The 144179-nt window shown below is 46.9% G+C and overlaps 2 protein-coding genes across 3 annotated transcripts; both read left to right on the forward strand.

Moving 5' to 3' along the window:
* The first annotated feature begins 49322 nt into the window (after positions 1–49322).
* On the forward strand, positions 49323–105700 carry CHN2 (chimerin 2). 2 transcript variants are annotated; one of them, XM_087821236.1, is made up of 8 exons: positions 49323–49603; positions 83482–83559; positions 93748–93832; positions 98215–98388; positions 99443–99520; positions 101614–101751; positions 103367–103472; positions 103875–105700. In XM_087821236.1, exons 1-8 carry the CDS (start codon positions 49466–49468, stop codon positions 104044–104046), a joined length of 969 nt encoding a protein of 322 aa, XP_087677362.1. In that variant the 5' UTR covers positions 49323–49465; the 3' UTR covers positions 104047–105700. The 2 variants fall into 2 exon arrangements, with proteins under 2 accessions (XP_087677362.1, XP_016077779.1); XM_016222293.2 differs by lacking the exon at positions 49323–49603 and having other exon boundaries at positions 83314–83559.
* A 12478-nt stretch (positions 105701–118178) lies between these two features.
* On the forward strand, positions 118179–118568 carry PRR15 (proline rich 15). The gene has a single exon (XM_087821431.1). The coding sequence runs from the start codon at positions 118179–118181 to the stop codon at positions 118566–118568; it is 390 nt and encodes a 129-aa protein (XP_087677557.1).
* The last annotated feature ends 25611 nt before the right edge of the window (positions 118569–144179 follow it).

Here is a 144179-nt window from a genome sequence, read left to right on the forward strand (position 1 = left end):
TCTACTTGAATAACATAGTCATCTTGAAATTAGTATGTGTGTCAGTCTCTATTCTCAAATGACCCTGACCTCATTCAGCACAATGGCCTGTAGTCAAATACTTCAATTCTGGGCTCTTGAGATATAAGATGGTCTGGGTATTACACCTAAAAAGCCCCATTTGAGCCAGTGCTACTGGAACGAGTGTTCTCTATCCCAGGGCACAGGGCCAGATTGGGTCATTTCTATGAGAGTATAACTGGGAATTGTTACCACTCTGAGAACCTTCCACAACTGGAGAATGTGAGAAAGAGAGTGTAGCCCCTCTTAGATGGATATTTATGTATTTCTTCTAATTAATACAGGGTTAATGAAGGTGGCCTTTCTGAATCTTGTTTTTCTAATTTAATTTTGGTCACAGATTGACCTTCAAGGGACAAACTCATGCTCTTGGTGGTTGTATTTGTGTGTGTATGAAAAACAAAGGAATCAATTTAGTATCTAGGGCATATCATTTAAATTCTTAGAAACCCCATAATTGTAGGTTTGTGGCATGCATATTATATGAAAAGAAAAATAGCCCAGTAAAGTATGAGGCCTCGCTATGCCCAGAATACATCACGAAAGAGTAAAGGGGAGAGAGTTGGTGATGTTATCGTTTTAATTTTTAGAAAAACCAAGGGTTCAGATGAGAGCTTCCTTACACTGAGTCAACTTAGAAGGGGTGTGTGGTGTAGCATGCGAAATTTATTACAGATGTGAAAATATGCGTGTGTATCAAGGGTACATGTCTATTCTCATTCTAAATTTAACCCACCAACATTTAGATGTTGCCATTGGGAGTGAATTTGCTGTTTGGATTGTGGGCATGAAACTCTGCCTTCATGCGGATCAGAGGCAAAGCTGTGGAAACTGTGGGAAGATACTCAAGCTCCCTCCTCTCCTTTGGGCAACATATTTGGCTCCAGTTTATAAAAAGCAAGTTGAAAGTCTCTACAAAAATAAATGACCTTAGTCTTGTTCAAGTCTTGTTTCAGGGTGGTTTAGCTTTTGTCTATGGTCTGGGGGATGCTAAAGGATTTCTGGCAGGGTCCAGAAGGCACACTCAGCTGAGATGTTGAAAAGAAGTAATGAAGGGACTTACTTACAGAGGTGTAGATAGGCCAAGAGAACCAAGAGATTGTGGAGCACCCAGGGAATACCCACGGCGGGAAGCTGTGACCCTCCTGGGCCTGAAGGGGCAATAAGAGGAAACGGTGTTACTGGAGTCTGGAGTTAGAGCCACGGGACAGGAGCTGGGACAGTGGTAGCCATGGAGGGTCATATCCACTGCCTCTGCTGCAGCGCCAGAGCAGGAAAAAACACCCCAGCATCTTTCTCCTCCTGCCTGCCCATGTCCTGCCCACATCTCCCATTGACTGAACCCACTTGGAAGCCAGAAGCAAGGGAATCTATGTAGTACAATCTGTAGGCATTAACCTTCCGCCCCACTGCTCATGCACCAGGAGGACCTCTGGGAGAGCAGAGAGCACTCCTGTCAGAGTCAGCTCTTCCCTTCAAGATCGAGGTTACCAGCACAATGATTGTTCATTGGATCAGCTGGGGGGCGGGGCGCACAAGGGAGGCTAGAAAGAAATGAAACGTCCCCCTGAGAAATCAGCATTGGGGTACAGGGTTGGCTTGTAGGATCTGACAAAATATTATGAATAGTACAGTGTGATTTATATCTGTAAAAGGAGAGAATAAACCAGCAGCCCCAGGGGTAGTGGTTAGGAGTGGGACTAGAGTGGGACTGCCCAGGTGTGACCCTGCGGGACCTCTCACCAGCTGGGCTGTCTGGGCAGATTCCTCCCTGAGGCTCCACTTGCATTTTTTAAAGTAGGAATAAAGATCATGCCTCGCCCTCGGTGTGTTGTGGTGTGTTTTTTTTTTTTGGGGGGGGGGGAGGTGCTGAAATGAAATGATAATTGTGAAGTTCTCTGCCTGGGACATAGTCAGGAAATAGAGCTGCTAGCTGCTAATCCACCTTACGGGAGGAAGGCCCGATCTTGGCTGTGGTCCTATCCCAGGAGATGTCCCTCCTTTTGCACCAGGAGTCAGAATGTGGGTATTTGTCTTTATTTCAAGGGAGCATGGGTCGCAATGGCTGAGAAACACCCACTCTCCCCTCCCTTCTTAGAGCTGAGTGGGGGCTTTCTGATGTCTCGGATGGTGGTAGGGGAAATAGGGAGCAGAGACAGTAACTGAAGAAGGATTGTGCTAGTTTCTCCCAGGTCAGGGACTGGCCGGGGTACTCGGAGTAACAGCAGACCAGGGAAGGCACAGCCTGGCTCTCTGTCCACGTTCCCCACCACCACCTCACACCCACTCCTCACCCACTCTCCTCTGAGCCCACAGCCTCCGTGGCTTCACGCTGGGACTGCTGTTGAAAGAGTTGCAGAGTTACAGGGCCCTGCTCAGAACCTGATTCTGCAGAATGACCGCTCTTGGGAGAAGAGATGACACAGCGAATGGAAGAGATACAAGCAGCTAAGAGCAGGTCAAGAAGAAACGGGGGTCTCCTGAGAGAAAAAAGATGCCATCTAAGAATCTAAAGATGGACCTGAGTCTTCTAAGTTGGCTGGCTTTCTGTGACATTTGTGTCATTTTTAAAATCAAAGCTGGAAGCAAGCTGGATGTACATGATGACAGCAGCAGATTTGGGAATTAAGGGCAGGGTTCGGCTCTAAATTCATGAAATCCTGGCATGGTTTTACTGAACACGTTCTTTTTCTACCACGAGCATTTTCCTGACTGAGTTCTCTAGCCCTAGACTTCCTTCTGGTTTTTCCATTTATGCCTCTCCCCCCTCCGGGACCCACCGATCAGCCAGCCGCTGCAGAGGCAGGGCCTTTAATAGCAGTGACCTCTGGATTTTCAGCAGTAATGGGCAAGAATCAGGGACGAGATGTGTGTGAGGTGTGGAGATAGGACGAGATGTTAATAACAAACACACGGCATTATGGGGCTGGCAGTCCTTGACATTTTGAAGATGACCTGTTTTTGACAGTCAGTAGGTTTGACCATCCTGCTATAAGGAAGGATTAAAACCCATCTAAAAAGCCATGTGATAAATACATCCAATCTCATAGTTACCGTCTCACCGCACAAGATGAGTGTACAAAATTTTAACAGATCAAGTTGTGGCAATTTGATATCACAAAACTACAATGGTGAGGAATTAGAAACATTCTTCTTATAATTCTATTTGGAAAGAAGTCGTCCTAGAAAATGTCCATCAGATTGCGTGTTTGTCACCTGACTGTCCCCGAAGTATAAAGATTAGGGTTTCAAAGGGCTGGAGTGGAATGAGAAGGTCCACTGCAGAAGTAGCCCTGTATGTGCCCACAGGAAGCCCATGCGTGGGGGTAAGTGTGATCCCCAGGGCAGCATTGACACCTTGAGTCACTTACTATGGCTGAGAGATAAGTTATCTTCATCAGTAGATACCTTTACCAAACATTTGTGTAATAGCTTTGAAAATAGTGCTGATATAAAATACATTTAGAAAGGTATCTAAAAATCTCCAGTGCTGGTCCCGATCAGAGCAGGTCTTCTTTCCAGAACCGTCTATTCAGTGCAATGGTGCTCATGGGGCTGGAACAGTGGAGTCGCTCCAGCATTTTCTGTCTCTGTGGTGGGCACGTGAGAAAAGCCTGTTGCCATGTAGCCAATGAATTCTGAAAATAGAACCAATTCTGAGAAAGCCAAAGGTTGCATATGAGCACCCTACAAACAACTCCTGCTGAAAGCTGGGCCTCTTGACCTGGCGAATTAAGACTGGTTGGGTGTAAGTGGTCTGTTAGCGTCGAGAGGAACCTTGCTTCCTGCCTGATACAAGGCCTTGGACATGGGAAGCTCCCCAAGTGCTTGGAGCCAGACACTAGAGATGAAGAGCTTTTTCCTGTGTTGTTTCAGGGCCCAAATCTAGTGATTTCTGGCTGCTTTCTTCTTTTCTGGTGTTTGGGTTCTAACAGCCAGATAGTAGCCACAGTAGCTAGCGGTCTGTATGGGGCTTGGGGACACTAGGGTGACTTTCTGCTGGAATTCATACCTCACTGTCATTCCACTGAAAGCCAGGGAATGCTCACTGGGAGTAGCCATGGGGGGATTCTGCCCTGGGCAGCAAGGGTTAATGGGGCTCCTGCCTCGAAGAGAAGGTGAGCAGGCAGGTTGCCCTTGAAGAATTTCCCTGTGACCCTTCCTCACCCGACACCCCTTGACAGATCACAGCCGCCCTTCCCTTCACAGTCTGCCTGTCCCTTGTGTATTTGTGCATTACAGGCAGGGCAAGATGGCTTTTGTTAAGGCCCAGACACCCAGGGGAAATGGTTAACTGGCCTTTGTGAGAAAACACTCCTGTCAGAAATAATCTACAACCCAAGAAGTCTCCTTCCCTCTCAAGATGCTTGAGGTGAACCCAATGTCCCAGTTTGTTCTTTTTACCTTCACCTTCCACTCCCTCCCCCTAACTCGGAGCCTAGCGAACTCCTACTCATCCTTCACCGCCCAGCTCCAATGTCATCTCTGGGCAGACTTCCTCATCACCTTTTCGCTCACCTCTGCCAGGGCCTGGCTCCCACCTTAGGGCGCCCATGGCTCTCTCATATCCCTCCCAGGGACTCCGTTCAGTTCTGTGCCCTCGAGGAGTGGGAGGTGCTTGAGGGGAAGAACTTTCTTACCCATCTATGTGTCCCCAGCACCTACCTTGAGCTAAAAAAATAGAGTGAGACAAGTAAATATTTGTAAAGGGACAAATTAGGAATTGACAAATGATCTTTTATGAAGGCACTGGCGTTGAAATATACTATCCCTCCTTATGACAATGCTGCTGAAAATAGGTAACAGAGGTTACAAGTACCAACAGCCTCAGCCAGGAGGAAAATATTAAGGGAAGGTTTGTTTCAATAGTTGGTCTTTGATTCTGGAAGCAGGAACTCTCACACACTGCGATTAGGAAGAGAAATGCACCGCTGTGCAAACAGCAAGAGGATGCAAGTGTCCCAGGCACGTGGTGGAGCTGTCCCAAGCGCCCTGAACAGGCGAACCCTAAGATAACAGCGGGGCCCGGGGCCGGGAGGGGGGCTATCCTTCCTGCTCTGTTATGTAACATAAATGCTTTCTCTTTCAGGAATCCTGGGGACCACTTGTCTTGTGTGCCTTGTTTTTAACCCTTTCCTTACAGAGCCCCGATGCTGTCACGGCCCTGCCACAGCGGGGACAGGAAGGCTTGCCCTGGCATTGGGCTCAGGCCTTGTGCACAGCGGTGCCAAATGCAGGCTCCGGCAGAAGCGAACGCTGAGCTGTACGTTAGCACCGCGCAGGCCGTGAGGGATGGGCTCGAGGGCGGGCTTCGCCCTATTCCTCTGGCTTCCTGTGCTGGTTTTGTTGCTGTGTGGTGTGTGGTTGGCAAGCTGCTGAAGTGTTGCTAATGCACGTGTCTGTGACCTTTACAAATATCTTCTCGGTAAGAAGTTATTTTTAAAGCGGGTGATAGGAAAGCAGACAGCGCAGAAAAGCCAAACTTGAGGCTGCTCAAGGCTCGGCGCCAGCTGCAGCCCCACTAGACAACCGGACGGGGCCCCGTGACCGTGCCCTTGGCTTGCAGTCATGGCTCTAGAGGAAGAAAGAGCTCAGGCGGTCTTGGATCTGAGCGAACAGGTTTAGCATTGTGAAGCATGTGTATTTAATCCCCGTGATAGCATGGGGTGACAAAGGTCAGCCTTCCCAAGATGACCACTGGGGGAACATATTATTATTTTCTACATATTTTCTTCAACTCATTTGGTACAGATGAGTTGGCCAACTTTGAGCAAGGTGTAGTCCTCTTTGGCCCTCAAGTTCTGTATCTGTCAAATGGTGCTGTTTGGAGATCCCATGTGACAATATGTATGAAGGGCCATGATGTAGCAGGTCTCTCAGCAGGAGAGGCAGGACCTTATAATGCAAAAAGCATGATCTTTCAGAGTTGGACAGACCTAGAAGTGGATGCTCAGCTCTGCTACTTATTAACTAGGTGATTCTGAACACCCTCACTATTTCTCAGTTTACTCACCTCTACAATGGGACTAACAATACCTATTTTACAAACTTGTTATGGATATTAAATGAGACTGGACGTGTAACACCTGGGAACACAGTGTAATGAAAGCTCATCAGTAGAGGTTAAATGTATGTGTTTATATTTATGATGTATGCCCCAAATTATCTTTCGGAAAGGAGGGTGTCATCTTAAATTTTTTTGTACGAAATCTCCCACATTGTTGGGTTTCTCTTTCAATTACTTTCTTTTGAGCCCCCAGTTAACTACTTCCTGGAAAAGATACAACAGACCTGGAATTACCTTAATCAATGATAGTTTTACCCCCTTGTAGAGGTTACTTAGTGGGATTCTTTTTTTAAGAAAGAAAGCTACAAAATTTAATCCAGATGTAGCCATAATTACAGATGTTAAATGTAATTGTAAACGATCCTTTTAAACTTTTTTCTTTTTCAAATAATATCTAAGGGCATAGAGTGGGAACCGAGTCTCCCTGCCTCTCCTGACCCTCAGCACCCAGCCCCCTCCTCGGACAGGCACAGCCTCAACTCCGGCAGGTTCCTCCAGAGCCATCTGTGCTCTGCAAATGCTGGACTGGCTACACCTTGCTTTTAAAATTGAGCATCTTCGAGAGCTTTTCATATCAGCCACCTCATTCCTTTTAGCACCTTCTAAACAGACTTTTAAAAAATCACCTTATTTAATTTTTGTTTCAAATTAATTTTATTTTCAGTGTACAGTTGATTTTTTAAATTTTTCTATTACAGTTGACATTCAATTAATTTTAGGTGTACAGCATAGTGGTTAGACATTTATATAACTTATGAAGTGATCCTCCCTTAAGTCTAGTACCCACCCGGCACCGTGCGTAGTTATTATAATATTAATTCATTATCTTCCCTGTGCTGTACTTTACATCCCTGTGACTATTCTGTAACTACCCATTTGTACTTTTTAATCTCCTCACCTCTTTCACCCAGCCCCCCAACCCTCCTCCTCTATGGCCCTGCCGGTTTGTTCTCAGGATCTACAGTTGATTTTATTAGTATATGCAAGTTACGGAGCAGGCACACGTTTGGAACTGTTTGATTGGCAGATTGGGACTGTTTTTTCTGTGATTGACCTTTTTATTGGAGTATAGTTGACATGCCATATTGCATGAGTTTCAGGTGCACAACATAGTCGTTCAGCGCAGAGATCGCTGTAAGCAGCAGTGTGGCCGTGGTTGTGTTGTGGAGGCACCAGCAGGGTGATGACAGGCCAGCTGCCCTCATGTGCTGTGAACCTGGGGGGGGGGGGGGCTGGAGAAGATGTCCAGCAGCAGCATCGTACGTGGATGTGAAAATACTTTTGCTCTGAAAACGCTAAGGAAGAGGCAGCTATCATGTGCCTTGGGGAAAAAATGTCGTAGATGACTCAAAAAGTGACAAAGATAACACACAGAGAATTTAAATAAAGTTGTTCCGTTAAATGTGTGTGAACTGAAAAAAGCACTCTCAATATGTGTGTTATTTTATGCCGGATTTTAAATATGTATGTATAAATGAATTCATTATTATGACTAGATATCGATGATTTCATTGATATGCCTAAAGGTTTATAGATTCAAAAACCTTTCTGGGGGGGATCTTCTCATTAGGAAAATGGAGGCCGCCTTCTGCTGGGGGTTGTTTAGGGCCCACTCCCCAGTATTTAGCAGTCCTATCCTAAACAAATAGCAATCAGACGAAATCAAACGGGCATAGGCTAAAATGTTACCTTTATTACTAAGGGCAGACAGGAGGGTTGTTAGCTAGGTGGACTTGCTAAAGCCAGTGAACCCCAGAATCAAGCAGGCTTCCCTGCCCCCCACGCACTGCAGAGGTAGACCACCGCTTGTTGCCAGACTGGTATCTAGTTGATGAGCCAGGCCTAGGCATGGGCTGAATGGTTCTATTGATAATGAAGTTGGGGAAGTCATACGTAGTACCCTTGCGGAGGAAGGACAGGGATGGATGGGTGGACAGAGAGAGGGACAGACAGATGGAAGGACAAAGGAGGTGAGGAGAGTAGGAGAGGGAAGGAAGGAGGAAGGGAGTGAGGGGATTTCAGGTAGTGAGATTTTTTTTGTTTGTTTTAAAAAGTGGCAGGAAACTGAATAATGTCATACGTTTTCTTCTCTAGTGCTGTTTCTACAATGTTCAAACCATGCTGTGTCAATCAAACAGACCAGAGAAAAGAAAGAGCTGAACATTTCACTTTAGCTTCTGCACTGCTGATTCCCCGGGAGACTGAGGCCATGGGTAGAATTAATTGGCTGTGAGGCAAACCAGGCCTGGATTTGAATTCCACTTTTCCACTAACTGTGTGATCATAGCCAAATGACTTCATCTCTTTGAGTTTTAGTTTTTTCATCTCCAGGAGATGAAAATACTTACCTTACATGACCTCCACTATATGCTTCATTAGCACCCTGAACTTTGTCTATCATAAACCTTTTGTAGTTTATTGTAATAGTTTAATGTTTATTTGCCTTCACTGCTGGACTGAAGACACCTTGAAAGCAGAGACTAGGTTTGCCCTGCTCATGGCCATACCTTTATCACGTAGCACAGTGCCTGACATGTAAATATTTCCTGAAAGGATGGATAAATGGATAAATGGATAAATGGATAAATGAATAAATGGATGGATGGATGGATGGATGGATGGATGGATGGATGGATGGATGGATGGGTGGATGGGTGGATGGGTGGGTGGGTGGGTGGGTGGATAAATGGATCGATGGATGGGTGGTTGGGTGGGTGAATATGTGGAGAGATGACTCAGGAAAATTGTAAAGATTAGAGATAATGTATATCTGTAATGTACCAGGCACTTTTAAATTCCTTTCCAATTTGGTAGAAGACCTCAATTCCTCTCCTATCTCTGCACTAGGACTCCCTCTATTTGACTCTGAATATAATACAGCCAAAAAGTCTCTTTTTCTTTGCCAGTAGCAGCATCGCCAGGACCATGATTAATGAGCTGCTTTCATGGGATTGTGGTCTATCACTGCAACAACCACTGTATATCTGAAATGACCTAAATGCCCACAGTAAACTCAAGACACAGAAAGATATTATAAGAGAAGAGAGGGGCTTTTCTAAATGGCAGGAGTAGAGAGCTGGCTGGAGGTACACCTAAGTTGTCTTCCCTAAGGATGAAGACATCCCCTTCTAGAGGAACAAGATGAATTAAAGAATAAGTACCAAGAAATAACTGAGCAAAATAACCTCTTCCCTCTCTGTTCAGTCTAACCTTGCCTGTAACGTGCCTCTGCCCACCTTACGTCATGGTTGCCTGCACAGGTGGGCGGGAGCGGAATGTTCAGCAGGCAGCCAGCTAGCGCTTGTTGAATGAATGAATGAATGAGTCTATGTCTTTATTTCGTCTCCTAACTGATTCCTCGCCGTTAGATTCTGCATCTTGCCCTTATATCTACACCTATGAGTGGTGCAATATTTGATGCCAAGCAGGCTGTAAGCTCTAGGTAAATATTTGTTGGATGAATAAATGAATGCCCAAAAGGCCTCTGGAGGGGAGCCAGGAAGACATTCCCCTGATGAAAAGAATTTGTAAAGAGGCGGGCAACTGCCGGAAGGGGGAAGGGGAGGAAGAGAGGCTGCGCTCTAGGCCCAGTGCAAGTCGTAGGCGTGGGCTGTCTTTGGAGGAACAGCAGCGGAGGAAGCGCGTGGGTGTTGAAGGGGGAAACTGTCCACCAGGAAAGCAGCTCCATTGTGCTGGGAGGATCCCACAGTTTGTAGAAACTTCGGACCAGGAAGTGGGGAGAGGGCCCCGGGAGAGCCGGAGCCCAGGGACAAGGCAAGTGGTTTGGCAAGGAGAATGGTATCCAAATTAGAGCTCCTGTGTCTTTTATCGGCCTCGACCCCTCATCCCGTTGTATTGGAAGGAGATGTCCGTCTCCTTGTCACTGCCATGCCTTCCCCAAGAGTTGTTTATACTCACGAGTTCTGTTTTCTCAACTTGCATTTACCTTTCGTCTCACTTAACTGCGGCTTCTACCCACACTCCATTGCAAGGCCATCAAAAATCTCCTTGCTGCTGAAGCAGCGGCTCCTTATGCTTATCTCACTTGAACAGCTTCTAAAACTGTTCATCACTTCTCCCTTTTCAGTTGTCCCCTGCCTTGCCGTTGTGTCACCCCATCCCATGGTTTCTCTTATTGCCCTGGCGCCTGTTCATTCCCCTCTTCTTCCTGGCACTGAAATGTTGGTGCTTCTCGGGAATTCAGTCAAAGGCCTTCTTTCCTTACCCTGAATACCCATCCTGGATCCTGTCATCTACTCCAGTGGCGACAGTCACCATCTGTAGGTTAGGGCTCCCATTTCTCAATCTCCAGCCCTGATCTCTCTTCTGAACTCCAAGCCTCTTCGATATGCTCACTTGGCTGTCCCATAGGCCTCTCTTTCCAACAGGGGAAAGCCAAGTGCATCGCCATCTGTCAAACCTGCTTCTCCTCTGGCCTGGCCCGTTTCTGGGGATAGCACCACTATCCACCCAGTTGCTTATGCCAAAAACGATCCATCTTCTTCTGTTCAAGCCAGAAACATTTTCTCTCCTGTCCTTCTCTGTTCATACTCAGTTTGTCACCAAGTTCTACAGATTCTGTCTCCTCGCCGTCTTCAAATCCATCCCATTTTCTCCATCCCCACGGCCACCATTTGCCTTCAGACCACTAATGTCACCGGCCTAGGTGACTGCCCAGCTCCCTGGTTGGTAGCCCCCCGTCTTCCCTCCCTCTCATCTTCTCTTGCTCCGGTCCAGTTTTACACAGTATTGGAATGACCTTTCTAAAATACAACTAGGTGCTGCCTCCTCCTTGCTTGTATTTTCCTTTCCTTCCAGAACAAAAGTAAGCCTTTTATATGTTTTAAAAGCCCTTCATTATCTTCCCCCTGCTTGCCTCTCCAATATAATGCCTTGCCGCTCTGAAACACACGCACACACACACTCACACACACCAGCCTCGTTTGAGCCGGCAGGCTGGAGCGCTTCCGGCTCTCAGAGCCCAGTTTTATCCTGCTGTTGGGTCCGTCAGGCCACGCGTTGGCCTGTGAGTCGTGCTCCATGAGCCCGTTGGCCCGCGGAGGTACTCTTGCCGCCGGCTGCGTAGCGATGTCTGAGGGGCAGAGCGCCTCTTCGACCAGGTGTACTGCGCTGTGGTACTAGAAGTTGCCTGTGCTTTTCAGATTTGGGGATTTGGGGGACCACAGGCCCTGCTGTTAGACTCCACTCCTCGGAAACAACTCCTGAAGGAACCTAGGACAAGGCTGCTCAAGGTCAGGGGTAACTGACCGAGGCATGGGGAAGGGCCTAACTGCCCCAGACCCCACTCAACCCTCCAAACTTTGGGAAGTTCTGTCACAGACCCTCCTCGTATGCACCCTCTTGCTGTACTATTGTCTCCTTAGTTGTTTATGTCTCTCAACAGAATGCAACTTTTGAGTCGGGGAACGATATCTGTCTTCCTCTAGTCCACTCTTTATTGAGCACCTATTATATCCTGGAATAAAATGGTTGGGGTCATTCCGGCTGCACTGTTTGTGCCCAGCTGAGGGAATGAGTGGCGGCTGAACCCGGCCTGGACTTCTCTCACCAGCCCATGTGCTCTGGCCCCTGGCTCTATCTCCCAGAGGCAGAATCTCCTTCACACACAGGTGCTGTCCAGTTGCCAAGCTGTGCACCTGCCTGAAAGGGTTGCCTTTTCCTAATTCATAAAAGGTACTCAATAAACTAGGGGAGACCCAGATACCAGAAACCAAAATAAATGAGGTTGTTGCAGGCAGAGTGCACTCTGTCTAACGTGGGGAGGCAAAATATGAACAAAGAAATGTACAAGCACATAGTTAAAAGTTCAGAGAGGAAAAGCCCTGCGGAGCATTAAGGAGAGTATCCAGGAGACAGCTCTGAGGTGGAGGGTCCAGCAAGTGTCTCTGAGCAGCCAGAACGCTGAGGGGGAGACCCAGATGATCACGAAGCGGGCCGCGTGGAAGTGGGACGGCAGAGACTAGAAGACCTCCAAGACTAATCGTGAAGCAGTCAAGGGTCAAAAGGCCAGAGCGGTCAAGGTACAGTGGGTAAGAGGAGGTGGCAGGGAGAGTGGCAGGGGCCGGGTCATGCGGAACTTCCTAAGCCTACCTGCCTTGCTCACTGAGGCGTTCCTAGGCCCTGGCTCATTGTATTTACTTAATAAATACCTGTTGAATGGAAGAACCTCATCAGCCTCTGGATACAGAATTGCGTGGCCCAGAACAGACGGTCCGTGTGGCCCCAGTGTCCTCTAGTGACCATGAGCTCCAGCCCGAGGCCCTTGATGGCTTCATCGCCTTCAGAAGATCTTAGCTCAGCCTGGTCCTTGGGGCCCGGCCTGAGGGCCCAGCAGTAGTTTCTGGAATGTGTCTTATTCAGCACTCCCTGCAATGAGTATTAAATCATTGACAGAAACCCCTGATCCGAGAGCCACAGTCAGACGCAGGTCAGGCCTCCACCCCCTGGCCAGCAGCAGCTTCCAAAGAGAACGCGTGGATGGCTGACTTCTCCGGGGAACGCAGGGAACCTGGGGCGGTGACAAGCATTGGAACACATTTCTGTATTCCTTAGCCAGTGTGACAGCAAGAAAGCTCTGTAAGAGCCTTATATCTCAGTGTTTGGCGGCAGTTAGAGCGATCTCCGGGTCATCCCACGCCCAGGTGGGGCACCGTCTGGCTGGAATGGCCCGACCAGGCCTTAGCCACAGGCTGCGTGCTCCAGCCCCTCGCATACTTCTGAAGACCCGAGCTGGAGCGTACGTGTGTGTCAGGGACACATGGCAGCGAGTGCACAAACGCAGCATGCTGCTCGTGCTGTGGTTGCTTGCTTTCATTTGGATTCCAACCCTTTGGGCCCCTTAAGGTAATCACCCAGCATATCCTGAGCTGTCACCTCCTTGTGGAGCTGTCCCTTGCCTGACTGAAAACCTCTTTCCACCCAACTTCCCTGGAAAAAGACCTCGAACTGCAGCCCATTTGCAAATGTGTATGTCAGTTAATCAAAAGTGACAGCAGAGACCTGGCTCCTCCAGAGAAGGGATGGCAGAGGAGGGACCCAGTCCTTACGCCCATTCCCCAGATTATCCCTGCGGTGCGATATATGCAGCTTTGTTTCAAATATTTTTCAAGACGGGTCATCTCCAACGTCCTTGGTAGATCATTCTCTGAGTTGGTGAATCTTTCACTCGTCTCATTTTGCAAAGCTCTGGCTGTGTTTTTCCGTTCATCTAGCCATACTCAACTGAGCCAGGCGGAGGGACCTGGCTCTCCTTACTGTTGACAGGTATTTCCCGTTTGGTTGTCACTTACCCAAGCATAGCGTGGCGTTCTCTAGTTTTGCTTCATTAATCAGTCCCCAAATTCCTTTACACTTGCTCCTCAGGTGGTTCCAGCAAATCGACACAAGAAAGAAAGAAATGTCCAGAAGAATGGAGCCTCTCCCAGCTGCAGCCTCACAACTGCAGGGGCCTGGGGGGTTCTCACCTCACTCCAAGGTCATGTGTCCCCACCTTTCACTCTCAGGAGCCTCCACGCTTCCATTTGCCACCCTGCGAGTGCACACTTAGTCTAGCTGTGTGTTTGCTAGTCAGTCTTATGGGCACCAGAAATTCAACTGTATTTTGATAATAGCCAGTGTTGGTGGGAGTGGGGAGCCACAGGCTTGCTTCTACATTGCTGAGAGGCCCAACTGATGCATCTTTTCAAAGGCCATTTTAACAATAGCTTTTAAAATAAAAAAATGCACAGACCCTTCACCCAGCTGTTCAACTTCCCAGGGTCTATATTACACATGTAACATGTCATTGCAGCATAGTTTCCAAAAATTGAAAATTGCCTAAATGTCTCTCAGTTGGAAATTATTACATAAATGAATTAAATGCATTTTGGTATATTTATACAATGGGAGACCAAGCCACAGTTTAAAACAACAACACAAGTCTACGTGTACTCACATTTTCCATGCCTAAGAAATATCATTCCATTCAAAAGCATATTACAGAACAGTATATATGATTATGAGGCCATTTTGACAAATTTTTATTCTAGTCATTTATAGAACAAAATCTGGAAGGAGTCACATAAATCTATTAATGGTGGGGTTCCCCTCCCCCCCCCCGAGGCTGGGGATTTTCTAAAACATACATTTTTTAGCTGGGCTTTTTCAGTTTTTCAACATTTAGTGCATCTTTTATGTTTAGTAAAAACAACAGAGAAATTATTTTTGTCATGCTCTTGCTTTTTTTGCCATGCTCTTGCCCCTTCCGTCCGCTGAGTGTCAGACACTAAAGAGCTTTTCCATGTCCTGCCCCCAGGATTCTCCGTCCCCCACAGTTCCGAACGGCAGCTCTGTCTTCTCAGGGCTAACCCTTCAGCACATAGCTTTTGCTCAGGTTGCTTCCAGGTTTTCACCTGAACTTAACATTTCTTTTTGTTTGATATGTTCAGATTTGTTATGGATTCTTTTATGTGAGTGGTCTTATGACCCATTTTTATAAAGTTTTGATCATTTGCTGAGCATTTCTGTCTTTCTTCCCTTTACCCCTCTTTGGTGAGAGGAGGTACCTGCTCCCGAGCCTGCTTAGAGTTCCTCATTAATGCTTATTTCAAAGAATTTTTAAAAGAGGGCCGAGGGAATCCAGGATGGCATTTTGCTACAGACACCAAGCCCTGTGTTTCCTCTTGTTTTCCGCACCTCTTCCTGCACTAACACTGTACGTGCTACATGTGTTATTGTAAGAATTATTTTTGTTGGGTATTTTTACTTTTTACTTTTAAGATGGTGATTTATTTAGTCAGCATGTTAAAAAAAAGAAAAGAAAAAGGAAAGAAACTACCCCCCTGGCTGGCGTGGCTCAGCTGGTGGAGCGCCATCCCATGTACCTAAAGGTTGCCAGTTCAGTTCCCAGTCAGGGCACTTCCTGTCAGGGTGCATAGGGGAGGCAACCGATCGGTGTTTCTCTCTCTAAGAAAATCAATAAAAACATATTTTAGAAAAATAAACTACCTAGCGTTCCCGTTTACTTATTTTTCATTCATTTTAATTTTTATAAAACAATATGAACAGAAAATTTTAAAATGCAGGTGAGCAAAGAGGAAAAACTAGAACTCACTTCTGTTTTCCCTGTCAGGCATAGCGCCTATTAGTAATTGGGTTTATGGCCTTGTAGATCGTTTCTATGTATATAAATATTTATCTTTTCTTAAAATGGGATTTTATGTAATCATTTTGTAACCTGATTTCTTTAATACCTAATATAACATGAATATTTTCTATGTCATTAAAGATTGATAATATAAATAACAGAGTTTACTACATGCCAGACTATTTTATATATATTAACCTATTCTATCCTCAAAGCATGCTCTATGTTGGGTAGTTTAATTGCCCCCATTTTATAGGTAAAAAAACTGAGGCACAGATTGATGAGATATCTTGCCTAAGATCATACAGCTAAGGAGTGACAGAGCTAGGTTTTGAACCTAGACAATCTGGCTCTGGAGGCCATGCTCTTGACCACACACCATCATCTTCATGGATATAGTATATAACATTTAATCACTCTCTTTTTTAATGGCTATGAGATCCACTGTTATACACAAAGCAGCAATGAACAGCTTGTTCATATATTCATTTTATATGTATATATTAAGTTCTTATTTGTTCACGTGTTCCGTGACAACCTTAGGTTGAATTCCCGTGGATAGAATTGCTGAGTCAGAGAGTTTACAATTTTTTCAAGTTTGGGTCCATATTAGTCTATATTTTTAAGCAACATCTTTTCTAAGCCGTTTTAACACTTAACATTTATTGTTTCTTTCAAAAAGTATGTAGCTCTCTTCTGGATTCAATGACCATTATTTTCTTAGAACGTGGAGCTTCTTTCCACCTCCTCTCCCTTCCTTCTGCATTATACGCATTTCTCTCAAGTGCTTAACGGAAGCATCAGGCCTGACGTCATCAGTACCCCTGGAGGAGCTGGAGTCTCCTGGGCTGTAACCGTTAGAGGGGTACATGCGGAGCGGGTGCTGTTAATTTGACTCCATGTCAGCTTTCCCTGCATGTATTCTTTTCCCTCCATTTTATTTTTTCTTTTAAGCTTCACGGGAGTTGAAATAACAAATCCGTCACATACTTTTTTCTTGATTTCAGTGTATGGAAATAAGGGTGGCCCGCCTGGCCAGGGCGACTGCTGGGTGGGAAGCCTGCCAGGCAGAGCTCCCTCCTCTTGTTTTATGACCTTAAGAAAGCCACTTAACCAGCTGCATTTTATTTCCCTATTTGTCCATTGAGGAGGGTGAACTAAATGACCTAGAAAACCTATTCCAGGTTTTTTTTTAAAAAAATGAAGTGTCAGGCTCTCCAAGGGTAAACTAGATTTTTTTGAAAAATTTTGTGTGAAATTGGGGCAAATGTACATGTTGGTGGGGCAGGGCTAAAGATATGTTTCAACATATTCAAAATACTCTGTGCCTTGTCCCTTGACCAAGGCCTCCTAACAGTGCACTTTAGTGGTTTGGGAAATGTGTCTCCAAGACCAAGGTAATTACAGTTGTTCCACTGAAGCATGACAAATGGCCTCTCACTTTGAATTCTTTTATGGGAAAGAAAAACCTTCCATGGCAACAGCACTGGAGCTTAATTATAGGCTCCAGATCTGGAGGCAAGAGTAGGGATAGTCATTGGCTGCAGTCAAGGGAGAGAAGACCAGAGCATGAGCTCACCTGGCAGGAGCCAAGACTGGGTGATGTAACAACGACAACAGTCGTGAGGCTTCGTTGAGAACTTGCTATTTGCCAGGTGCTGTCCCAAGAGCTTTATATACATCATCTCACGTAATTCCCACAATAACCCTAAGAGACAAGCACATGAGGCAAAATTCCTGCGTATATGAAGTTTGGGTTACAGTGGGATGGGACCGGTCATAACAAGTCGACAAATCAATAAGTAATTTCAGATGGTAGCAAGTGCTATGACGGGGAGGCACTGGGGTTGGGGAAGTCTGCTTTACACAAAATGACAGGGAAGTCCCCCCCCCAGGGGTGACATTTGAGCTGAGCCCCACACGACGGAGCATGTCAGCCATGCAGAGATCTACGGAGGGTCCACAGGAGCAAAGATGGGGCCTCGAAAGAGCTTGTCTTGTTCTAGGATCAGAGAGGAGGGCAGGGTGGTTGGATGCTCGATGCAAAAGGTGAAAATGTGCGCGATGGAGTCAGGGGGGCCAGGCCCAGATGACACGGGGCCTTGGAGGGCACAGTATGGTGTTACACTTTATTCCAAATGCAGAGGGCAGACACTGGAGGGTTTTAAGCAGGAGGGTTATATTCTCCAGCCTCTGTAGGCAGCTTTCTCCACCTCTGTTAAGCTGCCAGGGAGCAGCAGCTGGAAAGCGATCATTGTTCGCGTGCAGGGCAGCCTGACCGAAAACTAGAAAGTTAGGAGCCAGCGTTTCGGATGAAGCAGGGGTCTAGGTTTTTCAGAGGACAGCAGGACTGACGTGGACAGTGACGGGTCGTCTAACCTGAACTTCTGACTTTGGGCGAGGGGACCTTAGGAGATCCGAGTGGAGCGTCTGAACTGTATTTTAAAACCTGCGTAGAGGAGACTGCTGCTTATTGGGGGGAACTCGCCTCGGCGTGCGGCAAGTCGCGCTCGAGGTTTTGACCGCTCTTGGTTAGGAGTTGTGCTTGCCTCGTGCAATAAATCTCATCCAAAATAGCAAGACATTACAGCTTCGGGTAAACGGCATCTCAGGGATTTCTATTTCTATGCAGTTCGACGTGTGTGTGTGTGTGTGTGTGTGTGTGTGTGTGTGTGGATCTTTATCTTTGAAAAATGGTTTTGAAGGTGCCATCAACATTTTAACATATCAGATCTGTCTTTCCGGTAAGGTGACATTGTATGGATACCTCTAGACTTTTACTGTCAACTTGGCAACTTAATTTATTTTCTTAGACTATTCTTTACAAACAAACACTCGTGTTAACCCATTAAAATTGGCCTGTGTAACACAGGATGAGATGAATTGCTTTTATAGGTTGAAAGCTCACTATTTTAAGACAGTGTTCTACTTTCACGAAAGTATTAAGAGTTTCTCTTTTATTAGCTAACTAAGTTCGATGCCCTGTACGTGTATGTGGGGGGGGGGTCTGGCTGATCCCCCAGCAGTAGGTTTCCGACCGTGCAGGCCTCACAGTACAGATTTATTTGAGTCAAACTACCTTCGGAGGCATTTAGCTGCCTCTGTGAGAGGGTGGCCCCAGAGAGCAAGGTATTAATTGTGGAGGAGTTTAATTTAAGCTACACGTGTGTAATTGAGTAGCATTTGGGAACGCTCATCACTCTTGAGTTAGGTTTTATTTATAATTCACATATTTGTTTCTCAGGAGGGGAAAAAATTCTCAAATTATCTTATGCCTGAGGGTAGAAGAGCTCTCTCCCTTTGCGTGAAGCTCGTGTGCGACCGTGGCACAAGGACAGCCTAAGAGTGGCTGTGCGATGCCCCGGGAGGGCGGGGGGCGAAGGCAGGGAGCTCGGACGGTCCCCCGCTCAGCGGGGACTGTCGGGCCAGCTGAGCCAGCAGACCGTCTTCCGCCGTCTGTCTGTCCGGCTGATGGACGGCAGCTGCACCCTCTCCGTTTCCCCCGTGACTCTCGCTCTGGCACTGCTGCTTGCGGAGAGGTTTTCTGGAAATCTCCTGCGTCCCATATTGAAGTCAGTTCAAGGAGATGACGGGATTCGGGTCACCTCGTCGGTGTCTCCACTGTCACACGCGGGCTTCTCGGAGCTGGTTGAGTCGCACAACCTCCCAGATTTGATATTTAACGTACTTGCCACTTCGCGTCCTGCCCTCAAGTCCTAATCCATGGGCAAAGGTCTGATTGGAAACTGTGAGATAAATTATATGTTTATTATGCCAAGTTAAGTAAACAGTGTTTGAAGGGATTACGAGAGGGTACAGTCGAGTTAATGGCTTTGGAAACCTTTTTTGATTTACTGGGCTCCCTGAAAGTGGTTGAGCCATTGATTCTGTCACGGTGAGTGATCTGAAGGAGGCGGTGTTGGGTCCCCTGGGGTGGCCGAGCACATTTTGTCTCTTGTGCCTGGAAGTGCCCAGAAAGGCGGGGAGGGGCCCCCGAGGCCCAGGGCAAGCGCTGCTGACGGGCTGTCGCTCCCCAGAGGAGACGCGTGGTGACAGTTTGCAGGTCATGCTGACGGTGGATCACTTTCTTTTCATTCCAGATGCTGAAGAATACCAGCCTCCCATATGGAAGTCGTACCGTGAGTACCTGAAACGAGGCCCTCGCAGGTCTGTGGCAGGCCTGCTGTGGGAGCCACCCGGCCCTGGGTCCCGTGCCGCCAGAGTCCCGCCGCCTGGCAGGGACCCAAGCCCCTTTTTTCCACCCAGGAGCGATATTGCTCAGAGAGTCTGCAAAAGCCACTCTCCCCGGGCCCCGACCCCAGGAGCTGCTGCCTGGGGTCCCACCCCAGGAATGCTTAGAAACAGATGCCTTCGATTTAGAGTTTTCTTTCTTTTTTCCCCCCCACAGTTGCTCTGCCAGGGTAAATGTGTGCGTTCCTTGAATTGTGTTCTTGGCCAATATCGTGTGGCTCTAAAATCCTATGACATTTACCACAAATGAACAGAGAGCAAAGAATCGCGTTTGGTCACGAAGGGTGACTCCTTAGACACAGGTCATTGTCTGATCATCGGTCCCCACGCAGCTGTCCCCCCTGAAGGCAGCCAGCCAGCCAGCACCCCCTCAGGCTCACGGTCTTGTTCCCGGCATCATCTCCCCGGCTGAGTGCTTCTCTAGGAGAGAGGACAGGAGTGTGGCCGCGGGAAGCCCACCGCGCAGACAGCCGGGGACACAGGTCCTTGTTCAGGCCCTGCTGCTAAACAGCAATAAAAAAAGTCCTTCTGACTCCTGTTATTGATGTTGCCGTTGTTTCTCCTGCCCGTGGAGACCCGCGCGGGCCGGCTACTGCACGCGCTACGTGCCTGAACTCTCAAGTTCTCACCCAGCCCCGAGCGACCGGTGCCATTGTCGCCCCGTTTCACTCATACACGGAAACCACAGCTCGGGGAGGCTCTGTGACTTGGCAGAGGTTTTCCAAAAAGCCTTGGAGCGGCATTCAGAGTGGAACCCAGGAGCAAGCCTGACCCACAGCCTGCCAGCTTCCATGACTTTTTTTTTGTTTTTCTAAATCATATGCATATGTATATATATAAATAAGTATATACATATACAAGGCACACATATATGCATATACCTATGTATGTATGTATTCGCTACAAAAGCAATACAAAGCTACATAAAAGAGAAACATTACAGACATACATAAAGCTGAGTGTAAAAATGCCCCGTGATCCGCAAGCCAACCCTCTCCCCATATTCTACCCCGCTTCCCCGGTGGCTGACCCTGTTCATTGTGGAAGGCATACCCTCCCCAGAATTTAAAATACACAGGCCCAATATTAAGGCATTTTTGTTTCTGCCGCTTCTCCTTTGTAAAAACCGGTTTATGCTACACGGGTGTCCTTCAGCTCGCTTGTTTCACTTCACAAATATCTTGTCTTTATCTTTTCACACCAGGGTATCCACAGGCATCTCATTCTTTCTTACATGCATCTGTTCTTCCATCTGTGAAATAAAGGGCTGGTGCTGGGTCTCCAAGGGCCCTTCCGACCTCCTGTTCTGCATTCTGATCTTCTGTTTTAAAAGCCAGTGCTAATGACTTAGTAATTGGATGTTTTTTGTTTGTTTGTTTCCTAATGGAGTGTGAAGTGCTCTGACAATAAATCAACAAAATATCTGTAGCGAGAGGTATTGGGTGTCCCATGCCTTGCACTGCCTTGTGCACTGCCTTGCATACATTAACTGCCCAATAAATATTTGCTGAGTGAATGCCACCTCAGAGAGCTTTACTGAAGCGAAAAGATGGCATGGGCTCAATTTCATTTCACCTTTTGAGAAGAGACCTTGGGCCTCCCAATATAGCTCTTAAAAACACTTCTATGTCTGCAGGAAGCTAGAAAAGGCGTTAATAATGGCATGTTCACAATATCACCTTTTACCTTAGTGTTTTTTAAGTTTGATTATTTGATCTCACCAAGTTGGGTTTTTATTTGCTCTAGAACCATAAAACTTTAGATGCAGAAGGGGTAGTTGAGGCCATTTAATGTAAAGCTAGTGACATATAAGAAGTTCCTCTTTATTACACCCGACTAATAGTCATCCAGGCTCTGTTCGAGGGTGTCTAAAGATGCGGGATTCCAGGACCAAGGGGAGTGTGTCATCAGCAGTGCCATCCACAGCGTCAAAACCCTTTGACCAAAGGCCTACAGAGCACTGCTGAGAAGGAACTCTCTTTCATTTGTCCTGGATGCATGAATTGTTTGGATTTGGGTGATGGACCACGTATTAACTCACCCAAAATTATTCCCAAGCTCATGCTACTCCATCTTATTTCCAACATTATTTCCCACTCATTTGGTCTTTCAGTGAACACGCAGTGAGCGCCTTCTGAATGTCAGGATAAGTATTAGGGATCAGCAATGAATAAAATGTGGTCCATACTTTCCTCCAATATACAGTCTAGTAAGAGAGACAGATGTAAACCACTTAACTTAAATGCAAATGGGTTTTAGTAATAATAAACTATTCCTCTGCCTCCTGGGGTTAGAGAGGACTTTATAGCAGAGGTTAACTTTGCATGTGGGTCTTGAAGGATAAATACAGGAAGGAATCTGAGGGCCTGACAGAACTTCATAGGATACTTTTTAATCTCCAAATATGCTGAAACTATAGCAGTTTTCTGATCTGAAAGTCCAACAAACCTATTGGAACATGAAATTTGTTTTGTTTTAAATAACTTCTTGGTAAACACATTCTGAATGTCAGGAATCACCAAGGCTTTCTCTTTAAAATGCTCACAAACCATCCTTTGAGAGATTAATTTTAAATATCAATATCGAACTCATTTGCATGTTATTTATGGAATCCACATTTTTTCATCACATATATTTTTTTTAATCTCAGGCAATTATTTGGTACTTTGAGATGTCTCATATATTTACTGGATGCAGTACATCTTTGCCATATTATAGGACTTTGTTTAAAAATTGATGATTTGCTATGATCTTAGAAGTATGTCAGTATGTCTTTGCTTTCATCCATCACCTATTATTGGCATAACTTTGACGTATCTGATATCAGATTCTTATTATGAAGCATTAGCCTCAAACATGAAATTTTTCCTAAAAGAAAATTAGTCTACTTCCTAATGATCCACTTTAAGAAGCTATTCCTAAGTTTTAATGCTAATTGCAATGCTCTTGGTTGCAAGTAACAGACTATTCCACTCAATACAATTGACTTCAGCAAAAAGTCTGGAGAAAACTGGCTTCAGACATGTTTTTTTCCTGCCACTCAAAGGACATGACCAGAACCCAGTGTGTCTCTCTTACTTTCTTGGCACAACTTTCCTAGGTTTGGCTCCACTATTAGTAGGCCCTTCCTTTGTGATCCCCGAGAGCCACCAACGGCACCAGGGCGACCACTCTTACTAAAGAACAGCAGGTGGAGAGACAGTCTGCTTTCTTCGCTCCTCAAGCAGACTGTTGGCATTAGGCCTCAGCCCTGACTGACCTGAGACCAATCCTGACTCCATCGCTGTAGTCAGAGCTGGGATGTGCTCCCTGCCCTAAACCAGTGGAACTCAGGGAGAGATCAGTCCCGTATGATCCACATGACTGGAAAATCTGGAGTACTGTTGGAACAGGGAAGATGGACATGGATGCTGCGGAGAGGACCACAAATGTCTGACTTAGAAATTTAAGAGAGTAAGGAACCTTAGAAATCAGCTTCAATATTTGATATAGAGTAGATTGTTCATTCATTCATTCATTCATCATTCTTTCAACAACTGCATATTAAGTCTTTGCCTTAAGCCAGACAGTGGGCTTGGAGCTGTGAGGCCACAAGTATGGACAAGACTGGGTCTTGACTCAAAGAACCAGGGTGTCCCTCAAGTTCCTGCCTTCTCTGCTCCCCTCCCTTTCTTAGAAGTTAATGCTGTCACTTTCTAGGCTGTTTCCATGTGAATAGTCTTGTTCCAGAGTATCATGTATCTGCAGCTAGTTCTTCATTCGCAAAACCAAACCCCCAAATAATGAAATAACTGAGAAGAAAGCTATTGGTTTCAATCCTCAAAGAGAAAAGCTATTTTCAAGTTTGCTTTTTAAAAAAAAAAAAAAAAGAAATAGCCACATTCTAAACTTTCAGCCAGAACTGTATGAACTGTGTGCCTTAATCAGACAAGTTCAAAAGCCAACCACCATGGGTATACTTCAAAAGCTTTTATTTTTTAAAAGGCCAAGTGTCAATTAAGCGGCGGATGGTGCAGCTGAGGGCTCTCGGAGGCCGCTCTCCTGGGTAGCAGGTCAAGCAGTTATAGCTTGTGCCTGTTTTTCTGAAGAGGAGTTTGGAACCTAAAACCCTGGTCCACACCCCTGCATCAGACCCCCCTGGGGAGAATATTTATAATCACTATTCCTCAGCCCTGCCCTGGACATCAGAATCCGGGGGGAAGGATCTGCGATTTATCACACCCCACAGGTGCTTCTTGGGCACGCTACTACCTGAGACCCCTGGTCCCAATGGACACAGCCTCCCCCTCGGGCTTTCCACCGGCCACTAGACAGGAAACAGCTCAACCCCCTTTAAGACCGGACATTCTGTTGGCGAGGCAGGGCCTTCACACAGCAGGCTGGATGGGGGATGAGCCAAGAGGACATCTGAAGCATCTGTTTTTTACTCACACCCATGAGTTTTTTCCATGAAAACTGGGAAGACGGGCAGTGAGCAGGGTGATACGGGCTCAGTGTCATGATCAGGTGATCAGGTTCAACTCCTGGGTCCACGTGCCTTCTTTAGAAACAAGTGACTGTTGGAGGATGTCCCCACAGGGTCTCTTAGGAGACAGTGGGTCTGGACTGGGCTGTCATTGGCATTCCCAGGGACTGGGTTGATTCTGTTACCAGAAGAGGGTAAGTCGAGTTTTCTCATTGAAGAGAAAGTAGAACATTTTGTCAGTGAGCTCTGCATTCCTCAACCTGCTCCTGGTTTCTTGGGGAGCAGGGAACCCCTCTTTTCACCTTCACATTCCTGCGTGACCCCCCACCCCATGTTCACCAGACAGTTTATTCCAGTGCTGAGAGTTCTCTCATAGGCCGCAGCGGACCCAGGGCTGGGCAGTGCCTGGAACATAATGGGAATATTGCAGTAAAGCAAATTCCATCTTATTTTCTCCTAGCCCATAGAACCACCCAAGAAGTGACGTGCAGTATTGCATTTTGCTTGTGAAATGTATTTGTTAAACAAAGAAAATTCTAGAAGCAACTCTTTAAGACTACGTGGCATATCAGTTTTATGAAATGTGCCTCAGAGACATTTTCCACAGATGTTTGTTTTGTTACAGCTAACCTTGAAAACCAGGGACTGGGCCCTCCCTCGAAGCCAAGATAGGTTTTAGGGCCCCATTATCTTATATGGCGACCATTGCCATTGGTTGCCGCCTCGTTGTCTTTATAGAGACACATAATCCAGATGGCAGGCGGGCTTCTTGCCTGTTTGCCGGTGTCTGCTGCTTGGAACAGCACCGAGCATATCTGTGGATCCTGAGACCTGCTCACTGAGACACGGAGACTGGTTACTGATTGCGGTGCTCAGGGACCAGGAGGGAGAGGTGGCATCCCTGGCTTGAAGGTTTTGCAGGGACCCTGTCAAAATCGCCCCTGGCTTGGACTATTTCTGGCTGTGAGACCGGTGAGCTACAGCATTTCTCTGTATTAAATCTCAGAGGGCCTCTAGAGGACACAGCTACGGGCTTTGCCTGTGGACATAGGAGACAAACCGTCCAGGTGATTGTTAGTGGCCTCTCAGTCTCTCAGTCGCAAAGCTTGTCATCAAGCCCCGTTGGCCCTCTTCTGCAATCAGCTCACTGACGTGCGTTTCCGCCGGTGTTGGCTTAACTCACACTTTCACCGTCCCCTGTGTGTCCACCTACTGTACTGTCCTCTCTCGCTTCCCTGCCCCCCAGGCCCCACTGGGACCTCCCCCCAGCTTTGAAAAGAGCATGTCAAGGCCCGAGCCAGGCTGCAGAGTGAGCATTGCCAGGGACGAGGGATTCTGGGAATCTGTATTTTTATAACAGCTCCCTGGAGATTCTAATGCAAGCAGCCCCCCCTTGGGATCCCTCCACTCTCTGCTTTAGGGAATAGTGGGTAAGGCTAAAAAAATACAGAGCTTGGAATCTAGAAACTGGCCTTTACATTTTTATTTCCTCATATCATCTGTGTGAACTGCACTTGTTCAAAGCTTGGCATCTTGACTACTTTATCAGGGAGAGGAGAGGAGGCATAACAGTTACCTTGGAAGTTTTGGGGGGAAGAGTAAGTGAGAAGATGTGGGTAAAGGTGTCTGGCACATAGTAGGTATCCAGAAAATGGCAGCTTCTATTATTCTGAATAGTCTTATAGGTTCCTCGCCATGCTGAAGTTGGGCATCTGCGCTTCATTAGGAAAGAAGGTGGCCACGTTGAGCTGAAGGCACTGGGGAGCTGTAATTACAAACTAGGTTCCATCCCTCTTTCCACATAATCACCTGCCCTTCAATTAAATTTTCTTTTCTCTTTTTAGACCTAAGAATAAATCAGGAATTTCTGCTTATGTTATTGGATTTTCTAGGCTTTCAGTGATCAAGTTTTAACTTTTCAAAGCTTTATTCCACCTAAAATTAATTCTTCCCTCTCGAGGTCCTGAAGGATAATATCAACTATGTTTGTTTTCAACTTCTGTTTTCATGGAAGTAGAACCCATAGGCACCTGCGTAGGGCAGCTTCCCTCTAAAGGAAATAACCAGACTAGCTGAGCAGCAGAAATTCATGTTACAGTCTGAAAAAAATCACAAAGAATAGTCTGATAAATTGTATTTTCTATTTAATTACCTGTTTTCCTCTATGTCCAAGTCTGAAAGTCTGTCTCTAAATCAGGATATAAGAGAGTTATTATTATTTAAGATATGAAAGGGACCAAGAAAAAGGAACGACAATGGGTGGGAAATTGTCAGACAGACAAGAATCCGTGGTGCTAGGCAGGGCAGGAATGAACCTCATAAAAAAAGCAATGAGTCGGTTCTCTAGTCACTCACAGAATCAGCTGTGTCTTTGTCCATAACTGTACCATTTCAGAGAACAGCACTCCTTTCTCAGGCCAGGCTTTCCCTGGCATGTCAGGAGCCATCAGCATTTAAATTCAGGAATCCTATTAATGTATGATCTTGCTACTTAGACACAAGTAGAATTTCATCTTTAAAATAGTCAGAGGAATTTTAGTTTTCTCTAGTCTTCCAAGAATGCCATAAAATGAACAATGCCAGTAACAATTAGGAAACTAAATTGGCCTTATAAGAATGAAAAAATCAATTTTGCCAGTTTATATTCGCAGCAACTAATTTCCATATAAATGATCTGACTTTATTCAGTGTAAAAACGGGCCTGTCTCCTCTTTGGTTTTTTGTTTGAAATATTTGCCGTTTTGGAGATGTACTCAGGTGGAACTGTTTGAAGGCATGTTGGTTTGTGTTCCCATTTTTGAATTATAATTAACTTCTCCTGTTGTTGTTTTTGGCAGTGTATCAGTTACAGCAAGAGGCCCCTCGTCCCAAGAGGATCGTTTGTCCTGGAGAGGTCAGTACTCAGCTATTTCCAATATGTCTTGTTAAATATGATGAATTGTCAGCACTAGGTTGATATTGGAGGGCTTTCGGGTTTCTTGGGAGTTGATTTCTATTAACGTTTGGTACAGTGTCACCAAATTTAACATCTTAATCTATACTTCGAAGACAGGTGTTATTTTAAAAATACTAACTTGGAATCAAATATCTCACGGTTTTAACCATTGCAGCGGCCTTTATAACATGTATTTTGGTTGTTTCCCTCGTTCCTGCTATTTTGATTCCTTTATCATTTTTTATTATGGAATGCTTCCAACAGAGGCAAGACTGAGGGTAATAAATCTCTGGGTACTCTTGACACCCATATTTAGCAAACCTTTATGCTTTGTTACACTGACTGGACATCTTTTTTAAATCTCTACAAGAAAAGTGACTGTGTCTTTGTTCTCGGAGATAAGCTTGAGCAATATGTAGACTCATAAAAACACTGACCAGCCCCCAGAACTGCCCCCGTCTCACTCACTAATCAGTCTCACATCATCTGGGATGCCAGCAGGATTCGAAAGGCAAGACTCGGGCTTTCTTTTCTATTTTTATACTGACCAGCTTCTTTAGCAGCCAGACTAATATCCTTCAAACAAAGGTCCCTGGGTCCTTCTTACTTTGCTGATTGTGACTTTGATGAAACGTAGAGTGGCAGATATCTTTAAAAGGGTCGCATCGGCCTCGTGCTTGGTAGGGGCGGGGGCTCCGGTTCCAACACGGAGACTCATGCAGAGCAAACATTCTCATCTGAGGATGAGAGGAAGAAATGCGTGACCCTAAGGAAACCTTCAGGATGAGCTCCGTCTTTATCGGGTGGCCTGGTCCTGTCCAGTCACTTGCCCCCTGACTGCTGGCCTTAGTTACTCACCAATAACCAAGGAAGAGAATAATACAGCCATTTAATGAGATGCTTTAAGTAGGGTGTTTGGGGGAGATTTAAGAAACAAGTTGCTAAACATTACTTCAGTCCTACTTTACAGTTAGTATTTCTCCATCAGAGGAAATAGAGCCATGTGTAGGGAACTGTATGCCTCCGTGAAAAGAGTGTTTGTAAACTTAGTATAGAGCTAAGGACCCTTCCTGGGAGTATAAATAAAAAGTGTCCAGGCAAGGTTGGGAATTGACTAAATCCAAAGGGTAGAGGAAATATCCGTTTGTTTATTTATTCAGCAAATCAGCATGGAGAGCCTGCTCCGCCTGACTTCCATCTAGATGCTGGGAATGCAGCGAAGAACTGGCTCTGGGTCATTTGGGTGTCCTATTGAAAAAGAATGAAATCATGATGTATGGTAGTAAAGATGTGTTTAAGATTTCACCTCCGTGTGTGTGTAAAAGAGAGAGAGAGGGACAGGAGGAGGGATGGAGAGAGAGAGCTAGAGAGCGCTTGTTTCTCAGAATCCTTGGGACCACGTCAGTCGTCCCATGAGCAGGTGTAAAGCTGCAGTGGAAACGGGTGGGTTCACATTAGCTTCACAGAAGCTCTTCCTGGGGTTCAGCTGAAGCTTCAGACACCCAGCGGGCTGAGGGCCGCCTCCTCTCTCTTCAGTGCTGCACTTGCATTGGAGAGAAATGCCGCCGACACCTTAGCCGAGCAGAGCTGTGGGCCCCAGCCATGTCCATGCACATGACGTATGTGCAGCTTTTTTTATTCTCTTGTCTGTCTTTTAAACCAAGCTTTCCACCTTTCGGCCTTTATCAGTGTGATTCATTAACAAGTTATGCCTGGTTGATGATAGAGTCATAGGTCGCTTGCCTCTAGAAATTCCGTGTCCCATTTCTGCCGTGAAAATGGCCCTGAAGAGGGTATCCATCAGCTTCATTTCCCCGGCAGGCAGCGAGGGGCCCATCCCGCCAGGCAGTTGTGGGGCGATAAAGGGTCGAGGGTTCTAGAAGAACAGGCGCTGCTTAGATGAGTGCTGGCAGGAGCGGCTTCGGTTCCCTTTGTCATCCTGTGTGACATTAACTGCAGACAACTCCTGCCCAGGTCGCTCGGCCTCCTTCGGGCAGAGGCACGACCTCCCCGTTGGACATCCGTGAAAGCATCGATCCTGCCGCAGATGGTGTCTGAGGGAACGTCTCTCTGCCTGTCACACACCCACCTAATGAAGACAGAAAGCCTTTGGTTTGAGTGTGTGGCCAGGGAGATTGAAGCCTTATTAACACATTTACATACAGCCGGAGGGGCTATTTCTTTCCTATGTCTTTGCCATCTCACCCCTTAGCCAGCTATTAAGGGTCCACGGTTTCCTTTTATGCACAGTCCTGCGCCCCCCGCTGTGGACCTCAGCCCCTGTCCTGCCCCCGGCAAGCCTGCCCAGCCGTGCCACTCCAGTTATGCCCGATCTCTTTGTTTCTCTGATGACTAACAACCTCCCGGGCTATGTGCCTCTCTCCGATTTGAATCCTCTCATTGAATGTAAGAAATGACCACACCAGGGCCCCAAGTGAGCCTGCAGTCACAGAGAGAGGGACACGGTCGCTCCAGGGCACAGGCACCTGCCGGCCTCATTCGAATGCTTGGTGCTGTCCACAGCTTCCAACCGCCTAATGGGCTTCACCGGGGAACTAGGTGAGGCAGGGCACAGACTGACTCAGAGGCAAAACCCAGCGAGACTGCGAAGCAGGCAGGGAGCCCCGCAGAGAGCAGGCCTTGCTCTGAGCCCTTTCTCCGGCCCTTCCCGGCCCCTGGCAGAGCCAGGCTCTTACTGTCTCAGAGGGATTAAGGTCCCCCGAGGGCAGACACCGACTCCGCAGGGTGCTACAAGTGGAATCTACATGTCAAGCATTGAGAACGACGCCTGGCCCCTGACAGGTACTCGGCGTTCATGAGTCACAGCAGATTCAGACGCCCGTGAGGAACAGGTTCCGAGACAGTCGCTGGGGACAGAGGCAGAGCAGCGACAGGGTTTTCTGAATGTAAGGACAAACAGGCGGTGATCAAGGACAAAGCGAGACGCTGGCTCGGGCGTTAGGCCACCAGGAGAAAAGATGCTGAGGCTGGGGAACAGAAGGCTCAGGCAGCCAGACAGGGGCCCTGGCCCCGAAGCAGGCGGGCGGGTCAGTCCCTGCCATAGCAGCCCGTTGCTTCCTGGAGGTCCGTCGCCGTGAGTGCGTGTTGACGGAGCAGCCGCGGCACCTGGCACTCCCCTGGCACTCCCCTGGCATTTCCTGAGTGCTGCTTGCCAAGACGTTCAAACCTCTTCCAGGATGCAAAGTTCTCGCTTGCCCTTTTCATCAGTTATCAATCAGTCATCTCGTAAGCATTTATGAATGACCACGTGTGTGTCTGGGTGGTCCGCCAGGAACCGTGCAAAATGTGGACTCCCCAGTTTGTTTCTCTACCTAAGACCTCTCCCCTGAGCTCCGAGCACCTCGCTCCGTCTGTCTGCTTGACCTCGTCATGGAGATGTCCCACGGGCCACCGCCGGCCTGATGTTCAAAATAAAACAGGACCCACTCCATTAAAGGACCCTAACTTCAGAAACCTAGATGCCTCTCTTCCCTCCCCTCCCCCTTCTCTCTTAGCACTCATCGCCTTGACCTCCAAGTATACCTGGCGTCGGCCCGCCCTCCTGCATCCCTGACTGTCCTGCGGGCTGGGCTGTGATCGTTTCTTGCCTGGATTATCGCAGGTCACAGTCTCTCGCCTCGTTTCTCTGCCTCCACTCTTGGCACTTACCCTGCAGCTCACATTCACACACGCTCCATTCACCAAACAGGAGCCCAGATCATCATGGTTCAATATAAATCCAACAGTTTGTTTAAAAAGCAGTTGCCATTGCTCTTCAAACAAACGCAAGACCTCTCGCTATGACTGAGCCATGGGTGGCTCCTGCCTTTATTTGCTGCTGCCCTGACTGTGCCTTTCTTCTCAGTGTGCTGCCTTCCGGCCCCACTAACTTCTGATCTTACTCAGCAAACAAACCACAGCGCTGCTACCTCAGGGCCTTTGCATTTGCTCTTGGCCTGGAATTTCTGTCGTGCAGTTTTCTGCCTGGCCAGGTTCCAGATCAAATCTCACCTAAGAGCAGAAGCCCTCCCTGAACCCCACAAAAGTAGCACCTACAGATCTCTTCTGTGGTATCACCCTGGGTATTTTGTTTATAGTGCTCAAAACACTCTCTAATATACTTTCTTGTCACATTTAATTGTTTACTTGTTGCTCGCACATCTCCCTTTAGGAGAATACACTCCAGAGACTTCATCAGTCCTAGTCATAGGTACTTCCTTCCCTGGCATCAAGCACAGTGCCAAGCAGCAGTGAGCAATCGGTACCGTGAAATGATATGGTAAAATGACGCCAAAAAGGACATAAGAAATTTACAATTCTCAAACTGGTACAATAGCAGATCAGATTTACTAAATGCTGTTATTAGGCCAGTGAGCTGGGCTTTGGGCAGATTAGCTTCTGACTTAAGCACAGACTAATATTTTTTTTCCTGGAATATTCTAGATTTCTGTTTGGCCTTTTGGGAAGGCCAAACATCAAGATTCACTTGCATGGCTATTGTCAAGTCAAGTCCCACTAGAGTCACCTAAAGCATGTACAAGAAGTAGACATTCTGTGACTGTAAATGATTTGGTGTCATTTGCCTTTCTTATTTGAAATTGCTGCAGTGAACATTATAAAAAGCAATTTCAAAAAAGAGAAATGAATTGCATACAATTATTTTAAATCACCCTCCATTTTATACAGATTCATTTCTCCCTCCTTGGCTGTAGAATAATCTACTTTGGAAATGCTTTTTTTATTTTATTTTAATGCAGACGTGAACTGTAGAAGTGAGGATTCTAGCAGAGCCAGCATTTTTTTTTTTATTGTCAGAGGTTAAGCCAAGTACATATGATAGTGGCCTATCTTAAGTTGCAGTAATATCTTATTTTACCTCCTAGCAAATTGTATTCATTTTCTAAATACCATTTTAAATGCCGCCCCCCTTCCTGTGCATTTTCTCTAGTTTTTGGCTTTCCTAATATCTACCCATGTCATTCTCTTCTACCTTACTTGTAAAAACTGTTCTCTTAAGCCTATGAGAGCATTTCATTGTATCTTTATGGTTTAGAAATGTTGATTCGCCATAGCTAGATCCCACAGCCTTGTAGTCATGTGGCTGTCGGCATGTCTGGGAGATCTTAGCAAGCCATAGTGATGGATTGTATCATTCTCAATTAACTCAGTACATTTTGAATCTCAGATTTAAAATAAACTCTTGACTTGGGGTGGTGAACACGCAATACAATATACAGATGATGTATTATAGAATTGTACCCCTGGAACCCATATAATTTTATTAACTGATGTTACCCCAATAAATTCAATTAAAAAATAAAGTAAACTCAGGGGAGATTTCCACTATTCTACAATCCTCCCCTTCCTTTTTTCATTGAAAGTAAATGTTTTTAAACAAATGTGCATTGGGGAGAACATGAAAACTCTACTGATTCTAGATATCGAGACATAATATGTCTCTGAAGTGATGAAATCGACTGCAAGCCTCAAACAAAAATCAATCCCATTGCTTTCTAATTGGCTTCCATGTGTAGTAAGCAGAAGGCTATTTCTTCCCCCGTAAGAAATATTTCTCTTTATCGTAGTCTTTTTCCACTGGTCTTTTTTCCCCCCTTAATATTGACACAACCTATTGATGGCTTTCCCATCAGTATTTCTCCCAGGATGTCATCTCACTTCCTAATGCAACCAGACTGTTTTCTTTGTCCCAAGCTAGACTTGCTTGGGTTGTAAACCTCCTGTGTACTAAGGAGGAAAAGCTAGTAAAACCAGTGTGAGAGAAAAGTTTAGACACATGAGTTTTTCTTTCTCTAAAGAAAAGGTTTGTGCTTTTATTTTACTCTCTTGTTGACCAGTGCTGTGACCTATCAAAATACATAACCCTCCAAAAAAGAATTCGCTCTCTTTGGAATACTCGGAACAGCTTTTAATGTCATATAGACTTTGCATGTTTGCACCTAGAAAATGTTTAGTCACATCCAGGGTGATGCCGTGAGCAGTGGGTAAGGGCCCCTGAGGACAAGCTGCTTTAGAATTCAAAGGCTCAGGGGCTCTGGGTCAAGGGACAGATAGCCTGAACTTGGAGGGCCACCAAGGACCAGTGTACATGCTGAAGCCGAAGTTGAAGCAGAGGTGGAAGGCGTCTTCTTGAAGCAGCATAAGGAAACTGGAGGGGAGATTAAACAGTGAGGGGCAAAGTAAAATTTCTTGAGAATCTTTTTTAATTTTTATTTCTCAAAATCTAACTTGAAAATGTATATTTCTTTATATAATTGCTAGAGATGAACTAATGCATTGTGCAGTTAGTTTTAGGAAAAAAAAGAACCACCAATAGCATCGTGGATTACAACACACCCTCTGCTATCCTTACCTGGCCTCTGACAGCCATTACCCAAGACTCCATCACTCAGCGATGGGGGGGCAGGATGGTTGAGAGGAGGTCAGCCTCACACATCCAAACAGGAAGCAAATACCGCATTCCCACGGTGACTGCTATTTGGTATCCCCAGTATGTCTGCTCTGTGACACAGAGGTCAGGTCCAGTAAAATTGCAGGTGTGGCCAGGACCATCTGGGAAAAGAAACAGGTGCACAGCGCTGGACGCACTAGTGAGGTTTTAAAGACGTGCTTCACCTTTTACTCACCTGGTTAAACACTAACAGAAATAATGCTGATAAAAGCAGATTGACTTCACCCCAGACAAGCCGTGTCTCCTTGGGTGCTGTGGCCTGGCTGACGGAGCAGTGAGACGCCTAAAAACAGAGTTGTAACCTTGACTTGACTTTCTACCGGTCAAATGTGGGTGGTGCAATCTCAGACCACCCAGTTTTAATCTGACTACCGAGTGATGCTGCCTAATTATCTACGTGTCTTCAGCCTTTTCATTGTAATGAGAACTAACACATAGGGAGTACTCGTGTGCCCTGGGCACTGGGTTGGAGGTTTCCATGTGTTATTCTTCACAGCAGTCCCACGGGGATTGTCATCCCTCTTGTTTTACAAGAGAAAATGAGACAAGTAGCACCGGGCAGGTAGAGCTGGAGTCAAGCCCAGAGCGAATCCAGGACTGGGCTTCTAACCGGCTGGTTGTCAAAATGTGCTTCTGGGACCAGCAGCTATAGCATCGCCTGGGAACTCATCAGAGATGCAGAGTCTCTGGCCCACCCAGACCCGCTAAATCACACACTCAGAGTGGGGTGCCCAAGAATGTGGGTACCCGTTAGGAAGCCCTGCAGGTGATCCTGCCCCTTGCCTGAGTATGAGGACCACTGTGTAACCACTGTTCTCACTCCTGCTTCTGCTTCTGCTTCTGCTTCCCAGTCCCTTCCCTGTGCCCTGGGGCAGAAGAATTGAGACGCTCTGACTCCTGTTTGCCCAGTGCTGTACTGGACTTCTCATGGACTTCACAGTAAATGCCAAGTCACCCCATAGTCGCCTAGTACATTTCTGTAGATGTACTTCCTCCTAGATGCTATTTTCCACTCTTCACAAATTCTTTGCCTTCGATTTCCTTCTTTGCTATGTCTGGCTTTCCCACACCCTCGTACGTTGCAGAGCCAACTATGAATCCTTATACAAGTATGGTCAGCGCTTAATTTATCCTGGTTTCCTACTCCCACCTTCCAATTTGTTAGACTTCTTAGTGTTGTGTTTGCATTACTTATTAACAAAAGTATTCAAATTCCATTCCAGGATGATTCATACTCATGTTCGTTCATACTCGGTATGTGCTATGATGAACTCCACCTTTTTAAAGAGGTTCTCCTTATCTTGTTCACATATTCTTGCTAGATTTACTTTGGACCTTTTAAAGGACCTTTGCATTAATAAAAATATCTGATCCATTGTCATTATGTAGGGAATACTTTAAAATCTATTTCTGTTTTCCAAGTGACCGTCTCTTCATTCAGTGGATCAGCTGTGTGCTTAGTGAGCATTTTTCTCAGTTCAGTATTATAAGTGGCCAATTTGCTAATAAAAGCCAGGCCAGCCCAGATCCTCTCCTGGTCCTGCCTCCTTGCCTCAGTCTACCCTTCCCTCATTTTCTCTAGGCCGACACTGACTGAGCCATTGGAAATCAATCACCTTTGCCTGTGTCCTTTCACAAATCATAGTCTCTCTTGATATTAGCTCTAATACACAGAATCTCCCTGTCTTGTTGGACAAAACAGCAAGCTTTGCTTTAGCAATGGTGTCTCTTCTTTCTTATTTACATGGCCAGTGTCATCTCCCCATATAATGTGGGAGGAAATTAAATAGCCTCAGCACAGCCCGATAAAGGCATACTGGTTGCCATCCAGCATCTTGTGTCCTTCTAGGTAATTACACATCGATTGTTTGATGAACTGTTCTTGTATCTCCCTGGCATATCTATCAAGCCTGTATTTACACTGTTCTGGTTGTCCCTTTGCTCTGGTGTGGCCCTCAGGATGCCATGACTGCCCAAGGACCATGCTTAATGATGCTTCAGAAACGCCTTCCCGTTCAAGGATGCAGGTCAGATCCCTAGCGCTTTAGTGGTCTCCGGTGTGCCACAGTATAGCCCAACCACTTTCTGCCTTAGTTCATTTTGATTTCTTAAGTTGGCATCATTAGGCCATAGATTAAAAATTAATGATTGTCTTCTCCGGGCACAGTAAGAGATGGAAAGGCACGAACACAAAGATGTGGTTCGACCCACCATTCAATTAAAAGGTGTGTGTTTGAAGCACTGGCGAGCTCTTGGTCCTGTGCTAACTATAAGATGTCCTGAGACTGATTTTCAAGAGTGGACTCTAGCGTTTCTTAGTCCAGCACAGGCATTGACAAACCACAGCCTGCCGACTATTTTTGTGGATAAAGTTTTATTAGAACAGAGCAATGTTCATCCCTTTAGGTATTGTCTGTGGCTGCTTTCATGCTCCTACCACAAGTTGAATACTTGAGATAGATAGGTCCTCAAAGTCTAAAGTAGGTGTACAGTTCTGAGTACATGAAGCACAGCTTATTCTTGTGCTTTTATTATTTGTTTTAATATTTTCCATATGAACAACTCTACATCTCCTTTCGCCCACCCTGTATTTACTACCTAGCCCTTGCCAGAAAATGTTTGCTGGCAAACATTTTGCACTAGAAGTAACTTTGGAGAATCAGTTAATACATGCAAAGCTCTCAGGACAGTGCCTGCCACTTACATATTGGAAGACTTGGTCTTTAATCTTTACCTTTTTGAAAGCACTATATAAATGTTAGGGGAACAAAGGAATTTTAGTCCTTTAATTTAGGATGAATTTGATCTGAAGCCATTTTGAGAAATGTTTTGGCCTTTGTGTTGAACACAAGTAAATGGGTGAAAGAGGCCAAGGCAGTTACACTGAGCTGAGCAAGTGTGTTCTTTCAGCTGCTTTGTGATGGTCACTTTCTCCCTGTCAAGAAACGGTGGCCTGTGGGAAAAGGTGGCATTGCCCACCATCAGCAGGACGTTAAAGAGGTGGATAGGATCTGTTTACTTGGGAACACTATCTGAACATAAGCTAAGCTCGCTTTCTTTAACTTCAAGAACAAGGCTGATGTTACTCTCCTCGTAACAGTCTACACGGTATTGAATTCAGATGAATGACCTGCATGCTGAAGCATTTGGGGAAAAGAGTGCTATGTCTGAAACTAACCAGGAAATACCTCCAAAAACAAGTTGGTTCGAGGGATGAATAAGTAGTTATTCCATAAAGCAAGCGTAGTAAGTGTTACAGAATCTGGGTGGTGTGGATATGGGTGTTTGCTGTAAAAGTCTTTCCTTTCTGCTGGATGAAAAAATTCATAATGAAATGTCAAGAAGAAAAAGCAAAGATTGCTTGTGTAAGAAGATCAAGGGTGGGCCCTGGCCGGTGTGGCTCAGTTGGTCGGGTGTCATCCCATGAGCCAAAAGGTTGCCGGTTCCATTCTTGGTCAGGGCACATGCCCGGGTTGCGGGCTCAATCCCCAGTAGGGGGCGTGCAGGAGGCAGCTGATCAATATTTCCCTCTCACATCAATGTTTCTCTCTCTCCCCCTCTTCCTTCCTCTCTCTCTAAAAATCAATTAAAAAAAAAAAAAAAAGAGCAATGACAGGATGCACTCTGGCCCAGGGAACAAAAACCACCTCTTGGGTGCACAGCCCCAAGTGGCCGGAGGGTGTCTCAGTGTCGGTACTGCTGGAAGCACCGTAAGGCTAGCTCAAGAATTTTTTAACAAGTAATAATTTATCAGGAAAATAACTTGAGAACAAAGACAAACATTAACAAGGTGCTTTCACTCTTATTTGTTACCATGTTGGGCATTATCTTGGGGGGGGGGGTGCCTGTTACAGAACTGCTAAATTAGACAGTGTTTTTAAAGAACAGAGAGCAGGATTGTGCATCTTAGAGTGTCAGAACCCCAAATCTGCCGCCAGCCCTGCGTAGGACTGAGCAAATGCATTTACCCCTCTGAACTGCAGCTTTCTCATCTGTAGGAAGGAGGCAGATACATACCTCACCTGCCTGGCGGGGGAATGCATGTCACAGCATCCTGAAAGCCAGGACGGTCCCGCCAGACACTGAGCTCTCGCTGGCAGCAACATTGCCCCCCTGGCTAGGGAACTGGTTCTTGAGGGGCAGGCAAAAAAAAATCGTACTCATTTAATGAGTCAATCACAGATATACATATAGCACATAAACAGATATACAGTTTACCTATAGTATTAACATTTCAGCGGGGAGAAAGGATTGGGGAGGTAAAAAGTACGTGTAAAGGATCCACAGGAGGCTACAAGGCAAAAACGATGGAGACCATTTCTCTAGACAGCCTTTCATTCCTACCATCGCCCATGTTTCATTCCCTTTCCCTTTTCTTTCGGTAGGTTAATCTTATCCGTCAGTGTGAACAGACATTTGAGTACTTGCACTGGGTACATACATGTGAATCTCTTACGTTTCTAGAAGGAGGGAGGAAGGAAGCCCTGGGGCGAGAGACAAGAATGCGGGGTGCTCTGCCTTTTCTGAAGTGTAGGGTATCACTCAACCCAAATACTGCTGAGCTTTAAAGGAAGGGATTTACTAACACGGGTGAGGAATTAAATGAGTGTACTCACCCCATCCTTCTGTGCCCTAGAAACTGAACAGCAGCGTTCGTCTTCCCTTGTTTTGGTCCAGTTCTGTTGGGGACTCCGAGCCCTTTGGGCCTCAGAGGCACGTGGAGAATTGAAAGGGGCTTCCAAGGAGAGCCCTGCAGATGAGTTAGGGGTTGGAAAGTAGGCCCTGTGTGAAAAGGCAACAGGAACAGGGGTTGTGTCATGTGAGGAAGACCAGGCGACCAGGTGGCACAGAGATGCCTTTGAATAGTGGAAACCTTGTCCCAAGAGAATATCCTGAGCTTCTCATTTGCACTGAAGACCAAAGAAAGGGCAAAGGTGTATTTTGAAGCAATAGGGATATGAGTTAGATAGTAAGATAAAATTTCTGTCCATGATTAAATTCTGGATTTTGATTCCTTTCTGTGGATTTTTTTAAAAATAAGGTGCCTGTCTATAGGAAGTGGCGGCAGGGCTGATTCTTCTACCTGGAGGGAAGCCAGCCGGGCACCATGCACTATAGCCTCTGTGCGGTTTGGCTCAGTGGGAGGAAAGGGCCATTGTACCTGGAGCTGTGGCTTCAGGATGCCAGAGGATGATTACAAAACGCTAGGCAAGAAAGTGCCAGGGCAGAGCCAGAGCAGTACATCTAATTGTGTTGTCCAAACAAGGAGGGCCTGAGGTGCATGTTGGGAGCCAGCGCCTGGAGCCAAGGACCCGGTGCCAGGGGAGATGTCGCAATGAAGCCTGGGTCAACGGGAGCTGCCGGGAAGGTGATCCGGGCCAGCTGGAGAGGCGAGTGCTGCCCGTTGCTAGGCTTTGGGTGTTTCTGGGGGCCTACTGTGAGAGTGGATCAAAAGCCATGCAGAGGCCCTAGGAAGGTGTCCCCAGCTCCTAGGAAGGTGTCCATCCTCTCTGTGTTTTGGAACTGCTGCCCAAAGTCGTGGTTCCCAGTCCCGGCTGTATGCCAGAGTCCTCTATGGAGCGTGCTAAACCTCACAGCCACCCTGGCTGCAGCCTTGGAGGTTGGGACTTAATGGGAATATCACTTAGGACTCCATTGTGAACAACAGAAAGCAAATCTAGCTAACTTTAGTTAAAAAACACACACACAATGAAACAGAGGCTGATGGGAAGGCTATGAAGAAATTCTCTGGAAGGAAAGTTGAACACTCAGGGGCTTAGGGAAGGGGATGTGGAATGGGACATCTCCGGGGATCCAGGATGCACCTCTGGGCAGTAGAGTGTAATGGTTACGGGCCCAAGCTTTAGGATCATAGAGCCTGCTTTTATACCCTGCTGCTCTGTGCCTCAATTGATCCTTTGGAAATGGATATGATCCAGTCCTACCTATTGAGCAGTCTCGAGGATTGAATGGGTTAATGTATGTAAAGAAAGTGCTTAGAACAATGCTTGGCCTGTAGTAAGTTTTTAATAACTATTGGCAGTTATTGTTGTTGTTGCTATTAGGGTCTGCCATGCGTGGGAACCAACTCTAACAGTTTCTCTGAATATTTCCTCCTGCAAATTCAAGGGACAGAGCATCCCAGTGGCTTATGTTGGTTCCCATGTCCACACTTTGCTTGAGAATATGCGGGACCTTGATTGGCAGGGTCACGGACTGCAAGTCAAGGTTGTTCCCTGTTGTCTTCAGTCTTCACTCTTTGGAGATAACAGGAAACTGGGAGGGGCACTAGTTTTGTCCAATGGCCTAGAAGCATAAAGCATGAAGTGTGAGCCTTCAGGACTGCAATATTTTTATTGAGGCCCCCCCTGAGATCTCAGTGGCCCAGAAAGGGGATGCAGGGCTATTAGCAGAGCTGTCCTTCAAGCAATCTATTACTTCCATTTAAACTGAGCTCCTTACAATATACACCATTGAGTGCTGGGGAACAAAGATGGAAAAAGAGGAGTCCTTCCCTGCAGGAGCTCATGCCTAGATGTCATAAAGGCCAACAGTTCCAGTCCCAGTAAGGTTGTGTCCCTAACTCAGGTTTTATAAAGTGGGGGGGGGGGGGGGGGAAATAGGAAATAATACCTAAGCTGGTGTGAGGCAGCCAGGAAAGATTTTCCCAAGATGGCATTATTTTACTACTTATTTTTAAGATCAGTGAGATTTTGCCAGGTTGGGGCATAGGTGGGTTGGAGACCAAGTATTAGAATTCCATGCAGAGGAAATATCCTGACCAAAGAATGGCTTAAATGTATAACAACCAGGGTATGTTTCAGGAACTACAAGGAGTTCTCTGTTAGGAACATAAAGAATTGGGGAAAGAAGATGGGGCAGGGGGAAGTGTGTGTGCTAAGGACATATCTGGATGCCCAAGCAACGCCATGTTAGGAATATCCTGTATGCCATTCATTTATTCATTTAGTAAATATTTATTGAGCACCTACTACATGCCGGCTCTGTTCTAGACTCTAGAGATACAACAGTAAGCAAAACACAAAAATCTCTGCCCTTGTGTAATTTCCATTTGAATGGGAGACAAAAAACATGCACAAGTGAAATGTGTGGTATCTCAGATGATGATAAATGAAGTGGGGGGGGGGAATAAACCAGAGACGAGAGATGGGACACACCAAGAAGAGGAAGTACCACTTTTAAGTAGGATAGTCTGGGAAAGTCCCACTCAGTTGAGTAGGTTTCACCACATGGCAGAGGATTCAGTCAACAATTTTGAGCAGGGAGCAACGTGAGATTTTTATTTTCAATCTCAATGTGAAAGATAGATTGGAGGGTGATCGAAGCCCAGGCAGGGAGACCTGGAAAGTTACTAAAGTGCCTGACTTGTGTGCACTTTACAGAACTTTGCAAAGCCACGGGTAACCTTGTAAGGAGATTTCTTGCAGAAAAACTGGCCAGTAGATTTATATATAAAACATTCTAATCAAGACAGGAAGGAATTCACCTCATGGTGCCCCATTAGAATCCTGGGAGCCTTAAAATAATGCCATGAGGAAAAATAAGGCCATAAATTCTAGATGAAAAGAAACAGGAGATTTTAAAGTTTGCTCAGTTTTCATCCCATACTATGTACTTCGACTGCAAGAATGTGCATGTCAGCACCTGCATTCGCCTTCTCTCCTTTTCACGGGGGAACTGTGATTTCTAATTAGAAGGGAAATTAGCCACATTTATGTTTTTCTGGATGAAATCGCCCCAGTGTCACTAATATGAAACCCCCTCATCCAAAGCCATTTCTCCACATTTGATCTGTAGCTCAGAAAATTCAGCCGTCTAGCTGCCCTGTGTGGGAGGTTGCTAAATTGAGTTTTAAAATTATTTATATTAAGCAAAAACTTAACATGTACCAGCTGCTGAGGGATTATAAAAGCTTTGTTTTTTCAATAATTGGAAACCTTGTTTACAGAGGACTCCCGATCTCCTTTGAATGTCTTTGTGTTGAATATAAAAGAACTTGCATTTATCTAGGCAATGATAATCTGACTATAAAGCAAACTCATTTAAGGATTATGTTTCCCGTCTCTCACTGTGCAGCTGTCACCCTACTGCTTCTTTCAAGCTTTGCAAAATGCCGAGGATTCTTCCTTAAAATTAGAAGAATAAATTAGAAAATAAACCAGGTAGCTCAGAATATGTATACTTCTAAATTACAGAGAAATCGTCGAGAGAGGCCAATTTATCCCAAGCTCTCATTTGTTAATTCATTGACAGAATTTAGCTCACGACAAAGAGATTTTAAGGTGTTCGGTCCTGGCAAAGAAAACTCGAGGACGATTCGGACAATGTAATATTTAAGCAAAGTGTAGAAGGCACCATAGCCGTTGGAGTCATTGGCGTGGGTTGGTATCTGCTCTGAAGGAGCAGGAAGCCCAGGAGTTAAGGGTCTGTGTGCTGAGTTTGAAGCCAGCTGCTAGCGCTGTGACCTCACACTAATTATTTAGTGGCTCTCTGAAATAATCGCATTCACTTACCTCACAGTGTTGTTTGGAGGCCCTAAGGACAGTTTCTGGCACAGAATAGCTACTTAATAAATGTTAACCTCTTACCAACAGTGTTCCAGGCCTCACAGTTTTTATATGCATTATCTCATCAGATCTTCAAAACAGCCTTATTAAAATGGTACATTTTTATAACTCCAGTTTTATTGAAAGTTGAGGGAAATGAGATGCGAAGTTTAATAACCTACTCAGGGTCACCCAGCAATTAAACTGACAGCGGGGCTCCGCATTCATAGCCCTCGCCTCGTCCTGCAAACAATGAACACAGGCATCCTTGGCTCTCGGAACACTCACTGTTGCAAATATCAAACACCTGCTATAACAACTTACGGAACGTTTTAGCCCAAACCCTTCTTCCAGTTAAAAACCTGCTATAACAAGTTCTCGTGGCCGTGGCAGCTTCTCCACCTTTAGGGCGTATGTGACCCCCTAGGACGTGCTGATTCTGCATTTCCGACCAGCTCCAAGCAATGCCAGTGCTGCTGGTGGCTGGTCCCTGGACCACACTTGGAGGAGCTGGGCCGCTGAATGTGGAAGGGGGGCCTCTCTCATATCTCAGTTTTCTCCTGATTGGCCTCATGTTTAAGTATATTGGACATATATCCATAATTTCCCCACTGTTCCCCTGAGGATATAACCCCTTAGTATTTGTTTAGGCCTGGTACCTGGGGGCACCAACAACCCAGGTCTGATTTAAAGAGTATCTTTCAAATCTTTGGCAATATTACTTCATTGTTTATTTTTATTATAGTACATGCTCAGTGTAGAAGCTTGAAAAAAATTCTACTCAACAGTGGACTGCACACGACTATGCCTAAGAATGACTCCTTTAAGTGTTAAACAATTACGTTATTGGTGTTTAAATAGTTTATGTTAGGTAGAAAGAACTATCAAATAGTTATATAGTTATTTAAAAGCATTTAATTAATATTTGGGAAACTGATATATTTGATTGTTTTGTCTGGATCTAAGGACACCTTGAAAAACTGGATGTTCTGTGACTTTTCTAGGGTCGTTCAACGTACATTAAGCTCTTATGGGTTAGAAGCTTAGTGAAGCGTGGAGACTGAGACTGTGCTTTGACTCCTGGGAGCAGAAAGTTTGGGAAGGGGAAGAGGTTGTTATTTGCTTGGTTGCTCTCCCGGCCTTTATTTCTCTCCTTAACATTAACAAGGACAGCTGTCCAAGGGGAAAAGAGATTGAAGCGGACCGGGAGCAGTGATCAGATGGACAATCACTCCCCTGCCTCCGTTTCTCTTACTTTCTCTACCTTTTGTCTCCCCCTAGGTAGTGTTGCCAGACTTAGAGAAGAAATAAAAGCAGGGTGCCTAGTTAAATTTGAATTTCAAACAAACGAAGAATAATATTTTAGTATATGTCTCCTGCAATACTTGGCACAAATTCCGTAACTGTATTCCAGGTGTAGCCTGTCCCACACAATTCAATGCTCTTGTTTTATTTTCTCATGGTTTTCATATGCGGATTTGTCCCTCAGTGAAATCCAACCGTCCTCTAGGTAGGATCTTATTTGGTCTCCTTCAAGGCACCATAAATATTGACTTCCCTGTTTGGCACAGATGAGTGAGCACATATTTGGAAGTATCTAGATCATTAGCTTTCTGCCAGGCAAGCTTGCCCGAGCAGGATTGTGAATGTGGCCCGCAGACTCCTGGCTCCCCCTTTCTGAATCTTTTCCTATAATCCATAGCTCCCTGCTGCCCACTCAGATCCCCTGCTTCCTTTGGAGGTTGGAGGTAGGAAAGTACCTTGAAATCTCACCTCTTTGCCTACTGCTGAGCCCTTCAGAGAAAACTCCCCATTTGTGCCCTGGCCGGGTGGCTCAGTTGGTTGGAACATCTTTGGTGCACCAAAAGGTTGCGGGTTCAATTCCCGGCCGGGGTGTGTACAGGAGGCCACCAGTTGATGTTTCTCACATTGATGTTTCTCTGTCTGCCCCCTCTCTCTCTAAAATCAATACAAAAACATCCCCAAGTGAGGATTAAAAAAATTCCCCCATTAGACTATAGACAGAAATCACTATAAATAAAACAGCTGCAGACTCATATTGTACTCTGGGAAATAAACATCAGCTTGCTGTCAAAACCATCCATGGAAATTCATAACTTAATGTGGAGCCATTGCTTTCAGAGTCCCTGGAGTTAGGCTGGAGGAACAGAAGCTGAACATGAGAATTCACATTTATTTCTCCCCAACTGCAGCACCAGGAACATCCAGAAAACAAAGTTCTCGTGAAAGTAGATTATTCTGTACGTGATAAAAATTCGAGGTGATAACCCCAAGGCAGAAGCTGTGACTGGAAAATCTCTGAAATGCTTATGATGTTCAGTCGAGTCATAAACCTTGTCCTCTGTGTCTTACACCTCTAGTGTCAAGTAATTTTAGTCATTAGTCATTTGTTGAAAAAATAAGAATGTTCGAATATTGACTTCATCTGGGAAGAGACCAAATTAAAGTTATTTTTTAAATCCAGGTGCACTCTTCATTTTTATTGTAAATACAAAATGAAACAAGTGGATGAAGCCCAGCCGGGCGTGGCTCAGCGGTTGAGCGTCGACCTAGGATCCAGGCGATCGGGGTTCGGTTCCCGGTCGGGGCACATGCCCAGGTTGTGGGCTTGATCAGTGACTCTCTCATCATTGATGTTTCTCTCTCTCTCTCCCTGCCCTTTCCTCTCTCTGAAATCAATAAAGATATACTTTTTAAAAAAAAACAAGAAGTGGATGAAGATTGAAATAAATGTTTACATTTTATTCATGCTAAAAATATTCTTTTCTTCTTCAGGATGAAGCCTTGTAATATCTTTATAAATTCCCTAATATTAAAATAAGCATCACTTTGTTTCTTTAGAAAATTCTTTTATTAGGTGACTGGGTTTGAATGAGGAACGAGCCTAAATTATTAGCAAAATATGACGATCCTAGAAAATTCCTACCCCAGACAGTGGAATGTGTTGGTCAACTCCGTAGTTTCATGGATCTCTGATTTGGGGAACAAACACTGTAATAAAATCACTGCCAGGACTCTAGCTCTGTTTATTTGAATAGCATTTGTATCTATCTGATTTGAATTCAAATGCATTATTAATATTTTTTCTTCTTTTTTAATATAGGTGGAAAACAGACCAAAATATTATGGAAGAGAGTATGTATTATGCTATTCTTTGTTTTAATAATGTAATAAGTAGTCAATTCATATGTCATTTAAATGTAAATATTAAACATTTTCTAATATAAGGCCTTCATCAAATGTTCATTGTGCCAGAGTTTAGCAGTAGCCATAAATGCAGTCAGACCCCTTCGAATTGCGTCTTCGAAATGCTCAGGTGCGTGGCTTCGGCTGAGCGGGAGGGGGACCCCCTGCTACACTCCAGCCGAGAGCCGGGCCAGGGTTTGAAACGTGCGGCAGAGGTTTCCATCATTGAGACTTTGCTCCTATTTTATTTCACTTTCTGTGTCAATATTATATAAACCTTTAGGGCGTCAAAGATCATAAACTGTGGCTGAACTCCTTTCTTTCATGTACCTCGGTAAATGTAATACCCGGGGAAGCCACCCCTCTGTCCCCACAGCCTCATTAAACCAAAATGATCATTTCCCTCGGCCTGACCATATTAGCTAAATTGTCTTAATACCCTCATTATTATTTCCTCTCATTTTCTTCTTAATTTTTAGTCTTGTTTGGCTTTACTGTCTCAGAAACCGACTGCCAAGCAAACGGTTTGCAGTAGCTCGCGGTGGCGGGGGTGGGGGGCGAGGCAGGCCCGTCTGAGCGCAGGCAGCTCTCCAGTCGCTTTCTTCCCACGTCCAACCTGGAGGCTGTTAGGAGGCAAGGCCTCCTTCAAGTCCACCTCCCAGGCTCTCCCCACCAATCCGAAACCTTCCCCTCCGCCCCCTTACCCATCAGAGCTTCCTCTTCGTGATTAATGACCCTCCGATTAGCCCCAGCCCCCACCTACCTCCTAATTGCCATGGCTGCATTTCTGACCCTTCCTCCCGGGCCTTGGGAATTCAGCCGGCACCGCTGGCACACCTTTGGGACACTGGCCCCCGCTCCCCTCCATCCCCACGTCCCCAACGTCCCTGATGTCTAGCCTCGTTAGTTGTATGTAATGTGCCTTTTTTTTCTTCGATGTGCTGATCTGGGTCTTCCTCACAGAAAGCACAATTTATAAAACAAGTGAAAATGAAAACCTGCCTATACCTCTCAAATGGAACACTGTTGAACATGAATTCCAAGGGGAACTCCATCTGTTGTGCAGTTTTTACTTTTTGCATAAAAGTTTTGTTGAATAACTGTGGATATATCCCAGCCTTCCAACCTCTGTGGCACCAGCTTTTGTCTTTTCTTACTCTGTGGGAAACTACCTAATGCCTAATGTCCCCCCTACCCCCGTCTCTCTCTTTCCCCTCCGCCCCCCCGCCAGTGGCCCGGTATCAGGTCTCTTTGCCCAGGCTGTCTCTCCAGCCCTCTCTGGCCCCAGCTCTTGCCACATAGGAGGCTTCCCGTTGAGGTTTGCAGGATCCAGTGGCCACACTCACAACCAAAGCCCCAAACCTCTCTGCTCAGCTCCAGGATCCCCAAGAACTGATCCACCAGTTACAATCCCCACATGCTCTGCGGGGGCCACTGAGCCCTGCTCTGCACAGATCCCTCCATATCTCCTGCTAGAACTGGTGACATTGGCCTCCTTTGGGGCAGGAGGGTGACTCTTATGTCACAGCACACAGAAAAGCACTGCTCCAAGGTCTCCATGCATTGACCTCTAACTTCATCTTTGCATTCCTGAGGGGGAAAACCCAAACTTTCTTTCTAGCCAGCTTCCCTCTGTCCCATCCCCCTTCCAGGAAGGAACATTTCCCAAACATATTCTTAAGCGATTGCTCTCAAAATTTAAGGAAATAGAAAAATGTTAATTATAGCTGCCCATTCTTTCCAGAGAATGAGCCTCTGAAATTAACAACACCCACACCTGAAGTAAGCAGGTTGATGACCAATAGTGTGCATTTGCAATCCGGATAATACATAGTTCTCTGTGCTAGAGCCGAGACCTAAAGTGATAATTGCTCCTGTGTTACCCCCATGGTTAAAAAGGGAGCCGTAACCTGGCGTTTTGTTTCCATCTTCATTTTCAGCTTGCGAGCAAAAACAATAGCAGAAAGCCAGGTGGACTGCGAGTTCCTCATTTTATTTGGCTTCTTGAATGCTTATTATGTGTCTGGGTGCACGTGAGAGGCAGCCCCAAGGGCATCTTTAAGATACACAGTTGTCACTCCCTTTATCGTCCAAGTCAGGGGCAGAGATCCGGGTGGCCCGGTTGTCTGTTTTAGCCATCTCTTTGTGGCCCATGCTTTGTATGTGGCCTGTTCAGAATGTGGTCTCCTCTGTCCTCAGGTTCCACGGGATCATCTCCCGGGAGCAGGCTGACGAGCTTCTCGGGGGCGTGGAGGGCGCCTACATCCTCAGAGAAAGCCAGCGGCAGCCAGGATGCTACACGTTAGCTCTGCGGTGAGCTCGACCTTGCCCGTTGTTGCACTTGCCTTACAAGTGACTTCACGTATACTTTTCCCATTTTTAAATTGCTGTAAAATATGCATAGCATAAAATTTACCGTGTTAATTATTTTTACATGTACAATTAGTGGTATTAAGTATATTTTCAATGTTGTGCAACTATCTCCACTCTCCATTTCAGGGCTTTTCCATCACCCTGAACAGAAACTCTGAACCTATTAACAATAATTCTGCATTACCTCCCTACTTATTTTTATTTTCACTTGGTTTACAAAGCACCAGCAATGTGTTAGAGGCTTATGCACTCCCCCGGCCACAGGTGGTAGCAGTAGGGTGGACACTGAGGCCCTGTACATACAGTAATTGGAGAATTATCTGGAAGGTTGGTGCTCCTATAGCCATTCCTGTCTGAAACACTGAGCCCACTGAGGGAGAAAGGCCTCAGCCTCAGCAGCTCCCCAGGTGTCCTTGTCAATAGCCTTCACCTCCCGCTGTGAGAGAGAGAGAGAGAGAGAGAGAGAGAGAGAGAGAGAGAGAGAGAGAGAGAGTGTGTGTGTGTGTGTGTGTGTGTGTGTGTGTGTGTGTGTGTGTGTGTATGCGTGTGTCAACGGATATGCGGTCTGTCTATCCATGGCTTTCTCTCACAGAGCACATTGACCCAGAGACCTCCCAATGGCCATGCATGATGCTCCATGCCAGAGAGCCATCAGCCGAGTTCTCTCGAACCTTTTACCACAAAATCACGAGCATTGAAAACCGCAGCACTCGAAAGGCATTTACTGCACTCTCCTAAACTTGATCGAGTATTTTATGTCATTCAATCCTCACAGCAGTCCTCTAAGGTTTGGGGAAGGTACCCAATTTTAGAATCAGATTGTCTTTCAAAAAATTCATTTTGTGAACTCTTTGGAGTTGGGAAGATTTTCCCAGTAGGGGGAATGGTATCGATGGAAACAGGTCTCCGGCCACCCACAAAACTCTGTTCAATGCACCATCTCGATACTGTGTCTATGGAGAAATACATTCCAGATTGCAACTGGGGGTGGCTAGTTGCATGTCTCACAGGATGTCACTAGGAGGAGGTACTTTGAAAGCTGTCCAGTGCCCTAGGTATGCCCAGGATTTTCCTATCTTCCCTGCACCCCAGCAGCAGGAGTCCCAGGGGGGAACCAGGCAGGAGCTATGAGATATAGGACCGAGGCCAAGAGGGGACAGCCTGTCTGAAAGGGGGAGTGTGCCATAAGCTAGCTCACTGGGATGCTGGCAGTGATGCCTCATTTTCTTCCAGCTGCACTAACTGGGGCGGAGGCATAGGTGCTCTCCTGCTGGAGGTCAAAGCTGTGATAAGGGGACCGCAGGGCCAGTGGAGGCAGCTTCCCTTGCAGAGGTCATTGCCTGGTACAGGGGAGGAAGCGTGGAGCATGGCTAGTTCCATTAAGAAAGTTTATAAAATGCATTTGTAAATCAGTTGCTACCTTCTGACTTTTACAAATGAGAATGGTAAGGACCCAATGGCCTTAGCGATTTCTAGGATTAAATGATGCCAGGTGACAGGCTGGGTACCGTTAAATCCCACCTCTGCCTCTTTCGGGGAGTGTAGCCTCCAGCAGGTACCCCATCTCTTCAAGCCTCAGTTTCCTCCGGTATAAAACAGGGATATGGCTGTGCCTGTGTCAGAGGGTCTCTGTGATAACTACATGGGGGAGAAGCCATGTCAGGTGCTTAGCCCAGTGCCTGGCGTACAGGACATGCTCGGAAAATGTTGGCTGCTTTCGTTAGTCACCAGTCTTATCATTCCTAACGCTGGTTTGATGCCTCATCCTCTCGTGGCAGGTTTGGGAACCAGACCTTAAACTACAGGCTCTTCTACGATGGGAAACACTTTGTGGGCGAGAAGAGGTTCGAATCGATTCACGACCTGGTCACAGACGGCTTGATAACACTGTACATAGAAACGAAGGCCTCTGAGTACATTTCCAAAATGACCACCAACCCCATCTATGAACACATCGGATACGCCACTCTCCTCAGAGAAAAGGTATCCAGACGGCTAAGCAGGTCTAAAAACGAGCCACGGAAAGCGAGCGTCACGGGTGAAGGGCACCCCAAGGTTGAAAAGGTAAGATCCGCAGGTAACCGAGACAGTTTTTAACCTGTGCTGGAAAACCGGGTGATTAATTATATATGCGATGTGCCAAAATGTTGGCGGAAACCCACCCGCACCCTAAGAACTCTAGACTTTTTGTGCTAAAAGGGCCTTCGAAATCTTCCAATGCAACCCCCTCATTTTACAGATGAGGAAACTGAGGCCCAGAAATGTTCTGTGACTGGCCCAAGCTCATAGAGTCAGATCCAGCACTCCCACAAATAATTTTCTGTGGGTTTATTTGGAATTTGAAAGGAAAAACAAAACCTCCATCAGTGTTGTCTGACGACCATAGTCACTTGTTTTTATTGCATTCGAGGCATTACTGGCCCCATCTAGATTGCACCCAGCTGGCCAAACGCATGTGACCTGTGGTGGCTTCTCTTAGGACCGGTGTCCATGCGTGTTCCCCTGGTCAGCCGGCTCTTGAGGGTGATCTTACCTGGGTGACGGACTTACTGACACTGGTGGGAGCCTTGTGGGTGAGGATGGCTGTCTCCGGGAGGCCTAGAAGACAGGCCGCCTCTGCCCCAAAGAAAGAGTCTGGAAAACTCCCACGTGGGAGCGGTCAAGCTGGGCCGGTGGTGGCGGGACGTGGCGAGGAAGATCGGATTTTCCTCCCCGCTGAGCTGCTGTGTGTTTGGAGGACACCGGCCCAGTTCGCTGGCAGACTTGTTGGATGTGCCCCTTTAGGAACCATCTGCTTTGTCTGGTCCTAGATGTCTTCCACTGACAGAAAGGGACAGCCGGCCGCGCCAGGGGCCCCACTGGGTCTGTGCTGAGTGCAGCTCCCAAGGGGAGCTGGGACTGGGGCAGGTATCAGTGAGCGGGCAGAGCCCCAGCACCGCTCCCTCTGGGGGTCGCCGATCCTTAATTAAACCGGGAGGGCACCCCCCATTGTCCAGTGTTAGGGGAAAGCGAGGGAACCCCAGGTGGACGGATTGGGCTTTGGCTTTGGCAGTGGGAAGGCAACAGGAAGCACTGCCGTGGGGAGGGGCGGAGGGGGCTGCAAGGGCCCATTGGCAGACAGGGCCATGATTTTAATTGATTTGCTAATTGAGTTTGAGAGCCTTGGAGAACCTTCCCCAGAATCCCATCAGTTGAGCAGCTGGCCCCCGAATCATTTGCCATTTTCTTTTTAAAACTCCAGTGTCTCCAACAGGCCTGCTTATTCTACAAACAATTGATTTGGGAAATGGTGGGGTTTCGGGCGGCTTCCCTTTCAGCGAAAGAGAGAGAGGGCCCGAGTCCCAGCTCTGGGTGTGCTCCAGTCCAGGCGCGGGCCGGCTCTCAGGCTGCCTGCAGAGCCTGCTCCAAAGTAATTCAGGATAGAAAATCTGCACGCTGACCTCCCCGCCGTGACAAATCGAAAGATGAATTGTAAAATAAATCTCTGAAGCAATGCTGATGTTTCCGAGTCAGGGAGCAGTGCCACCCAGAAAGCAATCTGTTACAGCGGCAGGCCTCGCTACAGCGCTCCCAGGAGAAGGGATGAGCCCGGAGCGTATATTGGGGCTGAGAGTTCAGAGCCTGGGGATTGGGATTGTTATTTCTGGATCCTTGCCCCCCCCCCCCCCCCCCCCCCCGAGAGTGAGGTTTGGTCAATAGACACCTGTATCTTTAGACGATAATTGTATAAAAATTTGTGTGACAAAATCCATCCTTTACTGTAGATCGTCTTGTGTTGATTTATTAAATTTAAATTTGGGAGAAAATTAATAATTAGGTTGCTAGTTGCTTGAATGAGCCACCAGAAAAGGTAAAGAGATGCTGAAGGAAGAAATCCAAACACAGTGAAGGGTTTGACAGACAGGTGTCGATGGTGCAGATTTTCTTGGACACTAATGATGTGATGTGTGGCTTTCCTGGGGGACACACTGAACACTGTTCTGGTCACTCACTGGGGTCGCTCATTCTATTAGTGGGTTTGTTGAGTAAGTTGGTACAGGTGCATCCATTTCTCTCTGACCTGTATTGACAAGTGGAATTATTAAAAGTCTCAGTCTTGCCAGAAATTCTATTTCCCTGAAGGGCAGGTCAGTGGACCGTTACCATGGAGGCCGTGACTAGAAAAGAGGCGGCAGAATCTTGAATGGGTTGACTGAGAAGAGCCCGGGGCCCCCGTTGGCTTTGGTCATGGAGTGTCTTGAAGGTTTTAATGAGTGACATGTAGGTTTTCTAATATTTCTCAAATTCGGACAGCCCAGCATTTCATTTTCCGGAGTTCTTAAACTTGGTTGGCCCATTTATTTTACTGATCCTTTCCAAATCCTTTCCTCCAAAGAGGCAGGTTACCTGTAAATCCAAGAATATTAACAGTGTTAATTAGCAAAAAGTTACAACCTGCCCCATTGGGTGTGAGTGGTTTCCAGACTTATCTCCTATCATGGTGGTTAGCAGTGACCTTGATTTTAATAACCATAGATGAGGTGGAGAGATGGGGAGCGTGCAAAGACTAAGTGGTGGTAGTTAGCCGATAGCGATCTATTTTCTCTTGATTCTTTATGTGATCGATTTTAAAAACTATGATAGATAAGGGCCACCATTTGGTGCGTTTAATTAGAACGATCATTGCCCAGTTGCCCAGTGTGATTTCTTCTATGAAATTTGTTTCAAAATTTATCCCATAGATGGATTATCTACTGACATCCAAAAATGGCACCATAAGCTGTATAAGAATCACAGGCGTGAACCCTGGTTCAGACGATCCTGGGGTGGGAGGGGGCAGGGGGCACTCACGCTGTGCCAGAAACACACACTGCAGCCCGGCGCCGCCCTGCCAGCCTGTCCTCTGCTGCTGGCCTCCCCGCTGGCCTGTGGTCCACGGACCTCGCCGTGCCCTTGCCTCCCTCCCTCTGCCCGCCTCTGAGACTCCCCCCTCCTGTGGCCTGCCGGCTGCATTCACCCTTTGGAGTCCAGCACAACCTTTAATAAAACCTGCTGGCTCTCACCCTCCCTCCCTCACCCCCCCTCACCCACTCTGAAGGAATCGCTGCCAGCTCACATCTACCCCAGCATTTTACACACGATCTCCCTGATAATTGAACATGCTGCCTCCTCGTGGTGGATTAGATCAGTGGTTCTCAAACTGTGGCCCTCGGACCAGCAGCAGCAGCATGACCCAGGAGATTGCTGAGACAGGCACCTTCTCCGGCCCCACCCACACTCCTGGGTCAGGGACTCTGGGGTGGCACCTGCCAGTCTGGGTGTGAACAGGCCTCCAGGTGGCTCTGGTGCATGCCCGAGGTGGAGAACCTGTGGCTCGGATACCTCTCTCGTCCCCTGGAAGTAGAGCAGTCGGAGGCCCGGGTCACTCCTCAGTTTACTTCCCAACTCTAAGCCCAGCCCCTGAGGAGCTCAGTAACCCTGTCAGATGGACAGCAGATAGGTGACTTTGAAGATGGAGCAGATTGGGTCACAGTCACCCTAAGAACACTGCATCACAAATGCACCACAATGGGGTGTTGGTATCTCCCATCACCTTCTGCCTGCGTGGGGACACCGTCCCCAGGCTGAAATCCAGCTGTCTGTGGTGTCATGAGAAGCGAGACCCAGGGGAAGAGGAAGGTCTGGGAAACTGCCTTGTGCAGCCCCTTCATTTTACACAACAGGAAACTGAGGCACCCAGCTCGTTTGTCAGGAGTATTTCAAAGGCATCTAGAGGTCATGGAGGCTTGGAGAGAAAAATGCTTTAAAGTAACCTGCAGCTTGGACGTTCTCTGAAAGTGTAAATCTTTGAGGAACACATGTTTTATCTCCAGGACTCTTGTGTGAATGATTGAAGAGCGAAACATGAATTCAGATGGCAGTTAGTCTAGAAGGTGGCCCAGCAGTCGGGGCCCAGCAGGACATGGGAGACACACTCACTGGAATTTTGAAGAGCATTTCATCAACAAGGGATTTTTCCCCAGGCAGTGGTGGAAGCAGATACCTCCCCAGTGCTGAAGGCTCTGGGGGAAGACATTGGGGTTTCCAGAGTCTGATAAGAGCTGGAATTGGGGCTCCCATAAAAGGGGAGCTCCCACAGGAGGGAGCTCTCACAGGAGAGGGGCCCCTCGGTCTTGAAAGGTCCCAGCCATGCAGTCACTGACCTGCTACGCCACCCAAGAGGCAGGGGCCAGGGGAGAAATATCCTAATGCCTCCCTCCTCCCACCCTTGACCTCCTGCCTGCACCTCCCATCCCACAAACCCCACTGGAAGCCAGAGGACAAAGGAGCCCGGATGCAGTCCCCAGGAGTCCGGTGCCCCACCCCTGGTGAAAGCTGGACCCTGGACAGAGAATGAACGGGGGAGGGGGCGCATGGCAGAGAAGAGCGGGGCAGAGAGCCACGAGTTCCAATCCTGCCCCAAGCAATTCCGCTGCGCTGTTAGCGCTTTTCCAACATCCAGGTCACTGAGTCAGAGCCGTGGTTGGCATTAATGCGAGATGGTGGAGAGGCAGCTCTTTTCCTGGTGGCCCCCCAAGTGTGCCCTGGCGGAAGGGGGCTTGGTCCTGGGGCGGAGAGGCCCTGTGACTTCATTAAGGACAGCCGATTGGGACGCGGGGTTGCCCGCTGCCCTCCACCAAGCAGAGGTGCGCGTTCATTTGCCCAAGGGCCTGAGCTGTTCGTGCAGAGAGCACGGCGGGGCTGAAAAAGATTCTTGCGTAGCAAGGGGTCTGGGAAACCTGCAGGTTTGCTCCTCAGGAAACTGGAAATAATGTGTGAGTGACCTGGCAGCCTTTTCCCGGGAGTCGAGGTTGAATGAAGGCGAGCGGACCTTAGCTGGCCGGTGACAGGTGCGGTGTGACCCCACCGTCCGTCTCCCTGCTCACACACAGGCCGTAACGCGGTTGGGATGTGATGGCGTAAGAATGGCTTTGAACTTAGATTACATTTGCTCGAGGAACCAGGTTTCCCCACGTTATCTTAAATCGGAGTCCCCTGCTGGTGTGCGATTCACCCCGCAGCGTGAGAGTTGATTTGGTTAGGTCAGGGCTTCTCCGACGGGCTGCAGGCTAGACTCCCCCGGGAGCTTTTAAAAAAAGACCCCCGTTTGCCCCTCCTGACTTTTTGAATCAAAGCCCCCACTGGTGACATTCAGGGGGCTCTGTCATTAAGGCTCCCCAGGTGACCCTAAAGTTGTCAACCCCAGGTTAGAGGGAAGGTCGGACGGGGGAGTAAGGTTAGTGGGAGCTTGGGAGAGCGTTTTCGTCTAAGGACCCCTGGTCCACCCCCTCTGCTGCGACAGCGAGCTCAGGGGTGCAGGTTACCTGACGTTGGGTCAGAGGTTTAGCTTTGCTCCTTTAGCCCCGCTGCTTTTCCCAGACTTTGGCTAAAATGTAAATGGGGGGGGGGGTTAACTGGAGTAGGATAAAGAGACTTTAATGAAGGAGCAGGGAAACACCAGTGTCTCTTCCTTAAGGGCCAGCTGGTGGTTTTAATGACACCGTTTATAGGGCCGTGGTTCTCACCTTGGCTGCCCACTGGAATGCACTGGGGAGTTTTCAAAACTGCAGATGCCTGGGCTACGCCCCCCCCACACACACACACACACACACACACCCCGCCTGCCGCCGAAAATCAGACTTAACGCTTTAGCATAAAGCCTGGGCATCTGGATTTTTAGGTGCTCCAGGGGATTCTGATACGCACCTGATGCTGAGAAACCCCTGCTTAGAAGGAAATTTAAAATGAATGCTCTTTCCTCAGAAAGCATCTCTTTGAACCAATCCTCCACTATCAGTGATCTCAAGGTTAGAGCTTTCCAGGAACAAAAAAGAAAGTTATCTTAATACATTCAGTGCGTGTCTGCAAAAGATAGGCCAGACCCTCCTTGCTCGTTTCCCTCCAAAATCTCTCTAGAAATCGGCTTAGAGAAGCAGCCCTTGCGGAGTCTTTTCTGTGCAAGCAGTGCCATCTCGTGGCAGACGGGCGCTGCTCGCTGGCGGCCTCTCGGAGGACCGCAGATGTGGGAGTAATGGGCAGGAACCAATTTCCCGCCATGAGTCCGTGGCATCGTCCCCGCTTCCTCGGGTTTTATAGCACAGATCGGGCGAGCGATGGCTAGGGGGTGTCTTTGCTGTAGTTGGAGTTTACTGTTTGCATAAGCATGGTGGGCAGCTGTGCCAGCCTGGCTGCTCGGATGTACATCTGGTCCCAGTGATCTGATCCGCTGCAATCCTGGTCCAGAGAGGCTAACCCTTGGCCTCAGGGCCATTTATACTCTAAGATCACTGAGGCCCCAAATAACTTTTATTTATGTGGGTGACAGCTGGTGCTATTCACTGTATTAGAAAGTAAAATTGAGGGGGAAAATAAATATTATTTATTATTTTGAATGTAACGGTAATAGGTCCATTAGGTGTGTTTGTGGAAATAACATATTTTGTGAAAAATGAGTCCATTTTCCAAACTGGAAAAAAACAACATTGAGAATAGTGGCATTGTTGTACATTTTTATAAATCTCTTTAGTGTCTGGCTTAATAGACAACAGCTGGAGTCGCACATCTGCTTCTGTATAGAGTCTGTGCTATTACACTGTTTTGTCTGAAGTATAGGAAGATGCTCTGTCCTCACACAGGTATGTCACTGGAAAAAGGAAATGTCTTTTTATGGCCTTTTTAGGTAAATGGGATTATTTTTTTTACCTCAAAACAAAACTGAACAAATGGCCATTTCTTAAAGGCGCATTGCAGTGTCAGTCAGAGGAAGAGGCAATTAATAAAAATAGTTTCAACATCGTGGCCTCTCTGAAAGGATCTTGGGGTCCCCCAAATACTGGGCGACCACACATTGAGAGCTGGTTCCCTAGGTGAACAGTTGATGGGCGGAAAGCATACTTGTTAGAGAAGTTTGTGTTTGTATGTCAAGAGTGGGAGGAAGTGTCACACTGCTTTTTATCACTTTGACTGTGGGAGGTAAACGATCCCGTCTCCGAGGGCTGCTGTCCACCTGCAGAGACTGCACTTTGCACCATGCGACCTCAGAGCGCTTCCCGGGGACCCTCGCAGGGGGTGGCCAGCAGAGCTGAGCCTGGGGCCTGTGTCATTGGAAAGCAGCTTTCCAGGTAATTCTGATGTATATTCACAATAGGGAGCCCCTGGCCTGGCCTTCCCTCTTCCCTGTACAGACGAGAAACTGAGGCCCAAAGCTCAAGGTGACATGGTGACCGTGAGCACTGTGGGACGGGGCACGATTTTAGGGAATCCCATTCTTTTCTTTCCTTGGCTTAGCACAGGGTGTCACCCCTTTCTAACTTCTCTAGTCTCTTTCCACCATCTGTGCGTCCATCTAATCAGGACTCCTTGCCTCCTCACAGTGAGGAGCTGTTCTTCTTGCCCCTAGAACCTATGTACCCCTCTTCTGGAAGTGACATCAGAGCCGCCACCCCTCCCTCTCTCAGTGTATGTGCTTCTGGTGGAGTCAAGCCTGTCCCCTGACCCCAGAGGTGGATTTGCCATTCAAGGCTAACCCAGTGGGTCACATGCCCCTGGGCACTATGGTTGGTTCCAGGATGGGCATGTGGTCCAGTCAGAGCCTTCTGGATCCCACAGAGGGGGGAGAAAGTGCAGCCTGGAAGTGAAGAGAAACCGAGTCCTGAGGACTTTGAGCCTCTAAGGAAGCTGCCCCCGGGGCCCTCTCCCCTCTGCCGGATGTTCCAGTGATGTTAGTCAACTAATTCCTGTTGGCTTTTGACATGGGCAGTGGGAATGTTATGTTCAGCTTAGACACCTGCCGTCTTTGTCATCAGCACCATCTACCTCCTCCCACCCCGTCGGCGGCCCTCCTCCCTCCTATCCTGCGCCCGCTGCTCACCTCGCCTGTCACCGTGACTGAGAAGGCGCAGGTATTCCAATTAGGGCGTTTCAATTTTAATTGACTAACCCACACTACCATTCTTTAACGTGGTAATATTAAATTAGCAGAGGGGACACCTAGAGTTTACTAAAACGTGGAGGAATATAGCCCCTGGATTCCCAGGTGGACGCGGGAAGCCCCCAAACCACTTCTGGTACATCTCTCCCTCTCCTGCCCCAGGCTCTGAAGAAGGGTGTTCGTAGACTCTTAACGATTATACTCAATTAAGATGAAGGCAATATGTACGAGTCCTGTGAATCCTGATAAATCAGATGTTTATCTACTTGTGATATTGCCCCCAAACCCTTTCTAACAAACTGGATAGAAATGTCACCCCATCTGCAGTGTTGGGTCCGGCCAAAGATCCAACAAGAGACCTCCCAGGTTATCAGTAAAATAAATAAGTGGACAACCGGCAGACCAAGACGAAAGAAAGGTGAAAACCCTACCTGTTTTCATGAATGAAAAGCTTCGTCTCTCAGAATTTGTGGGTTTTCCCTGAGATGGGCTGTGGGAAAGGGAAAGGGTTTGTTTTCTGAATCACTTCCTTTGACGTTCATGGCAATGAGACTGCCAAGGCTGCACGGTGGGGTATTTATTTTTGGTGCCCCTGGGGCAGGTTGCAGATCTGGGGTTACTCGTCTCTCAACAATGAAATGTCTGGCTGGGTTTTATGGCGATCGTTTGTAAATGTCCCTGTCGGTGGTGTCGCTCCTTACACAGAAGAACTTTGAGGTTTCCAAAAAGTTAATATTTCACTTTGTACCTCGCCCCACTCACCAAGCTAAGGAAGTCCAACCAGCTGAAGAGTGAATTAAGGTTTAACAAATGCGACATTTACTGTTCTAGCTACTTGCAGCTGATAGAAAGCCCTTACCCACCACTTTCTATCTCAAAACACAGCCTTGTTTGAATGACTAGGATTCCCAGTCCTGAGTGATAACAGAAAATTCAAAGTCAAGATAGAGTTATGTCTCTCTCTCCAGCCCAAAATGCAAATAGGTCAGCAAGAATTTGGCTAAGATCCTTGTGTACAGAAACGTGCATGGGCAAATCCATTCTGCTCCTTAACTGGGGAGCCTACCTGAGGAGAGGGGAGGGCTACCTGTGTGGATGTGGGTCCGGGAGTGTGGCTATTGTATGTGCTGGAAGGAAACAACATTATTCATAATTCTTATGGAAATATGATAGACTTATCTGTACTTGTCAATCAACCAGACCCCAATACTTTACTAACATTTTTAAACTTGAGAAGACTATATATAAAGACTATTTTGGATTAGCTATGCATCGTGGGTAATACTCATTTATCTCTTGTTGTTGTTTTGTTCATAGTGAGGGTATTTTCAGCAGCGATCCCTGGCCTTCTGGAGTATAATTATGTTTTTCTCTTGAGCTATAATTTGGCTCCTGCAACCAGAAGAAAAGGGCTTGTGTGGAATCGGAGCCGACGCCGGGAGGCCGTGGCTCTGACACCCTCCGCTGGCTGGCGGCTCCGTAGCTCCCAGGGTATAAAAAGACTATTCCAGAAAACGCTTCCCAGAAAGACTCGCCACTCTCGCCCATCAGGGAGCCGGCTCCTTCTGGCAGGCTTGTTTGATTTAGTGCTGGTTCTTCGATGCAGTGTTTAAGTCAGCAAATACTTCTTATTACAATTGCCTGTTAACGTTCGTTATCACAACTCGACTGCAAACTCCTAGAACACAGAAGGCAGTCCTCGCATCTGCACAGGGCCTGGACGTGGCGTCCGAAACCAGAAATGCTGGATTTGATAGAGTGCTGGGAGCACTGTTTTTTTCAAGTATGTTTCTGATTTATAAATCACCAGTCCAGGTCCTGGCAGTTGCCATTGAAACCCAGCCATGGAGGTTTTCTGCTCCAAAAGAGACTTGATCATTTTGTGAAGTTAAGTTTTTTTCTGGTAACTTAAGCTTAGCAGTGCCAACCCCACCCCCACGCAGAGTTGATAATTGCTTATTACTTTTGACTCCCCAAAACTTAACTACTAATAATAGCCTGCTATTGACCAGAAGCCTTACCAATAATATAAGTAGCCTATTAACACATATTTTGTATGTTGTACTCTACTCTTACAATGAAGTAAGCTAGAGGAAAGAAAATGTTATTAAGAATATTGTAAGAAAGAGAAAATACGTTTACAATATTTACTGAGAAAAAATCCAGGGATAAGTGGGCCGGGCTGTTGAAGTTTGCATTCTTCAGGGTCAGCTGTACCTGAGCTCAGAACCTGGCATTTACATGTAACCCAAATGAACATGGGCTGTGGCTGACAGTGTGCTGGTTAGGGACCAGTGAGCCCCCGGGCTGCAGGGGAAGCTACAGCTTTCCTCCCAAAGGCAGGATCACGGATGGTCATGGCATGGGGGACAGGTTGGGCCAAGGCCAAGGAAAGAGAAAAGACCTACAGGTGGGTGGCAACTTAGTGTTTACTCTGCTCTAAAGAAAACCACTCTTGGGGGATGTTTATATCACTTCCTTTTCTCTACCTCCAAAGAAAACAATCGAGGGCCAAGCTCAATTTGTGGTCAGTATTTCATTCTGAGTTTCACCAACTGGCTTCCGGGATCTTCCCCAGCAGACGTTTAAGGAATCCAGGGGGTGTGTTTTACTTGGACTTGACAGCTATCTTTAAGGCAAATAGGAAGGTTCCTTTTGGTCTGTTTGCATTGCATGCAACTGTGCAATGCGCACCTTTGTTTGCATGCAGCACGAATCACCAGTCTTCTCTCTCGGCATCGAGTAACCCGAGAGGAAACACCTCAGGAAGGTGGGGAGGGCGAGCAGGTTGCTAAGGACGTTTGATGGGTGGAATAATGGCTCCAGAGTCATCAGGTCCCTCCCTTGAATCTGTAAATGTTACCTTATTTGGAAAAAGGGTCTTTTGTAGATGTGGTTAAATTAAGGGTCTGGAGGTGAGGAGATCACCCTGAGTTATCCAGATATGTCTTTATAAGAGAGGCAGAAGGACATTTCACGGACAGGCAGAGAGAAGTCAGTGTGAAGATGGGGCCCAGAGAGGTTTGAAGAAGCTTCAGTGAGGCGGCCACAAGCCAAGGACTGTCAGCAGCCCCCAGAAGCTGAAAAAGACAAGGAACGGAGTCTTCCCTAGAGGCTCCAGAGGGAGCACAGCCCTTGATTTCAGCCCAGAGAAATTGGTTTCAGATGTCTGACCTCCAGAACTGTGAGGGGATGTGTTTGCATTGTTTTAAGCCACCAAGTCTGGAGTCATTTGTTACAGCAGCCACAGAAAACTGATACAGATGTGTTCATCGCATGAATAGTGTGTGCATTGCTTCATTGCTTTGTGTAGCACAATAAATGAGAGAAAGAGACAGAGAGAGGGAGAGACAGAGAGAGGGAGAAAGGGCGAGAGGCAGCAGGCCCCCTACTGTTTCATTACCCACACAAGTAGGGCAGATGATCAACAGCACAAGTCACTGAGCTGGGTGGGGGGAGCGAACCGGACTAATACCCTGATGAAGGCGGTGTGCAGACAGGTGTCTGTCTGAAAACCGTTTGTTTCCAGTCCTTGGCGAGATGAGGACAGGTACAGATGCCTCTAGAAGTACATCTTAGTGTTTTTGGGGTTTTTTTTAAATAAGTCCATGGACTTAAAAACTAATATGGTTGATAAAAACTACTATAAATTCAATAATGTTTTTCAATGAATTTGTATTTTTATTAATCACAACATATTTACCTTTTAAAACGTTCCTATACATGAAGGAGCCATAAGTAACTGGGGGAGGGGGCTGTATTTGTTCCAAATACAGGCATACCTCATTCTATTGCATTTTGCTTTGTTGCATTTGCAGAGATTGTGTGTTTTACAAAAGGAAGGTAAGACTAGGTCAGGTGGCACATGGAAACCTACCCAGCTGACTTTCTCTTAGATTTTTCCGCAAGGGTTTTTATTCATTCAGCCCTTGTTGAGGGAGGAGTCCGTTTCCTCCCCCTCTGCAAGCTGGCCGCTGTTGGCTGGTGCACGCTCTACTGTGTAAGTGGAATTTGATATAAAGCCGAACTGTCAATACCATGAGATGTTTTATGGGAAGTGTGAAAGAGTAGATGCCACCGGTGGCCACAGTCATTGTGTCTCCAGAGAACAAGAGCAGTGTGGCGTGAAGTCAGGAAACCTTGATCTATCCTGAGTCCACTGTGTGACCCGGGGCAATGCTTTGTGCCCACTCAGCCTCAGTCTTCTCACCTATCAACCAGGGACAATAAAGCTATCTCCATCTCACAGTATCATTGTGAGGGGGCGATGAATGGAGCATTGACGCAGTTCAGCACCCTTTGCAAATTGTAAAATGCTAGCCGGTTGTTGACACTATTGTTCAATTTCTGGAGGGAAATTTTTTGCAAAATGGGTACGTTCCCAGTTGCCACCTGCCGTCCAAGGTTGGCAGTTAATTCCACGACATCACATGATTCAAGTGAGGCCTTGGAGTAGGCTTTAGTGGGGGAAAGAAGAAACTGCCAAAGCCAGGGTCAGCCAGATAAGAGATAAGAGAAGAGGGTATACAGGTACATGACTGTGCATGTTTGTCAAAACTCACAACTGTATGCTTCACATGAGTGAATTTTACAGCATGTAAATTATGTCAACAGTTTTGACTTTACAAAACACTTCAGTGCATTTTCAAACATCCAGCTTTATTAAAATCACGATCCAAACAGCCACTTAGAATGTTATTTTATTTCCCAAAAGTAATTCTGTTGCTCCTTTTAGAAACATTGTATCCTGTGATATGCTGCTAAATGTTTAACAACCAGAAATGTTTCCTTCTGGGAAAGGGGAGGGGATTCTGATATTTGCCTATACCCATGGTGTAAATACTTCTACCATGGCTGATTTCAAGCTACCAATGTGATGTCATTGAGTCAAAGTAGGAAGAGATGCATTCATTTTGAACCAATCCCATTATACCACTAAAGATATTAAAGTATGGTATATTTGACATTATAATAAGCAGCCAGATAATGGCTGTCCTTCATGATGTTCCAGGGATGTCTTGTACAAATTCCCAGTTTGCTAGTAATGCAGAATTAGTAATAATAATAATAATAATAATAATAATGGCAGTCAGATCCTGCTGTTCCCATCACAGTTGACCATGCTCAGAAAAGTAAAAGACATACCCACAACCACCCAGCTCGCTGGTGGCAAAACTGGAACCAAAGCCCAGGTTTCCTGACGTCTACCTAATGTCCAGGAGTGGTTTTCCCAGTGCCGCAGGAACTGTGGGAGCACAGTGCTTGAGTGTGTACCACTGTTCCGAGCCCACGTTCAGATTTCCATCTTACAAGTATTATTTTTAAAGGTCAAGCATTCAGCTGAGCCGCACCTGTGGTGAACAGGTAGCAGCTCAGAGGGTGCGGACAGGTGTCAGGTGACACTTGATAGCTGTTGGATCCGAACAATGCACTTTGCCCTGGACAACAGAGGATCACAGATACCTTGTCTGAGGGCTGGGGTGAACGCCAGCCCACATGGCAGCCAGTTTTCATGGCCACTTTCAATGGGGGCCTTTCGCTGCCCACCCCTGGCTCACCCCACATCAAGAATAGTGACCACAGCCATGTGTTCAGAACAAGACCACTGAGCATTTCCCATCTCTGCCAAACTTTGAGGCGGCCGAGAAAAGTCTTTGAGAAAATGAGTTTATTCTGCAGGTGTCGAGGTAGAGTCGAAACCAATAATAATCATAACACAATAATGACTAGTTGAGGGTGAAGCCAGACTTATCCCCAAATATGTTTCAAACTTGTGTGACTCTCTCTGGTCATACATTTTAAATGTCTTTTTCTTCTCCCTCAATCCAACAAAGGGTTGCCCTTCAAGGCCCATCTCAATGTCACTTCTCCGTGGAAGACTCTGACCTTGATCTTGGACCACCTCCCTCTGGCGTCCTAGTTCTTCTGCGCCGCTCCTGGTACGCTCTGCGCCGACCTTTTCTGCAGTTCCTTCCCAGCGTTCTGTAATTATTTGTTCAGATGCTCTGTTCTCAGCTAGATCAGGTATTTTCTCCTTGAAATCTAGGCCCATCTTACTCATCTTTAGTTTATCTCCCCCCCACAGTGCCTGGCCTTGCCCACAGTGGACGCCAAAGGAGAAGGCAGGGGCGCAAGGAATACAGAGAGAGGAAGGACCATTCTGGACTGAGAGCAATGCCTGAGGAGAGCGAACTTTCCCCAGCCTGTGCATGCCCTCAGTTATCAGATGACTCCGTACTCTCTGGGGCAACACGTCTCAACCTCGCCGCATAAACATCACCAAGGCGTATTTACCTAAAATGCAGGTTCCTGCCTCCCCTTCCCCACCCCATTGTGATGGAAGGGTCTGAGAGGGGAGCAGAAATCTGTTCTTGAAAGCACTCCGTGTGGTGCTCTGATCAGGGGCATACAGTACACTTTTGCAAAGCACTGGTCCGATGGCCTCAGCAGTGCAGACAAGGTAGAGGGTCAGACTCAAGTCAGAAGTACCGACTGGGCTGTAGAGGGCGCTCCACAGCCAGCACTTTCTCCAGAACCACCCGGAGCTGAAGATCCTAGGTGTCCCCACATCCTGACCTTCATCCCTCCACACGCAGGCCACATCACACAGAAGAGACACTGGTAACCCCTTGTTCCAGAGTATCTGACAGACTCAGGGCACTGCGAGGGCACATCTGAACATTTTCAGTTCTAGCTCATTATTTCATTATTCCAGGCTGTGGGACAGCCACACAGGGTACTAGTGATGGTCTGGCTCAGGAACCCCAGACGTGGCCCTGAGCTCAAAGACCTCCAGCAAAGCCGTGACTTTGGCCAGTGCCGCTCTCGGAGCACTTCCCCGGCTGACCTTGGGCCTCCTACAGACCAGCCGGGCTGCCCTGGCCTCGGCAATAATAGCACGGGGTCGCTCAGGTCACACCCGCCCTTCCCGCTGCCCCACACACGGGCCAGCAGCCGCCTCTCTCCCGGAGGCTGCATAATAGCAACTTGTCACCTCCTTGGAAAGAGCCGCTCCCGGCGTTCCCAGCACCCACGGGCTCTTCTCTAGGCCCTCCACCCCCTGCAGACCCCATCCGAATGGGTCTCAGAGCTGAAAACTGGAAACACTGACAAGCACTCGGTGTCCTTGTCACCCTCATTCACATAACAAAGTCTGTCTGTTTCCCAGAAGATCACATTTTCTGCTCCTACTCATGAACCCACAATCGCCAGACCCACATGGGGTATAATTGATTTTCATTTCCACTCAGAGGTAGCTCCGGGTTACAAGCAGGAATCTCTCGCCTTGGAGAACACGCTCCTTTTATTTAGCATTTAAATGACTATCAGGAGGGAAACTGGAGAATTAATTATGAGGAGAAACCGAGTGTTGAAAGTGCAGGTTTGAAGTGCTCGGCGTCCTGACAGGTGGGGCCCGGTTCCAGCTCAGCACGTGGGGAGTCGACCCCGGGGCCCAGGGGCCCTGCCGTTGCTCGATCCACACGACCTTCTGCTCGGGCTGGTTTATCCCAACTCGATGCTGGCCTGTGACTCAGTGGCCTTTGTTTATGAATAAGCACATATTTTTAAACTCATACACATGACTCTGCCTAAAGTTTCCAAGCAGATAGGAGTCATGGTACAATTTCAACTCCCCACTCTTTTTTTAAAAAAAAAACATTTTAGTGTGTTATGTTCATAGATCCCTGTTAACCTTTCTGAGTCTAGGCCCCTGTTATTACATGTTGCAAAAGGCAGTGATATGTTGTTTTTTTTCATTCTTGCTCAATTTCAAACTTTCCCAATGAGATGCAGATGCAGAGGAGTTGTTTTCACAGGCTATGATTAGGGGTGTTTGTTGCATAATTGAAGCATAAGTCTCTGAGTATTTTTAGATGGGGAAGATTCTAGAAGGAGTAGGCTCTGTTGGTTCTATTTGAATCCCTAAACTATGAGGCAAGTTGCACAACTCAATAATTAGTTTACTAAGGAAATGTTGCCGTAGCTGATGGTACAACACCCCCACCCACCCCCCCCCGTCACAAATGGACACAGGATGCTGATAAGAGTTGTCCCATCTCTGCACTCCCATGGCCTCAATATTCTGTAATTGTCTGGTTACTTGCCCCGTCCCCAACCTCAACTTTTACCTTCTCAAGGACATCTGTGGTCCTAGTGCCTGGAGTGGATGTTTGTGAACATTTAAAGGTGGGAAGGGGTCCTGGTAAGACCTCATTTTGGAAGGAAACCGAGGCCCTACTACGTCGAATTATAGTAAATCCTCATTTGACTTCATCAATAGCTTCTTGGAAACTGAAACTTTAAGGGAAATGACATATAACAAAACCAATTTTACCATAGACAAATAAGAGTTACGTTCCTACAGCCTATTTCTGGTCATTAAAACATCACCAAACCTCTACATAAAAACTCAAGACACTTCTAATATGAAATATGGAAAGACATGGGAGCTACACACGCATTTAAGAAAGATGAATAAAAGTGAGTAAAAGAATGATTTTCTAGCCTGATGATGCCAGTTCAAGGTGGTGGGTGATCAGAGCCTCTCTGGCAGCTCAGGGTGCAAGACGGGACCCCACCCTGGCCAGGACACCCCCCCACACAGGGCCACTCACATGCACGCCCGTGCTCACTCAGCTTGGGGCAGTTCCACACGCCAGCCCACCCCATGTGCGCATCTTTGGGATGTGGGCAGACACCGGAGTCCCCGAAGAAAACCCACACAGGCCCGGGGAGAACATGCACCCTCCACGCAGACAGTGGCCCCGGCTGGGAATTCACTTTTCTTCTCATCAGAGTCATCGAAATGTTGAACGAAATGACATTATTGGAAGACCTGCTTACTTGGCCAGGATCCCAGCAGTCGGGACAAAATAATATAAGCACTTGTGTAATAAGCAGATTTTTCAGCCGAGTCCTAATATTTGTCTCCTATGAAAGTCTTAGCGCCCTCGCCGGGCTGCGCGTGCGCGTGCTCTCGGTGCGGCAGGTCCCCCCGAGGCGGCGGGTCGCTTTGCTCCGGCCTCCGCTCCCCGATCTCATCTGCAGAGCTCTCTGTGTAACGATCCGAGGTCGTGACGAAATATCGGATTCGTGATCGGACAGATGTCATGCCCAGAGGACGCTTTGGTGAAACCCAACCAGTCGAAACTCTGCTGCCTTGAATCGGACAGAGATTCTTTCACAAAAACGCCTGGCCGGCTTTTGAATTAAATTACACCAAAGCAGGAGGGCCTGGTTCCCTGCTCCCTTTCATGTGGTTTCGGGTTTTCTCAGGAATCCTTCAGTCTTTCCCGTGGCAAGGCTCCTGGCCAGGAGCGGGGTGGGACGGGGGTCAGATCCTCCGCCTCGGGCGCCCCTGGAAGGCCCAGGGCCCCACGGCGTTATGATTTTTATTTATTTATTCTCAGATGCCTTTTTCAAAGACCTTTCAGTTTGAGGGAAGAACAGTCGTATTTCTTCCCTCGTGTGTTTTTATCATTTTGTTTCCTGTGACACTATTCTCTCTCTCACTGTACCGTCCCCTCCTCTGGTTTCCCGTGGCATTTGGAATTTTTTTTCCATTGGACAAGGAACACAGCCCTCGATAAATCAAGGTGAGGCGATCCTGGCCAGTCCTCCCCCACCCCTGTGTACAGATCGCTTTCCCAGCTCGCCTGCCCCCAGGTTCTCCTTAGGCGCCACCTCTGTGGATGGGCCAGAGAGGCCGCGACTACCTCGGGACCCAGTGACACATCCGATTAACTGGGTGGGGGAATTTCTCAGAAACATCGAGTTTGTCAGACGCTCTTGCTAGGTTCTGTCTTCTGTATTCTCAGGTCTAAGGGTAAGAATCCAAAGCTCTGGGGAGATGGCCTGTAGCTCCAGTGTCATGATTTGATGGTTCTTCAAGGTCAGGAATGACTTACGAAACATCACCTTGGCGTCAGGACGTTTGGTTAGAGCATCGGTCATTCTTAGATTCCCAAACCTTCCCGGGTGTGGCTTCTTTGGATGGGGTCACTCCCTGACAGTGGAAGGAAGCAAGGGGGTGCTGATGGCAGGTGGGTGAAGTGGAAGGAACAGTGGGTGGGGATTCCAGAAGCTTCATTCCTTGTTGCTGCTTTGCTGGGACAAACGACTCAACTCTGTGGGCCTCAGTTTCCTCCTCGGTGGGATGAGAGGGGGGCACAGGGAGCTGCTTGCCAGAAACAGTCATCAATCTTGTCCCACGGTGGTGTTCCACTTTATGGTCACAACTTACCCTCCTTTGTGCTGTAGATTAAATCATTCCCATTCTCATGGAGGGTAGCTAAAGCCATACTCCGCCCTCCCCATGCCCGGACAAGGTAATGAATCGAAGGGGAGACTGTGTGTTCTATTAAGAATACATTTTCCAAGACCCTGCCCTCAGTTTACTCATCTGCTTACTCGCTAAGAAATACTTACTGAATGCTACACAGACAGGGTGTGTGCTAAAGGCAGGGATACTGAGATTTGCAAGACAGACACAGCCACGTAGAACGCAGGAGAAAGAGTGCACAAGAAAAACAATTCCGTAAAGAATATTTGGAGCTAAGACAGACAGGAAGACGAGCTTCCTGGAGAAAGTAAGGGGAGGTCCAGGGGAGGCTGCAAGGTGAGCGAAAAAAGAATGGTGTCGGAGGAAGTGGGGTATATCCTGAGGAGGTCCGTGTTCACGGTGGAGGCCCTAGGTCCCTGGGATCTTGTGCGTAGACGTATGTACACTCAAAATTTAAGTTATCCTGAGCAGGAGAATTTCTTTATTTTCAGGCAATAAAGGTTTGTATTCTCAGCACAATGCCAAGTATGGAGATTAGTGAAGACTGTGAAATAGGGATGAGAGACCTTCAGGTGTGAAATACAGCAGTAATGACACCAGAGCCCTGATTGTCACCTGCCTGGGCTGTAAGCACTTCTCCTGGTCTCTGAGCTGCCTTAACTTAGACCAAGGACTGGGTCTTATTTGACTTTAGATGCCCAGAGCCTAGCACAGTGACTAATACTTAAGAGGTGTTCACTCAGTGTTGGTTGGTTGATGAATTGGTTAGTTGGCTGGTTGTTTGGTTGGTTGGTTAGATGGATGAATGGATGGATAGGATGATGGAAGAATAATGGATGGAAGAGTGGATAGCTGGGTGTGTGATGGGCTGGCTGACTAGCTGGCTAGATAGATGCATGGGTAGGTAGCCGGGTAATGGATAAACGGGTGGTTGAGTGGATGGATGGGCGAATGGATGGGCAGGAGAGAGGGGATATGAAGTGTCTGGAGTAGTGTCTGATGCATACATACAATAAATTATAATTGTGTGTTTTTATTGTACTATAGCATAGAAATACCTTGTTTTCATACACACTAACATATTTGTGCCTGTAAATTCCCACTCACTTAACCTATTTTAATACTATACTTGGAACAGTGTTTTTCTTATAATGGGAAATCGTTTCACAAGTGTTTTCTTTGTGCAGAGAAACTGAAACACAAAGGCATTATGCGTAAAACCTACCACCACACGTAGCACTGCCTGCAACCAGGCAGGCAAGCCCAAAGCAGTGACACCCCCTCTGCTTCCACCTGCCCCACAAATGGAGTCCTTCTCCTTAGGATCCTGGCAGCTGGTTTGGGGGCTGTTGCCAGAACACAGCAGTTTTCTGAAAGGACTCAGGGCATCTGGCAAATGGGCCATTCCCTGTGGATTCATACTGTTGAAGACATGTCATTTGGGGCAAAAGGATTGCTTTTGATCCATCTGGGGTTTGGGAAAACAAGGTGGGTGGATGCCAGGACCTGTGCCAGTTCCCAGAGATCTTGGGACTTCAGACTAAGTGGCACCAGGGAGCTGAGAGATCGAGATGTGGAATGTTGGGGTTCAGGTGACACCCTGGGCTCTGTCCAGTGAGACATCACAGCAACTTGGAGGGACCCATGAGAACCAGCATGCTGTGTCCAAGGTCTGCTGGGTGCACGCCTGGGGATGAGCACACTGAGGCTGTGCTTCCTGCCCTGCCCACTTGGACCCCAGGTCCCAAACCCATCACCTGTGGCCAGTCATCCTGTACTTACTTGCCTCATGTTGCTTCTTCTGCTGGTCCTGAATGACTCACCACATGGAAGAGAAAGAACATAACACAACCATCCCCACTCCCCACACTGTCACTAAGAGCCAGTTGGCACAACCAGACCTCTTACTTGTACATCATCCAGAATACAGCGGGACCATTAGCCAAGCTTGTCTAAAGAGAAGTTGTTCTTAATAATAATCATAGTTAACCTCCATCAGGCCCTTGTTGTGTTTTTGGCACTGAAAACTAGGTAGATTTTTCTCTTTTAATTCTCAGAACAATCCGAAGGTTAAGTGTCAAGTATTCGTTTTCCAAACACTAGTTCTCATAGCTGCTCCTTGGCCTTACATGGTCACAATTAAATCTGGAAAGTGCTGATACTTCTAAACAGTATTGTAAATGGTAATTCCAAGAAAGGGATGTATAGAGCATTTTTTAAACTTGTCATAAAACAGCAGGGGATGACTGATGTTTTGAGGAACTCCAGTTTGAAACCTGAGTGAGTGGTAGCATAGAAGTAGGTCAGCATGACATATGCTTTGTGTGCTGTGAGTAGTGTAGGAAACACTGGGAAATAGGTGCACATCTAAACCATCACAGCTGGGTTTGATGTGACCATCTCTGAGAATGGTTACTCCTGATATACCAAGGACAGCCGGGCGAGTCCTGAAAGTAGCTGATGGTTTGTTTTAAGGAATGTGTCTTGGGCTCCACACTCTCCAAAAAAGTCTGCTGTGTCCCAAGAGCAAAATGTTCATCTCATGCCCACGCCTAGTCCTAGTGCAAGGTGAGGAAGGTTGGGATGAAGATTGTGAGACCATTCAGATGTTCAGGCTGCCCCGCCGGCATTCACCACCCTCCCCAAGAGTCTGGAAGGCTCTTCCCTGGGTGCAATGCTGGAGCCCAGGACCGAAGCTACCAGCCATGTTTTCATCCCAGGAACTCTATACACTCCGATTCCTTCCTTCATTCTGTTAGTATTTTTTTATAAAAGCAGACCCTAAAATGCACCCGTTACCCTTTTTCCTTCTGATACCATCAGAGTATTTCAGGAGACAAGGCAGCTTTTGCAGCATTTCTGCATCTCCCGCGTGAGCTCATCCTTGCTGCTCCCTGTGCCTCCCAAGACCTGCCATCTGTGGTTAAAATGCCTCCAGCTTAGTTAGCTCTCTGATCAAATTGAAATGACTGTATTTTTTTTCATTGCGACAGGTCAGAATTTTTTTCCATATCACATAAAGTAATCTTAGTGAAACTCGGTTGTCAACACCTTCCTAAGATTAGGCCTTCCTTTGAAAGCATCACCTGCATAATCACTAACGTTAATTTATTCATTAAATTACATATGCATACATACACATAAAGTGATGCCGGGCATGGATCTGAGTGATTTACAACTTACAACTTAAATTGCGCATTTAATTATCTAGAGGTACCTGCTCTCACTATGCACGTTCGCCCCGGAGGGAATGAGACATAAAGAGGGTAAGGAACTCGGCAGAAGGTCGCTCTGCTGGAAAGGGTTGGAGCAGGAATTTGAACCCAGACAACTTGGCTCCGGAGTCTTTACTCTTAAGGGATCCCCAGCAAACAAAAGCCTCTCACCGTTGTTAGAGGTTAACTGCCATTTCCATGGCCAAGGGGTTCGATAAGACACGGCACTTTCCACTGAAAGAGCACCGGCCCATCACGGGTAGCTTCTTGCACACGCTTCCCGAGATGGCTGCAAACCTTAACTTATTAAAATAAAAAAGGAAGCCATATTTCCTTCTTATTAGTAAAAGGCTGAAGTTAAAAAATTTTAACTAAAATATTTTGAGTTACTTAAAACAGAAGCTCCTCTCTCCCCAGTCCTTACTGAAATGCCACACAGTCTCATTTCTCATAGCTATAGTGTGTATGTTAAGATGTAATTGTCCGGCTTTGAATAAATTTATTTAGAGAAATTCTTTATTGTTTCATCTCCTGATTCTTACAAGCAATAATATATATGATAGAAACAGAATTTTATTTTAAAGTTTTTATTTCTCGTGGCTCAGGGTCAAAATCTCTGCAGAGATTTAACCTAAATCATGGTTTTACATGGAATTGTGTTCCTTTTCGCATTTTGGAAAGATTTTAACTTGTATCGGTAAAGGCCATAAAATGGGATGTTTTAGGCCCCACAGAAAGCAAATCCTTCCTTAATACCTGCTAGATTAAGAGTTTTCACTTCCAATAATGTTAATCACTTATTTTGCATCTGAGATTTCCTTTAATTATCTTATAGCCGTGAGATCCTGGCCACAGAAGACTCTAATACTTTAGATTTTTCCAGTCTCTAGTTAGGCTTAAGACTTACCTGATTTTTCCTTTAAGGTAAAATCTTCCCAGTTCAAAACAAAACTGATACAAACCAGGAAAAAAAATTGTTTCTCTCTGTGGCAAATTTTTGCTTTTTTTACTCATTTCCATTATAAAGATAATATAACTAAAGCAATTTTGAAAGATAAAGAAAATATAGACATTTGTCTATTTTTTACAGTGATTTCCTATGTGATAGGGTTTTTAAATATATTTGTAAGCACAAAACATTTGTAACTTTGCATCTTGCTTTTTTTCACATAGCATATTACAGCTGTGTAATTACATTCCTCAAACATCATTTTTGATTGTTGCATGAGTGTCGTGCTTATTTGGCTATTTCCTGGTGCTCGGACGCGCACAGTATATTCCATTTCTAATGTTAGAAATAATGCCGCTATGAATGCCCTTTTGTATTTAGGATCATTTCCTTAGGATGGACTCTTAGAAATCAAATTACAGAATCTTAAAGGATATTACTATTTCGAAACTCTTTAGACGCACAGCCAAATTGCTTTCTGAGACGATTTTAACAATGTATACTGCCTAGCAATTTCCTGCCTATGATGTGCTTTTTAGTGTGTGTGTGAGTGTGTGTGTGTGATTGTGTGACTTGTTTAACTTGTGCAGCCTGGGCGGGAGTGGATATGGACCCGATCTGTTGTTACATGGTGGAAAGAGCTTGGACCTGCCGTCCAAATATCCGGCTTTTTGTCCTGGCTCCACACCTGACTGGCTGTGAGAACCCAGGCAACTAACTTACTATCCTGCTCTTTGTAAAATGGGGAGATTGGGCCGGACCAGACACCTTCCTTTATTTATAAATTTTTGAGTGCTCTTGATGGTTCTTGGTGCCAAAGAGATTAGAAAATGTGCGTGCAGAGTCCTTTCTCAGGATCTGAGGCCCTACTGGGGGACAAATATGTGGAGGTGAAATGAAGCTTAGGAGCATGACCTATGGGAGCAGTGAGTCCTGTGTTCAAATCCAATATGTTGATTGTGCAGGCTGGAGTGGGTGCTTGGGTCTTCTTGCGTATGAAACGGGGGCGGTGATGCCAGTGCCGCAGGACGGGCGTGCAGAATAAACGAGACAATGGCTGATGTGCCTGGCACAGCATGTGCACAACCAGCGTTACCTTTTTCCACTTTGTTGCTGGCGTGATTCTAACGTGCATGGTGAGTTTGAAGTGTTAGGGAGCATGTGCACTGAGACACGGCTTCACCAAAGAACAGCATGTGTTCAAAGAACGGTCCAGGGTTCTGAGCATTGAAAAACCGCGGGGGAGCAGACACAGGCCCGGCAGCGTGGGACAGTCTGCATGCAGAAAGCAGCCGGTCATTTCGATGTGATGTTTTTCTTTCCATAAAGATGCGTCTTAATCTAACTGCCTGCCCAAGAACCTGTAGAACGGCGGCTCCAGGCCCCGGCTGGCACATTCTGCTCTGCACACTGCCGCGCTGCTGGGTGCCAAGAAAATGTAACTCGGCAAGTGTATAGCCCCCGGCAGAGATTGCTCAGGCTCATCTGAGCGAGCGACAGTGGCAGGGAGGGTGAGAGAGAGACACGTGGGCTCTGCGATGCCGTCGGTGCCTTAAACCAGAAGTTGACCGTCTGTGACTTCTGTAATAACACCCATAGGTCAAGCATTCTGGGCACCTAGTTCTTTGGCCAGAGGTAGGGAGGCACATGACAGCAAGAAAAATACAAAGAAATGGAAGCGAGGATGGAATCCGAGAAGAGGGGAACAGAGGGCGGGCAAGAAGGACAGTGGCAGCTGGGAACTTCGCCGGAGCTGCGGCTCCCTGACAATAGGCGTGGTTTACTTGGGTCTTAGCTCTACAGTCGTTTGCCTAAAGCGCTGTAGAGCAATTTTAAGAGGCTTGACTCGACAAATGGCCTACCTTCTCAAAAATAGCAACCAGCGTGGCTCAGTGGTTGAGTGTCGACCCATAAACCAGGAGGTCACGGTTCAATTCCCTATCAGGGCACCTACCCGGGTTGTGGGCTCGATCCCCAGTCGGGGACATTCAGGAGGCAGCCGATCAGTGACTCTCTCTCAATCACCATTGATGTTTCTATCTCTCTCGCCCTCTCCTTCCTCTCTCTGAAATCAATAAAAAACATTTAAAAATTTTTAAATAAAATAAAAGGAGATATACTGTTTCCAAACAGCCAATTCTTAAAACAAACAAATAAAAAATGCAAATGACTACATGTTGAAATGTGTGAGGTGTTTAACGCAACCTAAAAAGCATTTTCCCCTAAGTGGAGTATCTTTCGTTTCCACCTCTGAGCAGTCTAGGAAAAACGTCAGCAATTAGCCAAAACTGTTGACATCAGTCTCAATACAACAGCTGGAGAAAGGCTATGGGAAGGACCACAGTTATAACACGGCACAATCAATCAGCCCAAGAAACATCAGATTATTTGCTTCTAAATAAGGTCGCTTAGTCCACTATCGAGACCACACAGGCCCTCAGTTTGGGATGAACACAGAGTTGGGATGAAGGGAAATGAATCATAAGAGGGGCAGCGAGACCAGTATCTGGGCCCTTATGTGTCTCTGGATTGAGAGTGGCCATCTGTCCCCAGAGAGAAACTGGAGTGACAGCTGGGCATGTCGTGCCACCAGAGACAGAGATCTCTCTTCCTCGGACCAGGATGCAGCAAGCCTGGAGGTCACCGGGGGTTTGAGCAGTCAGCCGGGTCAGCCACGGATGCCCGATGCTTCGAGGGCCGCAAATCAAGCCCGTGTCACTCATGTTTCTTGAGCACGCCGGGGGGACGGGGCCGGCTCCCACCCTGGTCTCTCTTTTGGCCGGTCCCGTCTCTGCTGCCCCCCTCCTCTCTCGGGACTGGAAACGGCAAGCGAAGGCTCTAGCGACACTACCGAGGCTCCTGGGGCCGAGGAGGAGGCGTGGGCCTGTGGGGAAGGGTTCAGAGCACATGGGGTCAAACAGGCGGGGCTTAGGAGGGTTGATAAGAAATCCCCCCTTTCTTTCTCACTCAGCCATCAGGGCTATTTCACCCGGCATTTGTAGCCCCGCTTGCTGACAGGAGTGGAGACCAGAGCTGGGGTCCCTCAGCAAGACCGAATGGAAATCGCCCTGCCCCTCTCTCCATATGGATATTTTAGACACTGAAATAAGCAGTAAGCAGACACTCGGTGCAGCCATATCTAGTCATTAAAAGTATTTAAGTGTGATCCACAGACAGTGAAAATAAAATGGAAAAACAGGCTCCCCCACACACTCGGTGCAGCCATATCTAGCCATTAAAAGTATTTAAGTGTGATCCACAGACAGTGAAAATAAAATGGAAAAACAGGCTCCCCCCCACTGTTCTGAGTTGAATGAATGCCTGCAGCGTTTTACTGCGGGTCTCTGGGCAGGATTTAATGTTTGTGGCTTTGGGGAAATTGCATGCAGCCAAGACTCATCACCTAACACCCAACACCAGAAGCCCAGACGTATGTGTGGGATGAGCAGTGAGGGACTAGGAACAAAACATGACCATGCTGACTGTTTCTAAAATTATAAGTCATTTTGATGGAAGGCAGGAAAATAGAAAGACTGCAGTAAAGCAGGTATGTTTATTTTTCATGCAACCAAACTTTCTTGAGTGTCAAGCTAGTGCTGGCCTCATGCTAGTCACTGGAGATACAGTTAATACAAGAACTTCAGGGAGGGCCCCATTTGAAAAGTTAGTAAAGAGTCCCCTAGGCCGGTATGGCTCAGTGGTTGAGCATCGACCTAGGATCCGGGAGATCGGGGTTCGATTCCCGGTCAGGACACATGCCTGGGTTGCGGGCTCCATCCCCAGAAGGGGGCATGCAGGAGGCAGCTGATCAGTGACTCTCTCATCATTGATGTTTCTCTCTGTTCCTCTCCCTTCCTCTCTCTGAAATCAATAAAGAAGTATTTTTAAAAAGTCCCCTAGGAAGAGAGATGGGGCTGAGTCCTCGTGTCAGCGGGCCATTAGTGGCCACCACCACATTTGCTACACCGGATGCCAGGGATTTCCACGGAGATGACTCTGTTTCCAGGACACGCCTGTTAGGACTCAGTTTCCTGATCTGTAAAGTGAGAATGACACCTGCTCTCCCTCCCTCACAGAAGAAAGATAAATCATATCATATACTCCACAAGTACACTATGCTACTGTTAATATTATTCTAGTCCAAACCTGGCTGTGTCCCTAAAGGCCTCACTGTGGCGCTGGGTCCCTCTGTTTCCAGTGCCCCCCTCTTGTGATATCAGAAATGTGATCTCCTGGTCAAAAGGAAACCCAAAGGGCATGGTCGCTGGATTTTATATCAGACTCCCAGGAGCGAATGGACGAGGTAATGGCTAGTGAGGATGAAGGGCTGCAGCGGGCCTTGGACCTCCAGGGGTTTTATAGCCATGGACGTCCATTCATTCAGAAAAACCTAGTAAGCGCCTACTTTGTGCCAGGCTGGAGGTGTGACACCAGGCTCTTAATTGTGACACACAATGTCTGATCTCATAAAGCCAGCCGCCTCGCAAGGGGTCATAGATAATAGTGTGAAAATCATACTGCTGGTTATGATTGTGAATTCTCAAGGTGACAGGCAGGGAGGGGTGGGCAGCGAGGCTGGAAAGGTGGCAGAGGCTGGACCACACCTGCCCCAGCAGGACATGGTATGGACTCTTGCCTTTAGCTTAGGAATCTGTGGAGGTTTTCAGTGGCATTATGGGAAGCCAGGGTGGGGTGGGCATGAACAGAAGCACACTCACATTTTGTGTTTGAAAGGATATTGATTCCCTTGTTTGCGGTGGGGGAGTGTTCAATAGCATTGACCGGTTCACACTTCCGTCTTCTCTAACAATACCCCAGAACCCCAGAACTGAAGCCCTCGAGATGAGCCTCAGGGCTTTCAGTGCCAGGAGCCCATCGGAATCCCTGGGGGATGTTTGTACAGGCCGGGGCCCATCCCCAGAAAGTTGAATTCAGTTGGTCTGAGCTGGATGGTGCTTGGGCATGGTGTCTGTTTGTAAGTTTGTTTTCCCTCGGGTGATTTAAGGATCTCAAGGTTGAGACCCACTGGTTCAGTGGAAAGCACAAAACAGGGGTCCTCCCTGGATCAGCAACATCAGTGTCACCTTGAACTTGCCAGGCACCGAGATTCTCAGGCCTGATCTCACGCCCATGGAGCTGGGCTGGCACCCAGCAGCCTGTGTATTATCAGGCCTTCTGGGCTCCTGAGGCTGGCCCAAGCGTGAGAAGACTGGCTGTAGAGGGTTGCAGGCAAGAGAGCCCGAGTCTGGACCTGGTTCTAGACCTAGTTGTAGAGTAGCCCTAGGATGGGGGGTTGGGGGCAGGGGTGCAAATCGTTGAATTTCTCTGACCCTCAGTTTCTTCACTGTAAAAAGAGCAGGTGGGGTCAGATGAGCTCGAAAGTTACCTGTGATGTTAAGAACCTGTCATCTGTGCACACTAAATCTAACAAAGTTTTTATAATGTACTTTTAAATTGTTATATTTTTATGTAATGGAACCAAAGCATAATCATTGTAGGAAGCTCAAAAAAATACAGAAAAGAAAGAAGAAAGTAAATAGCAGTTAAAATTTCTCCGCCCAGAGATAACTGTTGCCTGATCTCCAACAGTTTGGTGTGCCAGAGATATTTTGGTCTGTTTTCTTCTAATGTTTCCTGTGTGCCATTTCTTACCACACTGAGAATTACACACTATATATGGTTCAGGAACCTACTTCTCGCTAACATCATATCAGGGCATATCCCGTCATCAGTAAAAGTGACCATAATCGTTTTTGTTAGTATCTGCATAATATTCCATCGCATGTTTATACCGTAATTTATTTAACATGGTCCCTATCTTGGATGTGTAAGCCTTTTCTCATTTCTTGCTATTGTTATGGTGAACCTGTCTGTTATCTATCCATCTCACTTTGTCTGAAGACCTTCTTAAGAAAATCCTAGGATTAGAATCATTGGATCGATGCACATGAGGCACCTGATACATTGCCAGCTTCTTTTCCCAGACAGGAGCCCCTTCGTATGAGCACCCACAGTACATTAGAAGGCTCTCCCTATGACACCCTCACCAGCATGGGTAGAATTGACTGTCAGTCCGTATCCTGCCAGAGGCGGCCAGTGCCTGCAGCCGCAGGGTAGTGTTTGTCGAAGGGGTATTGCTTGGCCTTTCAGCACCCAAGAGGATCTCGGACTCAAGAGGCAGAGAAGTGGAGGGACCCCAGGAGCATAGGACTGGGGTAGGAAGAGTGGGGTGACACCATTGTAGGACTGCTGAGTCCTCCTTAGAATGCAGAACTGGAATTTACTTGAAGTCTGCAGGTGAGTTGCAGATAGATGGTCAATCACCGTTTCTGGAAATTGGTACTAATAAGGTAGAATGTCATGATCCCCAGAGGTGGGCCTTCCTGACCCAGGCGGAGAAGGGGCCATTGGACAGATGAACCTCTGAGGTCCCCTCTTGGCTTCCGATGTTTGGTTACCAGTGTCAGCACGGAGGGAAGGTCTCCTCCCCCTGCCTCTTTTTCCTGGGCATCTGCATGTACGTGGTGACGGCACCGGCTTGGTTTCCCATGTCTTCCTGCCACCGACCCGCCCTTGCCCCCTTGTCTTCGGCTGACAGCCTTGCACTGCCTTCTGGTTGCCTGACTCCTCCTTGGATTCAGGATCCGAATCAGAGAAAGAGCAGTGGGAGCCCGTAGAAGATAGAATCCCAGCCCTGTCCAGTGCGGCTCAGATGGGTGGAGCATTGTCCTGGGCACCGAGAGGTCACAGGTTTGATTCCCGGTCAGGGCACATGCCCAGGTTGCTGGCTTGATCCCCAGTAAGGGGCGTGCAGGAGGCAGCCGATCGATGTTTCTCTCAATGTTTCTTCTCTCATCTATGTTTCTCTCTCTCTCTCCCTTCTTCTCTAAAATCACTAAAAACATTTTTTTTTAAAAAAGATCTCTTTCAAGTTAAAAAAAAGAAAAAAATAGAATTGTAAACTTTACTTATAAATAAGGGAAAGGGAAATGGTGAGTTTATTTCACCATTTATTTATAGCCTTGTACTTACTTCGAAAAGTACCTATGTAGTGCCTGCTTTGGAAGAGGCGCCAGGAGGACAGAAGTCTCCTCCTCACGACCAGACCGAGGTCGCCAGCCCTGCGAGCTGCTCACAGGCTGACAGTGGGGAAGAGAGTAATCCCAGCATTGAACCCCTGGATATTTTTAGTGCAAGCGTTATTTGGATGAGAGGCAGTTTAGAGGGTAGTGAAAAGCATAGATTTAGTGTATATACCCCAAACAACTGAAAACGGGTGTTCGCACTAAAGCTTGTCCAAGAATGTTCTTAGCTGCACTACTTGCAATAGCCAAAAGATAGAGGCAGCCCAAATGTCCGTCAATTGATGAATGGGTGAACAAAATGTGTTCTGTCCATGCAATGGGCTATCATTTGGCAATAAAAAGCAGTGAAGTACTGATACACTCTACAGCATGGATGAACCTTGCAAACATGCTAAGGGAAAGAAGCCAGACACGAAAGGCCGTATGTTATATGGTTTCATTTATTATGACATATTCAGAAAAGGCAAATCCAGAGATAGAAAGCAGATTGGTGGTTGCCAGGGGCAGGAGGGAGAGGGGAATGGTGAGTGACAGCTCAGTGGGTATCTGGTTTCATTTGGGGTGATGGGAAAGCTCTGGAACTAGATAGTGGTAATGATAGCAGAACATTGTGATGTACCTAATGCCATTGAATTGCCGAATTGTACACTTTAAAGTGGTTAAAATGGTGAATGTTGTGTTACATATATTTTATCACAATAAAAAAATAAAGAAACTTGTTCTTGGGGTGGGGAAAAGCTTAGACCTAGTTAGTTGTGCCTGGGTTCTGATCTCAGCTCCACACATACTAGCCGTATAAGCTTGGGCAAGGCACTTAAACCCTCAGTTCCCATTTCCTCACCTATAAAGTGGGGACATTTATAACAGTATCTACTTTATAAGGTTATAAATCTTAAATGAGTCAATATATGCAAAGTGCTTCGTACAGTACCTAGCATATCGGAAGTAAATATTTGTTTTATCCACCTAACCTAGGTATTCTCAACTAGGGGCAATTTTGCCTCAGAGGAGAGAATTGGCCGTGTCAGGGGAAATTTTTGGTTATCATAATCAGGGCGCTCTACTGGCATCTAGTGAGCAGGAGCAAGGGAGACCACTAACATCCTACAGTGCTCAGCTTCCCACAACCAAGAATTATCTGGCCCAAATGTCAAGAGTTCCAAAACTGAGAATCCCCAACTTAAACAGAGCGCGTAGGCAAATGTGCTTCATCTAATGAATGTATAGATAATAGAAAAAATTGCTAGAAAAACGACTGTCAGCAAAAGTATTAAACGTCCACGTGTATGAGACCATGCATTAGTCATTGTGGGGAATGTAGAAGAAACCAAGGCTCTGTCTGCCCTTGAGGAGGCTGGCTAGGGAAGAGCTCTGTGTGGTGGAGTTATCGAAGAGGGAAGTTTCCACCAAGAGACATTTGTAATCAATTTTCCCTTTAGTACGAGGGTGATCTGGGGTCATCCACACTCCTCACAGTAATGCTCACCCAATGCCAACACCCTGGTTCCCTGTAAAGAGGCATCTGAAGCGAACAGTGTATATAGTTCCTTCACACGTCTGAATGTGTCTTGTGTTTGGGTTGATTCTGTTGAGCAAATATCTGAACAAGAAACCACTGTCACCAATAGAAATAAAAAATTACTTGTTATAAGTAAAGGCACTGACAAGAAAATATTGAATCTCTTTGTATTTAACCACCCATATACCCAAAGGAAAAGGAGACCCTTTGGCCCACTTTCCATTGAAAGAGTTATTTTATCAGGTTCTAAAACCATGTATCCATGTAATTGGCCTAGTTCAGATCACAGAATCTGTTCTTACACAGATTGGCTCAACATCAAAAGGTCTCCTGCTGGCAGTAAAGGGTTGGGAAGAGACCTTTATACCTCCTGTGTGTCTTTTTGCCTCTGGGCTCAGGGTTGGAAGCCTTTCCAAGGTATGTCATGCCTCCCTCAGGCCCTGTGAGTGGCAGATGGCCTTTAAGGTTGAGCAATGGGAATGAGGAGCCCATCAGGAGGGCAGACCCCTGGAGGTTCAGGTCCTTAGAACCAGAACATGGCGATCAAAGGATGGGCCAGGAGATCATACCCTATACACCTTTGCCCACCTTTCTTCACAACTCTGGCTTTTTATATTTATTCGGTGCCTACTATGGCAAGGAATTTATTATTAGACACTCTTATAGGGGAAGCAAAGGTGAATTAGACATAGAGCATGTCACAGTGAGTTCTCAATATGGCAGGGGTACCAGACCTGTTACAAATCACTCTCATATGAGATAGAAAGTGCTAAGCACAGTAAGAAAAATATGGGAAAACGCGATGGAACTTCAGAGGAGAGAGTTTGCTTTCAGTGGGGAGTTTGGAGAAGTCTTTTTGGAGAGGGGCATTTTCGTTAGGGTGTGAATGTTGGTGAAAATGTAGACATGTGAAATGATGCTGGAATGTGCTACAGGACAGAGCGAACTAAGGTGGTGAGGAGTTGAGTATGTCAGGAGGTTTTGTAGGATTCGTGGAGGTGGAGGGAAATAGATGAGCTGGATAGATTGGGGCAATCCAGGGCATGGTTAAGTCACAGAGAATCATTGACAGTTTCTGAGCAGGTGGAGTGGTGATGGGCTAAGAAGACTATTGTGCAGGTGTGTGCAGGTGTCCTGGAAGGATAGGAAGGGTCTGAGTTATTGTGGGGCAAGCCAGGTAAGGAGGGGCGGACTTGGTCAATACTTCAAATAAATAATTTGTCAGGATAAGGCACCAGGACTTGGTGGTCAGAAGCTTGAGTGCTGGACACACATATTCTGGGTTCTAGTCCTGGCTCAGCCGCTTTAACCAGCTGCATGTGCTCAGGAAAATTGCTTCACTTCTCCATGCCCTGATATCTTTATCTGAAAAATGGGAATGAAGGTCCTGTTCCTCATACACGTGAGCTGAAATTAAATAAGTGCATGCAACACATTCTATCGTCTCGCACAACGTAAGTCATTGTGCTCCACAGCTCAGTATAAAAATCGGCTGTTATTATTGAGGGTAACAAGAAGATAAATGGGAGGATACACTTCTGCACCAAGCGGGCGTGAGAGTGACGGCCAGGAGTAGAGAGTTACGCAAGGGAAGGGTCGATCTTTTGTGACGCTCCACGATGCTGCTGCAGGGGCTGGAACATGGAGCCATGTTGCAGGAGAGAATGGGATGAAATTCATGGACCATCCATCCATGTAAATGGTCCGACCACCTATGTTCTTCTTGCTTTCTAGTTTCAAAGGCATTGATTTTACTCTCTGGCATTAGCTGCATTGAACTTGGCCAATAGATCAGGAGCTCTCCCAAGACGTAATGATTGCCTCACTTCTATTAATGGAGAGATCAGGGACCAAAAAGCTATGGTCCCAAGAGAGACCATCAAACAGATGATGCTTTCTGAAGAGCAAGGAAGGCTTTGGGCTTGTGCACTAACAGAATGAACATCGAAGACGTTTTATTTCGAGGAGAAGCAGCCACGGTGCTTCGGTTTTGGTTAAGGCCTGTGGGTTGTGGGGGGCTGTCAGCAGCTGGCGGGAGGAGAGAGGCCAGGGTTATCCTGGAGCTGACACCCTACCTCTCGTTTTGAAATGGCTGTAGAACTCACAGCTGAAATGCTGTGCCCTGTACCTGTGCCCCATTCGGTGCTCAGACTCTTCTAATTTAATGCCTGCAAATGAATAAAAACGGACTTTCAAGAGCTGGGGTGGGTTTTTTTAAAAAGAGACTCAGGCTTGATCCCTTTAAGATTAAACAATCCTCAGGGTTTAAAGGTTTAAAGTTCAGCCCAGGATGGGGTTCGGAGCCCCAAAATAATTGGATGCAGCCTCAGGCTTTGAACATCAGAGCCAGTTGTGCGTGTGTGATGGGGTGGTGGGGGGGGAGAGAGAGGGAGAGGGAAATGTGCCAGCGAGCAGGAGAGGTCTCCCCTCGGCAGTGTCCGGCGGGAGGAATCGAGCAGCCTGCCCCGGCCTCCCCCATTGATTCTTCAGCGGCTGACTGGCTACAGCATCTGGGGGCTGCTGGCACATGAATGTGCGCTATTGTTCCAGGCACACGTCGGCCTGAAGACATAGCACAAAACAGGCCGGGCCTTATTCAGAGGCAGAGCCCCCTCCGTCCCGCAAACGGGCCCTTCCAGGTCACATGCCGAGGCCTCTGCAGGCAGGACAGACGCAGCTGCCTCCGGTCTGCTGCCTGACTAGCTGCGCTTCCCAAGCCTGACAGCCCGGCTTCCCAGGCTCCACGGGGACAAGGAGATCTGGGGTCCCCACACCATGTTCTCCCAGGAACTGTGGCTGGACAGTGAGAAAAAGTGTGCTGTGGTCCGGAAGCCCAAGCAGGGCAGGAAACGGCAGGAGCTGCTGGCCGTGGCCTTGGGGGTGAAGGTGGGAGTCAAAGGCGGCTTTCTGTGGCCCCCTCTCAAACTCTTTGCCTGTCCACAGATCTCCTCCCTGGTCAGGAGGGCCGTCCTCACGCACAACGACAACCACTTCAACTATGAGAAGACGCACAACTTCAAGGTAAGCAAACTTGTGCATCCTTCTGTTCTGAGAGGGCCCATGGACAAGTGTCCTCAGTTTGTGGTTTCCTTCTGGTCTTCGCTTGTAAAGTACTGAGATGGCCAATTTCCTTGCTTCCCACATTTGGCTACCTGCTTTGGATCTGACCACACTGGAGACCTCAGAAAGCTTGTGACCGACGTCTAGAAACATCTACATGTATATTAACTGAGTTCTGGGGAATTGGACCCATTTCTGCTTCCGATTCGCAGGTCCAGGGAAAGAAAAACAGAGCATGCCCCGTCGGTGGCCTTTAGAGACCCTCTGGTGTCACCCAGCAGTACTTTTCCACTCAGGGTAGCTGTTAGACTATCGCTATCTCTGAGCAAGTGGAAACAGAGGCCCGTTTCACATTCTGTGTTTTGTCTTTTGTTTTCAGGGATGCTAACCCCTTTGGTTTGTGTGTAGACAGCTGTGAAAGCAAATGATGACAGGCGACACCGTCCAGTCGCTTTTGTTTGTGCTCTGGGTGCAGGGAGCACCCCGGCCGCCTGGCCGAGCTGCCCAGGGCTGCGGCCTTGATCCTGCTCACCAGACCAAACAAAAAGATACGGGAAGTCGGTGGGAGTTTAAGTGGATTTTCCCACGTGTGTTTATAAACTGGAAATACTGCTATTTTCATTTCAGATGAGCACCGGTAGAAATGGCCTGCCATCCGAAAATGATCTTATTCCCTTTGCCCTGACGCGTTTTCCCAAGAAGGGCTGGGAGGAGAGGCTGATGCCAGATGGCCTGGCTTGAGATGCGTTTCAGTGCCCAAGAGAGGCGGGGTGGAGGCAGAGGCTTTACCCGGCAAATGGGCTGACAATTTGGAAGTTGGAGAGAATGGAGATCCAGGATAAAAAGAAAAGGCAGGAGCAGCAAATTGTGACTTGCCTTCTTTTTTAAAAATTCTTCTTTCCTTTAGGGCCAGGAGCCCATGTGGCTGCTGGAGCCAGGATAGCCCTTTGTCAGAGCTGGCCAGGGAGACCTAGTTTGTTCCCTTGCTTTCTGATCCTTCAGAAGGACAAATGTGTGTCTATTAAATATCCGCCCACGTGAGTTCGGTCCGTTTGCTGAGCTTCTGTTTTTAGAAAGCAAGCAGCCCAGGCGTCTGCATGCTATAATTGAACTGAGGGCTGGACTATTTCAGCTCTCTGTATTTATTGAGGATGAAGAATTGCATTACATGGCGCTTGACATTTCTCCCACCACCGAATAGCAACAGGTCTAATTTGGGGCATAAAAAGCCTTTATGTGGTTTTTTTTAAAATTTCTTTCCTGTTTTCTGTCTTGCCCTTCATTCATGTTTTTGCCATAAGAAGGTATTTTTCTGACTTTGGGCAGAAATCCTGATCCTTTGCATCTCGTGGATACACTATCATCAGTGAGAGGCTGGGCCTTCTTGGGCTTCCAAACTCCCTTCCTCTTAAAAATCCCAATTCTTCTGCCTTTAAGAGACAATTGGAGTTATGCCCTATGTGGGATGTGTTTGCATGGGACAGCTTTCCCCCTCTCTCTGTCTCTCTCTGTCTCTCCCTCTCTCTGTCTCTCTATATATATCTTTTACCTTAGCTTGTGTGAAAACATGAGCATACATAGCTGATTGATACTTTCAAGACTAATTTCAGCCTTAGGTCCATGGGTAGAAATGACATTTAAGGCAAAAAGAGAGCTGAATCTTACTTTTGTAAATAGTCCAGTTGCCAACGTGATCGATAGTAATTGTTTTCACTGGAAAACACCAACAGCTTTTTAAATGTTTGCTTAAAAAGTCAGTATCTGTTCCACATGGCCTCTTCTTACTTCAGCTACTGAGAGACGGAGAAGCAGGAACCAGACCAGTTGTTAGAGAGGCTACTCGAGCCGGACAGGAGCCGTTCTCTTCTGCCGCTTAAATAGTGTCTTTGAGACCCAGCAGACCCTTGAGTCGATGTGTTGGTTGCTTGTGGCCTCAATGGTACTGCTTGTGCCACTGTCCCTGAGAATGAGTGGCTGGAGCTGGTGGGGTGGTGCCCCCTGTCACTCCTTGCCCCTCCCACTCTCACTCAGCCTCTCTTCACCCCCCACTGTCTTTGGAAGAACCTTCTAAAACCAGGGTTTTTAGTAACAGGCCACTGAACCACACTGAAGAAAGCAAGCTCTCATCGAAGGCCCCTGTCCTCTGCTTGGAACCAGTGTGAAATTAAGACATAAAACACAAACGTTTTATTTATGTTGACTTCTAATGGGCTTTATTCTGAAGTTTTCTTTAATTTGTAATTTGGGTTGTTATTTGAGGGTATTCTGTGCATGGCGCAAAGCAAGTGCTCAGTAAAAGGAACAAATAATCACATTGTCATGCTTATCAGCAAATAAGCCTCGCCAGGCCCTGTCTGTTCCCTGCTCTAAATGCTCCTGCCCGAGGTTCGAATCTGCCAGCCAATCTTAATGCCTCACCCACAGCAAGATTTTTTTTGCCCCAGTCAAAACTATTCCCTCTCCCCAGGTACCTCATCAAGAGGGATAAATGGAAGTCCCCAACAGGGCAGGTACGGGTGGGAACTCCCGCTCCTTTCTTCAGAAAGTGCCCAGTCCCTGCATATCTACTATCCTCGCTTTGGGGAGCGTGTCTAGAAAAATTCCCCATTCAGCTCGGGAAACAAAAGCATTTGGAAGCAAATTCAAGTTGTGCCTCATTTCATGCAACAATGATGTACTTTCCCACACTGAATGCAGGTGCAGGTGTTGCTATTTTAAATCCTAAATTCTTTGGGATTCCTCGTACATCTTCGGCACTAAAAGGAATTTGTTGGAGGAATGATGAGATGAGCAGACTCCTCTCTAAAGGGAAAACGGTTTGATAAACAGGAAAACCAGTCCATTACTGAACCCGTCCTACGTCTGCATCTCTGTTCATCTGCTTGACTTAAGGAGGCACTCCCCTCTACAAGAAATAGCCCCCTTTTAGATGGTCTACCTTAGCAACACCTGGTGGTTGAGCCTAAAACTCTTCAGGCCAGCGGGCCCCAGAGCCCCCGTAATCCGGGTAACTGTCCTTCCTTCCCCACGCAGCACAGTGACAGGGTGGCTGTGGCCAGCTTCGTACTCTGGCTATGACCTGATCTTTGGCCAAGAGCTTAGTTCTCCCAGTCTCGGTTTTCTCATCTGGAAAATGGGACTGTTGTAAAGTTTAAAAAACACCTGTGCGTCACTTATGGGCTCTGGCACCCAGCAAGGTTAGCTTCTCTCATTATTTTATCGTTCATCTTTGTGTGTCTCTCGCTTGTCTTGTGATTTCGTATTTAGCTTTCGCTGTCCCTGGGCTTCTTATTTTCCATCCCGACTTGGCCAGGCCTTTTTTCTATCATCTTTCTTTCTCCCTTGTTAACCACACGTAATAGAAAGAATGAAAGAGGCTTCTCGACGATGCCAAGGACAGGAGTGGAAACCTGGAGTCAGAAAGGAGCCAGGTGGGAATGGGGTGCAGGGAGGACCCCATCGGGTCCAGGGGCAGGACTAGGCCAGGAGGCTGAGAGGGTGTCCAGGTGTTACTGCTGTGACCCCGGTCCCGGGAGGGACAGCACCGCCACCCCCCCGGGTTCTGTGGCTCATTGACGGTCTCCGGGCCGACCGCTGGCTTTCATTGTCGGTCTGGCGGCCCTGTGCTGTGGATGAGCCATTTTTGCCCCCCACAGGCAAACCCCTCTCTTGTCTGCTCCACCTCATAAAAGTGTGCAGCCCTTCGTCCCCAGTCACTTGCCTGCCCTACGCTGGCACAGGCAGAAATCGGCTTCAGAAATGGCTGCAGGTTTTATTTTGTTTCTTTTGTTTAATAATCAGAAAGGGCTGTTTGGGCAGAAACAAGCCTGGAACAACTGGAAGAAAAGACATCCTTCACCGCCTTGAATATAAAATGAGGGACTCACGGGGAGGCTGGCATTAAATGGGCTTGGAAGCAGTGGCTTTATGCAGAAAATACGGCTTCTGCTCCGAAGTGCTGTGAAGAAGGGTCACTTTTTTATCTACCTCCTGCTGTAGCCTGGCTGCACCGCTGTAATGGTCAGAAACTCCTTGTTTCCAAGTAATAGAAGCCTGGAAACTGTCAGAAGCTAAATACGAGGCTACCGTACAGGAGGGGCTCCTAGACCCCAGGGCCTGCTCATGACTCAGGCAGGGAGAACACTGGAACTGGGAGTGCGCCAGGGCCTGGTCTCTCCTCTCCCCCCCCCTCCCTCTCCCCCTCTGCCTCCCCCTCTCCCTCCCTCCCCACGTCTTCATCGCTCTCTGTTCTCTGGGTACCAAACTCATTGTATCCTCTCTGCGCAAAAATGTCCTAATCCATATCATGGCTAATCTGCAGAACATGGCTGATGATGACTCCCTGGTTTATGTGTTACTACACCAGCCACAAAATCCTAATTCCAAACTTCCAGAGAGAGAATCAGAAGAGCTTGACCTGCACCAGGTACCTGCCGGGCTCAGGTCACTCTGACCACAGAGCTCAGCTCCGTAAACCACAGATGGGCCCCAGGATGCCCGGGGGTGGACAGTGCCCAGGTGAGGCAAAAGAAAGGAGTCCCCTGAGCAGATGGCCTGGAGATGTCGGCTGCGATCCTTGCCTCCTTGTCTTGAAGAATCCCCGTAAAGTTTCGTATGAATGTCTAACTCTTTCCACTGGGTTCTGCTTGAACTAATCATGAGCCTAAATAGTATACTATCTGGGCCGAGGTTTCGGGTTCGATCCCCGGTCAGGGCACATACAAGAATCAACCAGTGAATGCGTAAATAAGTGGAACAGCAAATCAGTGTTCCTCTCTCACTCTCTCTCTCTCTCAAATCAATAAATAATATATACCTCATTAATTGAAAATATCACCCGCTTGCTGACAAACCAACCTAGTTTAGTGATAAACCCTTTCTTGTGGGATCACCAAGATTGACTCTGGCTCCTCAGATTTGCAAAGAGCTTTTTCACGGAGGGGACAACTAAGTGAATGAATCTGGTGGTCGTGGTTTAAGTGGGTCCTCTGGACACCAACCCCGCGATGCCTTTAGCCAGTGGACCTGCACTCATGGCAGGATTTCGGGCGAGTAAAGAAGCCACTTTTGGACGAGTTTCTCACATAGGTGAGTGAGTGCCTGCTCTGCCTGCCAGGGTCTGACTCAAAGCTTACCTTACCCTTCCTTGGCATGTCTTTGTGTAAATATTGGGACACAGTCACTGTAAATCCTTTACAAACCAGCAGAGCCTGGCGGAAAGAGGAGAGGCTGGGACAGCAAACCCAGCAGGGACTCCTTGCATCAGCCACACCCCAGGGAAGCGGCTTGGCCAAACCGTCCCACGAATGTAAATCATCTATTAGCAAGTCTGACCCATGCCAAGTGCTTAAGCGGTTATTAATTTTGCACTGAGTGTTTTCTATTCCAAAGAACATATCATTCACATGGGGCTATTCTAAATGACTCAATGGCTGATTCTGGCATTTTAAGTCCCAAGAAACACTCTTTTTGTGTTTTGTTGGGAGGAAAACACAGTGAGTGCTATACATATTAGTTGGGTTATATTCGAAAGTTCTAACAAGAGGAAGCCATTTAGACATGTAATTTTTATTCATCAAAGATGGACTGAGGCCTGATTATGTGCCAGGCACTGCCAGGGACAAGAAAGACAGAGGTAACATGAGAATGTGAACTTGTCCTCTGCTGGGTGGCTCTCACCCCCAGTGGCTTTGCTCCCAGGGGACATCGGGCCGTGCCTGCAGGCATTTCTGATTCTCACCACTGGGTTTGCTAATAGTAGAGACCTGTGCTGCTGAGCCTGCCGCAGGCCCAGGACAGGCTCCGACCCCACGGAGTTGTCTGGCCCCAATACCAACAGTGCCAAAACTGAGAAATTTGAAATAGACAATGAGATGCCCTTGGGGGTTCTTGAGTAGGGGAGTTACAAAAAAAATTTTTTGTACTGATGCTCTCCTACTCCTAAGAGGAAGTTAGCTACCAAAAAAAGGTGTCACTTTAGGCAATGGGCTGATTCCACCAAAGCTATGGGGCAGTCGATGTTTTAAAAATTAAAACTGCATGGCTCAGCGGTTGAGCATCGACCTAGGATCCAGGAGATCGCGGTTCAATTCCCGGTCAGGGCACAGGCCCGAGCTGCGGGCCCGATCCCCAGAAGGGGGCGTGTAGGAGGCAGCTGATCTATGACTCTCTCTCATCATTGATGTTTCTATCTCTCTCTCCCTCTCCTTCTCTCTCTCTGAAATCAATAAAGATATATTTTTTTTAAATAATAATAAAATAATAATAATTAAATCCTATTTTAAATGGACTAGAAGAGCTTCCAAATAGATGTATCTGGGGCTGGATGGTGCCCAGGCTGAGGAACGGGCTCTCCTGCTGCATCTGCTCAGCTGCCTCACAGGGAAACTGGAATCTTCTGTCACGGACCCGGTGATCCCCCTCGGAGACTGAGTGATTACCCTCGGCTAGTTCTCTCATATCTGTAAAGGTTCACTTCAAGGTCAGCATTTCATCTGATCTTGCAAGAGGGAAAAGCCCCAAGTTTAACCTAATTCTTCACATGAGTCCAATGTCACAGGATGCTGGGAAGTGCAGGAGATTATAGGAGAAACCGTTGGCTGAGATCAGAGGCCAAGAGCTGCTGACCACAGACAGGCTTCCTGCCCTCAACCTCCTCGAGTAACTCTGGACAAAGGCCAGACTAGGTGACCCCCCCAAACCCAGTGGCTTGTAGCTGGCAGTGACTTTAGCCAGCTCCAGCCCCCTCCCATATGCAACTAAGAACAACTGCCTTGACCCAGAGTCTTTTTTAAACCAAAGTAAAAGAATAAAGTTCTCGTTTTAAATATAAATAATAAAAATGACAAACCGAGGTGGTATGGTTTTTGCCTATACCGGTGATTCTCTACCAGGGTTCCTTTGTCCCCAGGGGCACATTTCACAATGTCTGCAGACATTTGTGGTATTTCCAGCCAAGGGATGCTGCCGGCATCTGGTGGGTAGAGGCCAAGGTCGCCACGAAACATCCTACAATGCACCAAGATTTACCCAGCCCCAAACCTTCATAGTGCCAAGCTGGAGAAGCCCTGTTGCACACGGATAAGAAAAGGCAGAATTTCTTAACCGTAGCACATCATAAACAGCACTTTCTGCTTCCTACAGTCTAGAACCTGGGCTGAGCTGAGTGTACACTTGGGCAGCGTCCACGATGACCCATCAGCACATCCTTGCTGTGAAACCACCAGGCTCGGCAGATGCCAGACAGACGCACTCCGCTCCCTTACCAAGTGTCAGGCCAGGGCACACGCCCTGAGCTCCTGAGATTTTCCTTGACAATCCCTCTTGCTCTTGTTATGCAACGGCCATTCCTGGGCTATTTGTCCAACATACCTTATCTCCTGCAACATCATCTTTTTCTGTTTGGTGTGTTTTTTTAATTCCAGGCAGACCGTGCCCAGTATAATAGTCTTGGACAGACATTCTTCCTGTCTGGGGTATTTTCTTCCTGTCTAGGGTATTTTCGGTGTTGCCCTAAAGTTTGCAAAATGTTTTGTTTTGTTTTGTTTTTTTCCTGAAAAGATATTCTTGAAAATCAATAAACTTCAGAGAATGGAAAACGCTGATTAGTGACTTTTCAAGATATGGGGTATTTCATTGGAATGGTTGACATAATATCTCAACCCAGAGTGAAATGGGTGCAGAGAGAGTGCCTCGGCATGCACATGAGGCCTACTATTCAGAGGTTGTCCTTGTGGACCCAAAAGAAAACTGAACACTGTATCGGCCATGAAAATAAACAGTGGTCCATCACAAAGAGGAAATTAGGCAGTGGGCCTAAAATAATGTTGAACTAACTTGACGTTCCCCTCGGTCCCATTTTGTTTGATTTCTCGGGGAATGTGTAGATACTCGGAGTTATTTGCTCTTCCAAAACGCCTGCCTGCATCTGTTTGGCTGGAGAAAGGAGATCACCGGTAGTGGGGATATATTGACGGGAAAGGATGTTGGTAAATATGGGTGAAGTTAATAAGCATTAAATGTAATTATGATCTGTTTAATTTTTTTTTAATATTGGCAAAGAATAAAATTTCAGGAAATCTGTGACTAACGTGTCCTGTATTTCCTGAGCATTGAGTAGGCCAGTTTTCATTTGGTCGATGTGTGGTAAACATGGCAGCTACTCTCCTAATTTCTAAATATTGTGTTTTCAGTTTTACCTCCCGTGTGATTTATTTATCCACTAGAGATGTTCCAGAGAAGAATTTGGTCACACTCTTGTTTGTGTGATCTACAAGAAAAGAATGTCTTTCAGAAACCAAGCCCACCTTCCTTGGCTTTTGGCTCTGCTGTTTTCTCTTCTTGGGATGTTCTCCCCAAGTACTCTGCCTCCCCAGTCAACACCATCGCTTCCCCCGCACCTCCGTCTTTTCTGGCCTGGTGAATTCCTACCCATCCTTCGAAACCCAATTCAAATATCCCTTTGCTCAGCCTTCGCAGGAAGAACTTGTTATTCTCTCCAGTATATGACCATAGGATAATTATTTATGTGGCCTATTTATTCTTGTAGATGAGATCGTTGCATGCAGGGAGGTCTGGGCTCCTCTGATATATTTTGACTTTTTGTATCTGTGGACTTCTACAGTGCCGGGTTCAAAGTAGGCAGTCAGCATGTAAGTGTTGACTAAATGAGTGAATAGTGAATGGGAGGGTGACAGGTGGGTGAAACAAAATAATTCATCTCTCAGACACCCTTCCCCCACTAATATGAATGCCACTTCTCAGACCTACCCAGTCTCCTTATATATGTGACTCGGTTTCCCACCTTCCCACTCAGTACCACTGGTCTCTTTGTCCGCCCCTCAGGGTGTTTTACTTTTTGTGACTATAGAAGTCTTACTTTATGGTCAGATATGTTTTCCTGCATCCTGTTTGCTTGAAATTATCAGGGCTATTTTCTGCCCATCTTGTCAACTTTTGTGATGAGCACCACAGAATGGAGATTTTTACTGAAATTGCATTGGATTTGTAGATTCATTCGGAGGATAATTAACCTCTTTATAAGAGTAAGCATTGCCATACTTGAATATAGAATATCCCCTTATTTATGTCCATAATGTCACTTATTATTTTTTTCCAATTATTTTAGATTTTTGCTCCTGTTGTAAACGGAGTCTCTGATTTTCATTATTTAATAAAGTGGTATTATTTCTGTATAATAATGCTACCGATCTCTTCATATTGCTTTATCCAGCAAACTTGATGGCCTTATTTCTTCCTCTAATCATATATTGTATTTCTTTATCAAGTTCCATTTTGCTGGCAAAACTCTGTAGAATCATGCTCAAGAGAAGCATTTATAGGAGGCCACCTTATCTTTTTGCCGACTTTGAAGGAAATTATTCTAATGTTTCATCTTTAAATGTGATGTTTATTATGTGTATAACATAGATACCTTTAATCAACTATTTTTAGGAGACTTCCGTCTATTCCTAGTATGTTAAATGATATTATTATGAATAAATGTTGAATTGTATTTGGTTGTGGGTATCCTAATTTTCAAGATGATTATGTGGTTTCTCTTGTTTTGTTATTGGGGTGAATTCTAGTAATATGTCAACTACTTTAAATTTATGAAAGAAACCCTCCTTAGGACATTTTTTAAATATAATGCTATATTCAGTAGGAACCTTTTTAAAAAGAATGTTTACATTTATATTCATAATTGGAATTGACCTATAATTTTACTGTCACGGGGCCCCTTTGGTCAGAAGGAGAGAGTAATTGAGTTCTGACCTCCAGAACTTGCTGAGCAGAATGCAGGTTGGAGCAACCAGCTTGGGCTCCCCCGGGTTTGTCCACACAGCGCCTTGTTTAGGGTTGTGAGAGTCTCATTCTTTAGCAGGTGGCGTGGCCCTATAATCTGGTTTCTCTACATTCCTTTCGGACTCTGGCCCTGGGCATGGTAGATTGGTGTGGGATTTGCAAAGATCAAAGCACATCTCGGTTTCCTCTGGCCTGTTTGAGGAAAGAAAAGGCCCTGCGAGGTATGCTCCCTCCCGCAAAGGCCTTGGTTGTTGTTGTGGCTTCATGTTTATTTGTTGCATATCTGAGGCCACCTGCCTCCAAATGACTGAATTTTCTGACACTTCTCTTCTTTTTGCATCACAGGTCCACACTTTTCGAGGCCCCCACTGGTGTGAATACTGTGCCAATTTCATGTGGGGGCTCATCGCCCAAGGGGTCCGGTGCTCAGGTAGACACATAACTTTCTGTACCCTTTTTCGTTTATATAAAGTGCCACCATGTTGAGCTGGAGAGCAACTCTCCAGAGCTGGGAAGTAGGCCCAGATTAGCTCAGAAGTCTGCCTTTCTAGAAGGTTCGAGGCATCCTTCTAGGTATTTGCTAAAATGGAAAGGAATAGCTTATGTTTATGCAAGAAAAGAAAAACCCAAGCAGATACATTTCCATAAGCGCCTGCCTGCCTCCCAAAATAGGCAGCATTCTTTAAAAGAAAAAGAAATTAATTCCAAAGGAATTGCATAGATAGAAAAGCTCCCATACTCCTGTGAGCCAAAATGGGCAGCTTGGAGAAACAGATCATCGTCACATAGTGTCATTAGCTTATTTATTTCCTTTTCATCCCCACTTTACTACAGAAGAAAAGTCATAAAAACAGTAATACTGGTGAACACTGACCACATACCAGGCAGTGAGCTAAGCACTTTCCATTTATCATGCCAATTAGCCTCACCAACAGACCGCAGAGGAGAAGCAATGTTTCTCCCCATTAAATAGGTGAAGAAACTGAGGCTTACAGATGATTCTTAATTGCCCTTGGCCATGTAATAAGCGGTGGAACATTGACTTGACTCCAGAGCCCGTGCCCAGTATTTTTCTGCTATCAGATAACAATGAAACTACACACTTTGATTTGATATCACATATTTTCAAAGCCTTTTGAAACCCTAGGTGTTTTTCCACCTACAACTGAACACACACACCCATTGCTAACAGCACGCAACACATCTAGTTAAGACACTGCTAACAAAAATAGCGAAGGATTGCCAAGTGAATGTGTAACTGGGCTTCCTAAGCCACCTTGCCAAGGTTTATCTGGCAAGCAGTCCTGGCCGAGAGCAAGAATGGCCTCCTGAGATGTATTGATTGGGTTTCCAACAACACCATGACTGATTTTTCCTTGCTAGGGGAAGATTTAGAAACAAAATTCTTAGGAAGCCTTGATAATAAAATAAGCTAATGACACTACGTTACAATATTCTTTTCCCCATGCTGCCCATTTTGGCTCACAGGAGCATGGGCCTTAAATCCGTTCTCTGCCTGAAAGAGGCAACCTTAGCTCCTACTGTGTAGATACAGCGATCACGGGCGGTGATGCCTGGAGGGTTCGAGCAGATGCTCATATATGCCAGTTGACTCTACCCGCCTCCGTCTCTCATCCATGGGACAAGCAGTAAACACAGGCTCAAAGCAGTCTTCCCAGAAATGTTCCAGATACTCCGATGAACCCCAAAGATTTGGTAACACCAGGAGTTGCGAAGTATATCACAGCTGAGCCCCTGAGCAAAGTGGTAGGATGTCTGAAGTACTCAGTGGTTATTAATTCAGCCTGCCTGATCCTACCTACCCAAAATATCCCTAAGTGCTGGTATTATCCAATTTCACCAAGAAACCGGTCCAAAGTCAATATTATGAAAACAAACCTCTGGGATTCGGATTAGTTTTGAACAGCGGCTTTCTCTGGGATAAAAGGGTTTGGGTGGCTTTTTTTTAATAAAACATATGCTGAGACTGTATGTTAGCATTCTCCAGTGGCCACCCTGGAACCTCATATTTCCCCTGAGCAGCAGTAAACCTGAAAACTGATCATTAAAGTTTAAAAGAACAATCATGGCCTCTCAACTCTCCATAGTTCACATAGTTTAAACAATTTTAAATGGAAATGTATTCGTTTGCAAAACCTGAATATTTTTATATATTCTAAAACCTCTTCATTTTCATAAAGTATCAGTATTTAATTGTGCGTAAACGCTGTTGCTTCAGATATTAAAATGAAGTTTATGAGGAAATTAAGACTAGAATTATTATATAAGCGAGTATTCCCACTTCTGGATATGTACCCCAAGAACCGAAAGCAGCCCCTCCGAGAGATTGTGGCCCACCTGTGTTGAGAGCAGCATTTTTCGTAATAGCCACAAGGCAGAAGCAGCCCGGTGCCCAGCATGGGTGAGTGGTAAACGAGGTGTGGTATCCCTGTACCGTGGGATATTACAGGAGGTCCTGCCGTGTGTTAGAACAGGAGTGAAAACTTAAGGGTGTTGTGCTGAAATAAGCCTGTCAGAACAGGACAGCTACTGTGTGATTCCACTTGTGCCAGGCAACTAAAGTAGATTCAGAGACAGCAGGTAGAGTGTGGCCGCCAGGGCCGGGGGGAAAGGGTCTGGGGAATTAGGGTTCAAGGGGCACAGGGCTTCAGGCTTGGAAGACAAAAAATGTTTTGGAGATGGACAGTGGTGACATTTGCACACCTATAGAAAGGTTCGCAACACTGCTGAACTCTACACTTAAAAATGGTTGAAATGGTGAACTTCATGTTACATGTATTTTACCCCAGTTTTAAAAATTATTTTAAATGAAGTTTGTAAAAATATAGTAAAAAATAATGAAATCACTTAAGAACAGCTAAGCAGGTACCCTTCATTTCCTGTCCTGTTCGCTATTTCTTTTATCGAATTCTCACGTAGTGCCCATCACCCCCCAGACTTTACATGTATTAGCTTCTCTGATCCTCGTGATAACCTGGGGTGGGTGCTATTTTGCTCTCATTTTATAAAAGAGGGTCCAACCCTAGCCGGTTTGGCTCAGCGGTTAGAGCCTCAGCCCAAGGACTGAAGGGTCCCGGGTTCGATTCCAGCCAAGGGCACATACCTCGGTTGCAGGCTCGATCCCCAGCACCGGTCAGGGTGCATGCAGAAGGCAATCAATCGATGTGTTTCTCGCACATCGATGTTTCTCTCTCTCTCCTTTCCACTCTTTCTGAAAAGCAATGGAAAAAATATCCTCAGGTGAGAATTTAAAAAAAAAATTAGCCCGGCCGGGCGTGGCTCAGCAGCAGTTGAGCATCGACCTAGGATCCAGGTGATCAGGGATCGATTCCCGGTCAGGGCACATGCCCAGGTTGCGGGCTCCATCCCTAGTTGGGGGCGTGCAGGAGGCAGCCGATCAATGACTCTCATCATTGACGTTTCTCTCTCTCTCCCTCTCCTTTCCTCTCTCTGAAATCAATAAAGATAAATTTAAAAAACAAAAACAAAGAAATCAAAAAAAAAAATTAAAAGAGGGTAACCAAGAAAACCAACCAGGTCTTTTTAGTTCCGATGACCACAATTTACATCTACTAAATAGGTCTATCAAAACGTTACTGAAGTTTGCTTGAGCTTTGGTGAATTTTTCACATTGATAGAGCTGAGATGAATTAAAACTGGCTTTTCCTTTGGAAGGAAGACAGCAAGAACTTGGTCAGTAAACATTACATAAAAATCATGTCATGATTTTCAAAACTCATTTTTGATAGTTTTACAAAAGCTTAGATCCTCTCAAATCCTTGGTGTGGTTAAGTGCTTTTTTATAAAGCAGCTGATTATAATAAAGCAGTTGATTGTAATATTTATAATGAGTGTAATATGCATATGTATATTAGAATACATATCACTATTATAGTTATTCTTTGTACCTAGAGAAACAAGTAACGTTAAAAGGCACTTTGACTAAGCAGCACATCAACTGTGAACAACTTCAGCATTAAATTTTTATTTCCCGGAATGTAGACTGTGCCCTGTTATTGTTCGAGAAATTCCATCAGTGGCTCCCAACTGCTCACAAGGCTTCACTCTGCCCACAATGTGTTCATTCAACTCAAAAGCACCTTTTCAGCTTTGCATCTTGATATGAGCTTTATAAATAATTGCTTTAATCATCACATTACATGGCATTGTTCTGAATTGTAAACCCTCAGGTGCCCCCACTGCTGTCCAGTTGGACATTCCTTCCACTCACAGGTGTCAAAATAAGGCAACTCGAGGGAAAGTGTCCTGCCCGGCTGCCCACAGGATGGAAGGGAGTGGAAACCGCAGGCACCTTCCAGAAAAGGGGCAGATGCCGGTGGTCATGGGTTCCCAGAGAGAGTCATCTTGTCTCCCACAAGGGGAGCATCTAGGGCTTAAGAGAAACAACCCAGCAGAAGTCCCAGGTGCCCTTTATGAGCCATGACCAGCTCTGGGAATCCACACCCAGAAGCCCACATGGGGACCCAGGGGCTCCGGTCCCTGAAGGGAAGGAAGCATACAGCCTGGCCAATTACCAAAACCATCTCAGTGAGATTATGGCCCCCCAGCAGAGAAAGCTTAACGAGGAAAACGGAATTATGTGAGAGTTTCCTGAGAAAAGGCGGATTTCACACTCGTCGGGTGGAGAGCACCGCCCCTCAGTGGGCTGGATGTTCCAGGGAGATACGGCAAACCCTCGGGTGTTTTCATTTTTATTTTTGGTAACGTATCATTTGTGCTGGGCTTAGACAGAAGGGCTGGGCAAGTTTAATGTGGCTTCTTTGTTTACAGACTGTGGGTTGAACGTACACAAACAGTGTTCCAAGCACGTTCCCAACGACTGTCAGCCTGATCTCAAGAGAATCAAGAAGGTGTACTGCTGTGACCTCACGACCCTGGTGAAGGCTCACAACACCCAGAGGCCCATGGTGGTGGACATATGCATCCGGGAGATCGAGGCCAGAGGTTTGGGGAGGGCTCCTTGATGGAGTGATTTTATTTTTACTGTGGCCAAGGGAACTTTCATATAATTGTTAAATTGACTTTCCACTATCAATGTTGGAAAAATAGTCTGCCCAGGCGCAGTCCACGCATGTGGGCCCACAAACTAAATCAGTTTCTGTTTCATACATAAACCATTCATGTACGAAACGCACTCATGCATGCATTCAACACATGCTTGCTGAGCATTCATTATGGGCTACCCAGGATAGAAAAGTCATTTTATGACTTTTCATAAAATATAACATTTTCAAATGAATGTATAACATTTATTTGAAAGTATAACAAATCAATCATATTTAAACATTTAACATATTGTCATATTTATGAGTAAACATAAAGGCTCTAAATTTGTTGTTATTTTTATTATTCCATTGCAGTTGACATTGGATAATATGTGAGTTTCAGGGGTACAGGACAGTGGTTAGACATGTATATACTTTAGGAAGTGACCCGCCCCGGTGAGTCTGGTACCCACCTGGCATCATACAGTTATTACAATATTATTGACCATATTCCCTATACTGTACTTCACATCCCTGTGACTATTTTATAACTGTAAAAGGCTATAAAGTTGGGCTTGTTTCAACAAAATCGAGATCCTCTGTGTCGCACACATCTCTGCATTGATGTGTGTGCCCACCCAGTGTGGCACATGGGTTAAGATGGTGCTGGCGAGAAAGCGGGTGGCTGCCCGAAGCAGTGAACGGCGGCCAGCAGTTGGGTGAACAGAACAGGCAGGAGCTCGTGTGGGTGAGAATCATAAACGTGGGCTCGCTCTGCAGAGCCAGGCAGGAGGAAGACCCGGTCCCGCGTCCCGATGCCACACGGCGAATAAAGACGGGCGTGCGGGGAAACTGAGACTGACAAGGCCCAGCGCTGACGGAACAGCTTGTGACATACAAGAGCAACGACAGGCTGTGCTCATTTCCTGATAGCGCACAGGGCAGATACGAAATGAGGGTCATGCTCAGATGTCTCGGGAAGCTGAAGTTAAAGCCTGTCTCCTTTTTAACAGGATTAAAGTCTGAAGGCCTCTACAGAGTCTCCGGGTTCACGGAGCACATCGAAGACGTCAAAATGGCATTTGATAGAGGTGGGCTTGCGCTTCCCTGCCAAACAACTTACCCTGAGTGCCCTGGGTGTGGAAGCAGGTGTCATTCAGGCTGGGACCAGGGTCTCGGGGCTCCTGAGAGCTGCTGTTCTTCAGGAAGCCGGGGGATATGGTTTACAAAGCTCCTACTTCTCTGCCTCTCTGGGGGAGTATTGTTTTTAAGTGTGGACAAGTGGCCATACAAGGAAGTGAGCTTAAAATACCCCTTGAATGGGCCCTGGCCGGGTAGCTCGGTTGTTGGAGCATCTTCCTGATAGGCCAACGTTGCTTGTTCGATCCTGATCGGGGTACATATAAGAATCAACCAATGGACGCATAAATAAGTGGAACAACAAATCAGTGTCTCTCTGTCTCTCTCTCTCAAGATAAATAAATAAATGCTGGTGCCACTAAGATATTTGAGTTGGTTGCCCAACATTTATGGTCAGTCCACACGGCACCTGGATACCCTCTGACTCCCTCATCTCGGGCTCCCATTGCCCTTCCCCTTCTCCCAAAGCTCCAAACGAGAGAGCGTAAGGGAGCGGGTGGGGTACCCCGCACAGTGAAGTCGGGGAAGCCTGTGGAAGGTAACTCCTTTTGTTCCTCATGACTGTGTCATGTGCTCTCCAGGCCGTATTATCTCTTGGGAACTTCTTAAAAATACAGATCACCAAGGCCCACTGTGGGACTCATTCAGAAAGCTGGGTGAGCCCACAGTTCTGTATTTCTAATGAATGGTCCAGTTAATACGGGTGCAGCCAGTCGAGCGATGGAACCCACTAGCCCACTAGCTGGAACCTCCACTCTCTGGAATAGTAGACGAGGTCTCTGATGGCCTGGCTGCCTTACCTATTCAAGGTCACGGCCAGTTTCTCTTCCCTGTGCACTTTGGGCCCCAGCAACGCTGAAATACACCTCAGCGTTTTCATGAACGAGCCCACGTTGCTCTGTCCATCTAGAATGGGTTCCCATCTCCGCCTGGCAAACCATCCCTGCCCATCAGGGTCAGCTAGTCCTTCCTCTTTCATGAATCCTCCCCGACCCCCCAAGCTGACCCTAAGGGTTCCATTTCCTTTCTTGCCCCCCACCCCATGTTTCCACATGTCTCCAGCAGGGCAGTCTTTCAGTGTCCTTGTCATTGCCGAGTTGCATGCCTGACTCCCAATCTACTAGAGCTATTTAAAGGGAGTGTGTCCTTTCTTCTTTGACTCACGGGGGCTTAACAGTCCCTGGGACACAGTACACTCTCAATAAATGTTTGTTAAATATGTAAATGGGACCACATGGCATATCTGCTACACTCTCGCTATTTTCTGTACATCGCCTTTTTTTATCAAACCAAATTTGCTCAGGCAAATGTTCTTTCAGTTCTTTCTATAAAAAAAAAAAAAAAAAAAAAAAAAAAATGCTGATAGTCCCTATATGATGAAAATGGTTTTTATCCAAAAACCATTATAGTATGTGCCACTTAAATGGGATGATATTTACTAATGGTCAAACAGAAGGCCAAAAACATCTTGTGAATGACTGTGAAAATGGTAAGAAAAACAATATTACCTATACCTGCGGGAAGGCCAAGGTTTCCCAAATTTAGGTCCTAGGGACTGGGGAGGAAGAATTGAGCTCAAAGAAACTTCAGTGAGCCTGAGACACACACCAGAAGCTGAAGATATTTAAAAAGTATTTTGTGTATATCATCTTCAAATCCAAGCCCAAAGAACACCAGTGAAGCTATTTAAGGGCTCCTTGACTTATTTCTATTACAAATCTGGTGGTTACTGTATTTGTTGTGAATCTAGATACAATCCAGAATATGAATTTAGTGCAAAATTTCTATTTAGCAAATTACCAGATGCAAAGAAACATTTTAAGCCTGTTTCACAACCCTTTTGGCTACAGTAACCCTCAGACCCCAGATCGCTCTCACCGAGCGTCTGTGTTACTTCCTGCATCTCTGTGATGAGAAGTAGTCAGCTGAGACTTGGAAGGGAGTATTCACTGTTGGATTTTTTTTTTTTTTTTCCTTCCTGGGCATGCTTTCACTTGGTAAAATCAGGTCCTAATTAGGAATTGGACCACTGATTGTTTTTCAGATGGTGAGAAAGTAGACATATCTGCCAACATCTATCCAGACATAAACATCATCACCGGAGCCCTTAAACTGTATTTCAGAGACTTACCCATTCCTGTCATCACCTACGACACCTATTCCAAGTTTATAGAAGCAGCAAGTAAGTACTGAGAACTAGTTTTTCATTTGTCCCAGCTGTTTAAGTACAGTGCGTTTGAAGTCAAGAAAATGAAAACTCAGAACTGTGTAGATTATTGTGTGAGCCGCTTGCTTTGCAATTAGCCACAGTGGTGCAGTTGATAGAAAAGAAGGCATCGAGCCCCGGCTGAGCTGAACCAGTACCAGGGCACTCGGTTGAGCTGAAGCCTCATGCCAGGCAGCTCTGTCCCTCCCCATCGCCTCTCCTGTGCTGGGAACCTGCACCGTCAGGCCTATTCCGTTATATGTTGAAAGCAAGGATGTTCCTATAATAAAAAATAATTAGATATTCTTTGGTGAGGACTGTAGAGATTGACTGCTTTCATCCATTAGCTAGAATCCTATTGCTAATCAATTAAAGTCACACCCCAACTTTTTCCCATTGAAACTTTTCAAAATTAATAACAGGCCAAGAGCCCGGCCAATGTGGCTCAGTTAGTTCAGTGTTGTCCCATGCACCAGTAGGTCGCTGGTTCGCTTCCCAGTCAGGGCACATGCCCAGGTTGTGGGCTTGATCCCCAGTAGGGGTCGTGCAGGAGGCAGCTGATCAATGTTTCTCTCTCATCGATGTTTCTATCTCTATCCCTCTCTCTTCTCTAAAATCAATAAAAATGTGTTAAATATATATATATTTACCCATTCCTGTCATCACCTACTCACCTATTCCAAGTTTATAGAAGCAGCATATATATATATATATATATATATATATATATATATATATATATAATCTTGAAAGGTATGTGCTACTAAGTATAGTAGTGAGTCAGGGAAACTCACAGGCAGGCTGGGATTAGTGCACTGTGCAGAGGAGCTGTGGCCCTTCCTCCTGGTAAGAGCATCCCTTCCCTTCCTGGGTCCTAGTGGTCCTGAGCAGAGAAGGTTCTAGCAGCAGGGGACCCTCCACCCCAGGAGGAATGATGACAGAGCCTTCTTTGGGTGGCTGCCAGAGACCTAAAAAGCAGAGGCACGCACGCTTCCTCCCATTGTCCATGTGCCTGGAGCCCACTTCCTAACCCGGACTGCACACCAGGGCCCGCCGCTCCAGCGCTTTGGTGAAACGTGCCGTTAACGCAGGCTGGCCTGGCCGGCTCCTCGGCCAGCACCCTGGCGTTGTCAAAGTTACTCGGTTCTGGAAGCCGGCCAGGAAAGACTTAATTAGACAACTTTAAGGGAATGCTACCAAGTGAGATCTGGTTTAAATTAAAGCTTGCGACGGTGAGATTTCTGGCAAATCCACCATTGAGAAGAAGCTGGGCAAAGCCCAGTTCGTGTCTGTGCCTCCAGTAGGCATCTGCAGGCTGCAGGCTCCTGGAGGGCCAGGACCGGGCCCAGCCTCCTGCCACCCACCCACCCACCCACCCAGTGGACAGTCAGTACGCACGTCATGTCCAGCCTCAACCCCTTTCCGGAACGAGGCCGGACAGGAACACATTCGTCGCTTTAAGTGAAATGCCGCCCGAAACTGCATGCTCGTAGTAGATCGCCCCTCCATCTGTAGCCCAGCTTCTTCTCGCGTCTCTGCAAGCTTGAACGCCGCGGGCTGTGCTGATATCCCCTATGTGTGATCTTCGCAGAAATCGCCAACGCGGACGAGAGGCTGGAAGCAGTCCACGAGGTGCTGATGATGCTGCCTCCCGCCCACTACGAGACCCTCCGGTACCTGATGATCCACCTCAAGAAGTAAGCTCGCCCCCGCCGACAGGCCCCTTGTGAACCAGCCCAGACTAAGATCGACACCCCGTGGGTCAGCTGGTGACCTGCCCCTTCAGATCCATGTTCTCTCCATGACACTTGCACGTTTGGTCGGCCAGAAGGACCGACTTTCTCATGGTAAACATTGTGTCTATACCAGATTCACTTCGTCACTCTGCCTGAGGCAATGTCCCCAGTCGAAAAAGGAAATGAAAATTAAAAAATCAGAAAATCACCTTTCTAAAAATACTTTGCTGGAATCCTGATTTTCTCAATTTTCTTTAGCAGTTTCCCAAACCAGAGACGTTCTTGGGGGCACGGGTACATAATCAGTGTAAAAATGCGTCCACAAGTCGACGTGATGTCTCTGTGTACGTGTTTGTCTTGCAGGGTGACTATGAATGAAAAGGACAATTTCATGAACGCTGAGAATCTGGGGATCGTCTTCGGGCCCACCCTGATGAGGCCCCCTGAGGACAGCATGCTCACCACCCTCCACGACATGCGGTACCAAAAGCTAATTGTGCAGATTTTAATAGAAAATGAAGATGTGTTGTTTTAATCCACAAGGGAAATGAGCTGAATGGCTGCAGCCCCATGGAAGTTCCAAAGGCTAAAGGAATAAAAACTTTTCTTACACTTGATTTGTTTTCCAAACCAGCGACAGAATTTCCTGGACCGCAGGTGCATGGCCGAGTCGGCTACTGTGTCGCACAGACGCTCGCTTCCTTCACGTGAGAGCCGCGAGGGCGAGGGTCAGAAAAGGCCCCCCCCTGGGGTCTCTGCCGTGCCTCGTGTGTACGTCTGTTTGGCTGAAAGAGTGATTAAAAAAATCTTTCTTTAACTTATTAAAAACCAATGTAGACCTTTAAACTTCAGTCTTATCCGTGATAAAAGGGAATTCCATTCATAGAGGTACTTGATACAGTTATACATTTTCCACTTACAAAAAAGAAGACAATTCTATATGTTAAATGTTAAAGGAAACTTATATTGTAAGATGTATTTTTATTTGAGCTGCAAGAATGTTACTTTATTTTAGCAAATAGAACTCAATGCAGTGCATTGATTATTCCCCTGTGTACCTTGTCCTGCCTTCTTGCTGTGATTGCTGGAACAGTTTACCATGAATGCAGTATTATCTTGACATACCTCTGTCCTTCTCAGAGCTTCCCTATGAAATTTCACCTGCCACCTGGGTCCCGCCCTGCTTTTGACCGTTTCTGCTGTTAAGCATTGGCCTTTTGCTATCGTATGGTATATGTTTATAGCAATTGTAGAATGGTCTGAGACATCTACACACTTTCTTCCCATAAACATTTGGTAAAGTCCCAAAGCCTGTTTGGAATTGGTCACAGTCTTTCTGTATCACGTGTGCACATCCCAGAACATGCAGAGCGTGGTCACTTTCCATCAAATTTGGGAACACTGGGTGTACCTGTACCTGGGCTGTATAAAAAGTTAGCGTTTTTTCTCTTTTCTTTCCAGGCAAGCACTCTGACTTCATCTGCTAACACCAAATTGTAGTTTTGCCACATTTCTGTATTGATGAGAAGCAAATCTGCAGAATAATTGGCTTTTTTTTCATTTTTGTTTTATAAACAAGCCTATTTTTTAAAAGTAAGAATGAACAAGTTTGGTTTTGATGAATATTTGTTCCTCTTTGATAAAAGTAGCCCTGTATGGATAATAATTTAATATGATTTTATTACCACAGTCCTGACTGGTTCTATTTATCTTAGCATGAGCTTTTCACACCGAGATTTCTATATTTTGTAACATAGGTAAAATATTTAAAACATCAAAAACTGTAAATCTAGATTTTTTTTTTTTCTCCAGTCCACCTGCAATGTCTTTTCCTCTGATTGTCTGAGATGATTTATATGATTACTCACTAGTCTTGTTTTGGAGCAACCAGAAGAAAATTACTGTGATGAGGGAGCTGGAAGGAGTAGACAGTGCAGTTGTCCCGGGAAGTCCCAAGGGCTCCGCTGATGGACTTTATTGGCTGGTGGGGGTCAAGCACTTGTGCTTGGGCCCTGCTCTCCTGGTTTCTCCCAGCTGTACAGGTTGGTTCGCTGTAGCTTATGTCCTTCTTGATACTGTCAAAAATTATCCGGAAATGGTTTTATTTTGTGAAGTGAGCAATACTTTGTAATTTATGATGGTGTAAATGGAAGGAAAGGCATTAAATGTATGAAATTCTCTGTCTATCATTTTGGCGTATGCACAAGAGATTGGTGTTGGGGAAGGAAAGTGCGGGGATGGGGGCAGAGAAAATATTCTAGGAACATTGTTCCCAGATGAATTCTGACAATAAATATCTATTCTCACCAAAATGCAACGAGAACATAAGCATCCGGCTGAGTCCCCAGCTCGCTGCCCCACTCCCTCCGCCAGCTTCCTGCTAGAGAGCCTGCTTGAGATGAAAATTGCAATGACCCACCTGCACTCCCGGTATGACCTGTTGCATTTAGGTCATTCGCTGAGACATGTGACCTTTAGAGCAAAGCGCTCGAGGCCACTGGCAGAACAGAACAAAAGTTTTGGAGCCACAAAGACTCAAGTTCAAATCCCAGCTCTACCAGTTATCCGCTGCGTGCCTGTGACCTTGGGAACGAACTTGCTTATCTGAAAAACAAGGGGAAATAGTCTGAGTGTGATATCTTAGATGAAATGATGATCTAAAGTAATTAGTAATAGTTATTTCTTGTTATTGCCATGATTTTAAGAGTGATGGCTCGGAAGGAGGAAAGATAGAGCATGGGGGTGGGGAAGGAAGAAACATAAGACGAGAAGGATTTGTCCCAGGTTAAATCCAAGCCCGGGTAATTAGGGGGGTACTATAACAGGGTTTTGTAATGTGTGATGAAGGTCACTCGACCCCTCTTCTTGAGCACGATGACAACACTTGATCCCCTGGAGCTCGCGTCAGTCTCGAGCCTGCTCACCCAGGCCTGTCTCCCCCGCCATCTGGCAGCCTCACGCGGCTCCTCTTACCTGGCATGAAGGCCCTGCCGCTGGAATGGCTCTGAGGGTTAGGCCTGAAGGGAATCGGCATTGTTTCCAGAGGCCCAGGGTGAAATCATCCACAAGTGGATTGTGGGAGGTGGGACAGGGACAGGGGCAGGGCTGGGGAGGACCCTTTCCTCTCTCTCCCATCAACATCAGTGGGCCCCTGGTCTCCGCAGCTCCGAGGGGGGCTGGCGCAGGAGGTGGGGGGCAGGCCGGGAAGGGGCGGGGGGGAGCACAGACAAGTACTCTGACTGCAAACCCAGCTCCGCGCACGGATTCCCAAGCCCCATCAATCCCCAAATTTATTCTCAGTTCTTTAGAGTTTAAAAATATAATGTTTATTTTTTTCAGGCACTTTTTAATGGGCCAGACATTGTGACCACTTGGAACCAAGGAAGAGGCCTATCTCCCTGAAAGAATTAAATAATGATTTTTAGTCTGGCCGAGGAGAGAAAGCTGGTCACGTTAAGGGTTTTGGACCCTAACATAAGGGAGAGGCATGCTACCGACAGCTTTTTTCTTTAATAAACTTAATTTTGGAATATTGTTATATTTACAGAAAAGTCCCAAAGATACTGCGGAACGTTCCTGCGTGCTTCTTACCTACTTCCCCGATGTTAACATCTTATGTAACCACAGGGCATCTATCAAATCTGAGAAACCAACACTGGCCCATTACTCTTAACTCAACTCCAGGCTTTATTCTGATTTCACAGGTTTTCTACTAATGGCCTTTCTGTTCCCGCAGGCAGTCCAGGTTACCACGTTGTAGCATGAATGGGTTTTTAGGGACAGATAACACAATCTAGATTTTTAAAGGCTAACTCACTTGACTGTGGGTCCATTGGAGAATATGCAGGTGGGGGAGGGGGGGTTAGTAGGGTAGATGCAGGGGGGCAGGGAGATGTTCCCTCTTGTCATAGAGGACTGAGGCCATGTAGCCTGGGTCGGGTGGTGGCAAGGCAGAAGTAAACAGGACTGAGTTAGACTTAGGAGGTAGCGTTAAAAATGTTTGGTTTCTAGATTGAATTCAAGAACCAAGGATGACTCTCGGGTTCCTTCATTTGATAACTGGCTAATATTTACTGAAATGAACACAGAAAGAGGAGCTAGGGGGCCTTGGGGAGGGTTGGAGGAGGTGAGGGAGGTGATGAGCTCAGTGCTAGACCTGGATTGGAGATCCCTGTGCAGTTTCCAAGCAGAGATGTTTCATGAGCAGTTGTGTTAACAGACCCGAGCTGGTGACAAGGATTTGGGAGTGACTCACCAGAGGTAACAACTAGAACCTCGGGATTGAATGGGAGTACCCAGGGACACAGCACAGAGAAATGTGGACAGGCCTGGCCCAGTTTCCTGTTGCACCATTATCCACAAGAGGGGAGGAGAGGGGGGAGGGCAGGTAAGGTCCATTTAATGTCATAAAACACAGAGAGGGGCCTGAGTGCAGTTCAGAAGGACGCTCTGCCCTCAGGTGTGCTTCACATGGTCCTAGTCCATTTTTTTGGTTCCACTTAGATTGATTTTGCTCTGTTGGACCCTGTGCCTCAGAGGGCGGCCCAGATGCTCTGTAAATGCAACTGAGGCAGCGAGGCAGTGTCCTTTTTTTCTAAGTTGAGTTGAAAAGATTTTATCATACTCGAGGGCCTCCTCCCCTCCTCCTGCTGGAGGCGGTGCAGACTTCTAACTCAGCAGTTAGCACAAAGTACTGCGATTTTGAAGACATCGGTCTCCACTGAAGGGCAAAGTCCTTGAGATCAAGAACCGTGGATACCACGTGCCAGTCGGGCGCCCCCACTCCTCCGGCCAGTCTCAGCTCAAGGTTCACCGCCTTTCTGAGCCTTGCCCGGCTTCCCCAGGCAGAGAACATGGTAGGTGCCAGCCGTGAAGATGTGAAAGTTCTGAAAACCAGAGAGTCGGGTTTGACCAGGACATGAGGTGTGAGGAGGGGGCGTGAGATGAAACAAGCAGCCCTGGGCCAGGGAGTAAGAAACCCGTGTGCCAAGCATGAGTCAAGCTCAGGAAGAGCCGTTTGGTGACACGTGAAGGACAGACCAGAGGACGTGAGAACCAACAGAGACGCGGAGCTAATCAGACGCCGTTACGCAATGACAACCTGAACTTGACTCCCAACAGGCCGGAGGGAGAGCCATGGGTATGAGAGAGATTTAAGGGACGTCAGAGCTGATCACCGATTGAATGCCAGGATTGAAAGGAAGGAAAGGGTCACAATGACACCCCATATCTGGTTTTTGCAGCTGAATGGATATTTAGGAAGATAGAAGAATGTGGGAAGGAGCAGGGGCCGAATGCTTGGACCGCAGGTTCCTTCCTTTGCAGTTATATGGTGTCATCCCTGTTGCTGCCTAGCAAATTAGAGCTCTGGGGCTGTTAGCAGCTGACTGCCCAGTGAGTTTTGGCAGCCACGCCACGCCTGCCTCCTGCGGCGATGTCTCGGGGGAGCAGCGGGGTGGCCCTACAGGAGCGCTGGGTTTAGAGCCACCACACCTTAGAGGCTCCATCACAGATCATGGATTTTAATTTTTCTGAATCTCAGGTTTCTCCCTTCGAAATGTGAACGTGCCTGCCCGCCAGCCCGACCCACCAACCTCGAGGGGTTATCCCCGAAGCCAGAGGGCGTGGGAGCAGGTGTGGGGATGCTGTCAGATCGTGACCCCTCTGGGCCCAGCTTTGGGTCTCATGCTCAGCCCACACCCCCCACACACACCAGGCCCGGGCCTGCTGCCCCTGGAGCCCACCCACCTCACCGCGTGGCTCCCTTTCCTTCCCCCTTCCAGTCTGTAAGTGATTCCGCTTCTCCACAACCACATCAGCCCTGGGTGTTGCCATTCTTTTTTCATTTTAGCCATTCTGACAAGTGCATGTGGCTATCTCATCTCATTAAGGCTCTAGTTTGCATTTCACCAGAGGTGAACGATGTGGCACGTCTTTTCGTGTTCTTACCTGTCATCTGTGTCTCTAGTGAAACAGGCCTTCACATGTCTTTTGTCCGCTTCATACTTGGGTTGTTTTTACTGTTGAATTCTGAGAGTTCTTTATATAGCGTAGGTATAAGGCCTTCGTGAGATGTGTGGTTTGCAAGTGCCTTCCTAGTCGGTAGCTTGTCTTCACATCCTCTCACCAGAGTCTTCTTCAGAGCAAAGCTTGTGTTTTAGTTTTGAGCAAGTCCAACTGCATCATTCTTGTGTGGGGATTGTGCTTTTAGCCGCGTCTCAGAACTCGTCCCCTAGTCCTAGGTCCTCAAGACATTCTGTATTTGATTCTAAAGGCTTTATAATTTTACGTTTAAAATCCACAGTCCATTTTGAGTTACTTACAGTATCTTGTGTGTTTAGGCCAAGGTCGATTTTGTGCTTGTGGATGTCCTGTTGTCTGGGGGGGAGGCAAAGGGACTCTCGGGAATAAAGGTAAAAGGAGGTCCCGGGAGGACAGCGGTGTGCTGGGCATGGAGCCCCAGCCGTCCAGACGGGGACAGTGTGATGAAGGGACAGCCATGTCAGGGCTGCCACCACCACGCTTCCTGCTGCTGCACCATCAGACTGTGCCCCCCCAGGACACACACGTCCACCAAGAAGGGGGGGACTCGGTACCAGGAAACAGGGTCTCCAACCCCAGGCGCCCCCAGGAGGAGGCTGTGCCGCAGGCCGGAGAAGCCAGTACATAAGGAGGCGCCCAGCAGCGGTCATGTCGGGGAAACCAAAACGGACACACGCATTCCTGATACAGCTGAACTTGTAAAGAGTGGACCAAGAAGCCACTGGAAGGTGTAGAAAGAACTAGAAATGGGAACAAGGGTAAGTAAATTAAAAGTGTCGGGGGGGGGGGGAGGCCGTTATGAACTGCAGGGAAAGACAAAAAACAAGGCAGCAAATATCGCCATCTGTACACTCCAGCGCTTAGCCCAAACAATATCCACACGGGTGCAATAATATAAACACAAGTGGTCCATTAAACACAGGCTCTCATGAGACGCTGGTGGGAACATCGAGGAGGAAACGCAGAAGGCGGGGGGGGGGGGGAGTAAGAGAACCAAATCTGCAGATACCATACTAGGAAATTAACAGAGAATGTCTGGTATCGATCAACCGTAAGAGTGTGATACTCATATTATTGAGAATCCTGGAGTTGCATCACTGCTGGGGATAAAAATCCAAATTGTTGAAAGTGGTTGGCAAGGACTGGGGGGGAGGGGGGATACTGTAAGGAGGCTCTGTAATTTGCCATAAGCCCCGCAATGACATTTGACTTTTAAACCGTGTGCATATATTACTTTAATAAAATAGAAACTCTTCTGGGGGGTGGGAGGCGTGGCGCCCTGCCGTCTAACCAGCAGAGACGGGCGCTCCTGTCTTTTCCCCCCTTCGATTAGGCCCCGGGGATGCAGGTCCCAGGTGAAGATCCCAGGAACTAACGGGGCCGCGCGAGAAACAGAGCCCTGGGCTTGCACCGCGGTCGGGGTGACCTCCCTCCTGAGGGTTTCGGCTCCTGACTTGTTCACCCCGTTTCCGGCAGCGCGGCTCTCAGGCTTAACCCAGCGCACTGCCTCCTCTCCCGACGGGTAATGAGGTTTGGGTGCCGAGAGGACCTGCAGTCTTGAGCCCCATACAGCCCACCTGGGCTTGATTCGATTCGATCACTACGTGTGCTCCTGAGAAAGGTTAGATTCCTAGCCAATTGCTGTCTGTTAAATACTCCGGTATATTTTTACGTTACGGTCTTTAAGGAATAAAACCTGGCCCGCACCTACAATGAAGACAGCGATCTTTAAGACCCTGGACCGTTACTTTCCAAAAGCCCTGGAAAGGGGTTGGCTTGGAGAGTTGGTTCCCGTAATCCCCCCACGCGGCCTAAGAAAGAAACCAGCCCAGAGGACGCTAAGGATGGCCCAGTGCCTCTGACGTGCCAGGGCCAGTGCCGGGGCCTCAATAAATGTATTGTCTGCTGCAACCTCGGCAACCCCCGGAGACGCAGATAGTGTTTTCCCCACTTTAGATTTAAGGAAACCAGAGCCTAAAGCTATTAAGTAACTTTCCCAGAGCCAAACCGTAACTCAAACCAACCGTCAAGTCTTTTCACAAGAAATGTATATAATACAATTTCCAGCACTGTTTGGAGCTTTGAGTGCTCTTGAGATTCCACAGGGCTTTCATACAGGGTGGGGCAAAAGTAGGGGGTTTTTTGTATGCAAAATAATACAATAATTAGTAAGTAATAATTCAAGAATAAACTGTGTGTTTTGAGTCCTCACAACTGTAAAGCTACTTTGCCCTCCCCCCCCCCGCCCCTCAAGCAACTGTATATGACTTAGCAGTGCTCTGAGGGGGAAACTTAGAAAGCAATGACCTAATTAGAGTTTTTATGTTGTGACGATCTCTTTTGATGTGATAGCCTTGATACCAACAAACATTTAGGGATCTGAAGATTAACTAAAAAGCAATATGAGATTCAAATAGCAATATCAGAAAAGCACTGTGTTAGAGGCAGTTACTCAACCCGAATGAAAACAACTCCACCTCTTAGGGTCCTGTGACCTTGAGAAAATCGTTTCAACTTTCTATGATAAAACCAGGATTTCTAATATCTACCTCTCAGGGTTGCTCTGCTGTTAAAAAACAAAAACAAAAAGGAAAGAACACTACCTGTTTTTGAATAAGCTCATGATAAACTGAAAAGTCCACGGTAAGAATTTTTAATTTGCCCTTATAATAAAAGGTTTATAGTCACAGCTGAAGCAGTTTCTCTCCCTGTGTAAAGTAAATGACATCAAATGGATGAATGCTCACTAACACAGTGTACAGTGAGAGACTTGCCTGTGTCAGCACTGATCGGAGCTGAGTCCCCAAATTTTGCTACACCTCCCCTGGCAGCCCATGGGTTAGGAAAGCAACTATTTCTTACGGATTTTGAACTATGTAAGTTTGACATTGGCCTTGATGCAGGTAAGGGAACCAAAAGATTCACTTCCTGCATCATGATACCCTATCATCAGAAATCCACCTTCCACCTGCACTCATGTGACAAATGAGCTGCCATCGACAAACCACAAAAGAAAAAACAGAACCTGGCACATGGCATCACCGAGTCCACCCTTTGAAAGGGGGAATGAACAACCGTAGATGGCAGGTCACCTTTAAAAGGAGCTAGTTTTCCCCAGCCCTGATCGGGAACCAGGTGACAAGCCAGAGAACATTACCTTTGATTGGTAACACGTGGCTCTTACATCAATGATTTTCTAACAGACAATAAAGTTGAATTATCTTTGTTTCCCGAGGGAGTTGAGGTGTGCTGTGGGGTCTTGTTCCGGGATGCCGTGTCCTTTATTTACTTATTCCCTCAGTATAATGTTTAATAAAACCCCAGCAGCCACCCTCTGGCATTACCTTATCCCTCCCTGTCCACCGCCACCTCGTTCCATCTCCTTCAGAGACCACAGCGTGATAGTGGCCTTGCAACACAGAAACAACAAAAACTCGTCAGATGATTTGGGCCCCCTACTGGACTCACGTCTCAGCATTAAAGAAAACCAGGCTCTTATTACATGCAATGGCAGGTCAAAATTTTATTTCATTGCTACTTTTATTACATTTCTTTGTACAAGTCAGTCCTATTATAACCCACAAAGCATTCATAGTTCTGCATTAAACGGTCACTCATTCAGCAATATTGAGAGCTATTATTGCTGGGCAGCGTGCCATGTCCTAAAGTTTCTCTAGTGACACGTGCTAGAGCTCACGGAGAGACGCGCAGCGCAATGCCTCGTTAGGTCCCTGGACTCCGAAAGCTTCTTCCTGGGGTCACATGCTGCGTGACCTTGAGCAAGTCACTTATGTTTGTACTGTCTCAGTTACCTCATCTATAATCATAACAAGCCTATTTCACCGGGCTTTTAAGAGGATTAACAGAGTTAATATTTATAAAGCAATCAGAACTGCACATGGCACATAGGAAGTGTTATGTAAAAGACCATTAAATAAAAGTACTGGTTTGCTAGTGAGGAAACCAAGCAATAAACAAATAAATAACTAGAACAGTATAGTCTAGTTAAGGGGACAAACACCAAGTGAGCAATTTACAGTATAAACCCCACCCATTCCTGCCCGTGGAGGGCTAAATCATTTGGATGAAATCTGCCGAAAACAATCGGGCATCAAAACAACTTTAGAGTCGATGGCCTCCTGCAGCAAAAGGGACAGAATTCTAAGCGAAGGGGTCACCCCAAGTAGAGTGATTAATAGGAGATACTTCTCTTGTTAAGTGTAGGTAAAGGGCCGTACCCTTGAGGCTTGCCCTTGCCCACCCACAGGGCTGCACGGACAATTGGGTTACTTTGGAACAGAAAAGACCTGGGGGCAGGGCAGGAAAGAACAAATGGACTTGTCCCTAGAGGCTGTGACTGGGAGCAGGTGCTCACAAGGATCTCGTTTTCATTGTCCAAAAAAGTCCTCCAGCCATGAACTTGTATCAAGCGGTCCTGCCTGGCAGTGCCCCATAGCTCCTGAAAATCCTTTCTAGAGTAGGTCACCTCTGTCTTAGGCCTTACATTTTCTTACAAATAATCTTTAAGATGAGGAGCCTACAATAATATCCGAGACATGAGACCACAAAGACGGGGAGCCTACAATAGACACCAAGAAACGAGACCACAAAGGGAGTAGGAATAGGGCATTAGGAAGAGTGGGCTGGTGTTGACCTAACAGAAATATCAGACCTGTTAAATATAAATGGGAGGGCAGGGAGAGAACGAATCGTTTATTTCAGCAGTTAGATGATCCTTTATTAAAAAAACGCTGGCACCTGTGTTAAATCATGTACATGAAGAGCCAGCCATTTGGCAGAACTAATTTTTTCCCCCTAAGTGTCTTCATTCTTTCGCCCATTGGATCAACAGTGCAGCAAGCCAGCTCCATAACTCTGCAGGGTGATGATACCTGACCAGGGTCTTCCCCCTTGGCCCACTGTCTTCATCCGTGATGAGGTGGCACTAGGATGATTGTCCGGTCCTCCCCTCGCAGCTGGCACGGCTGGCGGCCTGTCTTTGTCCAGTCCTGGTGCTAGCGTGGAACATTTACTCTGAAAGGAATCGCAAGCCCTAGCCAGTATGGCTCAGTGGCTATAGTGTCCGCCCGCAGGCTGAAGGGTCCTGGGTTCGATTCTAGCCAAGGGCAAGTACCTGGGTTCCAGGCTCTGTCCCTGGCCCTCGGGTAAAGATAAATAAATGAATCTCAATACTATATGAAGATGCCTCACTTTCAAATACACGCTTCTGTGCATATCTTTTAAAACTCCAAGAATGCTAAAGTAAGAAGTTAACACTCTAAAGTATTTATCTTTTTATTACATGCCATGTGTTGAAATACTCCATCCAGATTTCTTTCCACTAATTCTACGTCTCCCACTATTTTTGTACTTCACAGAAAGCCCCCAGAACAGAGATGCGGGGACATCAGTCGCTGGGTACTCGGCCTTCAGAGGAATTACTCAGAGCTCCAGGAACATCAAAACAGGGGTCTTTGCAAACGAGCGTCCCGGACGATGGAGCAGACCCGCGTCTGACTGCATTTGTGAAAATGCCCTATGGCCACACCTTTCTGTCAGTGAATTAAAACGAGGGACATGTGGCCGGGAGCTGAAAGGCCTCCTGAGCCTTGACATAACCCAGGCCCGCGTCCTGCAGCGGCTGGGGCTGGATCTGGCCTCCGGGGGGGCACAGCCTCAGGAGGGCCGGGCACAGCCTCAGGAGGGCCGGGCACAGCCTCAGGAGGGCCGGGAGCCCACGCTGGCGGGTCGCCGTCTAACGTGCGGGTCAGGCCCCCGGGCGCCGCGGTCAGACCTCCCGGCTTCAGGTCCGAGTCTGCCTGGGACCAGCCTGGCAGCCCTGGGTGACCAACCCCTCACCGTCAGGTCCTCGCCTCGCTCCTCGGCTGCGGCTGAGGCAGGAGCGAGGTAACCACAGGGGCGCGTCCCCCGGCGCTCGGGGCCGCAGCCTCCGCGGGGCGCGGGACGGCTCCCGGGCCTTAGCAGAGTTTGCTCCCGGAGCTGCGGCCGGGGTGGGGCCCGGAGAGGAACGGAAAAAAGAAATCGGGGCAGGGGCTGGGGCAGGGGCAGGCTCAGGGGCTGGGCAGGGGCAGGGGCAGAGCTGCGGCCTCCTGCACCCACCCGAGCGCACCCCAGCCCCGTCCCCCCGCGGCTGCTGCCCGGGGGAGCCGGCCCGGCGGCGCTTCTCCAATCAGGCCCCGCGAGGCTGGCGCCCCGCCCGCGACCCGGCCCAATCTCTCCCCTGGAGGCCGGAAATGCAAAGTCCTACCTGCACCTGTGGCAGCCGCGGCCGCCTCCTGGGCTGCTTTTTTTTTTTTTCTTTGCTTTTTTTTTTCTTCTTCCCGCTGCCCCGGGGTTCAGGTTTCTGGAGTCACTTGGCGAGTGCCCAGCCGGTGGGCAGGTGTCTCCCCGCGCCGGGGCCCTCTCCGGCGGCTCGCGGGCGGCGCTGGCCGGGGAGAGGGGCGCGCCCGGGGCGAGCGGCGGCTACGCGAGGGAGCGGCCGGGGCACCCGCGGGGCCCTCTGCACCGCAGCAGCGGCGGGCAGAAGTTGGGGGTGCCGAGGGGAACCCCTCGCAGCAATCCGCTCGGCTGCACTGCGGAGACTGCGGCTGGCAAGCCTCCCGGAAAGAAGCCCGACCTCCGGGACCGCGCGGAGGGGCGCGGCGCCGGGTTCCAGGGGCCCGAGCGCGCCGCTTTGGAGCTGTCGCGGGCGCGGAGCCGCGGGGGTGCCGACCAGGTGAGCGGTCCGGCGGGCTCTGCGTCCGCCCGGACGGAGCCGGCGCTGGGGTGTCACCCTGGGGGTGGGGAGGGCTCCTCCGGCGCCCGAGGAGAAGTTGCGAGTCCCGGGCGCTCTGTGTACACTTGTGTCCTGTGCAATCTTTTCCTGGAGCAGTTCTTGCCGATCCCTTCCGCGCACACGAGCTGGTGCGCAGAGGAAAGTGTAGGGAAGAAGACGGAGCGTAGCCTCGGGACCCCCCCCCCCACCACCACCACCACCACCACCACCAAGAATAACTTCGGGGTGCCTTTCCGATCTGCAAAGTAGAGGGAGCAGGATGTTGGCACGCCCAGCTGCAAACTTGGCCGTAGGGTGTGGGCACGGAAAGAACTTTTGGCCATTGCTTTTGTATTGTTTTCCAGCCCCAGCAGGAGCGTGCCCTCGGGGCGTCCTGCGGAGGAGGCGGTGGCGCGCTCTCGGCCGCCGCGCGCCCGGGTAGGCGCTCAGACTTTCCCTGCCGGGTTGCAGGAGGACAACCTCCAACAGCAAAGTCGGCCGCAGCCTCGCTCCCGAGCGCGCCCGCAGGTCCCCGGAGCGCCGGGCGCGTGGGGTGGGAGGGAGCCCGGCGGACACCGGGAAACGAGCCGCGGCGCAAGCGAATCCTGCGCGTTTCGGGGAGGGAGGGCCCGACAGACCCGCCCAGACAGGGGTCGGAGGACTCCGGCTTCCCGGATGATCAGCACCCTAGGTGCTGAAGACGTCCCTGCCGCTCCGCAGATCGCCTTCTCTGAAGCTGGGAGGCCCCCAGTTGGTGCGGAGGTCCTGGGGCGCGCTCTCCTCGCAGGAGGGAGTTGCGCAAGGAAACCAACAGAGCCTTTAATTTGTAACTAAAATTCTCCTGGCTTGAGCTGCCTAATTAATATAAACAGGCCCGGGGCACACTTTAATACGGAGCTAAGGGAACGGGACATCTGCCGCCGGGCCTCGTCTCAACCGTTGTCTGGGGGTGGCTTCCAAGAGATGTCAGGTTCGTTTCTGGGGAATTAAAAGAAGAGTGGGCTGGCGGTTTTCAAGGGGAGTTAAGTCTGGTCATACTTCTCTGACAGTCACAAGGCAGAAGTTATGTCCAAAGCAGAATTTAAAAGAAACAAAACAACACCAAGAGCCTGTCCCTCGCTCTCTGCCTGGCTTGTAAATTCCCCTAAAGAATCACATCGAAAAGGGATCCTGGGACAGGGGTCTGAGGAGCAAAAACCTTTGACAGGCGGCTAATGGCCATTGCTCACCTGCAGGGGGACGCCCTGGCTCCCAGCGCTCCCCTCCCAGCGCTCATCCAAGAGTCCTTCCCGGACCCGGTGGGTCACCTTGGGGCGGCCGCCTACCACCAGGTCGAGTGACGGGACAGGCCACGTCCCCTCTCTGACTCAGTCAGTCCAGATGCCGGGGAACCTCCCCTGGGTGCCCCTCGCGCGCTGACCACTGCTCTTCCTGCGGCTGGGGAGCGCCAGGGCTCGGTCTCCTGACCAGACGGTGGCGCGCTGGAGGCCACCCGTCCGCCTGCGCCCCTGCGCCCCTGCGGGGCCTTCCGAGGGCTGCGCGTCTCTGGGCTCCGAGCGCTCAGACCCCACCCCCGCGGGTCCAGCGTCGCGCTCGGGGAGCAAAGGGGAGGAAATGGGATTGGGGTGTACCGGGGCGCGTGGGGGCGTGACTTCGACAACGCCAGTAAGCAAGTGTTGTTTTCTACCCCAGCACAGACCGCTGCCTCGGACCCCACCCCGCACGCAGCCCGGGTGGGAGAAGCGGGAGGAAGCGGAGTGGACGCCGGAGGCCACCCGGCGAGAGGTTACCGCGGCGTTCAAGGCCCCTTCTCCGCGCGCGCGCTGCGCCCCGGCCCCCCGGCCGCGGGCATGGCCGACAGCGGCGGCCCGGGCGGCTCGGGCCCCTGGTGGAAATCGCTAACGAACAGCAGGAAGAAAAGCAAGGAGGCCCCGCTGGGGGGGCAGCCTCCCGCCCAGCCCGCCCCCGGGGAGCCCGCGCCGCCCGCACAGCCCAGCCCGGACTGGACGAGCAGCTCCCGGGAGAATCAGCACCCCAATCTCCTGGCGAGCGCCGGCGAGCCCCACAAGCCAGACAAGCTGTGCGGGGAGAAATCGGGCAACAGCCGCCGCAACCTGAAGATCTCGCGCTCGGGGCGCTTTAAGGAGAAGCGGAAAGTTCGGGCCACTCTGCTCCCCGAGGGAGTCAGGCCCCAGGAGGAGACGGGCTTCCCGGGCGACGCCCAGGACGACAAGCAGTAGCCGGATCGGATGGGACTGTCTCTCTCTTCCCGCCGAGCCTCCCCCACCCCAGCTCCGAACCCGAGAATCCTGGCCGCCCCCGCGCCGGAGCCGCGTCCCGCCCAGTTAGAGCGCCCGCTCCAGGCGCCGCGATGTTATTCTCCTGGGAACGGAAGTGTCGATTTAAGTTTCCAATATTTCGTGACTCAAGGATGCATTAAATATTTATTTGTGGTAAGAGAAAATACCCGCCACAGAGGACGCTGGCGTAATCGTTACGTTGGAAAAGCTCCTTCGTGGCCTCCGCCCCTTGTGTCACCCGTGGGGATGAGCGAGGTGGTGGCTCCCCTGGGATTGCGCGGCCCCTGCAGTGAGGAAGCCGGGCCCTGATAAAGAGCTCGCTGGTGGAGAGCCATCACCATCACCATCACCATCACCGAGCTGTTTCTAATGCCTGAGACACGCGCTGCAGAAGCGCTTCTGTAGACTCACACCTTAAGTGAAAGGATGGGAGAGCACGGGAAACATTCCCAGTAGAAGCGTATAAAGTGAGACAAGATTGCTTTTAATGTTGACCTACAAAACTGCCCTGCCTGTGTTAGTGTGGACTATTAAAACTGTTGCACTGTAAGACATAAGGTGACTTTTGTACTTTTTCCATTGCAAGACTGAAGCCCGTGGTACTTAAAAGCAGGCATGTGACATCCCAGGTAACAGAATTAATCATTTGCCACACAATGTAGCAGCTGCCCTGGGAAAGCTGCAGAGAGTCCTTTGCTAGAAACTAGCCACACCCAGAGTGGAACCAGTTAGCCCCATGTCCCCATTTATTAACAGGATGCCAGCAAGGGAGGGAGAGGGACTCATTCATTATTCCTGAATTCTGTCTCTGCTTCGGTGCATCTTCGCATCTAAGTCACCACTGTCGCCCTCTCCCTGGGAAGCTTGCTAACAATTGTCTGAAAACACTCAAAGAGAAGGGCTGAGCCCTCAGTTTGTGCAGAGGCGGCCGCTTTTCCCACGCCTTTGTTTCAGGAGCTTATTTCTTTAGTCTGACGTATGCATTGATCAAGTTTCAGAGCCTTTAGATCGACTAACCTGAAGATTCTTAACAAAAATCTACCTGTTTGCTTTTGTTATGATCTTCAAGAAAAAGAGTAAGTGAACACCCCCGGCTTTCAGCGCAGTACAGAGAGTTATTGTGGTCGTTAAGGGCCACTGGGACCTCTTCCCACCGCTAGTCAGTGCATTTACAAATGCCCAGAAATGCATCGCAGGGAAATTATAACTATCAAAGCATATATTTTTAAAGATAATTATAAACAAGAACTTGATCGGAGCTTCTGGACTTGTGGTAGGTATATAGAGAGGTATATAGAGTTTCTCTTGAATTTTTAGTTTATAAAATAGCAAACCGTACTGGTTGTGTAAAGAGATTTAACAAAGAAACTTGATGAAAATGGCCTAAGCAGATTGAAATTAGTGAATCAAGCTTGGGTGCCAACAGAATAAGAGGGTTTATCATTTGAGACATGAGTTTCCACATACCAGACTTACTCAAAGAAACTTGTTTATATGGGGATTACGAACACTTTACGTTAAAAGAGAAAGCATGTGAGTCTTTTTTTTTTTTTTTTTATCATGAAAAGGCTTTTTTGGTGTGTATTTAGAACTGGAAAATATGTGACCAAAGTCTCATCATGAACTTCCTAGATGAGAAAGACTTTACATCAGTTTTAAGTGGGCCAGCCATCTCTTGGCTGATGAAGAACTCGGGAGCGGTTCATGGTAAGCGAGGGGCTGAGGGAGCACCGGGAGTGCCTAGAACAGAAGCTGTCCAATCAGGCTTCCGAACATTTCCATAAACTATTTTAATTTCACTCTGTAGAAGGCAATAAAACTTAGAGTGGGTAACTATCCAGAATACTTTTCCTTCAGTAGATTAGGCCTTGACCCATTTATAAAATTCAGCTTGCATTTGCATAATTTTAAAATCTTACACTAGCTCTTTAACCCACAGATTTAAAGAACTTTTTGCTTTAAAATTCCTTAGATCCACAAAACACTGGCATTTCCCCAGGTTCTGTGTGTTGTTTTGGAGCCCATCCAAGTCTATAATTGCTTCTGATAATCAATAGCAGGCATATAGCAGTGGAACTTATTTACAAGACATTTTACCCCACTCAAGAGTTTAAAACCATGCTAATGGCAGTTATGACAGTGAGCACAATTCACAATCTGCAATTGAGGTTTGTAATTCCATAGTTTTAAACAGTCCTAATTGTGCAGTAAGAGTGCCCTGATTTAATCCCAACTCAGTGAAATCAGAAACCAAGCAGAATCGGTGAGATTAAAGGGCCATGAGTAAGATGAGGTACTTGACAAAGTATCTTGCTGAGACTTATATGGTTTAGAGATGATGAATCACATTCCCATAACATGTATACAGATTTTTAAAAAATTTTTTAAACCTTAAGATCATCTCTGGTAAGTAAAGGGAAAAGGTTGAATTAAATTTGGAATTAATTAGATCAGAGACTTTTGTTTTCTTTAAACCCCCTTATGAATGAAATTTCATCTACAAGTTTGGAAAACCATTAAAGAATTTTAATACCATGTTTCCAAATGATCCCTTTCACAAGGGACAGAAATCTAGTGGCGTGTTAGCTAAATACTTTAATAAGCCACAATAATTATATGCACAGGTAGGTTTTGCCTCAGTGACTCTCCTTGCAAAGTTGGTGGCCAAGCAGTGACTCATATTACAGGTCACCTGAAAGTCCCTTTGTGTTCCTTTTTCTATTGTTCATCCCATTTTGACTTGCATTTCAAGAGCAGGACTCTGTTTTGCTCGTACAGTTAAGAGGTTCTGCTTCAGTATAACACTTGGAAATAACATTTTTCTGCTGTGAAACAATGTGAACTCGATGCTGGTCTTGCCGAGTTGTTAGAAGGGAACTTTAAATGTAATGAACAGTAGCCTTGGTTAAAGCTTTGTCAGAGATAGTTCTTCTGAGATGCTCAGAAGAGAATTTGGGCATCCTGGGACAAATAAAAAATTAAAAATGAACAGAAAGAATTTCAAATAAAAGATGAATTGAAAAGTAAAAGAATGGGACACTAATATTTGGTGACCACAAGGGACCTTTTACGAAAAAGAGAGAGAGAATATTCTTTTTCCCTAGCTGAGAAGTGTCAGCCAGACTGGAAACAAACACAAAAAAACTAGCTTGATAGCTGTAGTAAGGGAAACTGATCTTTGAAAAGTCTGTTTTATTCGTGGAGCATTTTATTATAACTATACAGAAGCTTAGGAGATTGCTCCTTGGGATACGCTTAGTTTATCTCCATGGCAAGGAGAAAATGGGACCAGAGATATTTTATACCCTTAGGTGTCAGCATACAAGTCCCTTAGACTAGAAACAAGTGTGCAGCCTGGGCAGACTTTGTCAGTGATAAGCTGGCTGTCCCATTACTTCCCTCCTGTTCTTGTTCTCCCTGGCCCCACTGTCACTGTGCATTCCCCTTAAGCTCAGAGGCATGGACAAGGGGGTGCCTATGAGGCACAGGGCCATTCCCCAGCACCCTGGAAGCACCGCATATTGAAAACCACTTTGTCCAAGATGGACTTGTGGACTTGGAATAGGAGATAAATAGCATTAACGGTGAGAGAGCATGGTCACTAAGGAGCTGAGACGTAAGGAGACTGCACAGGCTTTCTGGAGCAGAGGAGAGTTGCCCATCTATGGAAATGGGGATAGCAATAGACCACAACAAGTGAGACTGACACGGTATAATCTATACTTCAAGTATCCAAAGCAAGGAATTTAGTGTCGCTTCCAAACCAAATCATTCTGCTGATGATGAAATGATGGATCAGAATTATCAGAGTTATTAAAACCTCATGCAATAGTAAGATTTATGAATGAGGTGTGTGACAAAACTGTTTACCCATGAGACAAAAATTTCTGGCCCTACAATTAGAAAGGTTCATGTTGAAGAAGCCAAAGGGCCCTGGTCCTGGGAGAAGCCGGTTGAATAGGGAATGTGGGAGCATTTTGAGAACCCTTTTGTTGTGGAGACACTCAGCTGTCTTATTTTTGCAATTTTTAAAATTTTTAATGTTTGCAATATTTTAATCTGCGTGCTCTGTAACTTCAGTGTAAATCAACAACTATTTATTGAGTACATAGTTGCATATATATTGAGTGTATGAGCCTTCGGACAAAAAATTAAGAAGACACATGTTTTTAGTGCTTCACACACTTTGTAAATTTAAGCCCTGGCTGTGGCCTTGTTTTGTTGTTTGTTTATAAAATATTTATTGAGTTCACTCATTCCTTTACTTACTCGATGTGCGTGCTAGGTACCAGATAATGAACTAAACTGCAGATGCCGGGGAAAATAGTTTCTTAATCTATACTTGCTTATAATCTTGCTGTAATACAGTGTAATACCAACAATAATAGTTACATCTCAGGTATGGTGAGTGACTTGAAGGTATTGAACATGTTCCCAGTCCTTTGCTGCTGGACCAGCGTATGTGCACACTTCAGCCAATGCATAGGAGAGACCACCGGCAGAGCGTGATGTTCTGCCGCTTAATTCCTCAAGTTTGCAGAGCTCCAGAGCAGTCAGAGCCTGCAGCAGCCCTTTGTGGGAGGGAGGATCTCCCTGCAGGTCCTCAGGCCATGCCCAAACCTTTCCCTCTCAACCCCTTTGACTTACCAAGATAAACAGATGCATTTCCCGGGAACCAGCAGGCCCCCACCCCAGAACCAGGGCACCGTGCCACTCTCTCCAATGAAAGAATGATGACTGTGCTGACCTGTATAGTTTAACCTGTTCTCAGTTGCAGCAGACCTGTTGCAGATGGCAGACCATCTGTTCCAACGGAACTACCTCTTATCATGACTGTCAGTGGGTTCCGCGTGTGGTTCTGTTGAGGCCAGGAGATGGTCAGAGAGATGACAACCTGCTCTTTCTTTGGCTGTCAGTCTGTCATGGAGGCAGGTTCTTGAACCCAGACACAGTCTTTAGGACTCATGAGCAGCTCTTTCTATGGGAACAGAGTCCAACGCTGTAGCCACAGATCTCCCTTCCCGGGAAGCTTCCTCCTTGTCCCTCCATTTCAGGGAATCGGTGAGCCCAGATGACTAAATTCACTAAATCCAACCTGATTTGCATCCTTCCTTTCTACTATTCATCCAGCCACCAAACTTCCTGGTCCTCAACTCATTGAGTAGGACACTCATTCAAATATTTATTTTCAAGCTTTTCTCTAGCTATGAAAATGGGGTCTTGCTCCTGAACCATGTCTACCTCTCTGGTGAATTATAAGCATTGTAGGACTTCATTCGTTAGGCAATGACTTCTACTAACTCCCTGAGAGCAATGTACTACCCAGACACTCTATATAAGCACATCGCCTAGTGGTTAAGAAATAGCCCTAACTGTGGCCAAGCAGGACAGGATATTGATGACAATTAATATTTCTACTAGGCCTTACAATTGAGGAAGCGCTTTCATATCCATAATTTCATGTGATCCATACAAAACCGTGTGTGGCAGGTGTTTTAGATTGTTATTCCAAATCCACTCCCCCCTTTATACACGACTTTGCAGCCCCTCCCATCAAGACATGGCGTCTATGTCCTAACACTTTGTCTGTGGGCCAGTGTCTAGTGTCTTGCTTTGGCCAATAGAATGTGGTAGAAGGGATGTTATGCCAAGTCCAAGTATATTAGTCTGCTCAAGCTGTCATAACAAAATACCACAGATTGGGCGGCTTAAACAACATGAATCTATTTTCTCACAGTTCTGGAGGTTAGAAGCCTAAGATCAAGGTGCTATCAAGGTTGGTGGAGACTCTCTTCCTGGCTTGCAGGGAGCTGCCTTCTCACTGTGTCCCCACATGGCCCTTCCCATGTGGTCATGGGGAAGAGAGAGAAAGAGGTCACTGGTGTTTCACCCTCTCCTCATAAGGACACCTGTCCTACCAGATTAAGGCCTCAGCTTTATGACCTGATTTAACTTTTATTGCTTCCATATAAGTCTTATCTCCAAAGGCAGTCACATTGGGGATTAGGGCTTCAGCATATAAGTTGGGGCCACAATTGGGTCCATAGCACCAAGTCTATGCTTCAAGGGGACTTGTGAGCTTTGACTCCCTCCCAGGACCTGGATCCAACTTGAAACAAGACTTGGCTGGCTGCTGGAGGAGGGAGAACACCTGGAGCAGAGATAAGCTGTCCCTCTGCAGCCACCTGAGACCAGCCAGCCAACCTGGCCACTGACTGCTGGTGCAGGAGAGAGCCTAGATGAAACCAGAACCACCCAGCTGAGCCCAGTCCAAAGTGGTGACCTGCAGAATTGTGCATAAAAGTGACTGTTAGTGTCTTAAGCCACTAAGTCACTAAGCTTTGGGGTGGCTTGTTAGACAGCAAACGCTAACCGGTATGGCCGATGTTACTTTTGTCCCCCTTGTGTTGATGAGAAATGGAATCTCAAAGAAATTAAGTGATCACTCAAGGTTTTATGGCTAGGAAGTCCTAGTCTTCTGAATTCAAATTATGCTCTTTCCCCATTGTCCTCTGATTCTACTTCAAGAAATGTGGACTCAGAGACTGGAAACATAAATGCATTGAAGTGGGCAATATATGATGAAACTTTTCCTGGCAAATCAGTTCCTAATGGGCTGGACTTCAGTGTGTGTGTGTGTGTGTGAGGTTCAGGGTTGATGAGGTTATTTTATCCCAAGGGAATGGCTTAGCAGCTGTAATGGACCCAGATTCTGCATGTTTATGCCAGCCTGACCTGGGCAGCCTGCAGATAAAAGTAGGTGTGTGCTTCAATATGCTCCTTAGTTATGAACATCAAAGAGAGTGTTTCTCTACCCTTCCCAGGAAGTGCTGAAAACTGCTATAAAAGCCAAGGTCGGCGGAGGCAGAGCAGCCCTCACTGGAATGGAAGATGATCGCTATTTGAAAAGAGTGATGGACAAGGGCCATGAAGGGGGGCTTGAGCTGTGGGACCCCCATGCGAACTTCCCCAGTACTGAGCTCTCGCTCTTCATGAACAGTCACATTCCCCAGGCTCCTATTGCAAAATCTTCGGTTTATAGCCAATATTTTTCTCTTTAAGACAATGCTATATAGAACAAAATTAATAGAGAGCATTTTACACCTGTGTAAATTTTTTTGTAAAATAAAATCCTAGAAGTAGGCATGCTGGGTCAAAGAATATATACTTCACAACTTTCTCTTAGATGAATTTTATAGATATTGGCAAATTGCCACTGTGAGAGTTGTACCAATTTACACTTCACCAGCGATGTATGAAAGTGACTCTTACTGTATTATATACCTGAAACTAATATAGTATTGTATGTCAACTATAATTGAAAAATAAAAAATTATTTTTAAAAAAGTGACTGTTTCTCCATAGCCTCACCAAACTTTGAATTTTAGCTATGTAATAGGTTAAAAATGATATATGTTCAAAGTAGTTTTCGTTTGCATTTCGCTCATTATGAGTAAGCTTGAGCCTCTTTTGGATCATTTTATTTCAATATCTTTAATCTAAACTCTCTGTTCATATCCTTTGTCTATTTTTTCTATTATTGGTTTAATTGTCTTAAATCATGAGACAAATGCTAATCTTGTTTCTCTAACTAGATTGCTCTTAATTACATTTTGCATGACATTATTGAGCTATGATATGCTTTAACATTCTTGTGTTAGGTTGGTTTTTCGGTGGGTCTTTTGTTTTGTTGTTTTAGGATTTGTTGTGACCCTCCAACCGGACTGTCTTTTCCCTAATACAGGACCCATGGATGGCATTCGCTTCCTGTTCTGTTCTAGTGTGAGGCTAAGTAATAATTCACCAGCAATAGCTGGCTTACTGAATGAGTGAGAACACAACTAGGTGATGTGGGGAGGCTGGGATCTCCTCTATCATGGCCTGAATGGTGGCCCACCAAAAGATTGCCCTAACCCTCAGGATCTATGGACCTTATTTGGAAAAAGGATCTTTGCAGACTCATCAATTAAGGATCGTAAGATGAAATCACCCTCGATGGTCCAGGTGGACCCTACACCCAATAGTGTCCTCATAAGAGACATGCCGCGGACAGCAGAGGGCCATGTGTAGAGGGAGGCGGAGGCTGGAGTGATGTAGCCACAACCCAAGGGACACCTGGAGCCACCAGGAACCGAGAAAAGCAAGGGAAGATCCTTCCTACAGCCTTCCGCGGAAGCACAGCCCTGCCCACAGCTCAGTTTCAGACTTTTGGCCTCGGGAACTGTGAGAGAATAAATTTATGTAGTTCCAAGCCACCACACTTATGGCAATTTGCTACAGCAGCAGTAAGCAAATGGTCCTTCACCCCCTGGGCCTTCCCTGGGCCGCACAGTAAACACCTGCTGCTGGGCTGGCTGCTGGGGGAGGGGGGAGGAGGGAGCCACAGACTCCTGGGGGAGGAGGGACGGCGGGCCGGGGTGCGGGGCAGGGCCGAGCGAGAAGAGGGGAGGGGAGGGAAAGGGGGGAGCAAGGAAAACAAACGAGAAGGGCAAAGTGAAGTTGCGACGGGCTGGCGTCTGCTCAGCTATTTGGCCTTTTCCTGTGCCCGCATCTTTCCCACAGTGTCTCCCCCGCTCCCCCTGGTCTCTCCCCGCCCCCCAGGCATTCCAAGCCCCGCGAAGCAGGTTTCTTTCTGCGATGTTTCCGTTTGTTTGGCCCCATCCCACGTTTCTGGTTCCCAGTTTGCAGGCACCGGTACCAGGGGAGGAGCCTGAGCAGAGGAACGTGCTCCTCCCCACAGCTCCCCCTCCACCACCCATCAGTCACCTAAGGGGGGGCCAGGGCCCCGGGCACACTAGCCTTCGGTGGCCTGGGCCCAGCCCGGCCCTCCAGGCCCACAGGGTGCTGGGCACCCGCTCGGATGCTTCTGCGGTCCCATCCGCCCACTCCGTGGCCACCCACGAAGGAGTGAAACAAAGGCAGCACCCCAGAAGCGCAGAGTGTGCCCCGCGAAGGAATTCCAGAGGAGGCAGGAGGGGGGGCTGCCGCGGCTGTGGGTCCGGCTGGGTTTCCCGCGGGGCCCGAGGCGCCTCTAGCGGCTGCCGGCAGTACTGTTCCCCTAAGGGCCTCACTGTTCAGGAATTCTTCTTCCATCGTTTGAAGCGTTCTGTTTTTATTTAGAATTATTTTTACATAGAAGAGATTTTTCAGAATTTTTAGAATCGATCCCTTTATTTTCTTTTGTGACCTTCCGTTATTTTTTTTTTTTTAATTATTTTTAAATGTACGTATCCTAAAACTCCCCCTTGTTGGTGTAGAGTTCTGTGAGTTCTGGCAAATTGTAGTGTGGTGTAACAATCATCACATTCGAGGACGGACAGTTCCTTCACGTCCGAAATTCCCCCAGGCCTCAACTTAACTTTTTCAGTGTTTTCCAACATCCCCACCCCTCCCCCCACACACACACTCATAAATCATAGCAAACAACATTTGATCTTATTTTTATCCCAATAATGTTGCTTCTTCCAGAATTTCATAGAAATAGAATCACACACTATGTAATTTTTTGAGCCTTGCTTCCTTTACTTATCATAATATATGTGATCCTGGTTAAAAATAGCAAATTAACAATTTTACCTCCCATCTCTTCCAGTGTCCTACTAACCAGCAGGGACTGCAAATCAGCATAAGAGGGAATAAATTCATGCTAGTGTTAAGTACGGGAGAAAAAATACAGCTGTCAACCCGAGATTGTGACAGATTCCAGAGAGTTCAAAGAAGTATGATTGTGTTAATGAACCATTACAGTAGAGGGTAGGTTAAGTATGTACCCTCTCTCGGGATTAATGCACTCAGGGTCTCTCTTCCCGTATATAATCCAGAGATGCTCTGACGTCAGACATTACATACAGAGGATCGGCGAGAAAAATAATGACAGTTCATTAGAATGAGGGCAGGACAGGACGTAATGAAATAACATCTCTAAAAAGTTGAAAGAAAAAACAATTCTGGAAGTTCCCCACCATCCCAGGTAAAGGGATGGGTCCTGAGTAGAATATAAAACAATTACAGTTATCTCCTTGCCCTTGCCGATGACCAGCTCAGAAACCTGAGCTAAACCCCAGCCGTGGAAGGTGTCCCCTCGCTGTCCTTTACTGGCACAGGAGCGAGCACGTGGAATTTTCTTCCAGTCAGAGGAGCCTCTTGTGCCCACTGTCAGGACCTGGGCAAGAAGTCACGCAGCTGCACCTACTGTTGGAAGCCCCCCACGACCCCCAGCTGCAGATGGCTTAGCCTTGTGGATGGTAGTACTAGGTCCTTGAAAATACTATATTATATGAAATAATTAATTTCCTTATTTTCTTAAACAGGGTGGATTTGGGATTTTTCTTACCTGTAGCAAAAAAAAAACAACAAAAAACCACATACATATTAATTGATACACTGTCTTAGGGCTTCTGCACCGTTCTTTCCCTTTCTCCTTGAAATGCCCTTTCTCTAATCTTAGCAGAGCTGGTCCCTGCTTGCCCTTCAGATCTCAGCTTAAATATTTCCCGTTCACTGACCCTAACCTGGAGTAGCCGTCTAGCTCTCTCGGTCCTTAGCATCCTGCTCAAGCTCTTGTCTCTGCGTTGGATATTTTTTTATCCCTTAGGTTATTGTCCGTCCCTCCCCCCCAGAGTGTAAGCGTGGTGAGTACAGGACTTTGTCTCACTCGCTGCTACATCCCGAGTGTGTAGTTTGACCTGGCCCATAGTAAGTATCCAGTAAATATATGATGAATGAAAGAAGACATAGCAAGAAAACAAACAAAACCACTATTCTCTGGAATAAATTAAAGAAGTTGATTTGTAATGACAGAATTTTTAAAATATCTTAGAGCCAAAGGAAGAATTTGAGATACTTGGTCTAGGGATTACCAACCTTCATTTCCCTGGGCATAGCTACAGGATATAGCACCAGCCAAGGCCCCGAGTCTCAGCTGAAAGCAGGGGAGGAACAGAGCCTAGCTAAGAGTTTATGGTTTAAGAGATCCTTCCAGGCGATAACTAAGCCTTTTCTAGGGACACGAGTTCACGCTCTCCTCTTCCTAAGCTCCTTCCACACCCACTCCCAAAGCTCCTTTAAAAAATATCCACCTGGTCCTTTTGGAGATCGTGGTCCTAAAAGGTTAATGATTTGCCAGCGTCTAGCAGCTCGAGGTAGAGCTGAAGGAGAAACCAGCGTCACTGTCCCACAGGATCACATAAGAAGCACTCCGTGTCTCCAGAGAAGAGTTGTGCACAGAGGTCTGAGGAGTGGAGTGGAGTGGTTAAGGGCAGGGGCTTGGGCGCCAGACCATCCAGGGCTCAAATCCTGCTTTGTGACCTTGGACAAGTAATTAACCTCCTTAAATTTCATTTCCTCACGCGCAAGTTCTGGATTCACTTGAAAAACTCATCAAAACGAAATGCTCTATTTTCCCTCACTCCAAAACCAGCCCCTAATTTTATTAAATATTCTCAGTTTTATTAAATGCCAACCTCACCTCCCAGAAACTAAGACAGATCCTTGGCAATACCTGTCTCCATCAATTGCCACATCTGAGGCCCAAATAATCTGCATTCCAAATGTCACATTTCATCCATTCCCATTGTCACTGCCCTAACGTCAGGCTTTTATCACTCTTTTGCCAAATGACTACAAGTTTACTAACTTGTTCTGCTGCCAAGGGTCTTGCCCAGAGCCATCATTTATCTACACAGTAGCAGTGTAATCTTTCTAGTGTGTCTGATCAGGACATGATCCCCTCTGCTCCCGAGCTTCAGCTCCCCAGTGTGGCTTTCCTGAGTAGCTCCAACTTCCCTCCCAAGCTTGTGTTTCATTACATCTGTGTTTGGACTCTGCTCCTGCCATATTGAAATGTTTTCAGTCCTTTGAAGGGGTCATGCGCATTCTACCCTCTAGCTAGTTCTTCGTGATCTTTCCTCTAATGAAAATACTCTTGGCCTTCTTTTTGTGGCCAATTTATCTTTTTTTTTTTTTATCTTTATTGTTGAGAGTATTACAGCTGTCCCATTTATTCCCCCCATTTGACCCGCTCCACCTCGCTCCCACCCCCTCCCCAGGCTTTCACCCCATTATTGACTGTGCCCATGGGTTATGCATATATGCATTTAACTTCTTTGGTTAATCTCTTCCCATCCTCCACCCTTCTTCCCTCTTTCCTCTGAAATACGACCGTCTGTTGCATGCGTCAATGTCTCTGGATCTATTTAGTTCGTCAGATTCTTTTGTTCATTAGCTTCTTCTTAAAGAAGACCCTTCAACTTTTCCTGTAGTGCTGGTCTGGTGGTGATGAACTCCTTCAGCATTTTCTTGTCTGTGGAGCTCTTTATCTGACCTTCAGTTCTCAATGATAGCTTTGCTGGGTAGAGCAATCTTGGTTGTAGTTCCATGTTTTTCATCACTTTGGATATTTCTTGCCACTCCCTTCTGGCCTGCAAGCTTCTGTTGAGAAATCAGCTGACAGTCTTATGGGGCCTCCCTTGTAGATAACTAACTGCTTTTCTCTTGCTGCTTTTAAGATTCTCTCTTTGTCTTTAACCTTTGGCATTTTAATGATGATGTGTCTTGCTGTGGGCCGCTTTGGGCTCCTCTTGTTTGGGACCCTCTGTGCTTTCTGGACTTCTAAGTCAATTTCTTTCCCCAGGTAGGGGAAGTTTTCTATCATTATTTTTTCAAATAGGTTTTTAATTTCTTGCTCTCTTTCTTCCCCTTCTGGCACTCCAAAAATACAAATGTTGGGCCCCTTGAAGTTGTCCCAGAGGTTCCAAATTGCTCCATTGTTCCAAATTGCTGATTTGATTCTCAGTGTCCTCTACTGTTAATTCCCTGTAAATTATTCTTCATTTCAGTTCATGTAGCCTTCATTTCAAATTGGTACTTTATTATGTTATCGATTTTCTCAGTTATTTCTGCAATAGTATGCTTAAATATCCTTATAAACAAAATTCTGAACTCTGTATCTGTTTGCTTGCTTGGTTCTATTTCATTTAGTTCCTCTTCTTGAGATTTCTTCTGTTTCTTCTTTTGTGACATGTTTCTTTGCCTCCGCATTTTGGCTGCTTCCAGGTGTTTGTTTCTGTGTATTAGGTAGAGCTGCTATGTCTCCTGAAGTTTGTAGAGTGGCTTTGTGTAGTAGGTGTCCTATAGAGTCCAGTGGCTCAACCTCCCCAGTCACCTGAGCTAGGCCTTCTAGGTGCCCCCCTGTGTGGGCTGGGTGCACTGTCCTGTTGTAGTTGAGCCTTGGTTGCTGTTGGCGTCACTGGGAGGAATTGACCCCCCGGCCAATCAGCTGTGAGGACCAGCTGCAGCTACAGCCAGAGAGCTGCTGTGCTGGAGACACCCCTATGGAGCAGGATCTACTTCAGTGGGGCTTTGGTGTTCACAAAGTGCGCCCCTTGAGTGTGTCACTCGTGGATGTGGTAGGGTTGTAATCCAGCGTGGTCAAGTCTGACCACCAGAAGCACTGTCTCTGGGGCCTCCTGGGAAGTGCAAAGTCAGCCTGTGCCAGTGCCTTGCCCAGGGCCACCCAGCAGGAGCTACTCAGCAAACCGTAGTTGGCTGCTACTTGTGCTGGGCTTGGAGGTGCCCAGGAGAGGCCAAGCTATGAGCCAATGCAGCTGCCGCTAGTGCCAGGCCTGGGGCCGCTTATCAAGCCGTATGGGGCCCGCTGCCGCTTGTTTGAGAGATTTTAGGAAAGTCCTAAGCATGAGGCTCCAGAGGCCACTTGCACAGAAAAGCCCCTGGAAAGGGCCTGGATGAGCTGCAGGTGGGGAGGGGCGGGGCCTCCGGGAGTCACGGGGCGGGGCCAAAGGTGCGAGTCAGGTGCTGGCGACTCAAATATGGCGCCCACTTGCCGGCTGTGTGCGGGAGGACTCGCCACAGGAGCCATGGTCTCCGCCAGCCCTTCTGCCTGGGAGGAAGCCGCCCTCCGCCTCTCGCCCGGATCTCAGGCAGGTTAGTTCCCCCCGAGTGTCCCGGGTCCTTTCCGGCTGCTCCCGGCGCTGGGCTCAGAGGGAGCGTCCGAGTGAGTCCGTGCCGGGCCCTTTAGGGGAGCTGCTGGGGCTCCCGCAGCCTCCGCGACCCTCAGGGACAGTCCCCGCTGGTTTCACAGCCCGGAGCTTTGGGGACGTCTCTTCCCGGGCCTGGAGCCCTGGGCTGGGGGCCTGCTGTGGGGCTGGGACCCCTCCCTCCTCCAGGGAACCTCTGCCGCCGAGATTCCCTCCCGGGTTTACCCGCTGCACTGGGTGTGGGCCCGCGGCCTCGTCTCCGCGATTCAGCCCCGATTTGCCCGCATCTCCACCCCTCCTCCCGGTCTCGGTGCTGCTTCAGCTCCCTGGCTGCGGGGCTTCTGTGCAGCAGATCTCAGGCGGCCCTGAGTGACGGCGGTTCTGTGTTTTAGTTGTGATTTTGATGTGGCTGCGGGAGGCGGCGGGGGCAGCCGTCCCCTACGCCGCCAGCTTGTTTCTCTCTCACTTCGGTCCTTCTTTACGTCTGTTTTGAGGCCAGTTCGCTCAGAGAGCCTCGTGTGACACACACCTTCCCTTGAGCCGCCGTGATGTCCGGGTGGGACGTCGGCCCGGCGCGCCTCTGTAACGCCACGCTCCTCCCGTCACAGCCCCCGCCACCACGTCGTAACTGTTGATCTGCCTACACCTGGTCACTAACCTTAACCTCTGTAAGGTCGGGACTGCCCTTCATATGTTTACTGTTGTATTTCAGGTGCCCAGCATGTTCGAGGCACACGTCTGCTTAACAGGTGTTAGCTATTGTCTCTGTCGTCGTCATCAAATAAACTCACGGTTTACGTAAAATACTAAGCATGATGTCTGGTTGATAGTAATAAGTAGCATTATTTAATATTCTTCCCCATTTTCTCCATCAAAATTTAATGTTTCCGACCACATATATTATAATAGAGCTCAGTGCAAAACACAACAACATCTCTTTGGTCTTATAAAACAACAAGTAATAGAAATATTAAGTACTCAGCATCGGCATGTCCGCATGGAAGTCCTAGTGATGTCTTCTCCCCAGTTCGCTGACCTTCCTGAGGATGAGCAGAAAGAATCCCTGGATGTTTTCTTGAACTCTGTTGACTCAGTATAGTAAAGGTCAACGATTGCTCCAAGTATTTAAAAAATTCCTTCCGAGAACAGGTCATTTAAATATCAACCACACCCTAATAATCTCAAAAGCAGATATACTCTTAGCTGATGGACAGTTTGTAACAGGCACCCTTATCTTTCTTAATTCCCTTCCTTTGAACTCGGTGCTGAATGGCAAAGGTCTCATCATCAGAACTCGCTCCCTCTCTTATCACGTTATGAGGCAGTTAATTATGATTGAGTTTTAAGATAATACAAGATCATGCTAAGGGATTCGATTTAAAATATTGACTCTGAAACAAAGCAAAAAGTCAGCTAAATCGTTTAACAAAATCTTATTTTCTTTAGACTAATTCTAGAAATATCCGTAAGACAAGTAATTTGGTTTTCTATGGGGGATAAAAACTTGAAAGAACTACTAATTTTCCTTCTGTTCGAGTAGATTCTAGGAGGAATTATAGGTTTTGGGTTCACAGTGAATGCCATAGTTTTTCACCGCCTAATTTGCAAAATTAAATGATAAAATATGTCATAAAAGCACTATTCCTATAAAAACTATTTAGCTTATTTCACAAGAAAAAGTCACATATGCCGAAGATTAAGAGAAATTTTGTTTTTCATTAATTCAGCTCAATGAAGTAAGGCTACATGATATACAGTCTTGTTTTCCCATACCTGGCCTTCTAAGTAATTGACAGATTTCTGTGTAAAACCTTTTTTGTTTTAATTTATCTTCATTGTTGAAAGTATTACAGATGTCCCCTTTTCCCCATTAACCCCTTCCACCGGGCACCCACTCCCCGCCCCAGGCCTTCACCACACTATTGTGGGTGTCCATGGGTTATGCATATAAATTCTTTGGTTAATCTCTCCCCCCCCCAACCTGCCCCCACCTTTCCTCTGAGATTCCTCCGTCTGTGTAAAATCTTAATCTCTGCTTTTCCAGACTCCCAGGCAACGTTACTTATCAAAGTCACATATTTATATGCATGTCTCAGTGTAATCAGGTGTGAATAAAGGAAAGTCTAAATCTACAGACAGATGACTTAGGCAAAGAAATTATTTTTGTTGCCAAAATACTTTACAAAATGATTTGCCAAAAATAATCTTCAATCCAGAACTACTTTAGTGTTTGTAGGTACAGAGAAGATGGAATGAAGTTCCCCAAATGAGAAAAACATAAGGGATCAAATTGAAGGTAAATTTATAAGTAAACAAAAATGGTTTGACTATAGAAATGGTAAGCTATAGAAAAATCTGCTTTGCTTCACTAAACATTGACTTATACGGGAGGTAGTATAAAACCTACTACAAGAAACCACACAGTTCCCTGCATAGCAGAGTATGCTTGGAATATTTTGCCCCTCAAAAAAATAGCAAAACACTTTAGTCAGGGTAAAATACAAACTGATGGCATTAACTCAATTGGTTCGTTGAAATGTCACAACTGAGCTAATTATTTCTACCTTGTCTTGCTTCATAAGGGATGTTGAGGAGCTTGTAAAAATAACAAAAACAATAAAATAAATATTTAGGCACCCAGAGCAAAATAAATCATAGCCATACAGTAAGTTACTTAACAAACATTTTCTGATTTTTTTTTTATAATTGATTATTAAAAGAAAAAAAAGGTTCTAATCTACTTGTTGTGGGAGGAGGGGATGCAGGGATGGCCCAGGAGTAGCTGTTTGGAGGGAGAGGGGCAGATTTTATGGCCCTGAAAATATGTCTAGAATAACTAAAATGCATGATGCCAATTAACCCAGCTTGCCACACACAATTTCTTATATGGAAAAATATAAATTAGTTCCATACCTTTGCTTTAAGTAGGAAAACGTTTCTCTTTGGCACAGACATTTCTATCATTGCTTAAAGTGTTGAGCACATTTTTAAAGAATAAAATTTGATAAGATATCAAATGATTAACCTACTTTGAACACCAAGTTTTTATCTAACTTTGGGCACTCCAGATATCTGGTTTGGCTAAAGGATGGGACCACATCTTGTTTCCTATGTGCCTGAAATATGTATTGACTGCATGAATTAACAAGTACACAATACCTGTAATCCCTGAGGACGGAGGGAAGCTAACATACAAGGGTGTGCAAAAGTCAGTTTACAGTTGTTGATAGTAAATAATTCAATAATTAATAAATAAATAACAATGTAAGACTGAACTTTGTTTCCTGTGCTCACAACTGTAAACCTACTTTTGTCCTGTATTCTTCAGCCAACCGGGACCAGATGGGACCACTGTCAGATCCAATATGATGTGTTTTAGTCTTATACATTTACTTTTCAGGGTTTAAAACAGAAATCTTTCTAATATCAAGATGATCTGAAAAACCTCAAGATTATCTTGAGTAGCCCACCCAGCTAAAGCCTTGAGCCTAGGAATTTTTTTACCTAAAAGGGACTCTAAGGAACATTTTGTCCAACTTCAACCTTTGCAGATAAGTACACTCAGGCCTGGAGGAGTCACTTGCCTACTTGACACAGGTAATTAACATTATCGAGAGAAATAATACCCCGGTTCCCAGTTTAGGACTCTTTCCAGCATATAGGCTGCTTTTTATGATTTCACTATGGAAATGATCAAATAAGAAATGACAACTTTGTCTTAATATTTTTACCATTTTTTAGTTGATTTCTCTCCCAACTTTAAGATGTGTTAAAATAAGATCTGGGCCCGGCCAGCGTGGCTCAGTGGTGGAGCATCAACCTAGGACCCAGGAGATCACAGTTCGATCCCGGAGCAGGGCACATGCCCAGGTTGCGGGCTCAATCCTCAGGGGGATTTTGCAGGAAACAGCCGATCAATGACTCTCTCATCGTTGATGTTTCTATCTCTCTCTCTCCTTTCCTATCTCTGAAATAAATAAAGACCTATTTTTTTTAAAAAAAAATGGGATCTGGTCAAATGTGGAGAATAGGAAGATGCTGGGAACCTCCTAGAAACCAATGGCGCAGCAAGATAAGTGAGGCTGACAAACGTCTTGCTCCCTCACATGGTAGCACAGAGGGAGCTGGATCTGGAAGGGTTTGGCTTTCACGAAAGGTAGCATCCATGTTTAGCAAGATCTGACTCAGTCTGAGTTGTTGTTTCAGGGTATTGGCTACGTTGACATGGCAAAGAGGTTTAGACAGAATATTCTGTCCAAAGCCTATTTATCAACTGGATAACAAGCTCCTGGGCAGATTTCTGGAGTAAAAATGCTGCTTGGAATGTAGTCAGATTCCAAATAAGTGTTTTTGCAGTTACATTCACAAGCTATTATAGGCCACACACACCCACTCTTCCAAGCAGCAGTTAAGCAACATGTCCATGCTGTGCAATTTTGTTATTGTTGGTCAAAAATATTGCCAGTGGAAGCAAAAGATCAGCTATAGAACTTTAAAGCCTTAATTTAGAAAAATGTACTTTGTGGAACGGTAAGTTTTCTCCAAGTATCATTTATCACTGAATAATATAGAATGAAGTTTTCAGAGTCTCAATGAATTAGGAGGCACTACCCAAATACACACACATATTGTACACGCATGTATACTATGCATATAAACACCATTGATTGTTGTCATTCATGGTAGGGATGTTCTAGAAGTCGCCGCAAACACTGAATTAGCCAGTATTGAACCAGTGCTCCCAGGGAAGGTCCCTGTGTGATCACAACACTTTTGTGAACTGATCAGTACATAACCTTGTCTTACGTGTGTTTCTCTCTAAAGACACTTGGTTAACACACACTGTTGCTTCATTAGCATTGGACCCATGGCCGTCAGCGCTCTTAAGTCGTGCCCGAATGAAGTTCATCTGACACACATACTTTTCTTTGTAGGACACGTCACAGCTTTCTTGTGTGCAGAGACACCAGATGGAACTTCAGGTACTTGGGGGCCGTTGTAAACAGCAAAATCCCCAATGAAAGCACAGAGATGTGAGTAACATGGCACTAAATAGACCACGAAAGGGACACTTGTTTATAGGATGATCGCTGAAGCAAGGAGGGTGTCACCTTGTTTGAACTCAGCCGGGAAAGGGCCCCTCGGGTGACTCACATTTTTCACTGCCCTGTGCCTGTGTGGGGGTGACTCAAGTGCCATGAGTACGGGCCTGGGGGTTACAGATACGCTTTAACACAGTTTATATTATGGATTCTGTGATTAATGCGGACCAACCAAACACACACAGTCTGTGCATACATGTGCATGTATATTTAGGTGGGCATTTCTCTGATGACATCGTAAGGTTGAGCCCGTGTTGTTGACATGGTGAAGATTTTCAGCCACAGTCATTTCTAAAATAACAAGAGCATGTTATTCCTACATAGCAGGTTGAATATTTGGGCACCCCTGCATTTTTGGGTGTTCAGACAGCTACAAAGTTACCATTCTTCTGGCTCCTACAGAGTCTGAGAACTAACTACCCATTTTCTTGAGCTCCCCCCCCCCCCCCCGCCCCTTTGCTTCGAATGAGAAAATGCTGAGGTTCCTATGATCTGAAACTTGAAAATCTTCGCCTTTCTGGAGATGGGCAGGGTGTGAGCCTACAGCCTTGCCCTCAGGAGGGACCAGGGCCTTTTGTGTGACTTGGCAGGAGTCCACGCAAAGAGGGAGGAGTATATAGGTGGTAGATCTATTTATTACCTGGCTCTACTTACCTCCTGTGTGATCTTCATCTCTAAGATGGAAAACAACACCCGTGTCACAGTGGTGTCGTGAGAAGCAGAAACGGTGTATGTTAACCACTGTGTACTTTGTTCTCACTGCCATTCACAGGAGCAATGTTAACATGGAGAATATACAAACTTAGCCCCCAAAGGGATTCCAAGGCAGTTTAACAAAATAAACACGGCCCTCGCTCACACTAGATTTGGGTCTGCTGACTGGGAAGTGCAGATGGCTGTCAAGTGTCGTGATAAACTTGAGCCTGTGGCAGGACTACGCTCTCCAACGCACTTATGCACCAGTCACCCTGGGCTGTCAAAGATATCAGCTTTCCCAACAACAATCATTGTCACCCCACCCTCTGCAGGGCTCTGGGGTTCAAGGTCCACATAAATGACTCCACAAAAGAGAGCTGATCTTAGGTGGAGGCCAAGGCCAAGGCCAACACGTGCGCAGTGCTCTTGAGGCTTCTTCTAGGTTCCCTCTCTCTGTCCTTCAGGCTTTGCTGAACTTCTTGCATCCATGTCACCACCTCCTAGCTGCTGATTCTGGCCTGCTAATGCTGAAGCATAAAGAATAGAAAATTCTGAGACTAAGAAGTTGTACTAGGAAAAGGTCTCCTGAAAATAATGCAGAAATCAGAACAGAAATATACATAATAGACCTCTTCGTATATATTGCATATCTGGTACATGTATAATATACAAAGAGGTCCATACATTTTCTATAAATATCAGAAAAAAGGGAGAGTAAAATTATTTGAAGTCACCTTTTCCTGTAAAAAATGAGAGGGATCCACGAAAGTCACCAGCAGCCGTGCACAATCAGGAGTTTCCTATCCCTGGAGAGGATCAGGACAGACCAGGTGACAACTGGTCAGGCCTGCAGCAGTGAGTGTGGCTCATTCCCTCATTGAATCGGTCATCGGTCCCAGAGCATCTGTGGTGTGGAGGTCCCTGCAGAGCATTGTGGCCTTTGCTTTTGAGGAGCTCATTGTCTAGAGCAGCAATTTTCAACTGATGTGACACAAGAATGCTTAAAACATGCAATTCCTGACTATTTAGGCAGGGGCACTGACCTCTTTTCCTTGAGATTGTCAAATTAAAAGACAACAGCCAGCACAACAATAGCTGTCTGGTATGAATGAATTAAAATTATACCTCTTTGGTTTTTTTTGTTTTTTTGGTCAGGTTGGCAAAAAATACATATTTTGGTGTACCACAGAATTTTAGTAATTAGTTTATGTGCCATGAGCTGAAAAGGTTGAAAATCGCTGGTCTAGAAGCATCATTTAGGTGATTTCTTTAGAGACTTCCAGTGTCTTCCAACTCAGGAATTCTATAATTCTGTATCTATACTCAGGGCTGACACTGAGCAGGAATCACTGGTAAGAACCTACTGGCTATTAAAATAGTGAAAAAATGGTACATTATATACAATTTTATACTCTGTTTTAGTTTCACTTACCATGTAATGAATGTTTCCATCATTAAAAATCCTTTGAAATACAATTTGCAGCGACTACGTAACAGTTTATTATATGAAATTTATTAAACAACTTAGTTATTTCCAAGTTTTTAGTGTTATAAATACACCCCAAAGAAAAACGAACATATGACATAAGCCAGACACTCATAGAATTTGAAGTGCAAATATCCTTGAAACATAGAAAGACATTCAAGTTTATTAATATTAAAGAACTGCAAATTAAGCAATAATGTTATTTTCATATATAAATTAAAAAGCATTTAAAAGACTGGATAATCCCTGATGCGTGTGAGGACACAGAGAAATAAACATTCTCAAAAACTGGGTAGAAGTATAAACTAATATAACATCTTCTAAGGGCCTTATGGCAGTCGCAGTATTATTTGTAATATAGACGATTGGAACAACCCACATGTCCATTAATAGGGGATTGATTAGCTACATTGTAGTCAATGGATGCTAAGGAATATCATGGACTCTTTAGAAAGTGTGAGGTAGATTATATATATGCTGACATGGAGAGATGTTCAGAATAAACTTATGTAGCACAAAGTTAAAAATTAAAAGGCAAAATACTTTGTCCTCTGTGCACATAGCCTGTTTAGAGCGGGGACAGATTGGCTCCTGGGCCTGGGAGCGAGAGCTGAGTCAGCCGAGCCAGGTGATCACAGCCCTGCCCTTGGGGAGCCGCCCTTCTTCCATTCAATCCTGGTGCATGCTCTTCTGCTCCTGAAATTCCTTGAAATAATCGCATGATTCCAGCTAATGTATTCTTTACAATGACCTTCATGATGTCAAAAAGGTTCCACAATCACTACTAGCCTGTTAAGATTTATGCTCTGTCTCCTTGACGCTTTTCGTTAAAGCACCTTGAACGTTTCTAGCACTTTCACCTTAGCTTCTAGCGTGACTCTCTTCCTTTGCTTCTTTGGACCAGGTGCTCAACCATTAAGCACCAGCGAGTACATAAGCTCTTGCTGTAAATATTAGGCACCTTTGCTAGTCAACAGTAGCTTAAACTTTCTTCCAGTACTCAAATCCAATAGCAGAAAGAGGAGCCACGGGAGCATAAATAATGCTATAATTGTGTAACAATTATGATAGATCCCTGGAGCTCTCATTGGCTGAGAGGGTGGAACACAAATGTTCATTGGCCAAATGTATGCAATCGCATCTGCTCTGCCGGTTCTCATTGGCTCAGAGTGTAAAACAGTAAAGAGTGTAGAGAAAATATATAGCTGTATACTGTGGTGGATTTATGTACATTTTGGATAATATTTAGAGACAAATAATGTTATTTCAAATCATCATCAATAGGGTGAATTAAATGAGCTACGTTTCTACAACCCCGTTTTTGTAAAAAAGAAAAAGTATTATGTTACAAATAATGTTAATGCTTGCAAGAAAACTATTTGGAGGAAATTACACTGATCAATGAACAATACTTATGTCTAGAATATAGGAATATGAGACACTTTTTACATTATATGTCAATGTGCTATTTAAATGTTTTCTAGTGAATGTGATTGCTTTTGAAAGCACAAAAAAGTAACAATTTTTAAAAATATTACAGTAAACAGTTTTCTAGAAACCTTTTTGCTCATTTCTGATCATTTTCATGATATCTTCCCAGGAGTACGATCCTGTGACTGGAGGTACACACTCTGTTGGTTTGGTTTTTTATCTTATTTTATTTTTTAAAATTTATCTTTATTGTTGAAAGTATTATAGGTTTCCCAATTTCCCCTCAGGTGACCCCTTCCACCTTGCTCCCACCCCCTCCCCAGGCCTTCACCCCATTATTGACTGTGTCCATGGGTTATACATAGATGCATATAACTTCTTTGGTTAATCTCTTCCCACCCCCGACCCCCTTCCCTCTTTCCTCTGAAATAGGATCGTCTGTTACATGCGTCAATGTCTGTGGATCTGTTTAGTTCGTCAGATTCTTTTGTTCATTAGCTTCGTCTTAAAGAAGACCCTTCAACTTTTCATGTAGTACTGGTCTGCTGGTGATGAACTCCTTTAGCTTCTCCTTGTCTGTGGAGCTCTTTATCTGATCTTCAGCTCTAAATGATAGCTTTGCTGGGTAGAGCAATCTTGCTTGTAGTTCCATGTTTTTCATCACTTTGAATATTTCTTGCCACTCCCTTCTGGCCTGCAAGCTTCTGTTGACAAATCAGCTGACAGTCTTATGGGGCCTCCCTTGTAGGTAACTAACTGCTTTTCTCTTGCTGCTTTTAAGATTCTCTCTTTGTCTTTAACCTTTGGCATTTTAATTATGATGTGTCTTGCTGTGGGCCTCTTTGGTTCCTCTTGTTTGGGACTCTCTGTGCTTTCTGGACTTGTAAGTCTATTTCTTTCCCCAGGTAAAGAAAGTTTTCTGTCATTTTTTTCAAATAGGTTTTCAATTTCTTGCTTTTTCTTCCCCTTCTGGCACCCCAATAATACAAATGTTGGGCCCCTTGAAGTTGTCCCAGAGGTTCCTTATACTATCTTCATATTTCTGGATTCTTTTTTCTTTTTGCTCTTCTGGTTGGGTGTTTTTTGTTTCCTCATGTTCCAAATTGCTGACTTGATTCTCAGCATCCTCTACTGTTGATTCCCTGTTTACTCTTCATTTCAGTTCCTGTAGCCTTCATTTCAAATTGGTACTTTATTATATCATCGATGGTCTCACTTGTTTTTGTAATACTCTTACTAATGCTTGAGCATCCTTAAAAACAAAATTCTGAACTCTGTATCTGTTAGCTTGCTTGGATCTATTTCATTTAGTTCCTCTTCTAGAGATTTCTTCTGTTCTTTCCTTTGTGACATGTTTCTTTGCCTCCACATTTTGGCTGCTTCCAGGTGTTTGTTTCTATGTATGAGGTAGAGCTGCTGTGTCTCCTGGAATTGGTAGAGTGGCTTTGTGTAGTAGGTGTCCTATAGAGTCCAGTGGCTCAGCCTCCCCAGTCACCTGAATTGGGCCTTCTAGATGCTCCCCTGTGTGGGCTGTGTGCACTGTCCTATTGTAGTTGAGCCTTGGTTGCTGTTGGTGTCCCTGGGAGGAATTGACCCCCCGGCCAATTGGCTGTGAGGACCAGCTGCAACTGCAGCCAGAGAGCTGCTGTGCTGGAGACACCCCTATGGAGCAGGATTTACTTCAGTGGGGCTTTGGTGTTCATCAAGTGCTCCCCTTGAGTGTCACTCGTGGATGTAGTAAGGTTGTAATCCAGCATGGTCAAGTCTGACCACCAGGTGCACTGTCTCTGGGGCCTCCCTGGAGGTGCAAAGTCAGCCTGTGCCAGTGCCTTGCCCAGGGCCACCCAGCAGGAGCTACACAGCAAACCGTAGTTGGCTGCTACTTGTGCTGGACTTGGAGGTGCCCAGGAGAGGCCAAGCTATGAGCCAATGCAGCGGCTGCTAGTGCCAGGCCTGGGGCCGCTTATCAAGCCGTATGGGGCAGCTGCTGCTTGTCTGAGAGATTTTAGGAAAGTCCTAAGCATGAGGCTCCAGAGGCCACTTGCACAGAAAAGCCCCTGGAAAGGGCCTGGATGAGCTGCAGGTGGGGAGGGGCGGGGCCTCCGGGAATCTCGGGGCGGGGCCAAAGGTGCCAGTCAGGTGCTGGCGACTCAAACATGGCGCCCGCCTGCCGGCTGTGCGGGGCGGACTCGCCAAAGGAGCCATGGCCTCCGCCAGCCCCTCTGCCCGGGAGGAAGCCGCCCTCCGCCTCTCGCCCGGATCTCAGGCAGGTTAGTTCCTCCCCGAGTGTCCCAGGTCCTTTCAGGCTGCTGCCCGGCGCTGGGCTCAGAGGGAGCGTCCGAGTGAGTCCGTGCCGGGCCCTTTAGAGGAGCTGCTGGGGCTCCCGCAGCCTCCGCGACCCTCAGGGACAGTCCTCGCTGGTTTCACAGCTCGAAGTTGTGGGGACGTCTCTTCCCGGCCTGGAGCCCTGGGCTGGGGGCCGATGTGGGGCTGGGACCCCTCCTCCTCACTCCTCCGGGAAACCGCCGCCACCGAGCTGTCCCTCCCGGGTTTAACCTGCGGCACCGGGTGTGGGCCCGTGGCGGCATCTCTGGGATCCAGCCCCGATCCGCCCGCATCTCCGCCCCTCCTATGGGTCTCAGTGCTGCTTCAGCTCCCTGGTTACGGGGCTTCTGTTCAACCAGATTTCAGGAGGCTCTGAGTGACGGCGGTTCTGTGTTTTAGTTGTGATTTTGAGGTGGTTGCGGGAGGTGGCGGGTAGGTGGTTACCTGGGCCGGCGTCTTGTTTCTCTCCCGGAGATGCAGGTACACACTCTTACTGGGCTCCTGGGACGCCGAGCTG

Source organism: Miniopterus natalensis, chromosome 10, assembly GCF_054644295.1.
Source record: "Miniopterus natalensis isolate mMinNat1 chromosome 10, mMinNat1.hap1, whole genome shotgun sequence".
In the NCBI taxonomy this organism is placed as follows: Eukaryota; Metazoa; Chordata; class Mammalia; order Chiroptera; family Miniopteridae; genus Miniopterus; species Miniopterus natalensis.

Excerpts from the sequence above, each read along its gene's own strand:
- CHN2 (XM_016222293.2), top strand. The coding sequence starts at position 83,314 with ATGTTCTCCCAGGAACTGTGGCTGGACAGTGAGAAAAAGTGTGCTGTG. Across the intron at positions 83,560-93,747 it reads AGAAGACGCACAACTTCAAG|GTCCACACTTTTCGAGGCCC; the intron begins GTAAGCAAACTT and ends TTTGCATCACAG. Across the intron at positions 99,521-101,613 it reads CAAAATGGCATTTGATAGAG|ATGGTGAGAAAGTAGACATA; the intron begins GTGGGCTTGCGC and ends ATTGTTTTTCAG.
- PRR15 (XM_087821431.1), top strand. The coding sequence starts at position 118,179 with ATGGCCGACAGCGGCGGCCCGGGCGGCTCGGGCCCCTGGTGGAAATCG.